At 48.5% G+C, this 144179-nt stretch overlaps 1 protein-coding gene across 1 annotated transcript; it reads left to right on the top strand.

The window, feature by feature from the left end:
• The first annotated feature begins 61025 nt into the window (after window positions 1–61025).
• LOC147123966 (DNA polymerase nu-like) lies at window positions 61026–136688 on the top strand. Its single transcript, XM_086002692.1, has 10 exons — window positions 61026–61049; window positions 71658–71730; window positions 72194–72306; window positions 74411–74471; window positions 83776–83840; window positions 93113–93196; window positions 112836–112931; window positions 115413–115469; window positions 122484–122537; window positions 136491–136688. Exons 1-10 carry the CDS (start codon window positions 61026–61028, stop codon window positions 136686–136688), a joined length of 825 nt encoding a protein of 274 aa, XP_085858818.1.
• Window positions 136689–144179: the final 7491 nt, after the last annotated feature.

Raw genomic sequence — 144179 nt, 5'->3', positions numbered from 1 at the left:
AGGCCTTTGTAAGATCAAAGAAGGCCATGTACAGCGGTTGGTGCTGTTCCCTGCATTTCTCTTGTAATTGACTACACTGTTGTATTATGTCATTAGCAGCAGATTCACTTGGCCACTAGCTCTCTTAGTACAGCACTGAGTGACAGCTGGGACTGTCTCCAATGATACCTTTAACACCTTTCACTGTTGCTGCCTATTCCTGCTGATTCATTGACTGTTGGGCCTAGAAATTCAGTTGGGCGCGCCAGCCGTTAGCGCCTTAGGAGGAGTAGATCTCGAGCGCTAGGCGCTTAGCGCCCGGGCGCAGCGCGATCTGCGCCTCGCCCCAACTTCAGTACACATTTAGCGCCGGCGCAAAGTCTTAGTGCGCGCCCTGCTGCGCGCGCAGATCATGACGTCATTTACTAGTGCAACGCCCTTTGTGCGCCCCAAACCGGAACTTCACTCGCGCCGGCCCATTGTGCGCCGGGCGGCCCTAACGACTGTGAAGTGGAACGGTACACAACCGAGCCGGGCCGCGGGGAGCGCTAATTAAAGGGCACTTACCCTGCACTATAAAGGGCCGCCATTTTGCAGCATTCACTCTTGTGCAACGGTTTTTTGGACAGAGACCAAGGAGGAGAGCTTACTGGTTTGGACCAACACTAGGACAGGTATTTTTGGCTCAGGCCAGAGCTTAGCAATTATCTTTGCCTTCATTGAGAGCTCAGTGTTTGCCAGCATATAATGGGGGCTGCATTGGGTAGCAACGCTGACTTTCAGCCTTATGCCAGAAGGGCTTACAGACGCCGTGAGAGAGTGGCAGCCCTGGCTAGACGCAGAGGGGGCAACAGGCGTCGCCAACTGAGGCCTTACCCACGCAGGGTATACCGCCAGCAGACCTCCTATCTGACCATGTCTGCCGCGATGTGTGTTAGGAGGCTGCGATTCAGAAGGGAGGTGGTTGCAGACATCTGCCGGCTGCTTCAGAGAGATCTGCAGCCACAGCTGATGCGCAGGACGTCTCTGTCGGTGGCAGTGAAGGTGACGGTGGCTCTCAACTTCTATGCGACCGGCTCCTTCCAATCCGCTACTGGGGACATTGCTAACATCTCCCAGTTCGCCGTGCATTGCTGCATCCGCCAGGTGACCGAAGCCCTTTTCACAAGGAGACATCAATTCATCTCCTTCCCCATGACCCTGGACAAGCAGCAGCAGCGTGCAGTGGGATTTGCAAGAATAGCGGGCTTCCCCATGGTGCAGGGCGCCATTGACTGCACGCATGTGGCTTTGCGGGCACCTCTTGAGCATGCCGAGGATTACCGCAACCGGAAGGGCTACCATTCCCTCAATGTACAGCTGGTGTGTGACCACAGGCAGTGCATCCTAGCTGTCAATGCCCGCTTTCCAGGCAGCAGCCACGATGCCTTTATCCTGCGACAGACTACTGTGGCTGACATGTTCCAGGCACAGCCTCCCGCAAGAGGATGGCTTATCGGGGACAAAGGCTATCCTTTGTGCACCTGGCTCATGACCCCACTCCGCGCGCCCACGACCTCTGCTGAAGAGGCATACAACGAGAGCCATCAAGCGACTAGGAACATCATAGAACAAACAATCGGCGTCCTCAAACAACGGTTCCGCTGTCTCGATCGCTCCGGGGGAGCCCTCCAGTATTCGCAGGATCGAGTCTCCCAATTCGTCGTCGTTTGCTGCATGCTGCACAACCTGGCTATCCGCAGGACTCAGGCACTGCCACCTCACGTTGGACCACCACCTCAGGAGGAGGAGCAGGAGGAGCATGAGGAGGAGGAGGACGAGGAGTACCAGCCCAGGAGGGAGGCACAAGGTCCAAGGGCCGCCCGTCGGCGGCTTATTGAACGTCACTTCTAGGCCCCCTGTCAGGGAATGGCTTGTGCCAATGAAAGAACATGATTGCAGCCGCTCCGCAAGCCCTCAGCCGGTTAAGGCAACAAACACTTCAAAGATCAAACATGGACAATGTTAATAAATAAAATGCTTTATTGTTCAAACTCAGGTCCCTTCCCACATGAAAACCAAAAACAGACGAAACCCCCAAAAAACACTCAAACACATTACTCGCTCCCACAACCTGGAGAGGATTAACAAAATAGTGCAACTAAAATGGCCGTCATTCTCGGCCTTCGTAAAAAACAAACATCACATCATCGGCCTTCAAAAAACAAACATCCAATTCTCGGCCTCAAAAAACAAACACAAATGGCCACACATTCGACTATTTGGCCCGCTAGGGCGATGCCTTGGCCATCTTTGTGTGGCCCCTGCCCGCCCTGCTGCTCCTCCTCAAAGTAAGGCCATTGGCTGCTGCAAGGCTGGGGGCAGGCTCCTGAGGGGCACATGTCGCGACGGCAGATGCCCTTGGGGGTCGGCCTAGTCGAGGTCTGGCCGTCGAGCGGGCGGCTGTTGAATGCTGCAGCTGTGACTGGCCAGCATCAGTCACTGCAGCAGCTCCTGGAAGCTCCACTGGGGGAGTGGCAGTGGCGGCTGGAGGAATGGGGGCAAGCTGGCGGATGGCAGGCGCTCGCTGGTCGCCTGAGACACTGGCACTCGCCCGGGCCAGCACTGCAGCATGCGCACCAATCTGCCGAGGGACAGACCGCTGTGCTGCTGCAGCGCGCCGGGTGCCCTGGCGATGCCTGGCTGACACAGCGAGTGTGGCAGCAGTGAGTGCCCGTGTTGACCTGTTCACTGAACGCATCAGAGCAGCCAGTGACTGGACGGCACCACTGATCACCTGGCCAGTCGCTGCCAGAGCTGCCCCGAATTCCGCCCGACTCGCTGCCTGATCTGCCCCGAATTCCGCCCGACTCGCTGCCAGAGCTGCCCCGAATTCCGCCCGACTCGCTGCCTGATCTGCCCGGAATTCCGCCCCACTGGTGGCCTCTGAGGGCCCGAACTCGGTCACACTCCGAGAGAGGGACTCGATGGCCTCAGGCAACCGTGCCACTGCCGCCATGAGCGCTCCGTGTGCCGGCGCTCCGAGTCCGCGGACAAGTCCTCGAGGCGTTCCATCTCCTCGGCGAAGACCATCTCCGGACTGGAGGCCGGGCTCTCCCTCTGGGGAGAAGGCCGCTGAGCTGGCCGACCCTTCCTGCGTTGCTGGACGCCGCTGGGCCCAGCAATTGGACTCCCCTCCGACGCATCCCCCCTCTGGGGAGAAGGCCGCCGAGCTGCCACCCCCCTCCCGCGTTTCTGCAGGCCGCAGGTCCCATGAGCTCCCCTCCCCTTCGACACTTCCGCCACGCTCCCCTCCAGGGAAGACGTGTCCCCTACATTGGCCTGGGTGGCCGCGGCTGAGGGTTCCCCTGATGGGCCGCCTTCCTCTTGCTCCTCCTCCTGCTCCTCTTCTGAGGGGCTGTCACTGGCAACTTCAGGGACCTCCTCCTCACCATCTGAAAGCAGGAAGGCACAAGAGTAGCTTTAGAGTGAGGAGAGGGCGTCAGCAAGGGATGCATGAGTGGTGGCATTCAGCGCATTGGTCGGACAGTGGCAAAGGATGTAGATCTGATGCGCAAGTGGGACGAGAGAGGTCCAAAAGGTGATGTCCTTACCATTGCTGGCCAGAACAGGGTCGGCATCTCCACATGCAACGGGCCCAATCACCCGGCCACCCATGATGCACTCCACGCGATGTTGCAGCTCGGTGAGTGGCTGGATATGGGGTCGGCCTCCCCCGGTCGCAGTCCGGCTCTTCCTATTATTCGCCAGCTTGGCCTGCAAGAGAAAGGACGGCCTCTAAGTACAGTGTGTCGCCCTGATCTTGTGTGCACTGCCTCCCATGGTGGAATAGCCTGGCCAGTGTGTCGCCCTGATCTTGTGTGCACTGCCTCCCATGGTGGAATAGTTTGGCCAGTGTGTTAAGTGCAGAATGTGCAATTGATGTTCATGCCTGTCCCATCGCTGCTGGATGAGGGCTGGCCATTAGGGCTTTCAGGTCCCTTTGCCCATAATGTGAGGTGCACATGCAAGGATGAGGAGGTCACTGGAAAGGGTACTCACCCTGACAATGCGAGTGAGGTCATTAAACTTTTTGCGGCATTGGACACCGCTCCTGGGGACCTCGCTGTTGGCTGACAGCTTGCTGGCGACATGCCTCCAGGCTCTCCTGTAGACGCGGAACGGCGCCTTCTTGCCATTGTCCGGGTACAAAACATGGCGCCTCTTCTCCACAGCACCAACCAGCACACTCAGATCACGCTCTGAGAAGCGCTGCGCACGTTCACGGGCCTTCTGCATGGCTTCAGGCGCTATTTGGGTCCAGCAGCAGTGTTCAGGCCTAGCTGGAGGGCTCCACTATCCAGGGCGTGGCAGCAGACCAAGTCGACCCTTCCCCCTTAAGAGCTGGCCAGCGCCAGGGTGTCTGCTGTCAATCACGAGATGGCCGCACCTGCGCTGCGCCCGGCCTTGGCGCTATCGATCAGCACCTCCGGCTTAGCGCCCAAAGAGAGGCGTCCAGCACCAGTTTTAGCGCTCGAGCGAACTCTTAGGGCGAAGCTAATGAATATCGGAGAAGTGGCCTCGATTTGGCGGCGGGCGCAAACTTTAGCGGCCTCCCCACTTTACCGCCCCAAAAGTGGCTACAATGAATTTCTAGGCCTTGGTGTTTAGATGTTAGATGCTGATCAGGGCACGAGGGCATTTTGACATCTTCTTTGTCTTCTGTGCCTAGAAGGACATGAGGCAACTCATTTCTTCCACTGTTTTCTACATCCAGAAGCTCTGGGTTGTTTCCATAACAAAGACCCCCCCTTTTTTTAAAATGTGGAAACATCATTAGCCTGACACAGAAACCCTACCAGCAGGAACCATTAGATAGTGGGAGGGGAGTTTGATACTCAACCCTCTGGACATGTGTGCCCCACTGGATATCAACCCAGTATTCAGAGACCGGAGCTCTCGTCTCCTGCTAACAGGACTAGGCAGACAGGATGATCCCGATGGCGGGGGTGTCCAGAACCAGGGGTCACAGTCTAAGGATAAGGGGTAGGCCATTTAGGACAGAGATGAGGAGGAATTTCTTCACCCAGAGAGTGGTGAACCTGTGGAATTCTCTACCACAGAAGGCAGTTGAGGCCAACTTATTAAATATATTCAAGAAGGAGTTAGATATATTTCTTAAGGCTAAAGGGATCAAGGGATATGGGGAGAAAGCAGGGACCGGGTACTCAATTTGGATGATCAGCCATGATCTGATTGAATGGCGGAACAGGCTCGAGGGGCCGAATGGCCTACTCCTGCTCCTATGTTTTTGCTCACTGAGGGAAGGGAGGGGAGCCAGTCTGCTCCAATCGGATGCGACTACCCCTGTTGGATGTTAACCCAGTATTCGGAGGCCAGAGGTCTCATCTCCTGCTCGCTGGGCTCGAACCCATAACCTTATGACTTGGAGGCGGGAATTCTACCGTTGAGCTAAAGGCTCGCTCCAGCATTACAGAGATGTACAGGGCTAAAAACAGATATAACAGCACTTCAATGATTTAAAAAGGATACAGTACATAAGACCATAAGAAATAGGAGCAGGAATAGGTCATATGGCCCTTCGAGCCTGCTCCACCATTCAATAAGATCATGGCTGATCATCGACCTCAACTCCATTTTCCCGCCCGATCCCCATATCCCTTGATTTTCCTCTAGTCCAAAAATCTATCAATCTCAGCCTTGATTATACTCAATGACTGAGCATCCACAGCCCTCTGGGGTAGAGAATTCCAAAGATTCACCACCCTCTGAGTGAAAAAATGTCTCCTCACTTCAGTCTTAAATGGCCGACCCCTTATCCTGAGACTGTGCCCCCGAGTTCTAGACTCTCCAGCCAGGGGAAAACAGCCACTTAGCCGGGGACACAGCCTCATTTGAGTGAACTATCCAAGCTCACTTCTTTTAAATTCTCAGTTATATTGAAGTTTTAATAATTCATATTTGCAAGATCAAACATTGAAATATTCTAATGCTAAATAAATAGAAAATTGGGTTAAATGAGCATGCCTGGAAGGCTTTGTGATGGATACAGCAGCTTTGGAAAAGATAATTTCCTAGTTAAATTTGAATTTGTATGTGAATCACTCTCTTTAATACCAATACGTCTGTTTTAAGAATGTGTTAATGTCTTGGATGCGAAAAGGGTGATTGAATATACAGATTTATTTTGAATGACTGGCTGACTTTGAATTCACCTCAGATCTCCCCTGTTGTTGGCAGTTAGCAGAGAATAGAACAAATAATGGGTAATTTAATATTTAGAAAAGGGGGCATGCTTCACTTTCCAAGAATCCTTAAAGGGGCTGGGGAGGGCTGGGTACCACATGGGGCCTCTGGGAAGGGGAGGCCAGGGCACCCTACCCCCTACTTGAGATAGCTGGTGGGAACCTAAGTTGCTCCAATATGTGCCCGCCAGCCCCATGCAAATAAGGCACGCTCGCTCCAACTGACCCCGCAAACTCAAAGGGGTCAGTGCTGCAGGGGAACTGATGGGCACAATTCTGACATAACTGCCGGGATCACGGGTATTTTTGAGGCCTTTATATTTTCTATACTTCCCACCCACACCCCCAATAATTACCTACTGATTTAAAATGGTTTTTGACCGGATTATAATGGTGAGCAGTAATTTAAAAAAATCTATTTTTGGGATGTGGGCATCGCTGGCAAGGCTGGCATTTATTGCCCATCACTAGTTGCCCTCGAGAAGGTGGTGGTGAGCTGCCATCATGAGCAGCTGCATTCCGTGTGGTGAAAGTGCTCCCACAGTGCTGTTCGGGAGGGAGCATCTTAGGTTCCCACCAGCGCCGCCAGCGCTGACGTCATTGCCGTGCGCAGCGCCCCGGCCGCGATCTTCGGAAGCGCCCCCTGACTTACTGCCGGACGCTATGTCCGACGGGGTCAGGGGGGCCTACCTGCGGCCGGGGCGGTGCAAATTAAAGGGGAGGTGCAGGGCGACCATTTTTGTTGCTGGCTGCCTGCCAGCACCTGCCGCCTCTGCCGTCCCCGGCCTCCTCTGCAGCCCCCCCCCTGCGGAGTGCCGGCTGCGCCCCGTGTGCCCAGCACTTATCTTGAGTGCCGGGCTCTTTTGCCGGCACTCCGATCCCTGGTGGCCCAGCTGGGCCCCGGGTCGCGCTGTGCTCGGCCCCTCCCCTTTAATAAGGGGAGGAAGGCCTGCAGTACCGCGGCGCGATATTCACTCGCAGCGCCCCAAGAGGGAGGCAGGGCACTTCTAGTAGCACCCAGCCTCCCTCTTGGGGCGCTACCGGTGAATTTCGGCCGCGGGGGCGCTTATTTTTTCGGGGCACTAAAAGTAGCGTCCCGGCAAAGTTAGCGCCCCAAAGGGGGCACGACCCAATTTTTCCCCCTATATGTCTAAGGCAGGATGGTGTGTGACTTGAAGGGGAACTTGGAGGTGGTGGTGTTTCACACATCTGCTGCCCTTGTCCTTCTAGGTGGTGGAGGAGCTGGGTTTGGGAGTGGTGCTGAAGAAGCCTTGTTGAGTGGCTGTAATTTTACTAAATATCTCACAGTCTTGTAGACCTGGTGTAGCAGTAACATTTCAGTAGAATGTAATGCTGATCAGAATTGCCATATAAACCTGTATCAAATAAAACATTTGCCAGTTGCATTCACAGTTCTAACCCACCCATTTGACACTCCATGTAGGAACTTACCTTATTAAAAATAATCGTGGCGATAGAAGAAAGTGCCCAATTTAGGGGATAACTTTACAAATTCATGCTCCTGGTGTGGGATTGCAGATCAGGAATCTGGTCGCCCATTTCCCTGCACATTTTCCATCCATTCAAATTAATGGTAAGAAAATCATTGGGAGCACTTGCCTGAATTTCCAATATACGATCCGGGCGTCAGGAATTCCCTGCCTTAACCTCTCCGCCTCTCCACCTCTCCTCCTTTAAGACGCTCCTTAAAACCTACCTCTTTGACCAAGCTTTTGGTCACCTGCCCTAATTTCTCCTTATGTGGATCGGTGTCAATTTTTTCTGTCTTATAACACTCCTGTGAAGCGCCTTGGGATGTATTACTACGTTAAAGGCGCTGACGTAATAAAACTCACTACGCACTTGGTTTGAGTATAAAGCAAGGCTTCAATCAACTTGTTTCAGAACATGGAGGTCTAGTTGTACTTCACTAGTTCCTTGTCTTACAAAATGTCCCTGGCAAGCTGGGGCCCACGCCCGAGTATTTATACTCCTTGGACGGCGCCACCAGCTGGCCGTCCAGCGTTATTTCATAAGTAGTTTCTTGATGATGAGATTTATAACAGGCGCTATATAAATACAAGCTGTTGGTGTTGTTGTTGTTGAATGCAAGTTCGTAAATTTGCCCCTCTAATTTAATTTTTATCATTGCACTTTACATAGAGTTTACAGCACAGAAACAGGCCATACGGTCTTTGCTGGTGTTTATGCTCCACCCAAGCCTCCTCCCACCTTACTTCATCTCGCCCCTATCAACATATCCTATTATTCCTTTCTTCCTCATGTACTTATCTAGCTTCCCCTTAAATGCTTTTCCTGGTGAATTTATTTTAATTGTTTTTCTAATTGAAGCAACTGCAAATTTTTATGTCTTAACAGAAGAATGATTCTGGTCGACTGATAGAAGGCACGTCTGCTCAACATATTGGAGACGGTATGATTGATCTAGGTGGTAAGGAATATCCAGAGGCACATGCCGCCTTTCAGTTAGACACGAGGGATCATGGAGTGGCCGTCAGTTGGGACCAGCCAGGTTCTGCACGGCAACATCGGACTCTGGGACAACAGAGCTCCTCGGTTAACCAGCCCCAGGGGTTTCCAAGGCCAGCCAAGACATTGGGGTCCTCGGAGGAAAGGCTCCGTTCAGTCCAGGATAAGACAGCTGGGAAGAAGGATAACCGTCTCAAAAGAAAGTGGGCAGTGCCAGAACCTGGTGCGAAGAAGCCAGAAAGCGCGGTCACGCTGAAGCAGCCTGCGGTGGATAGTGTGCCGAAGGATCACCAGGGCCACGGCACCGAAGGGATGGATTCGGCAAAGTCAGGACCAAGACCACAGATTTGTGATCTCTTCACTCTGGACACTGAACAAAGGCGGAAGGTGCTGGAAGAGGTGGCTCGTGCGTCAGTTATCATTCTAACTATGGTGTATCAAGATGGATCTTCTCAGCTTACTGCAGTAAAGGTTAGTGCAAGGATCAGGTTAGTGCCAAGTACTGCGTGCTTTGCAAAGCTTTTTGTAGCTTAAAACAATCACATCAATTAATATGGGAGCATTACTTTCATTGACGTGATCCCCATCTTTTCTTTAGGTTGCATGCTATCCTGCCTCTTTTTGTATCATAGAACCTTACAGTACACAAGGAGGCCATTCGGCCCATCGTGCCTGTGCCGACTCTATGAAAGAGCTATCCAATTAGTCCCACTCCCCCATCTCTTTCCCCAGAGGCCTGCAAATTTCTCCCCTTCAAGTATTTATCCAGTTCCCTTTTGAGGAGAAGAGTTCATTTCTAGTGGGTAGAATTCGATGTGCAGCCAGGGCAACCTGCAATATAGCTCAGGGGCCAGCTACATATTGCACTACAGAACTAGTCTTCAGGACTGGCAATGCAATGTGACTGCAGCATCTATATATATTAAAATCGGTATGTTCTGTCACTCCGAAACATTCCTTATGGAGATTTACGTGTTAAGTGTGTTCACACCCCTGTTGCATTTGTAATTGCCTGTGATGCCTGTCGGTGGCACTGTTATAAAGTTTCCCCATTTAGAGTACTCAGCTCTTTGCCTTGTTTTTCAGCCACAAAAGCCTGTAACTCGGTAACATTCCCTATTAAAAAGCTTGCTTTGAGCCTGCATACAGTTCCACGCTCTGGCCACTGGGTGGCTCTGAAGAGCAGTTGTTTAATTTCTGAAACTCCAGTGTGTCAGCCATCTTGTTGAGCAAGCCAGGGAAATCCTAAATCTATTGTTGCCCCATTCTCAATCACCCCACTGCACCTGTTTTTATTTCCTTTGAAAGAGCTGTCCAACTAGTCCCACTCCCTTGCTCTTTCCCCATAGCCCTGCAAATTTCTCCTTTTCAAGTATTTATCCAATTCTCTTTTGAGAGTTACTATTGAATCTGCTCCCACCACCATTTCAAGGCAGGGCATTCCAGATCATAATTTGCTGTGTAAAAAAAATCTCCTTATCTCTCCTCTGGCTCTTTTGCTAATTACCTTAACTGGTTACCGATCCTCCTGCCAGTGGAAATATCTTCTTAGTTATTCTATCAAAAACCTTCCTAATTTTGAACACCTCTATTAAATCATCTCTTAACCATCTCTGCTCTAAGGAGAACAACCTTAGCTTCTCCAGTCTCTCCACATAACTGAAGACCCTCATCCCTGGTACCATTCTGGTAAATCTCCTCTGCACCCTCTCCAAGGCCCTGATGGTCTTGGAGAGGGTGCAGAGGATTGAAGTTGAGATCATTCTGATTTGAATGGCTCAAGCACCGTTGATCCTTTGGGCGAGCATAAAGAAACTTTTTTTTTTACATGTTTCTCCGCAGAGAATTATTGCATGCGTGCCTCAGTCTGACAATGCCAGCCTTAATTTTAAAATTCTCATTCTTGATTTCAAATAAGAACATAAGAAGACCCCTCAAGCCTCCTCCACCATTCAGTAAGATCTTGGCTGATCTTCAACCTCAACTCCTCTTTCCTGCCTGACCGCCATATCCCTTGATTCCCCATGAGTCCAAAAATCTATCGATCTCAGCCTTGAATATACTCAACGACTGAGCATCCAAAGCCCTCTGGGGCAGAGAATTCCAAAGATTCACAACCCACTGAGTGAAGAAATTCCTCCTCATCTCGGTCTTAGATGGCCGACCCCTTATCCTGAGACTGTGACCCCCTAGTTCTAGACCCCCCAACCAGAGGAAACAACCTCTTAGCACCTACCCTGTCAATCCCCCTCATAATCCTATATGTTTCAATGAGATCACCTCTCATTTTTCTAAACTCCAGAGAGTATAGGCCCAATCTACTCAATCTATCCTCATAGGACAACCCTCTCATCCCAGGAATCAATCTAGTGAACCCTAAATTGCCCCACCCCTCCCTATCTCTAACCTCCTCCAGCCCTACAACCCTCCGAGATCTCTGCGCTCCTCCAATTCTGGCCTCTTGCGCATCCACGATTTTAATCGCTCCACCATTGCCTTCAGCTGTTTTGGAATTCTCTCCCTAAACCTCTCCGCCTCTCTACCTCTCTTTCCTTCTTTAAGACGCCCCTTAAAACATACCTCTGACCAAGCTATCCTACTATCTCCTTATGTGGCTCGGTGTCAAATTTTGTTTGATAATGCTCCTGTGAAGCACCTTGGGACGTTTTACCTCGTTAAAGGCACTGTATTAACGTTATTGTTGTTAGCAACCTCAGTATGAGGCAACTATTGGTAAGGCAGCTCAGATACTGGGGCATCTGGAGGGCAGTGGGCTACAAGTGGAAAGAAGTTAAACTGACATTGTACTGATCAATGGGGCAATTCTGGAGTAAGGAGTGTAGCTTTGGTCACCTTGCCTCAAAAAGAATATAGATACATTAGGAAGAAAAGAAAAAAGAATGACTTGCATTTCTTTAGCGCCTTTCACAACCACCGGACGTCCCAAAGCACTTTACAGCCAATGATGTATTTAAAAAAAAAGGTGTAGTCACTGTTGTAATGTAGGAACCGCGCAGCCAATTTGCACACAGCAAGCTCCCACAAACAGCAATGTGAGCATGACCAGATAATCTGTTTTTTGTGATGTTGATTGTGTAATAAATATTGGCCAGGACACCGGGGATAACTCCCCTGCTCTCCTTCAAAATAGTGCCATAGGATCTTTTACATCCATCTGAGAGCGCAGGCGGGGCCTCAGTTTAACGTCTCATCCGAAAGACGGGACCTCTGACAGTGCAGCACTCCCTCAGCACTGCACTGGAGTGTCAGCCTACATTTTTGTGCTCAAGTCTCTGGAGTGGGACTTGGACCCGCAACCTTCTGACTCAGAGACGAGAGTGCTACCTGTTGTGTATGTCCCTTTAAGGGAATAACTGGTCTCAGACTGCAGTACCGGCAGTGACCACCCCTGTGTAAAAGGCCCTAGCAGGCTTCTGTAGTTTCAGTTTCCAGGTTGTCTCCATTCAGTAAAGACTTGTTATAATCAACTCCTACAGTCCGTGTCTCAATTATACACGGACATAATACTGGCGACGAGTAAGAAACAAACTTACCTGCAACTTGGCAGCACCTCAGACGACGTTGTTGAAGAAAGAAAAAAATAAATAATCCAAAGGAACTCGAGAAACGGGCGTCCGCCGTGGGCAACCGCCCTCCATATTATCGAATTGAAAAGTTGCAGGAGAAACTGTCGAGGGCCAGGCTTGCTTCTCCAGTCTGTGGTTTCCCAGCTAATCGGGCTGGTGGCAGGTACTGCACTGATCCTTCCTGGGCTGCGGCGGGCTAGAGCTCGATCGGGTGGCTCTGCAACGGGGCCGGGCAGCGAGTCGGGAAGCAAAGAGAGAGAGAGAGGGTGGAGCACACAGGGCGCGGCCGGTGCTTCGAAGCCGGGCAGCGTTCGGACCTAAGAAGAGGGAGGGAAGTGTCCCAGAGGGTCCGCTCCACGACGGGAACGGTTCTTCAATTAACGGAGCAAATATTGAAGCGCGATAGAAAAATAAAAATACCGCGGAGAGCGGCGTTGGCAGCAGCGATCGGGGAGGCGCGAAGACCATAGGGCGTCGCCATTACAGGATAGTAAAATAAATATAATCGCCAGCAACAGCGTTGGCGGCAGCGGCGGGAAAGCGTGGGAGGCGCCATCTTAACTCGGCGGGGAAGAAGGAAAAGCGCGGGAGGCGCCATTTTGATCCATCGGGGACGAAGGAAAAGCGCGGGAGGCGCCATCTTAGATTTTCAAGATGCCAAAGACTGGCGATATCACTGCCTTCAATAATGCAATAGAAGACTGGACCACGTATGTGGAAAGAGTCGAGGTATATTGCGAGGCAAACGAAATAGCCGATGAGAAAAAGGCATCGGTATTGCTAAATTTAATGGGCGCAAGAACGTACGGCCTATTGCGGGACCTGATTACTCCGGCCAAACCGAAGGCGAAAAGTTTTAACGAAATTGTTGCTATCCTACAGGAACACCTAAATCCTACACCGCTGCTGATAGCAGAAAGATTTAAATTCCACAGGAGAAATCAGCATAAAAATGAGAGCAATGCTGATTACCTTATGGAACTACGCAAGCTATCAAAGCACTGCCAGTTCGGAGCAGGACTGGCAGATACCTTACGGGACAAATTTGTCTGTGGACTCCTGAGTGAAGGAACCCAGTAGAGGTTACTCTCAGAGAAAGAGCTGACGCTAGATAAGGCTTTCAGCGTGGCAGTATTGTACGAAGCAGCAGCAAGGGGAGCTGCGGAAATACAACAAAAGCCACAGGAATACGGCACCCACGAAATGACACGGGGATTTGCAAAATGTTATCGCTGCGGCAGAACAAACCATGACCAGAAGGACTGCTGGTCCAAGGACAAAATATGCAGGCAATGCGGAAAGATGGGACACATTGCACGAGTTTGCAGGTCTGGGAAGAAGACTAACGACAACAAAAAGGCTACTAAGGAACCGTACAGGAAAGTACAAAAGATGACGGACAGTAGTTCCGAAGACCAGATGAGCGATAGTGAATCCGGGAACAAGAGACTAAGCTGTCTCAAACTTCACAACGTAATCACAAAAGAGGATCACCGAACCATTTGGGTCACCCTCACGATAGCAGGGTCCCAAGTCAAAATGGAATTGGATACAGGATCAGCTCTAACCATCATGAATCGACGAGACTACGAGCGGCTATTCTCACACATACCCTTGAGAGAGACATCCATTGTCTTGAGGACGTATACGGGGCAAAAAGTATACCCCAGAGGAAAAATAAGGGTGCCTGTCGAATACAACGGCAAGAAAATACGGAAATTGTATCTACATTCTGCAAGATGGTGAACCACCATTATTGGGACGTGAATGGATCAGAAAGATAAGTTTAGACTGGCACTCCATTCAGGCACTGACGGTGGCTGGTAAAAAGGATGACGACGTCACTCCTGGACGATTGTCACCAATCTTAGCTGACGCCAAAGAGGTATTTCAACAAGAACTGGGCACTCTTAAAGGCGTAACCGCCTCGATAAAAATAGAGGAGAATGCAATTCCCAAGTTTTTCAAAGCAAGACCGGTACCATATGCAATTCGCCCAGCCGTCGAGGCAGAGCTGGAGAATCTGGAGAATGCAGGCGTGTTATCTAAGGTAGACTGGAGCGAGTGGGCGACACCCATCGTTCCTGTCATGAAGAAAACATTAAACAATAAGTCTGAGGAGCCAAGGAAGGTTCGCATCTGTGGAGACTTCAAGGTGACAGTGAACCCAGTCCTTCACACAGTACAATATCCTCTTCCAAGGATAGAAGATATCTTCGCCTCACTATCTGGAGGGAAGCGTTTTACAAAAATTGACCTAGCACAAGCATATTTGCAGATGGAGGTTGAAGAATCCTCCAGGAAGTATCTCACGATAAACACTCACAAAGGTCTTTACCAGTATAATCGACTGGTATTCGGAGTAGCATCAGCTCCGGCGATATGGCAAAGAGCGATGGAACAAGTCCTGCAAGGGATTCCGGGGACTCAGTGTTACTTGGACGACATCCTAGTGACAGGTGAAGATGACAGTGAACACCTTGCCAACCTAGAGCAGGTGCTCACTAGACTACGTGAACATGGGCTACGAGCCAATTGCCCCAAGTGCGAGTTTTTTAAGAAACGGATATCGTATTGTGGCCACGTGATTGATGAAGAGGGGTTGCATAAGTCCCCTGACAAAATTGAAGTGGTAGTTAAGGCTCCAGCGCCTGAAAATGTGTCGCAACTGAGGTCATTCCTCGGATTGGTGAATTACTACCATAAGTTTTTGCCGAATTTGTCCACAATTCTGCATCCACTGAACGCCCTACTACGAACGGGAGTAGCATGGAAATGGAGCGATGAATGTAAGCGGGCCTTTCAGAAGAGTAAGGACCTAATCACTTCAAGAGAAGTATTGGCTCACTACAACCCATCACTACCGATAAGACTGGCGTGTGATGCGTCTCCCTACGGCATTGGGGCGGTACTGTCGCAAAAATTCCTTGATGGTTCAGAGAGGCTGATAGCTTTTGCATCACGCTCGTTAACTTCAGCCGAGCGTAACTACGCCCAGATTGACAGAGAGGCCCTCAGCCTGGTGTGGGGGGTGAAGAAGTTCAATCACTACCTGCACGGTCAGAAATTTACTCTACTAACTGATCATCAACCTCTCGTCTCCATTTTCAACCCTCAGAAGGGCATACCGATAATGACGGCACAACGGCTACAGAGGTGGTCCCTTTTCCTAGGGGCACACCAATATGACATCGAGTACAAAGGAACTAAACAGCATGGGAATGCTGATGGCTTGTCGCGCCTACCGTTGCCAACGGTGGAAGAAGAACTGGCAGTGGATCCAGTGGAGTTATTCCACTCGACTATAGTCGAATGTCTCCCTGTGACGAATGCAAACATAGAAAAGGAAACACGAAATGACCCGACGCTCTCCTGGGTCTATGATTTAACGGTGAAGGGATGGCCAGCACATGGCGAACCACTGCTGCCAGCATTCTCGCCGAGAAGAGAACAGCTGTCAGTGTGCAGAGGAACCTTGATGTGTGGATCCAGAGTAGTAATTCCACCCAAATTGAAGGATAGAGTGCTCAATGAGCTTCATGAGGGTCATCTGGGAGGGGTAAAAATGAAGAACTTAGCCAGAGTGTTTGTGTGGTGGCCGGGAATCGATAGCGAAATCGAAGAGATGACCAAGAGCTGTACAGGATGCCAGAAGGTCCAAAACGCCCCACCACAAGCCCCTCTACATCCATGGGAGTGGCCCTCATCTCCATGGCAAAGGGTGCACATTGATTTTGCTGGTCCCTTTATGGACTCGATGTTTTTAATTGCGGTGGATGCACATTCAAAGTGGCCAGAGGTAATAAAAATGTCCTCAACCACCACAGAAAAAACTATCACAGTCTTACGAACCATATTCGCCAGGAATGGGCTGCCTGAACAGATTTGCTCTGACAATGGACCGCAGTTTGTGTCTGAAGAGTTCCGGAGGTTCTTAAAGAACAATGGTGTTAAGCATCACACATCCGCCCCATATCATCCAGCCACTAATGGATTGGCCGAGAGGTTTGTTCAAACATTCAAGAAGGCTATCAAGGCAATGTGTAATGAAGATATACCCCTACAACACAAGGTGGATAACTTCTTGTTTGCCTACCGGAATGCGACACATGCGGTTACCAACCAAACTCCAGCCATGATGTTCTTCAATCGAAGACTACGATGCCGCTTGGATTTGGTTAAGCCAAACGTCAGAAGAGATGTGGAGAACAGGCAGTTTCAGAATATGAATGAAAGGCCGACCAGGAGCTTTAAGATAGGTCAACCAGTTTTGGCCCGGGACTACCGCACAGAGAAATGGCAGCCAGGAACGATTTGTACACGGCAAGGACCTCTAATGTATACCGTGGACGTTGGGGAGAGCATTGTAAGATGCCATGCTGACCAGATTCTAGAGTCACTGGAAAACGTCAACTCCACACCACGATCTGATACACCTGGCGATGAAACCGAAGTACCAATTGCATCTACCGCAGAATCGGTGATATTGGAAGCAGACGAACCAAACAACGACATTGATCCCGACTCAACCTTGCCAGAAGAACCTGATATTCCAAAGAGGCGTTATCCAGACAGAATCAGGAAGCCTCCTCAAAGACTGAACTTATAATTGCTTAACTTCAACCAATGTATCTAGCAACCGTAGTTGTAATTGTAATTAGTTATTATTTAGTTGTTAAATGAATGTTATGTACTGTTTATCTAAAAGGGGAGGAATTGTTGTGTATGTCCCTTTAAGGAAATAACTGGTCTCAGACTGCAGTACCGGCAGTGACCAGCCCTGTATAAAGGCCCTAGCAGCCTTCTGTAGTTTCAGTTTCCAGGTTGTCTCCATTCAGTAAAGACTTGTTATAATCAACTCCTGCAGTCCGTGTCTCAATTATACATGGATATAATACTACCCACTGAGCCACGGCTGACAGGAAGGGTTGAGAGTAAAGTGAGCAGGATGATTCCAATCAGGAGACTGATAATGAGGATAAAGATAGATAGATTTCTAAACCCAAAAGGCATCGAGGGGTATGGGGAGAGAGCGGGAATATGGTATTGAGATATAGGATCAGGCATGATCATATTGAATGGCGGAGCAGGCTCGAATGGCCTACTGCTGCTCCTATTTTTCTATGTTTCTATGAAGGGCTCAAGCGACGTTCACTGCAATAAAGATGACTGAAGGAAGACATGATACAGGTCTTTAAAAAATAATGAAAGGTGTAGATGAGGTGGAAGTAAACATGCTATTTAACATGGACAACAGACATAGAAACATAGAAGATAGGAGCAGAAGTAGGCCATTCGGCCCCTCGAGCCTGCTCCGCCATTCAATGAGATCATGGCTGATCATCCAAATTCAGTATCCTGTCCCTGCCTTCTCTCCATATCCCTTGATCCCCCTAGCCTTAAGAAATATATCCAACTCCTTTTTGAATATATTTAATGAATTGGCATCTACTGCCTTCTGTGGTAGAGAATTCCACAGGTTCACCACTCTCTGGGTGAAGAAATTCCTCCTCATCTCTGTCCTAAATGGCTTACCCCTTATCCTTAGACTGTGACCCATGGTTCTGGACTCCCCGACCATCGGGAACATCCTTCCAGCATCTAGTCTGTCCAGTCTTGTTAGAATTTTATAAGTTTCGATGAGATCCCCTCTCATTCTTCTAAACTCCAGTGAGTACAAGCCCAATTGACCCAATCTTTCCTCATACGTCATTCCTGCCATCCCAGGTATCAGCCTGGTGAATCTTCGATGCACTCCTTCCATGGCAAGAACATCCTTCCTCAGATAAGGCGACCAAAACTGCACACAATACTCAAGATGTGGTCTCACCAAGGCCCTGTACAACTGCAGCAAGACATCCTTGTTCCTGTACTCAAACCCTCTCGCTATGAAGGCCAACATACCATTTGCCTTCTTAACCGCCTGCTGCACCTGCATGCTTACCTTCAGCGACTGGTGCACAAGGACAGCCAGGTCTCGTTGCACTTCCCCTTCTCCCAATCTATTGCCATTCAGATAATAATCTGCCTTCCTGTTTTTGACACCAAAGTGGATAACCTTGCATTTATCCACGTTATATTGCATCTGCCATGCTTCTGCCCAATCACCCAACCTGTCCAAATCATCTAAATCATAATCAGACACAGCACTAGAGGGCAAAGTTCACAAGCCTTGAGCAAGATTACAGCAAAAAAGCTCCCACAGGATAGTGGGCGAGATTCCCAGAAAATGGAATTGGTTTAGGGTCAATTGGCATCTTGAAATAAGTTGGACCAATGTCTGTTGAGTAGAAGAATTTGGGTATTAGAGAGGTATTCACTCCATTGCTTGATTTTCAGAGCGTTAGGAGTCTATTTTATGAAAGGTTCTCTATGTTCCCTTAAAGCGACTGGTCCTTGTGCACCAGTCGCTGAAGGTAAGCATGCAGGTGCAGCAAGTGGTTAAGAAGGCAAATGGTATGTTGGCCTTCGTAGTGAGAGGGTTTGATTACAGGAACAAGGATGTCTTGCTGCAGTTGTACAGGGCCTTGGTGAGACCACATCTTGAGTATTGTGTGCAGTTTTGGTCGCCTTATCTGAGGAAGGATGTTCTTGCCATGGAAGGAGTTGAGCGAAGATTCACCAGGCTGATACCTGGGATAGCAGGAATGACGTATGAGGAGAGATTGGGTCAATTGGGCTTGTACTCGCTGGAGTTTAGAAAAATGAGAGGGGATCTCATTGAAACTTATAAAATTCTGACAGGACTGGACAGACTAGATGCAGGAAGGATGTTCCCGATGGTCGGGGAGTCCAGAACCAGGGGTCACAGTCTAAGGATAAGGGGTAGGCCATTTAGGACAGAAATGAGGAGGAATTTATTTACCCAGAGAGTGGTGAACCTGTGGAATTCTCTACCACAGAAGGCAGAAGAGGCCAATTCATTAAATATATTCAAGAAGGAGTTGGATATATTTCTTAAGGCTAAAGGGATCAAAGGGTATGGGGAGAAAGCAGCGACAGGGTACTGAAATTGGATGATCAGCCATGATCGCATTGAATGGCGGAACAGGCTCGATGGGCCTAATGGCCTACTCCTGCTCCTATCTGCTATGTTTCTATGTTAAATAGGGGACCAACAGATGGTGGGGGAGGGAAGTACACGATAGGATAATCATATGGGGACTCTAGACGGAGCAGGAGACTGATAATGAGGATAAAGATAGATAGATTTCTAGACACAAAAGGCATCAAGGGGTATGGGGAGAGAGCGGGAATATGGCATTGAGATAGAGGATCAGCCATGAATGGGCTAAAGGGCCATTTCTTGCTCTGGATTTTCTTTATGTTCTTATATATTTAAGCTGGACCCATAAACTACACACCTCGCTGCTTTGTTCTTTGCAGGAGCCTACCTCTTTGGTCAGCGGTTTCCTCGTGTTGCTAATACATCAGTCGGATGGACCGTACTCTCTCATGAGTGCTGAAAGCCAAGCTGCAGAAAATATCCTTTATAAATCGGACACAGGTGGCAGGTACTTCCAACTAAAACTGGAGCAGAATCCCACCTGGCTGCAACAAGGGCATAGTTACAGGGAATTTACCAGGTGAGACCGAGCACAAAATTGCGGTAGATTTTAAGAGTAAGTGCCCTCGGTACAGAGCTTCGTGAGCCAGGAATGCAGTTTGGGAATTCAGGCGCGGGAGTCGGCGTGCCCTGCAAGATTTTCTGTCCAGCCTGCCTGAATACCTGATATAGAAAGAAAGACTAGCATTTATACAGAGCCTTTCACACTTTTATACAGAGCTAGGGCATCCCAAAGCACTTTACAGCCAATGAAGTACTTTTGGAGTGTAGTCACTGTTGTAATATAGATAACACAGCAGCCAAATTGGACACAGCAAGCTCCCACAAACAGCAACAATAAAATGACCAGATAATCTGTTTTAGTGGTGTTGGTTGAGCAATAAGTATTGGCCACGACACCGGGGATAACTCCCCTGCACCTCTTCGAATTAGTTCCATGGGACCTTCTACGTCCACCTGAGAGAGCAGATGGGGCCTCAGTTTAACGTCTCATCTGAAAGACGGCACCTCCGACAGTGCCGCGCTCCCTCAGCACTGCACTGGGAGTGTCGGCCTGGATTATGGGGTTCAAGACTCTGGAGTGGGACTTGAACCCACAAACTTCTGACTCAGAGGCAAGAGTGCCGTGGCTGACCCTCCATTGTGCAAAGCTCTGTGACGGGAGTGCTAATTTGTAAAATCCACCCCACCCGCCCATGCATTCTGTTCTCACAATAATAGAATTTAGATTTTCTTTACAGTTTCCAATAAATTTAATCCAATTTATTTGTCTTTATTCATGTATTATGTCCCATCATCCAATTTAATCAGTTTATGACGATATCTGGTTTCGGATTTGCACAGCACGCTGTTTTGCGAGAAAATAAATGACAAAAAAATGCCGTTGAAATTGCAGTGTGCTAATAACACGTACATATGAAATTCATTTTAACAGAAACCCAGCAAGGCTGCTCCATCCAGAGCCCCCATTCTATCATGGACTTCCCTCCCACACTACCTGCTGACCCCTTACTTTCCGGAACTCCAAGGGGGAAAAATTGGGTTGGTTTGCGCCTCTCGTTAGCGCCCCCGGGGTGCACTAACGGGGCGCGAATCCCCTAGCGATGATGGCGTTAGGCCCCTCCCCTTTAATCAGGGGAGGAGGCCTGCAATGACGCGGCGCTGCTGCACGTAGCACCGTGAAATTCAGTAGTAGCGCCCCATGCAGGAGGTGGAGCGCTTTCCAGTAGCGCCCCACCTCTTGCTTGGGGCGCTACTACTGAATTTATGGCAGAGGGACGCTAACTTTTATGGATCGTTAAAATTAGCGCCCCAAAATGGGTGCCACCCAATTTTTCCACCACCCTAATTCCCTGGAAAAAAAATGAAGTATCTCTCCAACCCTCAGCATCCCTTCTCAACAGATATCGATCCAGTTCCTTTTAAAGGTGTAAATTCAGCCCGCATCAACATCCTTCCTTGGGAGTCTGCACCATGTGTCCACTACCCTGTGTGAATAGTTTTTTCTAAGCTCTAACCAGGCTCGAGCCTTATGAATTTTCCACTTGTGTCCCCTAGGCCTATGCTCATAGAATCATAGAAACATAGAAAAATAGGAGCAGGAGTAGGACATTCGGCCCTTCAAGCCTGCTCCGTCATTCAATATGATCATGGCTGATCCTTTATCTCAATACCATATTCCCGCTCTCTCCCCATATCCCGTGATGCTTTTTGTGTCTAGAAATCTTTCTATCTCCTTTTTAAATATATTCAGTGACTTGGCCTCCACAGCCTTCTGTGGTAGAGAATTCCACAGGTTCACCACCCTCTGAGTGAAGAAATTTCTCCTCATCTCAGTCCTAAATGTCCTACCCCGTACCCTGAGACTGTGACCCCTCGTTCTAGACCCCCCAGCCAGGAAAACATCCTCCCTGCATCCAGTCTGCCTAGCCCTGTCAGAATTTTATACGTTTCAATGAGATCCCCTCTCATTCTTCTAAACTCCAGTGAATACAGGCCTAGTCGACCCAATCTCTCCTCTTACGACAGTCCTGCCATCCCAGGAATCAGTCTGGTGAACCTTCGCTGCACTCCTTCTATGGCAAGTATATCCTTTCTTAGGTAAGGAGACCGAAACTGCACATAGTACTCCAGGTGTGGTCTCACCAAGGCCCTGTACAACTGTAGTAAGACATCCTTGCTCCTGTACTCAAATCCTCTTGCAATAAAGGCCAACATACCATTTGCCTTCCTAACTGCTTGCTGCACCTACATATTTGCTTTCAGTGACTGGTGTACAAGGACACCCAGGTCTGTTTGTACATCAACATTTCCCAATCTATCACCATTTAAATAACACTCTGCCTTTCTGTTTTTCCTACCGAAGTGGATAACTTCACATTTATCCACATTATACTGCATCTGCCAAGTATTAGCCCACTCACTCAACTTGTCTAAATCGCCTTGAAGCCTCTTTGCATCCTCCTCACAACTCACAACCCCACCTAGTTTTGTGTCGTCAGCAAACTTGGAAATATTACATTTGGTTCCCTCATCCAAATCATTGATATATATTGTGAATAGCTGGGGCCCAAGCACTGATCCCTGCGGTACCCCACTAGTCACCGCCTGCCACCCCGAAAAAGACCCATTTATTCCTACTCTGTTTCCTGTCTGTTAACCAATTTTCAATCCATGCCAGTATATTACCCCCAATCACATGTGCTTTAATTTTGCACACTAACCTCTTATGTGGGACTTTATCAAAGGCCTTCTGAAAATCCAAATACACCACATCCACTGGTTCTCCCTTATCTATTCTACCAGTTACATCCTCAAAAAAACTCCAGTAGGTTTGTCAAACATGATTTCCCTTTCATAAATCCATGTTGACTTTGTCTAATCCTGTTGATATTTTCTAAGGGGTCGATTTTAACTCGGGTGCGGGAAATTGGCGGGTTCCCCGAATTTAGTGATTCCGATGCAATTCTAAATGGGTCTGTGAGACTGATGCAATTTTAACTCAATTGGCCAATTGATTTCCAGCATGTGGGAAGCCTTGGCAATTGAGTATTTCCAGTCAGAAAGTCGCAGAATATGACGTCATCATTGCTGCTGCTTCTAAGGTCCACAGCAAGCCTTGCTTCCTCTGCAGGCTCCCAAACTTCACCATTAAGATGGCACAGGAGCCTGCAGGAGCAACGGCCAGTGGGAGGGCCAGATCTGCCCCCAAATTTGATGAGGCTTCACTCCAGGCATTACTGGATGGTGTTAGGGCCCACAGGGAGGTCCTCTTCCCTCCTTCAGAGAGGAAGAGGCCTCCCAGTCAGACCAAGGCTGTGTGGCTACAGGTGGCAGGTCAAGTTAACTCCTTGGGACTCACACGAAGAACGTGGTTGCAGTGCAGGAAAAGAGAGCTCACAATAAAAGAGAACAAGCGAGGACAGGAGGAGGGCCACCATCAGTAGCCCACCTCACCCCCTGGGAGGAGGCGATCCTGGAGATTGTGGGACTGGAGGATGAGGCGCAAGTGGGGGACGGACAGACGGGTGCATCACAGCAAGCTGGTGACAGAATAGTTTTCCATCTCTCTCATTGACATTGCATGAGTTGCTGATAATGATTCTGAAGCTATAACAGATGGACCTATGATCATCTGCAATATGCAATGTGCCTGTAACCTTGACCTCACATCTCTAACTCTTTCCTCACTCCCCCACAGGACCATCGAGAGCCCCCGTCCCCACTGTCCAGGGGGAAGAGCCTGAGCTTCCAGACTCCTCAGAGGAATCTGCAACCTCTGAGGGCACAGCGTCAGCAAAATTCAGCGCACCCAGCACCAGCGCAGACACTCGCACCTCGGTGGGACCTTCGGGACATAGAGTAGAGTTGTCACCTGGTGTATCACAGCTCACAAGTGAGCATCAGCAGATTGTGGAGACAGCGACAGCAGTGGAGAGTGCTAGTCGGAGGGCGCAGGACTCTGCCAGCTCGGCTCAGCTGCATGTCGACCCTCTGCCTCTGGGTCCATCCATAAGATCAGTGGGGCTGGAACTCCAGGAACAGAAGCAGAAGTCTCTGGCACGTTGTCTCCAGGGTCGATGTGAGTGTGGAGCGAATGGAGGAGTCCATAGTGACCATGAGCAGAGCCTTTGTGGGGTCATTGGCGCATGAACGCATCACCATGGAAAGGATGGCAACCTTCATGGAGGAGATAAGTCGCCAGGGTATGGAAAACATGGTGAGTGCTCATAAGAGAATGACATCTCTTGAGGAGCGATGGGCATCTATTGAACAGAGAAACCAGACCTTCATGGAAGCCCTTCTGAGTAGGACTGCCAGTGCAGATACGGGCCCCCATGGCCCCCTGATGTGCAGCAAGGTGCTCTCAAGCCACTTCCAAGCACTGGCCCCTTCTGGCCTGTGCAGCTTCAGGTGCGATTTTTAACCCCCCCGCCCACCTCAAAGCCCGCCTCATGGCCCAATGAAAATCGAGGCTTAAGTGTCCTGTTATCACACCCTTTATAATAGACTCTAGCATTTTGCCTACTACTGATGTTAGGCTAACCGGTCTGTAGTTCCCTGTTTTCTCTCTCCCTCCTTTTTTAAATAGCACAGTTACATTTACCACCCTCCAATCTGCAGGAACTGTTCCATAATCTATAGAATTTTGGAAGATGACAACCAATGCATCCACTATTTCCATGGCTACCTCTTTAATACTCTGGGATGCAGATTATCAAGCCCTGGGGATTTATCAGCTTTCAGTCCCATTAATTTCTCCAGCACTTTTTTTTACTAATACTAATTTCCTTTAATTCCTCCTTCTCACTAGACCCTTGGTTCCCTAGCATTTCTGGGAAGTTATTTGTGTTCTCTACCGTGAAGACAGAACCAAAGTATTTGTTTAATTGCTCCGCCATTTCCTTGTTCCCCATTATAAATTCTCCTGTTTCTGGCTGTAAGGGACCTACATTTGTCTTCACTAATCTTTTTCTTTTTACATACTTGTAGAAGCTTTTACAGTCCGCTTTTATGTTCCTTGGAAGTTTACTCTCATACTCTATTTTCCCCCTCTTAATCAATCTCTTGGTCCTTTTTTGCTGAATTCTAAACTGCTCCCAATCCTCAGGCTTGCTATTTTTTCTGGCAACTTTATATGACTCCTCTTTGGATCTAATACTATCCTTAATTTCTTTTGTTAGCCATGGTTGGGCCGCTTTTCCTTTTGTGTTTTTGCGCCAGAAAGGAATGTATAACTTGCAATTCATGCATTCGTTCCTTAAATGTTAGCCATTGCCTATCCACCATCATGCCTTTTAATGAAGCTCCCCAATCTATCATAGCCTGCTCCCTCCTCATAGCTTCATAGTTTCCTTTGTTTAGATTTAAGACCCTAGTTTCGGATTGGACTATTTCACTTTCTATCTTAATGAAGAATTCTACCATGTTATGGTCACTCATCCCTAAAGGACTCCGCACAACAAGATTATTAATTAACCCCTTCTCATTGCACAATACCCAATCTAGGATAGCCTGTTCCCTAGTTGGCTCCTCAATGTACTGGTCTAAAACACTATCTCATATACACTCCAGGAATTCATCCTCCACAGTATTATTGCTAATTTGGTTTGGCCAGTCTATATGTAGATTAAAGTCACCCATGATTACTGTAGTACCCTTGTTACATGTATCTCTAATTTCCTGTTTGATGCCGTCCCCTACATTACCACTACTGTTTGGAGGCCTACAGACAACTCCCACCAATGTTTTCTGCCCCTTGGTGCTTCTTGGCTCCACCCAGACTGATTCTACACCTTGATTTTTATGAGCCAATATCCTTTCTCACTATTGCTCTGATTTCATCCTTTACTAACAACGGCACCCCACCTCCTTTTCCTTTTTGCCTATTTTTCCTAAATATCGAATATCCTTGGATATTCAGCTCCCAGTCTTGGTCACCTTGCAGCCATGCCTCCATAATCGCAATTACGTATATCGTATCCGTTTTCATCTATTTGTGCTGTTAATTCGTCTACCTTATTACGAATGCTTCGTGCATTCAGATACAGTGCCTTTAGATTTGTCTTTTTAACATTTTTAGACATCGTAACATTTTTTTGTACTATGGCCCTATTTGTCTTACCATTTTTTCTTACCCAGACCCTATTTGTTCGTGCACTCCTTTGTTTGTACGCTCTGTCCCTTCCTGACACAATCTGGTTATCCTTACCCCAATCACTTTCCTGCATTGCTTCCTTGATTTTTCTCTTTAGCATTCTAGATTTCTCTCCGCCGGGACTCTCCCTCCTCCCCCCTCCCCCCCCCCCTTATTTAGTTTAAAGCCCTATCTACCTCCCTAGTTATTTGATTCGCTAGAACTCTGGTCCAAGCATGATTCAGGTGAAGCCCGTCCCAATGGAACAGCTCCCTCTTTCCTCAGTCCTGGTGCCAGTGCACCATGAATCAAAACCCATTTCTCCCACACCAATCCTTGAGCCACGCATTCAACTCTCTGATCTTATTGACCCTATGCCAATTTGCTCGTGGCTCAGGTAGTAATCCAGAGATTATTACCTTTGTGGTTCTGCTTTTTAATTTAGTTCCTAGCTGCTCAAACTCTCTCAGCAGAACCTCTTTCTTAGTCCTACCTGTGTCGTTGGTACCTACATGGACCACGACAACTGGATCCTCCCCCTCCCACTCCAAGTTCTTCTCCAGCCCAGAGGAGATGTCCTTTACCCTGGCACCAGGTAGGCAACATAGCCTTTGGGATTCACGCTTCTGGCTGCAGAGAACAGTGTCTATCCCCCTAACTATACTGTCACCTAGTACAACCACCTTCCTTTTTACTCCCCCCACTTGAATGGCTTCCTGTACCACAGTGCCATGGTCAGTTTGCTCGTCCTCCTCGCAGTCCCCGCACTCGTCCACAAGGGTTGCAAGAACCTCGAATCTATTGGACAAGTGCAGGGACTGGGGCTCCTGCAATACTACCTCCTGGATCCCTGTACCTGCCTCACTCGCAGTCACACCCTCCTGTCCCTGACCATGTGTCAATTCTAAAGTTTTTATCTGAGGGGTGTGGCTGCCTCCTGGAGCAAAAGGTCCAGGTAACTTTCTCCCTCCCTGATGTCTCGCAATGTCTACAGTTTGGACTCCAGCTCCTCAATTCGGAGCCGAAGTTCCTCGAGCCGCAGACACTTACTGCAGATGGACAAAAATATCCACAAGCTCCCACATATTGCAGCAGCATCACATCTCCTGTTCTCCCATTATTTTATTTATTTATTTATTTAATTAGTTTTAGTGTTAATCAAATTATTTACCTCGCTAAGTTTATTAAATTAATTAAATTAAGTTTAGTTTTTAAAATTTAGTTATATGCTATATGTTAACTTAAAACTTAGCCCACAGTCACTACCAATCACTTACCAGCCTTACCTGTGATTACTGTAGTTTTCTCTCGTAGTTGCAGGTCTGCTGCTGCTTTTATCCTTGCTCTCGGGCCTCGGTCTGCTCCCACTCAGGTCCGCCGCCACTCTGCGGGAGAAGTTAGGAAAAGCAAGGCAAAGCAGCACCTCCTTCCCCCACTTCACCGAACTCCCACACTTACCAAACTCCCAAGTTGTTCACTCGGCACCAAGCTGCACTTCATGACTTAAACAAGTCAACACTTCAGTTAAGACAGTGGATGAAGAAATCTTATACTAATGCATTAAGCACTCAGAGGTGAATAGGCGCATAGTGTAACTCCAAGGTTTAAAAAGAAAAAGAAACACTTGCATTTAGCACCTTTTACGACCACTGGACGTCTCAAAGTACTTTACAGCCAATGAAATACTTTTGGAGTGTAGTCACTGTTGTAATGTAGGAAACGTGGCAGCCACTTTGCGCACAGCAAGCTCCCACAAACAGCAATGTGAAAATGACCAGATAATCTGTTTTTGTTATGTTGGTTACGAGAGAAATATTGGCCAGAACTCCCCTACTCTTCTTCGAAATAGTGCCTTGGAATCTTACACGTCCACCTGAGAGAGCTAGGTTTAACGTCTCATCCAAAAGACAGCACCTCCGACAGTACTGCACTCCCTCGGAGCGTCAGCCTAGCTTTATGTGCACAAGTCTCTGGAGTGGGACTATGAACCCACAACCTTTTGACTCAGAGGCAAGCTGACACATAGCTTAGATATTTAGCACCAAAGTAGAGCCAGTTTGCAAACACAATGCATTAAAATTGATTGAGTTTTCTTCAGCCCCATTATTTGGTTACAAGGTACAGCCGATAATTGAAAAAAATGGAACAGGATGATGAAAGCAGCCAAATGTATTATAAAATGGATTTTAAATAGCAAAATTAGTATAAATTCTTTATATTTAAAAAATGTGTTCACTCTGTACATAATGGAGTGTATTAGTCATCTTGTAAATTTGTTACCAGTGAATCCAGGAGCAAGTTGAATGCCTTACTGGAATTGTATAATTTGTAATAATATTTACTGAACCAGTTTTGTGTTCATGGTACAGTGAAACATATTTCACACTTGAAAAATTAAGAACAGTTTTGTGATATCGATTTTATCCCTACTCGCTCAGCAGAAATCTGGTGGATGGGCAGTTAAAATCTCCCTGGCTCTTACCTGTCCGAAAGCCGCCACGATTGCAGCATCTGCAATTTTAACCTGCTCTCCTGAGCAGGCAGCAAGGACACACGCCCGGAGCCAACAGGGTCCTTCCTTACATATTCATGTTGCAGCGCAATGACATCATTGAGACTCGACTGCAATTTTAACTCAGACCCGAGCGGGGAATCCACCTGCAGTTAAAATCGGGGCTTAGTAATGTTTTATAACAGTCTTTCTGTGTCGGATTACTAAAGGAAAGCATCAGAATTGAGCTATAATTGAGTTATCTTGATGTATTCCACATAAAAAACAATGCTGGATTTTTGAATCATTGTACTGGCTCCTTTTGATAACATAATCCATGCCTGATCGTAGCCATCCTTTTTATTTTCCTAGCATTAATATGCACTACCTCACACTTCGATACATTGAACTGCATGTGTCATTGTTTCACCCACCCGCTTATTCTATCTATGGCCTTTAGCAATTTTCTACCCTCTTTTTCACACTTCAGTATTCCTCCTATTTTGGTATCACCTGCAGAATAGGATATGCTCAACTTTATTGCCAAAAACACATCATTTATATTCAGTGAAAAACTGAGCTTCCAGCATCAATCCCCAGAGGGCGCCACTACCCTATGCCTCTATAAAGCCAAGAATCCCGTGTGCTTTTTTAACAGCCTTCTTAACTTGTCTTGCCACTTACAAAGATTTGTGTATGTTAACTTCCAGGTCTCTCCGATCCTGCACCCTCTTTAATATTGTACCATTTAGTTTACATTGCCTCTTCTTAACTGAAGGCATAACAGATTCTACCCTCCAATCATCTGGTAGTATACTCAAATGAAGTGAACTTTCACAGATCATAACTAATGCATCTCCAATTTCCTTTACTCCCTTACTTTCACCATTACTTCTTTACTGGTACTCTGAGCCCCTATTTATTTGCTTTTATTATGGCTTTATCTACCTTTACTTGCACTTTTAGAGAATTATAGGCCTAGAAATTGGTCCGTGCAGGCGCTACTCAGAATGCCAAGGCAATTTGCCCATCATATTGGGTGAGAACAAAAATATGGGTCCTTTTACCCATGCCTGAAACAGATGTTAGGCCCTTTGCTTCCTAACCTGTATGAGCTCTCTTCTCCAAGATTGGTTTGCCCTGAGGCACCTGGTGTCACCACTTTTCCCAATTCGGTTTTCTAGCGTCCACCGGGAGTGCATATCAGGAATTTGATCTGCAAGCCCCATAGGATTTTCCGTCCACAATAGATGGAAAATCCTGCAGGACCCGTTGATCTTTGTGCCAAATTCCCAATCTGTGCCGCTGGTGGAGGCTCTGTGCTGGGAGTGCAAACTTCTTTAATTCAGAGGATGGTTAAAATGTGAACTCTATACCAAATGGAGTAGTTGAGGCGAATAGCAGAGAAGCTAGATAAGTACATGAGAAAGAGAGACTTGCATTTCTACAGCACCTTTTGCAGACACTGGACGTCCCAAAGCGCTTTATAGCCAATGAAGTACTTTTGAAGTATAGTCACTGTTGCAATGTAGGAAATGTGGCAGCCAATTTGTGCACAGCAAGCTCCCATGTGATAATGACCAGATAATCAGTTTTTTTAGTGATGTTGATTGAGGGATAAATATTGGCCCAGAACACCGGGGAGAACTCCCCTGCTCTTCCTCAAATAGTGCCATAAGATCATTTCCATCCTCTTGAGAGAGTTTAACATCTCATCTGAAAGACGGCACCTCCGACAGTGCAACATTCCCTTGGTACTGCACTGGAGTTTTGTGCTCAATTCTCTAGAGTGAGACTGGAACCCATTGTGATGAAACATTCCATTCATCACTCATCAGTATTTCTCTGCCTGTGACTGTGGTTGGTTTCAGTTTCATTTCCATTGTATTGTACTGTGTGTAGGGCTCCGCCCATACCTGGCTCCTATGTAAGCTGGCCCAGCCTGCAGCACATCCAGTACGGCAGACCTCTGGATGGAAGATACATTCTCCTCTGTGTGTTACCTTCTAAGTCAATAAAAGCCTTGTTTTGTTTCGCTAACGTCGAGTCTCGGATTTATTGAGGCACATCACCCATAAACTTCTGACTCAGAAGCAAGGGTGCTACCAACTGAGCCACGGTTATCACATGAGGGAGAAAGGAATAGAAGGTTATGTTGATTGTTAGATGAAGAGGGGTGGAAGGAAGGTCATTTGGACATAAACATCAGCATAGACCAATAAGGCCGAACGGCCTGTTTCTGTGCTGCACATTCTATGTAATTCTGCACAACTTGTGAAATATATCCTAATGAATGTTTGCCCTGGAAAGGCAGAATATAGCAGTGCACAGTATTTATGTTCTAGCATCCTGGCCGCCAGCTCTGTCAGATGCTCTACTCTCTGTACTTCCATAAGGCTTCTGATGTATCAGTCCCATTGTCCTCTGATGTGTGCCTTCAAACCTACCCCTGTCCTAGGCATCTCATCTTCCCTTACTCCTGGTCCACTTTTCCTTTTCCTTGGAACTTTGCTCACCCAATGCCAAAGGAAGCAGTTCAAGCAGGGCTTGACAGGGTAGATGCAGGAAGGATGTTTCACCTGGCTGGGGAGTCTAGAGCCAGGGGTCACAGTCTCAGAATAAGGGGTCGGCCATTTAGGACTGAGATGAGGAGAAATTTCTTCACTCAGAGGGTGGTGAATCCTTGGAATTCTCTACGCCAGAGGGCTGTGGAGGCTCAGTCATTGAGTATATTCAAGACAGAGATCGATAGATTTTTGAATATTAAGGGAATCCAGGGATATGAACTAGTTCAGGAAAGTGGAGATGAGGTAGAAGATCAGCCATGATCTTATTGAATGGCGGAGCAGGCTCGAAGGGCCAAATGGCCTATTCCTGCTCCTATTTCTTATGTTTTTATGTTCTTTCCCTTTCCAACTATCGCCCAATACATCTGTACTGTAAGTTAAGGAGGCTGCTGCTAACTCTCAAATTATCAATCAACTTGAAAGCTCTGGCCCAAAGCTTGATCGTCAGTATGGTTTGTTGGCATGACTATTCCGCTGGTGGCCTTGGTGCCTGTTAGATATTTCTATACCTCTGCTCTTGAACGCTTTGTTGAATCTTTTGTCACCCAAAAGCCTTTAACAGGATCTGACATCATGCATTATTAAACAATTTACAATCACGTGGTTTCCCATCAAAGCTATGTTCTTGGCTATCCAGTGTTGTAACAATTATTTTATCTGTGCTGAGGTTAATGCTCATCCTCTGACCCTTTTTCTATTAACCCAGGGGTTCCCCAAGGGCTCGGTCCTCTCTCCCACTGTCCTTTCTGCATATTAATGGTCTCCTTCACTCATCATCCAGCCCTAGCCACGCTTTTGCTGCTGATCTCACTCTGCATTCATCAGCTTCCTTTAGAGCGCATGCCCTCGGGGCACATCACTTTCATTCCGCTCACAGTGCAGTGGCTGAATCACGACACCCTCGTTTCCTCTGTGCCCTTTGATGGATTAATGGCTAATTCTTTTTAAATGATTGATTTTTAAGAGCTTTCCTCATGGCAAGCCTCTGTTTTGAGCCATTCCTACAATGAACAACACTCATCTCAAATGGATGATTAATTTGTATTTGTATTAGGAAAAGTACACGATTGAACAATTGTTAATATTCGAGTCATGCTTGTGTAAACTCTTCCCCTCTGCACAAGACTGAGTCTTAGATCCGGCCTCACATCCTTTTTTTCCTATAGATAGACTGGACACATCTTGTGTTCCTTTCTTGCTCAATTACTTTAACATAATGACTTCTATTGCAGAATTGTGCTTTCTTGGAAATAGCCTCTGCATGTAGAGGCTTGTGAAACATTGACCCCAAGTCATTAATTCAGTAGCAGCTGGAAGGTGGTAGTGTCTGCATCACATTATCTCCGAACCCGATCTCGGACTGCACCACATTCGGTTAAGCTAACTGCCTGAAATATTTTTGCCAATGTTAAACCCTAACATTTTTTATGCCAGCCTAAACGATTTGATCATTTAGACTAAGGGCAGGATTTTCATTGGGCCGTGGAGTTGAGATTGGAGGTGTGGGGGGGGGGGTTAAAATCTCGAAATCAGGGGTCCCGACCCCATCCCACACCCAAACCTGCCTCCATGCCAGTTTCAAAGGAGGCGGGTACCCGCCCCGCACTGGGACCCGCCTACCTGAGGTGGGAAGGGGATTAGTGCCAATTAACTGCCTGTTAAACAGGTAGTTTTTAGTCTAATCCCTATTTTTAAGGTTGACGTGTGGGCTTCCCGACGGCTCCAAACCATGCCAAGTTAGCGAGGCGGACCGTCGGGTTGAAGGACTTGGAGTGTTCGAGATGTCCGGTGTTCAGGTGAGTGATGGATGCATGAGGTAAGTGTGTTTGGTGTGTGTAAAGTGTTTAAAGAAGTTTAATTACCTTTTCTTACCTTTTCAGCCTTCCTTCCTTCAGGTCTCAGGAGTCCCTCATCTCGCCGGCACAGAAAGCAGAATGGCTGCGAACTGTCAAAAGTTGCAGCATTCTGCTTTCTGTGCAGGAGAGATTTCTAACTGAGCCTGTGGAGAAGGACTCATGTTAGAAGTAAGACTGTCAGTGTTTGACAGCTTCAAACAGCTGTGAAACGCTGATATTTCATCTGTCAAAACCTCTTGACAGATGAAATTTTAGTCTGTGATGTCACCTGTTGCCGGGTGGCCCTTAATTGGCCTGCTGAGCCCGCTGGGCGGGCTCAACAAGGACAATCAAGTTAAAATCACGTGGATTGGCCGCATCTTGATGGAGGCGGGACTACAACCACGAAAGTTGTAGTTCCGCCTCCTACCCGACTCCTGAGTTAAAATCCTGCCCTAAATGTCTAAATGGATTGGTAATTTAGATCTTTTCTTTGGATCTTTTCCTGTTGTTCTTTTGCTTTCATGAATCATCTTGTGGAATTTCACAGTAACAGATATGTAAAGGGTGCATCTTTTAACTGGTTTAAGGTAATTTACCTGGCCAGCAGCCTTTGCCTCTGAGCTCTGGCCAATTCCAACCTTTTACCTGGTTTACGGTAATTCACCTGGTCAGCAGCCTTTTGCTGCTGCACTCTAAACCAATTTACAAACAGCGGTTTCGAATCGCTACCCCTCCTTCAGTTCTGAGTGGAGGAACTTGTAATTAATGATATTAAAACGGACAAGTGTTTGGATGAGAGAAAAATCAAGTTTTATTACCTAAATAAACTACAATCAAAAGAATAAACTATGCCACACGAACACAGTAATTACAGTAAAACTATATAACAGGGGGTTGCAGATGGCGAAAACGAGGGATAAAATGGCTCCAATGTTACTTAAACAATCTTAGCAATTCCCTTAAATCACCATCCCCCAAACTCCTGCTAGGTTGCCTTGCCGAGGAGTCAGAACACCCTGCTCACCTCTGGTCCCAGGAAGTAAAAAGAGAGAGAGATAGCTTCTCAGCAGCTATCTTATATACCTGGTGAGCCCCCTGCCGTTCTGCCTTGCAAGGGCTGTGTGCAAAATTCCCACCCAAAGGGTCCAATACACAAGAGAAAGCTGTGATTGGCTAACTCAGAGTGGTTGGACTGGGTTAATGTGTCTTCCGGAGCTCCCTGGGCTGAAACAAAAGGGAGATACAACTGCTCTATTGTCCAGTGCTGGGTGATTTAAAACCCATTCAAATGTTAAACGTTTCCCATTCAAGATCCAAAAGTCTCTTCTGCAGTTTAGATGTATCCACTCGATATTCAAACAAATGCTAATAGCATTCAATTGCTTTGTAAACAAAGCATTGTCCTGTGGTCATCTGGAACCACTATTGATTGACAGTCTTGAGTGCTTAACAAACAAAGTTCCTTTGTTCATGCTGGCAGTTTCAAGCACTCGATCTTAGAGTCAACATTGTAGAACGTTTTGTAAACAGGCATCGATTGTCCTGCTGCAGGGGGGGTGGGGACACCCCTTTGATTGGCAGCTCCATTGAACCTTACTTCCAGACACAGAAAGCTGCTTTCCAAGTCCTTTGTCATTCGGCCATGTGGTGTGACAGCCATTTTTATCCCTGGAAATTTAAAAGCACATTGCCCAGGGATTCTTTAATCAAAAAAATTAATCTTCAGAACTGTAAATTATTGCGAATTCTTACAGATACTCCATCAACTTCAGTGAAGTGAATTAAATTTCGTGGAGCCTATATTTTAGATTTAAGTGAGCAGCTTACCTGATCGGAGTTCTGAGGTGAGTGTTTCAGCTTGGCAGCAATCTAGCCTCCGAGTCATAAGGTCATGTGCTCAAGCCCCACTTGAGGACACAATCTAGGTTGATGCAGAACTGAGAGGGCACTTTCCTTCTGGTGAGATGCTAAACTAAAAAAATGCTCTCCTCATTCTATCAACATGCTAAGTTCTACTTCTAGAATGAGGGGTCATAGTCTCAGGATATGGGGTAGGACATTTAGGACTGAGATGAGGAGAAATGTCTTCACTCAGAGGGTGGTGAACCTGTGGAATTCTCTACCACAGAAGGCTGTGGAGGCCAAGTCACTGAATATATTTAAGAAGGAGATAGATAGATTTCTAGACGCAAAAGGTGTCAAGGGGTATGGGGAGAGAGCGGGAATATGGTATTGAGATAGAGGATCAGCCATGATCATATTGAATGGCGGAGCAGACTCGAAGGGACGAATGGCCTACTCCTGCGGAGCAATAGAAGCAGGCAGGTAGTGCAGGAGACCCCTGTGACCATTCCCCTCTCAAACAGGTATACCGCTTTGGATACTGTTGAGGGGGATGACTCACCAGGGGAAGGCAGCAGCAGCCAACTTCCTGGCACTGGGAGTGCTCCTGCTGCCCAGGAAGGGGGGAAAAAGAGTGGGAGAGCAATAGTGGTAGGGGATTCTATAGTAAGGGGAACAGATAGGCGTTTCTGTGGCCGTAGACGTGAATCCAGGATGGTTTGTTGCCTCCCTGGTGCCAGGGTCAAGGATATCACTGAGCGGCTGCAGGGCATTCTGGAGGGGGAGGGTGAACAGCCAGAGGTCGTGGTCCACATTGGTACCAACGACATAGGTAAAAAGAGGGATGAGGTCCTGCAGCAAGAATTTAGGGAGCTAGGTGAAGGATTAAAGAGCAGGACCTCAAAGGTTGTAATCTCTGGATTACTCCCGGTGCCACGTGCTAGTGGGTATAGGAATAGGAAGATAGAACAGATGAATGCGTGGCTAAAGGGATGGTGCAGGGGGGAGGGCTTTAGTTTCCTGGATCACTGGGTCTGCTTCTGGGAAAGGTGGGACTTGTACAAGTCGGACGGTTTACACCTGAACCAGAGGGGAACCAATATCCTTGCGGGGAGGTTTGCTAGCACTGCTGGGGGGGGTTTAAACTAACTTGGCAGGGGGTTGGGGTACAGAGTGGAGCTATAGTAGGGGGTGATTTACAGCCAAATACAGAGGAAAAAACAAGTCAGCTGGGAAGGCAGAGCAAATATGTGAAGGCAAAAGGGAATATGGCAGGGCTGGAAGGCATTTATTTTAATGCAAGGAGTCTTGCAAATAAGGTGGATGAACTGAAAGTGTTGTTGAACACATGGGAGTACGATATTGTTGCTATCACGGAGACATGGTTGAGGGAGGGTCAGGACTGGCAGCTCAATATTCCGGGGTATAGAATCTTCAGGCGAGGCAGAGGGGGGTGTAAAAGGGGAGGGGGTGTTGCAATATTGATTAAGGAGTCAATTACTGCTGTAAGGAGGGATGATATATTAGCGGGTTCCTCTAATGAGGCCATATGGGTAGAACTTAAAAACAAAAAGGGGGCAAGCAGTTTGCTGGGAGTGTACTATAGGCCCCCAAACAGTCAGGGGGAGATAGAGGAACAGATATGGAGGCAAATCTCAGAAAAGTGCGAAAATAATAGGGTAATAATAGTGGGGGATTTCAACTTCCCCAATATTAATTGGGATAGTCAGAGTGTGAAAGGCTTAGAGGGTGCAGAATTCTTAAAGTGCATCCAGGAGAGCTTTTTGAACCAACATGTAGAAAGTCCTACAAGAGAGGGGGTGGTACTGGACCTAATTCTGGGGAATGTAGCCGGGCAAGTGGTGGAAGTATCAGTAGGAGAGCATTTTGGCGACAGTGACCATAATTCGGTGAGATTTAAGGTGGTCATGGAAAAAGACAAAGACGGCCCGGAAATAAGGGTTCTAAATTGGGGGAAGGCCGATTTTAATATGATAAGGCAGGATCTGGCCAAAGTGGACTGGGAGCAGCTACTTATAGGAAAATCCACATCAAAACAGTGGGAGACTTTCAGAAGGGAAATAGAGAGAGTACAACGCCAACATGTTCCTGTAAAGGTCAAGGGTGGGACCAACAAGCAAAGGGAACCTTGGATGACAAGGGATATACAAAAATGCATTAGAAATAAAAGGGGGGCTTTTGGCAGTTACAAAAGACTAAAGACGGAAGAAGCCCTAGAGGAGTATAAAAAGTGCAGGGGCATACTTAAAAAAGAAATTAGGAGGGCGAGGAGGGGCCATGAAATAACACTGGCGAGCAAAATAAAGGAAAATCCTAAGATGTTTTATAAGTATATTAAGGGCAAGAGGATAACCAGGGAAAGGGTAGGGCCCATTAGGGACCAAAGTGGCAATCTGTGTGTAGAGCCAGATGATGTAGGCGGGGTTTTAAATGAATTTTTTGCATCTGTGTTCACTATGGAGAAAGACGATGCAGACATAGAAATCGGGCAAGGGGACTGTGACATACTTGAACATATTAGCATCGAGAGGGAGGAGGTGCTAGCGGTTTTAGCAGGCCAAAAAGTGGATAAATCCCCAGGCCCGGACGAGATGTATCCCAGGCTGCTGTGGGAGGCAAAGGAGGAGATTGCAGGGGCTCTGGCACAAATTTTCAGAACCTCTCTGGCCACAGGGGATGTACCAGAAGACTGGAGAACAGCTAATGTAGTACCATTATTCAAGAAGGGTAGCAGGGATAAACCAGGGAATTACAGGCCAGTGAGCCTAACATCTGTGGTAGGGAAATTATTGGAAAAAATTCTGAGGGACAAAATTAGTCTCCACTTGGAGAGGCAAGGATTAATCGGGGATAGTCAGCATGGCTTTGTCAAGGGTAAATCATGCCTGACAAATCTGATTGAATTTTTCGAGGGGGTGACTAGGGGGGTGGATGAGGGAAATGCTGTGGATGTGGTTTACATGGACTTCAGTAAAGCTTTTGACAAAGTCCCGCATAGGAGACTGGTCAAGAAGGTAAGAGCCCATTGGATCCAGGGTGCCTTGGCGCGTTGGATCCTAAACTGGCTGAGTGGCAGGAGGCAGAGGGTGATGGTCGAAGGTTGCTTTTGTGACTGGAAGCCTGTGTCCAGTGGGGTACCTCAGGGATCGGTGCTGTGTCCCTTGTTGTTTGTGATCTACATAAATGATTTGGATGAGAATGTAAAAGGTATGATCAGTAAGTTCGCAGATGACATGAAAATTGGTGGGGTGGTAAATTGCGAGGAGGAAAGCCTCAGGCTACAGGACGATATAAACGGGTTGGTCAGATGGGCGGAAAAGTGGCAAATGGAATTTAACCCTGAAAAGTGCGAGGTGATGCATTTTGGACGGACAAATAAGACAAGGGAATACACAATGAGTGGTAGGACCCTAGGAAGTACAGAGGGTCAGAGGGACCTTGGTGTACATGTACATAGATCCCTGAAGGCAGCGGAACAGGTAGATAAGGTGGTTAAAAAGGCATATGGGATACTTGCCTTCATTAGCCGAGGCATAGAATATAAGAGCAGGGAGGTTATGATGGAGCTGTACAAAACGCTGGTGAGACCACAGCTGGAGTACTGTGTGCAGTTCTGGTCGCCTCACTATAGGAAGGATGTGATTGCTTTGGAGAGGGTGCAGAGACGATTCACCAGGATGTTACCTGGGATGGAGCGCCTCAGCTATGAAGAAAGACTAAACAGGCTGGGGTTGTTTTCCTTGGAGCAAAGAAGGCTGAGGGGGGACCTGATTGAGGTGTACAAAATGATGAGGGGCATAGATAGGGTAGACAAAGAGGAACTTTTCCCCTTAGTAGGGGGGTCAATAACAAGGGGACATAGATTCAGGGTAAGGGGCAGGAGATTTAGAGGGGATTTGAGGAGGAACTTTTTCACCCAGAGGGTGGTTGGAATCTGGAACTCACTGCCTGAAAGGGTGGTAGAGGCAGGAACCCTCACAACATTCAAGAAGCATTTGGATGAGCACTTGAAATGCCATTGCATACAAGGCTATGGACCAAATGCTGGAAAATGGGATTAGACTGGACAGGGATGGATGGGCGGCGCAGACACGATGGGCCGAAGGGCCTCTTTCTGTGCTGTAAAACTCTATGGCCTAGAAATTCAGTTGGGCGCGCCAGCCGTTAGCGCCTTAGGAGGAGTAGATCTCGAGCGCTAGGCACTTATCGCCCGGGCGCAGCGCGATCTGCGCCTCTCCCCAACTTCAGGAGACATTTAGCGCCAGCGCAAAGCCTTAGCGCGCGCCCTGCTGCACGCGCAGATCATGACATCATTTAATAGTGCAACGCCCTTTGTGCGCCCCAAACCGGAACTTCACTCGTGCCGGCCCATTGTGCGCCGGGCGGCCTGAGCGACTGTGAAGTGGACCGGTACACAGGCCAGCCGGGCCGCGGGGAGCGCAAATTAAAGGGCACTTACCCAGCAGTATAAAGGCCAGCCATTTTGCAGCATTCACTCTTGTGCAACGGTTTTTTGGACAGAGACCAAGGAGGAGAGTTTACTGGTTTGGACCAACACTTGGACAGGTATTTTTGGCTCAGGCCAGAGCTTACCAATTATCTTTGCCTTCATTCAGAGCTCAGTGTTTGCCAGCATATAATGGGGGCTGCATTGGGTGGCAACGCTGAATTTCAGCCTTATGCCAGAAGGGCTTACAGACGCCGTGAGAGAGTGGCAGCCCTGGCTAGACGCAGAGGGGGCAACAGGCGTCGCCAACTGAGGCCTTACCCACGCAGGGTATACCGCCAGCAGACCTCCTATCTGACCATGTCTGCCGCGATGTGTGTTAGGAGGCTGCGATTCCGAAGGGAGGTGGTTGCAGACATCTGCCGGCTGCTTCAGAGAGATCTGCAGCCACAGCTGATGCGCAGGACGTCTCTGTCGGTGGCAGTGAAGGTGACGGTGGCTCTCAACTTCTATGCCTGCAGCTCCTTCCAATCCGCTACTGGGGACATCGCTAACATCTCCCAGTTCGCCGTGCATTGCTGCATCCGCCAGGTGACCGAAGCCCTTTTCAGAAGGAGACATCAATTCATCTCCTTCCCCATGACACTGGACAAGCAGCAGCAGCGTGCAGTGGGGTTTGCAAGAATAGCGGGCTTCCCCATGGTGCAGGGCGCCATTGACTGCACGCATGTGGCTTTGCGGGCACCTCTTGAGCATGCCGAGGAGTACCGCAACTGGAAGGGCTACCATTCCCTCAATGTACAGCTGGTGTGTGACCACAGGCAGCGCATCCTAGCTGTCAATGCCCGCTTTCCAGGCAGCAGCCACGATGCCTTTATCCTGCGACAGACAACTGTGGCTGACATGTTCCAGGCACAGCCTCCCCCAAGAGGATGGCTTATCGGGGACAAAGGCTATCCTTTGTGTACCTGGCTCATGACCCCGCTCCGCGCGCCCACGACCCCTGCTGAAGAGGCATACAACGAGAGCCATCAAGCGACGAGGAACCTCATAGAACAAACAATCGGCGTGCTCAAGCAACGGTTCCGCTGTCTCGATCGCTCCGGGGGAGCTCTCCAGTATTCGCAGGATCGAGTCTCCCAATTCGTCGTCGTTTGCTGCATGCTGCACAACCTGGCTATCTGCAGGACTCAGGCACTGCCACCTCACGTTGGACCACCACCTCAGGAGGAGGGGCAGGAGGAGCATGAGGACGAGGAGTACCAGCCCAGGAGGGACGCACAAGGTCCAAGGGCCGCCCGTCGGCGGCTTATTGAACGTCACTTCTAGGCCCCCTGTCAGGGAATGGCTTGTGCCAATGATAGAACATGATTGCAGCCGCTCCGCAAGCCCTCAGCCGGTTAAGGCAACAAACACTTCAAAGATCAAACATGGACAATGTGAATAAATAAAATGCTTTATTGTACAAACTCTGGGCCCTTCCCACATGAGAACCAAAAACAGACGAAACCCCCAAAAAACACTTAAACACATTACTCGCTCCCACAACCTGGAGAGGATTAACAAAATAGGGCAACTAAAATGGCCGTCATCCTCGGCCTTCGTCAAAAACAAACATCACATCATCGGCCTTCAAAAAACAAACATCCAATTCTCGGCCTCAAGAAACAAACACAAATGGCCACACATTCGACTATTTGGCCCGCTAGGGCGATGCCTTGGCCATCTTTGGGTGGCCCCTGCCCGCCCTGCTGCTCCGCCTCAAAGTAAGGCCATTGGCTGCTGCAAGGCTGGGGGCAGGCTCCTGAGGGGCACATGTCGTGACAGCAGATGCCCTTGGGGGTCGGCCTAGTCGAGGTCTGGCCGTCGAGCGGGCGGCTGTTGATTGCTGCAGCTGTGGCTGGCCAGCATCAGTCGCTGCAGCAGCTCCTGGCAGCTCCACTGGGGGAGTGGCAGTGGCGGCTGGAGGAATGGCGGCAAGCTGGCGGATGGCAGGAGCTCGCTGGTCGCCTGAGACACTGGCACTCGCCCGGGGCAGCACTGCAGCATGCGCACCAATCTGCCGAGGGACAGACCGCTGTGCTGCTGCAGCGCGCCGGGTGCCCTGGCGATGCCTGGCTGACACAGCGAGTGTGGCAGCAGTGAGTGCCCGTGTTGACCTGTTCACTGACCGCAGCAGAGCAGCCAGTGACTGGACGGCACCACTGATCACCTGGCCAGTCGCTGACAGATCTGCCCGGTATTCCGCCCGACTGGTGGCCTCTAAGGGCCCGAACTTGGCCACACTCCGAGAGAGGGAATCGATGGACTCAGGCAACCGTGCCACTGCCGCCATGAGCTCCGTGTGCCGGCGCTCCGAGTCCGCGGACAAGTCTTCGAGGCGTTCCATCTCCTCGGCGAAGAGCATCTCCTGACTGGAGGCCGGACTCTCCCTCTGGGGAGAAGGCCGCCGAGCTGGCCGACCCTTCCTGCGTTGCTGGAGGCCGCTGTGCCCAGCAATTGGACACCCCTCCGACGCATCCCCCCTCTGGGGAGAAGGCCGCCGAGCTTCCACCCCCCTCCCGCCTTTCTGCAGCACGCAGGTCCCAGGAGCTCCCCTCCCCTTCGACACTTCCGCCACGCTGCCCTCCAGGGAAGACGTGTCCCCTACATTGGCCTGGGTGGCCGTGGCTGAGGGTTCCCCTGATGGGCCGCCTTCCTCTTGCTCCTCCTCCTGCTCCTCCTCGGAGGGTCTGTCACTGGCAAGTTGAGGGACCTCCTCTTGACCATCTGAAAGCAGGAAGGCACAAGAGTAGCTTTAGAGTGAGGAGAGGGCGTCAGTGCGGGATGCATAAGTGGTGGCATTCAGCGCATTGGTCGGACAGTGGCAAAGGATGTAGATCTGATGCGCAAGTGGGACGAGAGAGGTGCAAAAGGTGATGTCCTTACCATTGCTGCCCAGAACAGGGTCGGCATCTCCACATGCAACGGGCCCAATCACCCGGCCACCCATGAGGCGCTCCACGCGATGTTGCAGGTCGGTGAGTGGCTGGATATGGGGTCGGCCTCCCCCGGTCGCAGTCCGGCTCTTGCGATTATTCGCCAGCTTGGCCTGCAAGAGAAAGGACGGCCTCTAAGTACAGTGTGTCGCCGTGATCTTGTGTGCACTGCCTCCCATGGTGGAATAGCCTGGCCAGTGTGTCGCCATGATCTGGTGTGCACTGCCTCCCATGGTGGAATAGCCTGGCCAGTGTGTCGCCATGATCTGGTGTGCAATGCCTCCCATGGTAGAATAGCTTGGCCAGTGTGTTAATTGCAGAATGTGCAATTGATGCTCATGCCTGTCCCATAGCTGCTGGATGAAGGCTGGCCATTAGAGCTTTCAGGTCCCTTTGCCCATAATGTGAGGTGCACATGCAAGGATGAGGAGGTCATTAGAAAGGGTACTCACCCTGACAATGCGCGTGAGGTCATTTAACTTTTTGCGGCATTGGGCACCGGTCCTGGGGACGTCGCTGTTGGCTGACAGCTTGCTGGCGACATGCCTCCAGGCTCTCCTGTAGACGCGGACCGTCGCCTTCTTGCCATTGTCCGGGTACAAAACATGGCGCCTCTTCTCCACAGCAGCAAGCAGCACACTCAGATCACGCTCTGAGAAGCGCTGCGCACGTTCACGGGCCTTCTCCATGTCTTCAGGCGCTATTTGGGTCCAGCAGCAGTGTTCAGGCCTAGCTGGAGGGCTCCACTATCCAGGGCGTGGCAGCAGACACAGTCGACCCTTCCCCCTTAAGAGCTGGCCGGCGCCAGGGTGTCTGCTGTCAATCACGAGATGGCTGCACCTGCGCTGCGCCTGGCCTCGGCGCTATCGATCACCACCTCCGGCTTAGCGCCCAAAGAGAGGCGTCCAGCAGCAGTTTTAGCGCTTGCCCGAACTAGTAGGGCGAAGCTAATGAATATCGGAGAAGTGGCATAGATTTGGCGGCGGCCGCAAACTTTAGCGGACGCCCCACTTTAGCGCTCCAAAAGTGGCGTCAATGAATTTCTAGGCCTATGACTCTATGACTCTGCTCCTATTTTTCTATGTTTCTACTTCCTTGCCCTCACTAACCTCGATTGGCATTGAATTCAAAATCCTCATCCTCTATGACCTTGCCCCTCCAGCTCATGCCCTATACTCTTGACTCACTCTGGTCATACTGTGCATTTCCTTCCTCCCTGCACACCAGCTTCACCTTTGTGATGATATCTTAGGTCACTTCCCCGACTGTTACTAATTCCCTTATTATACTCTCTGTGAAGAGCCTTGGAACGTTTATAGTGTTAAAAGTAAATCCAAGTTGTTGTTGATATTAAGAACATAAGAACATAAGAATTAGGAGCAGGAGTAGGCCATACGGCCCCTCGAGCCTGCTCTGCCATTCAATAAGATCATGGCTGATCATCGACCTCAACTCCATTTGCCCGCCCGATCTCCATATCCCTTGATTCCCCTAGAGTCCAAAAACCTATCAACCTCAGCCTTGAATATACTCAACGATTCAGTATCCACAGCCCTCTGGGGTAGAGAATTCCAAAGATTCACAACCCTCTGAGTGAAGAAATTCCTCTTCATCTCAGCCTTATCCTGAGACTATGCCCCCTAGTTCTAGACTCTCTATCCAGGGGAAACAACCTCTCAGCATCTACCCTGTCAATCCCCCTCAGAATGTTATATGTTTCAATGAGCTCACCTCTCATTCTTCTAAACTCCAGAGAGTATAGGCTCAATCTCTCCTCACCGGACAACCCTCTTAGCCCAGGAACCAGTCTGGTGAACCTTTGTTGCACTGCCTCTAAGGCAAGTATATCCTTCCTCAGATAAGGAGACCAAAAGTTGCAATGAGTCCCTAGGGTTGGTATTCTGACAGGATGAAACCTATCTAATCTAAATAAATGTTTGTAGCCTCTCATCGTTATTGCTATTATTGGGATTTATTAAAAACAAATTTAGTGCATTCTTTGAGGAAGTGACTGAGCTGGTTCGCAAGGCCAACATGATTAGTCCACAAGGTAGGAATGGCATGGTATAGGAGGCAAGCTTGAGGTGGAGTGAAAATTGGATAAACCAGAGAAAGCAAAAGGTATGTCTTTTAAAATTCATTCTCTGGATGTGGGCATCCCTAGCTGCCCTTGAGAAGATGGTGTCGAGCTGTATTCTTGAGCAGGTTTTGCTAGGCCACTTCTGAGGGCAGTTAAGAGTCAATCGGGTATACTTGGAGTACGGTGAGCAGTCCTGGGCCCCACACCTTAGGAAGGATATATTGGCCTTGGAGGGAGTGCAGCGTAGGTTTACTAGAATGATACCCGGACTTCAAGGGTTAAGTTGCGAGGAGAGATTACACAAATTAGGGTTGTATTCCCTAGAATTTGGAAGGTTAAGGGGTGATCTGATCAAAGTTTTCAGGATATTAAGGGGAACAGATAGGGTCGATAGAGAGAAACTATTTCCGCTGGTTGGGGATTCTAGGACTAGGGGACATAGTCTAAAAATTAGAGCCAGACCTTTCAGGAGTGAAATTAAGAAACACTTCTACACACAAAGGGTGGTAGAAGTTTGGAACTCTCTTCCGCAAACGGCATTTGATGCTAGATCAGTTGTTAATTTTAAATCAGAGCTTGATAGCTTTTTGTAAACCAAAGGTATTAAGGGATATGGGGCAAAGGCGGGTATGTGGAGTTAGGTCGCAGATCAGCCATGATCTCATTGAATGGTGGAACAGGCTCGAGGGGCTCAATGGTCTTTGGTTAGAGTTAGAGTTAAAATCACCCCTGCCCAAGACGTCTCAGCCCCAATCTCTCAGAAGCACTCCTTTGTAACCATGTGATGTCTTTTCATTTCCTATGGCAGTCAAGATGTGGCCCCTCGGAGCGAGATTGCCAATTTACTGCCAAATTAGGACTTATACCGAGGGGAACTGGAGAGTCGAACACATTTCATGTTCAACCCTATAGCCTGTGGACAGTGGAGACTGCCGCTGGGAATTTCCACCGAGGCGGGTGGGGTCTCTGGATACACCACGTAACCAGGGCTTCCGCTGATCCTCCGCTGAATTTATGGTGACCACTCGGGAGAACCCCACACCCCCGAGGAAATTCCCGGTGTTTATTCTATCAGACTGGGCGTGAATTGTACTCTGGCGTCAGAGGTGAAGAGTTACCGTCTGACCCACCCCCTCACCTGGTGTCCTATTTAACATTTTGACTGCGTTGGAATCAGATCAATGTAGTGAAGCCCATCGACTATCCAGCAACCGATTTTTACAGAAGACACAGCCTGGCTGCAGTTATTCATCATTTAAGAATAGACAGTATTTGTATTGTCCACAATGCATGACATATTGGAGCGGCAGTGATAGCTGCACTGAAATTGGGGAGACTTGATCCAAAAATGTCAATATCATGCCACAATGATTAATTAAATCTTAAACAGAACAATAGGAGGGAAAGAACGAATATCTCACTTTGTTGAAGACCTGACAATAAATGTTAATTCTAAACTGAATGTTCTGAAAATACATAACCGGTATGCCAGCATCTGGAAAAGATGTCTTTGTCGATTAGTAGTATAAGTAACAAATGGTAAGCAAGTTTCAGACACCAATCTCCTTCAGTCCAATAGGATAGTAAGTGTAACTGGACCAACGATGATTGTAACTGGACCGATTCGGGCCTATTGGAGACTGGAGCCACTTGATTGATGGCTGCAAGCCAATAAAAATCTAGCTCGGTGAATTTAGTTGTAAATGCAGACTCAACATCGGCTCATAGTGTCCGTGAAATGCAGATCTTCAATGCCATCAGTGCCCCCGGATTTATATTAGAGAGTACAGTCAATGGTGGGAGTACCGTGCACTTGCTGTTGAGAGCAACAACAATAATAACTTGCATTTATATAGCACGTTTAACGTAGTAAAACGTCCCAAGGCGCTTCACAGGAGCGTTATCAAACAAAATTTGACACCGAGCCACATAAGGAGATAATAGGACAGGTGATCAAAAGCTTGGTCAAAGAGGCAGGTTTTAAGGAGTGTCTTAAAGGAGGAGAAAGAGGTAGAGAGCAATGCTCCCTCTTACTCTGTTTTTGGGTGCATGGCCCCTTTAAGGTGCTGTACGGCCCAGTCATGCGCAAACTTAACATTGAAAAAGCCGGTCCCAGGCTGCACGGGACTGGCAGAGTTGCGTGGCCGCACAGCTTATAGGGAATGTTGGTAGAGAGGCGGAGAGGTTTAGGGAGGGAATTTCAGAGCTTAGGGCCCAGGCAGCTGGAGGTACGGCCGTCAATGGTGGAGCGATTAAAATCGGGGATGCGCAAGAGGCCAGGATTGGAGGAGCGCATCGATCTCGGAGGGTACTGCACAGAAGGATGCCATTCGGCCTATCGTGCCTATGCTGGCTCTATGGAAGAACTGTCCAATTAGTCCCACTCCCCTGCTCTTTCCCCATCGCCCTGCATGAATCACGGTTCCTTGTTGAGATTCTAAAGTCTTTGCAATGCAGCTATCTGGCATACATTTTAGTTTTCACAGTAACATAGCTACTTATTGTCCAACCTTGATGAATAAAATGTTACTTGTAGTGCAGGAAGTAGACATCTGACTCTCTTTTATTATCTACAGAGTACTGCTGCTTCAAATATTGTGTTGCAAAGGCTGCATCATTGCTTTTAAAGCCAAGGATCTGCTACGAGCTGTGCTCCACCACTGTGCGGACAGTGTATGCTGGAAACAAGGTACAATCAGCCGCAACACACGCACGCTGATTATTCATAATGTAGGATTTCAAACATTGGATTTTGGCTGAGCCAGGCTGAAAACTGACATTGAAGTTTGATATAAAAACAGCAAATGCTGGAAACGCTCAGCAGGTCAGGCAGCATCTGTGGAGAGAGAAACAGAGTTAACGTTTCAGGTCGATGACCTTTCATTGAAGTTTGATGATTTATTATAACACATAATTCAACAACAACAGCAAAAAATTGCATTTATATGGCGCCCTTAACATAGAAAAAAATGTCTTCACGGGAGCGTAATCAGACAAAAATTGATGCTGGACCAAAGAAGGAGATATTAGGGAGGGTGACGCAAAGCATCCTGTCATGGATGCAGAATATTTTTTAAATGGTGAGAGATTGGGGAATGTTGGTGTTCAGAGGGACCTGGGTGTCCTTGTACACGGATCACAAAAAGTTAACATGCAGGTACAGCAAGCAATTAGGAAAGCAAATGGTATGTTAGCCTTTATTACAAAGGGATTGGAGTATAAGAATAAAGACGTCTTACTGCAATTTATAGGGCCCTGGTGAGATCACACCTGGAGTATCGTGTACAGTTTTGGTCTCCTTATCTAAGGAAGGATATATTTGCCATAGAGGGGGTGCAATGAAGGTTCACCAGACTGGTTCTTGGGATGAGGGGATTGTCCTGTGAGGAGGGATTGAGTAGACTAGGTCTATATTCCCTCGAGTTTAGAAGAGGTGATCTCATTCAAACATAAAATTCTTAAGGGGCTTGACAGGGTAGATGCAGGGCAGGGGAATCTAGAACCAGGGGTCACAGTTTCAGAATAAGGGGTCGGCCATTTAGAATCCTCTACCCCAGAGGGCTGTGGAGGCTCAGTCATTGAGTATATTCAAGAGAGACATCGATAGATTTTTGGATACTAAGGGAATCGAGGGATATGGGGATAGTGCGGGAAAGTGGAGTTGAGGTAGAAGATCAGCCATGATCTTATTGAATGGCGGAGCAGGCTCGAAGGGATGAATGGCCTACTCCTGCTCCTATTTTGTACTGGACTCCCTCTAAGACCACTAGACCCTTTCTTAGGCCCAAAACTGAACACAGTACTCCAAACAGGCTCTGTGTAATTGCCTGTGTGCTTGTTTTTTAGTTGTTCCATGGATTTAATGCTCTGAGTGAAAGTCCGCCCCGTTGTCTCAGTCAGACAGTGAAAAGGCATTTTAAAAAACAAAAAGGTGACAAAAGCAGCTCCAAAATAAAGTAGAATAAAGTGGCCAAAAGCAAAATAGTGCAGATGCTGGAAATCGTAAATCGTGGAGAGAGAAACAGAGTTAATGGCCGTGATTTTACTAACCTCAGCGGGTCTGTGGCAGACGACATCGTTGGCGGGCCCCGACCCCGCTGCTGGCACCATCCTGCTCTGTGAAATCAATTCCCCTTGATTGGGCTTGTTAAGCCTGCCCAGCGCGTTTGCCAGCCAATTGGAGGAAGCGGGTCTGGTGACGTCATTTGATGACGCATCATCAGCCGGTTTCCTTAAAGGGACCATGGCCAACTTTATTTTGACATTTGTGCTGTCAGTACTGTACAGCATTGAGGTGCTGCAAACACTGACAGTGACTGCACAGAGGCACAGGCTGCACCCAGGCTCTCCCATGACTCCCTCCATATGCTTATGGAGGGAGTCACAGCACGCAGAGATGTCATCTTCCCTTCCCATGGGCAGAAGCGAACTCCCCAGGAGACCAAAACAACCTGGTTGCACATTGCACTGGAGGGCACAAGCAGGGATGTGGTCAGGAGGACCTGGGTGCAGTGCCGCAAACGTTTCAATGATCTCAGTAGATCACAAAACGTTTGTACAAAACCACACTCAACCTCATCCTGCTGTGCCTCTCATCACATCCCCATCACTCTGCCTTTCCTACCCTACTGCTGCACATCCTTACTCACACCAACTTACCTTGCACCTCCACCCATCCCTCACTATCTATATTAACATATCCCCATCTCACTAGCCACCCCTCACACTCACCCTCATCCTAGTGCAATCATACCAACTAACAACACACAAGGGTAGGCATTTGGATGTTTTATGCAATGTTCATGTAAAGTTTCTGTTAATGTGGTATCAAACATTGAAACCTTTATTTTCAACACTTTGCATTCTTGGACAGATCTGTGTGCACCTTTGGAAGTGGCTTAGTGAGTTGCAGTGAATGGTGAAACATAACGGTACCCCCCGCAATGGTGATGAGTGTAAAAAGAATAGCTTGGACATTGTAGGGATGCTTTATGGTGATGGTGTGGTGCCAACCTGGCACATCATGTGGCAGCCAGGGTGTGCAGTGTCAAGTGAAGTAAATCTGGCCATGGTGAGGCCATCCCTGGCGTCCCAGGCAGCAATGTGCTCGGGTGCTGATGTCCTCTCTCCTGTGCAGCATCAGGTGATTGCAGAAAAATTTGGTGGTGTTGTTGGTGGTATTGTTGGTGTTGCTGGTGTGCCTGGTGTTGCTGGTGTGCCTGGTGCTGCTGGTGTTGGGGCTGATCGTGGTGGGATTCTGAGGACCAAAGTGAGTGTGTATAAAGGGCACCCATGTTGATGGAATAGATGGCAGGTGAAGTTGAGATGACAGAAGCAATCTGTCATTGGTGAGAGAGGTTGTTCCAATGAGGTGGCACTGGATGGAGAGTTTGCTCCAAACAGTTGCAACCTGCATAAAGCTCAATCTATCTTCCAAATGCAGTAAGCAACAGCTTCTGAGCTTGGAAAGTGAAAAGCTGTGAGGTGGGAGCTTTTATAGCACATTTCAAGCTGTCAAGTAATCAGCTGATTCAATGGCTATTTATCTCCCACCTCAGCTTAACAGACGTGATCCCCAAGCAGCGAGGACCCTGTGGGTGAGCACGTAAAATCAAAAGGTGAGCTCAAGCGTATTCTTAATGATCCCTAAACAAGGTCATAATTACCTGAATTGCCCAGCGCTGACAGACCCGACATTGGGAAAGGCACGTGGCGGCGGGTTCACAGCGGGGTCCCGGCCCGCTGGGCAAAAAGAACACTTTCCCATCCGACCCGCCACCGATCCCGCCCGCTGACCCCCGGAAAATCTCGGCCAACGTTTCAGAATGAAGTGGAAGTTGGCATATTTAGGTGACAAGAAGGTGTGAGCTATGAAATGGGTGGTCCTACCTTCTCCCACAAATTCAAACATTTCTGATCTGTTTACTGACCAAAAGAGTTACTAAGGGCTCGATTTTGCCAAGCATGAGAAGGTGGGTTTGGAGGCGTGTGAGGTGATAAAATCGCAAAAAATGGCGGGCAGGCCCGATCACGCCTCCATCCCGCCTCCGAGCAATTTACCAAATGCGTGTTTTCTGACCCCCTTTCCATCCCACCTCCAAGACGCGGGATAGGCCCTTAAGGCCCTTAACAACCACTTAATTGCCTCTATTATCCCATTTTGAGAGGCCCTTCCGATTTTTAGACATTTCCCCCATCCTACATGCCTCCTCTGAAACACGCCAGGTAATTCTGGTGGCCTCACAAATGGATTTCCTACTAACAGCTGCAGCTCCACCATTATAAAGGAGTTTTCACCGATGATCATTTGCAGGTGGCAGAACTTTGTTGTCTCAGGTCTGGGCGAACTTTTAGCATTGTTGTGGAAGTTTGGAGCCTGACACCCATCTCCAGTGTGACCTCCAGGGAAACCCCTCTCCCCACCTTGACTGAGCGCTTCCTCAACTGAGGCATATACCAGAAGCAGGGCGACCATTTAATTCCTTTCCTCTTGGACATCAGATTTGGACGAAGACCAGCCGCGGCAGCAGCAGAACCATGAACAACAGCAGCACTAACTGCAGGAGCATCAACAGGAGTGCCAAGCTGCTAGTCACCCACCTGAAGCTGCACAGGCCAGAAGGCGCCAGTGCGTGACAACATTGCTGCCTGGGATGCAAGGGACGCACTCATCTTGGCCAGATTTGGTGAGCCTGCACAATCAAACACTTTTGTGTCTCTCCTTCTTACCAGAGCATCCACAATGGACAAGAACCTACGGATTCCTATCACTCTGACCACCATACTGACAATTGCAAGGCGCCCTAAGCCCTCAATGTGAAAGTCCCATTTGCGAAATGATACAGGCCACAACTTCAACAGTTTGCCATCAAATCTGTTTATAATACAATGACAATGATCACTGGTCCAAATACAAAACATCACAGCACCCAAGTGACTACCCTTGTGACTACTTGTGCTTTATCTTCCTCTTACGCGTGCTCCTACGTGGCGCTTCCCCTGTGGCTTCAGCAGATGTGGAGGCCCCTTGCTCACTTTCTTGCTGCTCCTGTCTCGACACCTTTGGCAACCGTCCTCTGGGGCTGCGAACCTGTGTGGGCTCGCCAATAGTCTGCTGCTCCTGCGGCTGTGCAGGGGTTGAGATGCCGATCTCAGTTGGGTGAGGACTCTGGTGGGGCTCTGACCGAGGGCTTTGCAGTGGCATGGGAGTGTGAGCGCTTGGAGAGGAGCCCCCACTTCCTTGTTGTCTGCCACCAACATCCCTCTCATGGGTCAGCCCCACTTCAGAGCTAGCAAATAGCTTGACAGCACCTTGCTGCACTTCAGGGGGGCTATGAGAACCCGTTTCTGCACTGGAAGTCCTACGCCAGAGGACTTCCATGAAGGTCTGGTTTGTATGCTCAATAGCTGACCATTGCTCCTCAAGAGATGTCAATCTATTCTGAACAATGACCATGTTTTCCATACTCTGGTGACTAAGCTCCTCCATGGCAGTAGCCATCCTCTCCTCTACGGTAGCCAGCCTCTCCTCTACGGTAGCCAGCCTTACCATGGAGTTAGCCATCCTTTCCATGGAAGTTGCCATCCTTTCCGCGGTGATGCGTTCATGCGCCAGTGCCTCCACAAAGGCTCTGCTCATGTTCGTGATGGACTCCTCCATTCGCTCCACACTCGCAGCGACCCTGGAGAAAAAACCTGCCAGAGACTCCTGCACCTGTTCCTGGAGTTCCAGCACCGCTCACCTTCTGGATGGACCAGGAGGCACAGGGTCGACATGCAGCTGAGCCGAGCTGGCAGAGTCCTGCGCCCTCCGACGAGGACTCGCCACTGCTGACCCTGTCTCCGCCATCTGCTGATGCTCACTGTTCTATCTCGCGAAGGTCCCACCGAGGTGCGAGTGTCTGCGCTACATAGATACATAGAAGATTGGAGCAGGAGTAGGCCATTCGGCCCCTCGAGCCTGCTCCGCCATTCAACGAGATCATGGCCGATCATCCAAATTCAGTACTCGGTCCCTGCCTTCTCCCCATATCCCTTGATCCCTTTAGCCGTAAGAAATATATCCAACTCTTTCTTGAATATACTTAATGAACTGGCCTCCACCGCCCTCTGTGGCAGAGAATTCCACAGGTTCACCACTCTCTGGGTGAAGAAATTCCTCCTCATTTCTGTCCTAAATGGCTTACCCCTTATCCTTAGACTATGACCCCTGGTTCTGGACTCCCCGGCCATCAGAAACATCCTTCCTGCATCTAGTCTGTCCAGGCCTGACAGAATTTTATAGGTTTCGATGAGATCCCCTCTCAATCTTCTAAACTCCAGTGAGTATAAGCCCAATCGACACAATCTCTCCTCATATGTCATTCCTGCCATCCCAGGTATCAGCCTGGTGAATCTTCGCTGCACTCCTTCCATGGCAAGAACGTCTTTCCTCAGGTAAGGCGACCAAAACTGCACACAATACTCAAGGTGTGGTCTCACCAAGGCCCTGTACAACTGCAGCAAGACATCCTTGTTCTTGTACTCGAACCCTCTTGCTACGAAGGCCAACATACCATTTGCCTTCTTAACCGCCTGCTGCACCTGCATGCTTACCTTCAGCGACTGGTGTACAAGAACACCCAGGTCTCTTTGCACTTCCCCTTCTCCCAATCTATTACCATTCAAATAATAATCTGCCTTCCTGTTTTTGCCACCAAAGTGGATGACCTCACATTTATCCACATTATAGTGCATTTGCCATGTTTCTGCCCAATCACCCAACCTGTCCAAATCGTGCTGGAGTTTCACGACATCCTCCTCACAGCATACCCTCCCCCCCAGCTTTGTGTCGTCTGCAAATTTGGAGATATTACATCCAATTCCCTCGTCCAGGTCATTAATATATATTGTGAACAGCTGGGGTCCTAGGACCGATCCTTGCGGTACCCCACTAGTCACTGCCTGCCACTCGGAAAACGACCCGTTTATTCCAACTCTTTGCTTTCTGTCCGCCAACCAGTTCTCTATCCAAGTCAATACCTTGCCCCCAATCCCATGTGCCTTAATTTTGCACGCTAATCTCTTATGCGGGACCTTATCGAAAGCCTTCTGAAAGTCCAAATACACCACATCCACTGGTTCTCCCTTATCTATTTTACCAGTTACATCCTCAAAAAATTCCAGTAGATTAGTCAAGCATAATTTACCTTTTGTAAATCCATGTTGACTTTGTCCGATCCAGTCACTGCTTTCCAAGTGCTCTGCTATTACATCTTTTATAATGGACTCTAGCATTTTCCCCACTACCGATGTCAAGCTATAATTCCCCGCCTTTTCTCTACCACCTTTTTTGAATAGTGGGGTAACATTAGCTACCCTCCAATCCATGGGTACCGTTCCAGAGTCTATCGAGTTCTGGAAGATGACCAGCAATGCATCTACTATTTCTAGGGCCACTTCCTTAAGTACCCTGGGTTGTAGATTATCAGGCCCTGGGGATTTATCGGCCTTCAGTCCCATCAATTTTCCTAACACCATTTCCCTACAAATACTGATTTCTTTCAGTTCCACCCTTTCGTCAGACCCTATGTTCCCCGGCATCTCTGGGAGGTTATTTGTGTCCTCCTGGTGCTGGGTGCGCTGAATTCTGCTGACGCTGCGCCCTCAGAGGTTGCAACTTCCTCTGAGGAGTCTGGAAGCTCAGGCTCTTCCTCCTGGATAGTGGGGAATGGGGGAGTAAAGGAAAAAATTAGAGACGTGAATTCAAGGTTACATGCACATTGAATAGTACAGATGATCATAAGTCAATCTGTTAGAGCAACAGATTCATCATCAGTGACTCATGCAATGTCAATGAGAGAGATGCCAAACTATTCTGTCACCAGCTTGCTGTGATGCGCCTGTCTGTCCCCCACTTGGGTATCGTCCTCGATCCCGGTGATTTCCAGGGCCACCTCCTCCCAGGGGGTGAGCTGGGCTACTGAGGGTGGCCCTCCTCCTGGCTCTTGGCTCTTTTCCTCTTATTGTGGGCTCTCTCATAGTGGTTAGCACTGTTGCCTCACAGCGCCAGGGACCCGGGTTCGAATCCGGCCTCGGGCGACTGTCTGTGTGGAGTTTGCACATTCTCCCCGTGTTTGCGTGGGTTTTCTCCGGGTGCTCCGGTTTCCTCCCACAGTCCAAAGATGTGCAGGCTAGGTTGATTGGCTATGATAAATTGACCCTTAGTGTTAGGGGGATTAAATACGTGGGGTTACGGGGATAGGGTGGGATATGTGTTGGTGTTGGTGTAGGGGTTATGGGGATCGGGTGGGATATGTGTCGGTGCAGGCTCGATGGGCCGAAATGGCCTCTATCTGCACTGTGGGGTTTCTGTGATTCTGTGATTCTGTGAATGAGGGATACAAGTGGAGTTTGAGTGAGAATGAAGGAGTGAGTGTGGAGAATCCCAGCATAGATGCTTAGAAGGATACAAAGGACCCTCCCTGTGTGTTGTAAGTTGTTGTTGTCATTGCATCACAGTGATAGGGAGTGTGAGGGCTGCATGGTAGAATAGTTAAGTGAGTGTGACCATAGAGAGGGAGGGAATGGGTAAGGGTGCAGGGATGTAAGTGTCAAGTGGGATGTGGAGGTAGAGGTTGGCAAAGCAGAGTGCTGGCGAGGAGAGGCGATGGGAATCAGATTGAGGGTGAAGGGAAAGTCATACTCACTTTTCCTGTGCGGAGAAGGTCATGAAACCTCTTCCTGCACTGCAGCCGGGTTCTGCGGCTCATTGAAATGGAGTACACCTCCTGGGCCACTTGCAGCCACACAGCTTTAGTCTGCTGGGGTGGCTTTTTTCTCCCCGAGGAAGGGAACAGCACCTCCTTATTACATTTGGCTCCGTGCACCAGAGCTTGGAGGGAGGGCTCATCAAACCGAGGTGCACACTTTTGCTTGATCGTGGACATTGTCAGGAAATCAACTCCTTCATACAATTTGCAAAGCGTTTGTAGTCTCCAGAAGAAGCAAGGCTGCTTGCAGGCCTTCAATCCAGCAACATTGATGACGTCATCGGAGGCGACTGTCTGGATGGAAAGACTCATTGGGCCAGGGGTTCCCACACGCAAGAAATCAATTGCCTAATTAGGGGAAAATCCCACTTTTTCAACAGTTCACTTAGGAGTCGGGGTCCTGACATGATTTCCACCTGACACGCCCCAGCCCGCCCACACTGGCAAAATCCAGCCCAGAATGTTTCTTTTCTCAAGGGAGGCAGGTTGGGTGCGGGGGTGGGGGCCTCCGAGGTGGGCGAGGAGGCCGGATTTCACACAGGCCCTGCCGACTTTAATAACAGGGCCTGATTTGAATGCGACACCTCGGATTCTCGCCCACAGCCAGCCAGATTGAGAGGCTGGCTGGCTGCGGGTGGGTAGTGTAATGTATATACCTTTAAGGGGAACTATCTTTTACTGCTCATGTATACTGCAGTACCGGCAGTGACCACACCTGTATATAACACTGAGTAGTAATCTGTACAGATCAGTTGCAGTGTGAGCCACGTTGAGTAAACACCTGTTGTACCGTTCTCCGCAGTCTGTGTCTTATTATACCCGGACACAACATTGGCGACAAGGCAAGTTCGAACCTCCCGGGGATTCGTTCCTGGAGATCAGTGGATTGGAGGTCAAGGCCAGAGACTCGGGCGTCGACCATGGGCAACCACCCAGTCATCCAGCAGAGACTCGAGAATTTGTGGGGGAGGCTGTCGAGAGCTAGGCTTGGCTTTCCAGTCGAGGCGGTCCAGCGAAACGGGCTGGCAACAGGTAGTGCGCAGACCCTTCCCGGACAGCGGTGGGCTAGAGCCCGACCGAGCGGCACAGCAAAAGGGCCGAGCAGCGTCGACGGGGGAGAGAGAGAGAGGGCAGAACGCACAGGGCGCAGCCGGTGTTCAGGGGCCGAGCAGCGTCGAAGAGAGGGAGAGAGGGCAGAGCGCACAGGGCGCAGCCGGTGTTCAGGGGCCGAGCAGCGTCGGAGAGAGGGAGAGAGAGACGCACAGAAACCCGCGAGGCGCCGCCATTGCCACGAGGACCGCCGAGAGCGGCGTTGGCAGCAGCGCAGGAGAAGCGCGCGAAACCTACAGGGCACCGCCATTGCCACGAGAACCGCTGGGAGCGGCGTTGGCAGCAGCGGGGGAGGAAGGAAAGTGCGGGAGATGCCATTTTAAACCACACCCAAAATGCCGAAGAGTGGCAGTATCACTGCATTTGACAATGAAGTCGAAGATTGGACTACATATGTCGAACGAATAGAGGTGTACTGCAAGGCAAATGAGGTGTCAGATGACAAGAAAGCGTCGGTATTGTTAAATTTAATGGGTGCAAAGGACGTATGGTTTATTACGAAATCTAGTAACCCCAACGAAGCCAATGGAAAAGAGTTTTGAAGACATAGTAACGACACTACAGGAACATTTAAACCCCACACCACTGCTGATAGCAGAAAGATTCAAGTTTCACAAACGGAACCAGCATAAGGATGAAAGCAATGCTGATTATTTAACAGAACTGCACAAACTATCGAAACACTGCCAGTTTAGAGCGGGACTGGCAGATACCTTAAGGGACAAGTTTGTGTGTGGGCTTCAAAGTGAAGGAACCCAGAAACGGCTTTTATCTGAAAAGGACCTTACGCTGGAAAAGGCTTTCAGCATTGTGGTATATGAAGCAGCAGCACGGGGCGCTGCAGAGATACAACAGAGACCGCAAGAATATGGCACAAACGAAATGTCATATGGAACAGAGAAGTGCTATCGCTGCGGCAGAACAACACCCGACCAGAATGATTGCTGGTTCAAAGACAAAGTCTGCAGACAGTGTGGAAAAGTAGGACACATAGCACGAGTCTGCAGGTCGGGAAAGAAAACCAGCAATAAGAAACCTACCAAAGGAAAGTACAAGAAGGTACATAAGATGACGGAGAATAGTTCAGACGAACAAAAGAGTGATAACGACTCCGAAAGCAGGGAACTGAGTTGTCTGAAACTACATAATGTGATCACAACGGAGGATCACCGAACCATTTGGGTCACTCTCAAGATAGCAGGAGTCCAGGTAAAGATGGAATTGGACACAGGATCAGCCCTAACAGTCATAAACCGACGGGACTACGAGCGGCTATTCTCACACATACCCTTGAGAGACACAAAAATTATTTTGAAGACGTACACGGGGCAAAAAGTCTACCCCAAAGGAAAAATAAGGGTGACCGTTATATATAACGGTAAGGAAACACCAAAACTAGACCTGTATGTATTGCAAGATGGAGGACCACCATTACTGGGACGTGAATGTATCCGGAAAATACAACTGGATTGGCATTCCATACAGGCACTGACTGTGGCTGACAAAAAGGATGACGACGTCACACCTGGGCGACTGTCAAATATCCTAACTGACGCAAAAGAAGTGTTCCAGCAAGGACTCGGAACACTAAAAGGCATGACAGCGATGATTAAAATTGAAGAAAACGCAAGCCCCAAATTTTTTAAGGCCAGACCGGTACCTTATGCGATCCGCCCAGCCGTCGAAGCAGAGCTGGAGAGTCTGGAACGTTCAGGTGTACTGTCCAAGGTAGACTGGAGCGAGTGGGCTACACCCATCGCCTGTGATGGAAAAGTCGTTGAGCAGCACGCCTGGGGAACCAAGGAAGGTTCGCATCTGTGGGGACTTTAAGGTAACAGTGAACCCAGTCCTTCACACCGTACAATATCCACTTCCGCGGATTGAAGATATTTTCGCCTCGCTATCTGGAGGGAAACGGTTCACTAAGATTGATCTGGCCCAGGCGTATCTGCAAATGGAGGTAGAAGAAGCATCAAAAAAATACCTCACAATCAACACCCATAAAGGTCTCTACCAATACAACCGGCTGGTATTCGGGGTAGCATCAGCTCCGGCTATTTGGCAGAGGGCAATGGAACAAGTCCTGCAAGGGATCCCAGGAACCCAGTGTTATTTGGACGACATCCTGGTCACGGGCGAAAATGACAGTGATCACCTTGCCAACCTGGAGCAGGTGCTCACTAGATTGCAGGAATATGGCCTCCGAGCTAACCGCCCCAAATGCAACTTTTTTAGAAAACAGATCTCGTATTGTGGCCACGTTATCAATAAAGAGGGGTTACATAAGTCCCCAGAGAAGATTGAGGCAGTAGTCAAGGCTCCAGCACCGGAAAATGTGTCACAACTGAGGTCGTTTCTCGGGCTGGTAAACTACTACCATAAGCTCTTGCCAAATTTGTCTACAATACTACACCCACTGAACACCCTACTGCAAACTGGAGTGCCATGGAAGTGGAGTGACGAATGTAGACGAGCTTTCCAGAAGAGCAAAACACTAATCACATCGAAAGAGGTATTGGCCCATTACAACCCGGCATTACCAATTCGGTTGGCATGTGATGCGTCACCCTACGGCATTGGAGCGGTGCTGTCGCACAAATTCTCGGACGGCTCAGAGAGGCCAATAGCCTTTGCGTCACGATCACTAACCTCAGCCGAGCGTAACTACGCCCAGATTGACAGGGAGGCCCTCAGCCTAGTGTGGGGAGTGAAAAAGTTCAATCACTATCTGCACGGGCAGAAATTCACCTTGCTGACTGATCACCAGCCTCTTGTCTCCATTTTTAATCCGAAGAAGGGCGTTCCGGTGATGACTGCGCAATGACTACAAAGATGGTCACTTTTTCTAGGGGCGCACCACTATGAGATTGAATATAAGGGCACGAAACAGCATGGAAATGCTGATGGGCTATCACCCCTGCCACTGCCTACTGCGGAGGAAACACCAGCAGTGGATCCTGTCGAAATATTCCATCCGACTACAGTTGATTACCTACCGGTAACTGACGCTTGTATCGAAAAGGAAACCCGAAATGATCCGACACTGTCTCGGGTATATGATTTGACGGTGAAGGGATGGCCAGCACATGGCGACTCACTGTTGCCAGCATTCTCGACAAGGAGAGAACAGCTGTCAGTGTGCCGGGGGACCTTGATGTGTGGATCCCGAGTGGTAATTCCACGCAAGTTAAGGGATAGAGTGCTCAATGAACTTCATGAGGGTCATCTGGGAGGGGTAAAAATGAAAACCCTAGCCAGGACTTATGTGTGGTGGCCGGGAATCGATAAACAAATCGAGGACCTGACCAAGAGCTGCTCAGGATGCCAGAAAGTCCAAAATGCACCACCACAGGCCCCCTACACCCATGGGAGTGGCCCTCATCTCCATGGCAACGGGTGCATATTGATTTTGCTGGTCCATTCATGGACTCAATGTTTTTAATAGCCGTGGATGCGCACTCGAAATGGCCTGAGGTCATCAAAATGTCCTCCACCACCACGGAGAAAACTATTGCAGTCCTACGGACCATTTTTGCCAGGAATGGCTTGCCAGAACAGATTTGCTCCGACAACGGACCACAGTTTGTGTCTGAAGAGTTCCGGAGGTTCTTGAAAAAGAATGGGGTAAGGCATTACACATCCTCCCTGTATCATCCAGCCACAAATGGATTGGCTGAGAGGTTCGTACAAACCTTTAAGAAGGCAATAAAGGCTATGTACAATGACAACATTCCGCTGCAGCACAAGGTGGACAATTTCCTGTTCGCCTACCGGAATGCGACACATGCAGTCACCAACCAGGCCCCAGCATGATGTTCTTTAACCGAAGGTTAAGATCTCGCCTGGATTTGCTCAGACCAAACGTACGAAGAGATGTTGAGAGTAAGCAATTCCAGCACATCCATGAGAAGCCAACAAGGAGCTTCAATGTAGGGCAACCAGTCTTGGCCCGCGACTACCGAACAGAAAAATGGCAGCCAGGAACGATATGCACACGGCAGGGCCCACTAATGTACACAGTGGACGTTGGGGAGAGCATCGTGAGACGCCATGCTGACCAGATCCTAGCGTCACAGGAACAAGTTAACCCCATGCCTCGCCCATACGTACCTGGTGATGAACCCGACGTACAGGTCGCATCTACCCCAGAAACAGTAGCATCGGAAGCTGATGAACCAACCGACGACAGGGGGCCAGAATCACCTCCGCACCAAGAGCAAGACACTCGGGAAAGGCGCTATCCAGAAAGGATCAGGAAACTTCCCCAAAGACTGAATATATAGACAGACTATTTTCAGCTAATGTTGCATGTTAAAATTGTTAATTGTAATTAGTTTGATATTTAATAGTTAAATGAGTGTTATGGTACTGTTAATCTAAAAGGCGAGGAATTGTAATGTATATACCTTTAAGGGGAACTATCTTTTACAGCTCATGTATACTGCAGTACCGGCAGTGACCACACCTGTATATAGCACTGAGTAGTAATCTGTACAGATCAGTTGCAGTGTGAGCCACGTTGAGTAAACACCTGTTGTACCGTTCTCCGCAGTCTGTGTCTTATTATACCCGGACACAACAGGTAGGCCTCAGAAGTGAGGGATCGGTCCGGTGGGGCAGGATCGCGGGCTCGGCATGGTCGGGGATCGTGGGGGGAGGGCAGAGGATTGGGGGTTGGGAGGGGGTTGGAGGATCGGCAGGTCGTCGGGGATCGGGAGGAGTGATTGGCCGGGGATTGGAGGGATCAAGGGATTGACGGGGGTGGGGTTGGGGATCAGGATGGGGGGTTCGGGATCGGCAGGGGGGGTGGAGAGAAGATCGGGCCGGCCACTGTAGGATTGTGGCCAGCCTCAGCATCATCGGTTGGGGGCGGAGGTCCGATCACCAGGGGCGGGTATGGTCGGGAGCTGGATCCAGGAGGTAGGTATAAAGCCAATTGCCTCCTGGATGCAGCAGTCCCCGCCTCGGTTTAACTGCTGGGTTTCACGAACTGTGTGAAACCTGTCCACAGGCAGTTAAATTCAAAATAGAGCTGAAAAAAGAGCCTGCCAGCCTCATTACAATACTTAAATTAAGATACCACCCCCCGGGAGCGGGTTGGTTGCCCGCCTCCATTAAAACTGGAAGTGGGCAGGTTGGAGGCAGGATCAGGTCTGGAATCCCATTTTTAACAATTTAACAGCCCCCACGCTCCAAACCCACCCTTTTTTTTAGCGGAAAATTCTGGCCTAAAAATTACCAGGTGGAATATTGAAGTCCACAAATCTGTAATAATGTTTATATTTTGTATGGCACAGAGTACATCGCTAAATTAAAGCACTGTTCAATTGTTCCATGAAGATCCTGTAAAGATTATGGCTGCGTAAGATTTTGCCTTAACCTTCAAAAACGTCTTTTATGCTTTGTTGCAGCCAGTGACTGGGAAATACTAGACCCGAGGATTGCCGGCTGGTTGCTGGACCCTGGCGACACCGCGTCCTGCTTCAGGGCTTTGGTCCTTAAACACTGCGGCAGATCTTCGGCCTTGGAATTGACTCGTCCCACAACAGAATCCACGGGAAACACGAAGGTCGGTCCGTGTTTTTATTTGTAGAATGCATGGAGGGTTCAAACAATCTCGACCTGTTTCAAACGATGCTGGAAAACCCGTCTGTGTGGAGCTGCCAGGGTCTCCGGGAGAGGAGGGCTGGATTTATTTCTTTAAGGTGATGTGAAACAGAAAGCTTACACGTGTGTTGGGGAGGGCTGCAGACAGCCGGACCCCCGCCCCCCCCAGGTGTAATGGGGATGAGCGCTGAGGAAAAAAAGAAAGACTTGGGGGGGAGGGGGAGGAAAATTCAGTTGTCTGCGCCTCCCGTTAGCGCCTTCAGAGGCCGCTACTGGGGCACAAAGCAACTAGCGCCCGGGCGCGGCGATGTTTGCGCCGCTCGCGAAATTAACTAGACATTTTGCGGCGGCGCTAAACACTACCGCCACGATCTCCTGCGCCGGCAGATCGTGACGTCAGTCGAGTGCGCAACGCCCCAGTAGCGCCCCGGACCGTATATTGAGTGGCGCCCCCTGCCTTACCGCCTGCTGCTAGCAATGACAGGTTGAGGGGAGCGTTTTGCAGTCAGAAAGGGACTGGGGGAGCGCTATTTAAAGGCGACCGCTTCCTGCCTTTTTTTGTTGGTGACATTTGTGCACCACGCATTCTGTGAGAGAGAGAGAGAGACTTCTGGAGAGATTCAACGCTGTGTGAAGGAGTTGTGGGTACTGAGCAGCACTTTGCAGGTTCATTTTGATTTGCACTTCCTTGCTTCGCCAGCGCTCTGAGGTAACGCCTCGCTGCTCAGCCTTTGCGCCTTAAGACAGGTGTGAAGCGCCTGATTTAGCGCTCCAATCACCTCCAGGGGCGATAAAAGCCAAGTTTGCCGTCGGAGGCGATAATTAGCGCCAGGCGCTAAACTTTGCGCACGGCCGATAATGGCGCCCCAAACAGAGCGATACTGAATTTTTCCCCCTTGCAGTTCTATCGGGCCTTTCACGACCACTGGACTTCCTAAAGTGCTTTACAGCCAATGAAGCACTTTTGAAGTGTAGTCACTGTTGCACGTAGGAAAGATTAGCAAAATCCAAGTTCCGCAGACTAGAAGGAGAGTGACTCAGGTGGGCTTATTGAGGTACATGAAATGTTAAATGGAACAGATTAAGGTAAACCCAGATGTAAGAGTCATGAAAGTTTAAGAAAGAAAATACTTTAAAATATTGGTTAAATAGTATAATAGTTAATTTACCTGACTGACTTATTGTATTGAGAAACCCCCTATTTTCTTGTTCCAGTAGTATAGTCTGAGATACCCCCTTTATTCTTGCTACAATGGTACAGTCCTTAAGCTTGTCACATGGTATCCAGCCATTTTACAGTTCAAGCTCCACGAGGCTAGAGAGAAGGTAAAGGCTTTGATGGCTGGAGCAATACAGTTTTTGACCGTGTTCGTTTAAACGTGTTTTGCTTTGTGATTCTGTTTGTAAGGTGTTACAGTAAACAGTTTAAAGACAAAGTTACGTTTTGGAATGTTTTATTTCGACACGCGTCTACTCGTTGTTAAAAGCCTCAAAGCTCAGTGGCTGCATGTTTGGAAATTACGAAGCGCCACTACACCAGAATATTAGTGTAATTTTAGGGAAGGACCATAGGACGCATCAAGGAGATCAATGTTCGGAATAGACTGCCACGGGCGTGCAACAAAGTACCACGGACGAAATAGCCCCGATTTTAACCTAACCCGTCTATCAAGGACAGGAAGGGTTTGGGTTGCACGCCCATTTTACCCCGCCCCCCCGCTCGATTCTACACTCCATATGGCGGGGTTGTAAAACGGGAATCTGACCGGAACCGGTCCGGTTCCTGCTGGGCATGTTCGGTTAAAGTCAGGGTTAAAAACATTTAGAGGGATGTTGAAACATAGCTGCATGCTGCACTTGGAGTTAGGGTATTAGAGTGATGAGCATGATGGACCACATGGCCTTTCCTCATCCTTAACACTTCCTATATTCTGCCCTAAGCTCTGGAATTCCCTTCCTAAACCTCTTTGCCTCTCTATCTCTCGCCTCCTTTAAGACGCTCCTTAAAACCTACCTCTTTGACATCTGCCCTAATATCTCCTTATGTGGCTCGGTGTCAAAATTTGTTTGATAACGCTCCTGTGATGTGCCTTGGGATGTTTTACTACGTTAAAGGTGCTATATAAATACACGTTGTTGTTGTTGTATATTCTTTTACCACTTTGAGTTAACTTTCATGGTTTAGCTACATACCAAACTGTGGTGAGGGTGACCAATTGTCCATTTTGGGTATTAAAACATTGCCGATGAATACTTCCTTTCGACCTCACTAGCTCCCAACTGCGCCACGGTGGATTCTTACACTCCCACACCAGACATCCCGGCTTGTCTGGGACAGACTGCAGCTTGTGCCAAAATGTTTGCTGCCTTTTGCCAGCGTCTACCGCTTTTTGTGGAAGAGAGTTCCACACTTCTCCCACCCTTTGTTTGAAGAAGTGTTTCCTAACTTCTCTCTTGAAAGGCCTGGCTCTGATTTTTAAGGTTATATCCTCTTGTCCTAGACTCCCCCACCAGCAGAAAAAGTTTCTCTATCTACCCTATCGATTATGTTTAAAATCCTAAAAACCGCAATCAAATCCTTACCCTTCTGTATTCCAGGGACTACAAGCCTAATTTATGTAATCTCTCCTCCTAATCTAACCCTAGGAGCCCTGGTAACATTCTAGTGAATCCGCGCTGCGGTCCTTCCAAGGCCAATATATCCTTTCTAAGGTGCGGAGCCCAGAACTGCTCACAGTGCTCCAGTTGTGGTCTAACCAGTGCTTTGTGTAGCTGTAGCAAAACTTCCTCCCCTTTATATTCCAGCCCTTCAGATATAAAGGCCAACATTCCATTAGACGTTTGGATTATTTTTTTGTACCTGACCACTACATATTAGGGATCTTTGTACACGAACACCTAAATCTCATTGGACCTCCACCTTTGACCATTTAAAAATACTCGGATCGATCCTTTTTTGGTCCAAAATGGATGACCTCACACTTACCGGTGTTGAAATCCATCTGCCACGGTTTGGCCCACTCACTTACTCTGTCAATGTTACCCTGTAATTTTATGCTCCCGTCTACACCACTTACAACGCCACCAATCTTGGTGTCGTCGGCAAACTTGGATGTATGGCTCTCTATTGCGCTATCTAAGTCATTAATAAATAACTTAGAACGGCCTTCTCCTGTGCTGTATCCTTCTATGATTCTATGAAATGGCAAAGGCATTGCTGGAGGCAGGGAAAGGTACCAATCTGAACAGTAAAGATCAGGTTTAGAACAAAATTAATAGCTTGCTGGATGGGTGGTAAAATATGGAATTCAGAAGAAACTTCTTTACCCAGAGAGTGGTGAGAATGTGGAACTTGCTACCACAGGGAGTAGTTGAGGCGAATAGTATAGATGCAGAGGCTGTAACACAATCTTTAATTCAGTTGCCTTGATAAAAGTCGCTTAAGCTATGCCTGCGTGGCTTATGACGTCCCCCTTGATTGTGTTCACAGACACAGTCGGAGCCAGATGATACTGTTTGTGCTGATAGCTGAAGCAGTCGACGCCAAAGCCTGGTGCACGTTGGTTACAATATACTGTGTCGGTAATTAAAGTCCGGTATCAATGTGTTGGCTCCAGTGCTCCTAGACGGATTAGTCTGTCAATTAAAACCCTGTTGTTTTTCATTTATCTGCTGATTAATTTGTTAACATCATCTATCTTCCTTCTTTGTCTAACTAATTGGGGAAAGAGTCATTAATACTGCTGAATGGCCTATCGTATGACTTTGCAGTTAGAATCAAAGAATCTTACAGTGCAAAAGGAGGCCATTCGGCCCATCGTGCCTGTGCCGGCTCTTTGAAAGAGCCCTCCAATTAGTCCCACTCCCCGGCTCTTTCCCCATAGCCCTGCAAATTTTTCCTTTTCCAGTATTTATCCAATTCTCTTTTGAAAGTTACGATTGAATCTGCTTCCACTGCCCTTTCAGGCAGCGTATTCCAGATCACAGCAACTCGCTGGGTAAAGAAAATTCTCCTTATCTCCCCTCTGGTTCTTTTGCCAATTACCTTAAATCTGCGTCCTCTGGTTACCGACCCTCCTGTTGTGGAGTATTTTAAACCAACACTCGACACAAGGTTTTCGATCGATAGTCAAGTTGTCTTTATTGCACCGGTGGGGAAACAGTCTGCTCTGTCATAGCCAGACCTTTCCAAATTGTTACAGCAAACACTACATTTTTATACATTACAACACACATGGCCATCTCATGCGCAATTCATTCCTGCCACCCGATTGGATCCCAGCTCACATACATCTTCACTGATTGGTTGCCTATGCCGCGTTACATTAAAGTACCGCCTTTATTATCAGAAAAGTATATGTCAAGCTGTTGTTGCACCCATGACCTTTGTTTATGCCAGATGGGCCTCATCAACATTGTACTTCTGGTTCATTGTCCTCCTTTCCTGCCTCTCTCGGCCTCTTTCATTGTTTTACTTTCCTGGCAGAACAGAACTTACATCCTCTTTGGCCTCTTATGGTTCCATGTCCGGCTATGTTATCCCCACTGCCAATTCAGCAGCTTAGAAAAAGATGGTCTTTATTACACCATTCAGTGAAACTGCCAGCGATGTCAGTTTAACTCCTTCCCCACTGCACCTCCTGCCAGTGGAAACAGTTTCTGCTTATTTACTCTATCAAAACCCCATATAATTTTGAACACCTCTATTAAATCTCCCCATAACCTTCTCTGCTCTAAGGAGAACAACCCCAGCTTCTCCAGTCTCTCCACATAGCTGAAGTTCTTCATCCCTGGTAGCATTCTAGTAACTCTCTTCTGCACCCTCTCTAAGGTTCGTGACAATGCCATCATACGAGTTTACGATACTGGCGGGGAGCCCCAGTCTCTGATCGGGCATATTTGAATGGATGGAAAATCATGGGCGGTGCGGCCACAATTTGATGAGGGTACCACCCCTTCCCGGCCTAGCTTTCACCTGCTCATTCTGGTTTCTTGAGCAGGCCATCCCGAGATTTCTAGCATGCAAACTAAACTCAAATATCTGATTCGTAAAAGCCTGTTTATGTGCCTCACGACATGGAGGTATTAATTACTTAAGATTTATTTTTCGGTCAATTCTCTCTATCAACAAAACAAACCACAGAATTTCCCTCGTGGCCCGTTCCTATTCCAGCCCGCTTTTCCATTTGGCTAAAAGGTGGAAGCCCATGTTATGGGTTTCATGAATAACAAGACTCGGCGCTTGCTGTGCCCTTCCAGCCACCTATATTAAATAGTTCGCCCAATTGTGCTGCCTTTGGTGCCTTCAGTTGAGATGTTCAATCTCCATATCTTCAAGAGCAGCTTCTCAGTAGCATCAGTCACACTGTCAGCAATTCACATAGAATTAATAGGATATACGGCACAGAAACAGGTCATTCGGCCCAACTAGTCCATGCCGGTGTTTATGCTCCACACGAGCCTCCTTCCATCCTTCCTCATCTACCTCTACCCTCTATTCCTTTCTCCCTCATGTGTTTGTCCAGCCTCCCCTTAAATACATCTATACTATTCGCTTCAACCACTCCCTGTGGTAGCGAGTTCCACATTCTCAACACTCTCTGGGTAAAGAAGTTTCTGCTGAATTCCCGATTGGATTTTTTGGTGACTATCTTATATTGACGGCCTCTAGTTTGGCTCTTCCCTCACAAGTCGAAACACTATCTCTGTATTCACTCTATCAAAACCTTTCATAATGTTAAAGAGCTCTATTAGGTCACCCCTCAGCCTTCACTTTTCAAGAGAAAAGAGACCCAGCCTGTTCACCACACTGTCACATAAACTGAGATTGGAAGAACGCAGTTAACCTATAATCTGTTGCTGCCTTTAAGAGATGATATTTTTGCATTGAATAGAGATAATAAATTATTATGATAGCAAAATACTGCAGATGTTGGAAATCTGAAATAACAACAGAAAATGCTGGAAAAACTCAGCAGGTCAGGCAACATCTGTGGAGAGAAATTTGAGTTGACGTTTCAGGTTGAACCCTTATTCAAAACTGGAAAGAAAAGAAATTAGATCGAAGGCAGGGCTGCGATCGGACAAAAGAAGTGAAAGAAACAAAAGAGCTAGACGAGATGGTAATAGGCTGAGATTAGGTGTAAAGTGTACTGGCAGGGCAAGAGATAGCTGCCAGGTGGGAGAGAGAAACAAAAGGAAAGGGTGGGGGGGGGGGGGGGAAAGGAGTGGAAAAATTACAAGAAAAAATGTGTAATAGGGGCCGAGGTTATGATCTGAAATTGTTGAACTTGAGATTGAGTCCGGAAGGCTGCAGAGTGCCTAATCGGAAGATGAGTTGCTGTTCCTCGAGTTTACGTTGAGCTTCCGTGGAACAATACAAGAGACCAAGGACGGTGAGGTCCGAGTGGGAATGGAGCGGTGAATTAAAATGACAGGCGACCGGAAGCTCGGGGTCACCCTTACGGACTGAACGGAGGTGTTCCGCAAAGCGGTCTCTCTCCCACCTGGCAGCTATCTCTTGCCCTGCCAGTACACTTCACACCTAATCTCAGCCTATTACCATCTCGTCTAGCTCTTTTGTTTCTTTCACTTCTTTTGTCCGATCGCAGCCCTGCCTTCGATCTAATTTCTTTTCTTTCCAGTTTTGAAGAAGGGTTCGATCCGAAACGTCAACTCAAATTTCTCTCCACGGATGTTGCCTGACCTGCTGAGTTTTTCCAGCATTTTCTGTTGTTATATTAATAAATTATTATCCCTGAAGGTAGCAGGATGGGTAGATAAGTTGGTTAAGAAGGCATAGGGGATACTTTTTTTTATTAGCTGAGGCATAGTATATAAGAGCAGGGGGGTTATGCTTCAACTGTATAAAACACTAGTTCGGCCTCAGCTAGAGTACTGCGTGCAGTTCTGGTCACCACATTACAGGAAAGATGTGATTGCACTAGAGAGGGTACAGGCGAGATTTACAATGATGTTACCAAGACTGGAGAATTTTAACTATGAGGAAAGATTGGATAGACTGGGGTTGTCTTCTTTGGAACAGAGGAGGGTGAGGGGAGACTTAATTGAGGTGTATAAAATTATGAGGGGCCTAGATAGAGTGGATAGGAAGGACCTATTTTCCTTAGTAGAGAGGTCAATAACCAGGGGGCATAGCTTTAAAGTAATTTGTAGAAGGATTAGCAGGGAGTTGAGAAATGTTTTCACCCAGAGGGTGGTGGGGGTCTGGAACTCACTGCCTGAAAGGGTGGTAGAGGCAGAAACCCTCATCGTATTTAAAAAGTACTTGAAGTGCCGTAACCTACAGGGCTACGGACCAAGAGCTGGAAAGTGAGATTAGGCTGGGTAGCTCTTTTTCGGCCAGCACAGACACGATGGGCCGAATGGCCTCCTTCTGTGCCGTAAATTTCTATTCTATTTTTTTCATCTTATTGATCAAAGCTTTGTAAGGACTAGAAATAAACACACCAACCATTGTCCAAATAATCCCCTGTGAAGATAACATTGAGAGGAGTTCTGACTGGTACTATCTTTGAGTCAGCAGATTAACAAAGACCCAATGTGCCCAGATAATTGTGTGGGCATGACATGAATAACGCAGTGCTGGGATGGACTCAAACTCTGCAGTTGTTGTAAGACAATTGCCCCAGCATCCGAGATCGCTACTGTTAGAAAGGAGCGGGTGGCTGGTTGAGGAGGCTCCTTGAATCTTGTGACTAATGTGACATTCTCTGCAGGTGTACCAATGGATTTTCTTATGAGCTGAAACATTTTGTACCTGGGGTGATGTCTTCCCATTTTGTCCTTTCCTGGATGTCCAAGTTCTTCAGTGCAATTCACACCCCATCTAGAGCCATCCCTTGTTCCTTAACATATCCCATTACCACCTCCTCTTGCCTTGAATATCTCTTAATGTCTCTTAATCTCTCCTGCTTTCTATCCTATCACTGACCTTCCCTTTTGTTCTTTCATTCCCTCCCCCTTTTCCCAGCCCCTAAACTTGCTTTCTATTTCCTGCTTTTTTCCAGTTCTGACGAAGGGTCATCGACCTGAAACGTTAACTCTGTTTCTCTCTCCACGGATGCTGCCCTGGCCTGCTGAGTGTTTCCAGTGTTTTCTGTTGTTATTTTGGATTTCCAGCATCCGCAGTATTTTGCTATTGTATACAGTCTGGAATGGAACCAGGCGAGTGCAGTCCCACCAAGCTGAACGACGGTGGAGAGGCGTTGGAGAAGGATGGATTGGTCAATCGTGTCAAAGGCTGCAGACAAGTTGAGAGGGATGAGGAGGGATAGTTTACCTTTTTCACAGTCACAAAGGAAGCCATCAGAGGAGGAAAGGCTTTTTGGTTGCTGCACAAGACACTGGGCTATGTGGGTAACTTTAACCTGACTTGCCTGGTGGGAAACTGATGATATCAAATGGGCCGCCTGTTTTATACGCTGCCCAATATTGCTTTCCATTGATTGAGGAGACTTTCACCCCGTCCATGTGGGCCAGATTAGAATCCATGCCTTGGAGCTGAAAGATCAGTGTCTAACCCACTGCACCAGCAGGCCCTCCTAAAATAGTCTTATTGTGGTTCATTGATAACCACTTAGCCTGGACATAGTTACTCCCTTTTGGGGCTGCACACAGAACCAGCATAGACCAGTTGGGCTGAATGGCCTGTTTCTGTGCTGTAGACCCGATGTAATCCTATGGAGATGAAGAGCTGCCAGAAGTCGTGGCACTGCTTATTTTTGTAATAACTATCGGGAAAGATTGAACAGGCTGGGGCTCTTTTCCCTAGAAGAGGGCAGGCTGAGATGTGACGCGATCGAGGTCTTTAAGATTTTGATAGGGTAGACGTAGAGAAGATGCTTCCACTTGTGGGCGAGACCAGAACTAGGGTCCATTAATATAAGATAGTGGCTAATAAATCCAGTAGGGAATTCAGGAGACTGTCTTTACACAGAGAGCCTTGGGACGTTTTACTATGTTAAAGGCACTATATAAATACAAGTTGTTGTTGAGAGTGGTGAGAATGTGGAACTCACTACCGCAGGGAGTGGTTGAGGCGAATAGCAGAGATGCATTTAAGGGGAAGGTAGTTAAGTACATGAGGGAGAAAGGAATTGAAGGATATGTTGATGGGGTGAGATGAAGAGGGGTGGGAGGAGGCTCGTGTGGAGCATAAACACGGAGCAGTTGGGCCGAATGGCCTGGTCCTGTGCTGTAAATCCTGTGTAGCTGGGCATGTGTTTGTGCAAATTGCATCGTCTCACACAGTAGGTTATCTAACGATAATCTGCTAATAGTCTCAAATAGACAGCCAAAAGGATGAAAGCAAAATGAGGGACAGCCTTAATATCCTCTCTGCATATATTGGCTATAATGAAGGGGGATGTCTCACTGCAGATGTTGCTCATTTCTACTGCTGTTAGTGTTGTGCCTCACTCCTCCACCAGAGGGAGCACTGGAGCCCGGTGAGAATTGTGGAGTTTATTTGTGATCTCGGTGCAGATCAGGTGTGCATATTAGGCACTCGGATGCACAAATTTCCAGGCATAAGTTCAGGTGTGAAGATCAGTGCACCTTGCACGATTATTGGGCACAATTCGCAAAATATGTTTGGCAACACCCTTGGAAACCGGGTTTTATTAATAGTGTTGCACAAACATAATATAAAACAGGATATTGGCTTGGGGCTGTGAGGGAACGTACTGACTGATGGTGAGGTGCCTCCCCACATGGTTGAAGGGCAAATCAGGAACAGCCACCAATACTGTCAGTGCCAGCAGGGTTTCCAGTGGGTGTTTCCCCAGCTTATGCCTCAAAATGGGAGATATTGGCCGGGGGTGGGTGGGGGCTTTAGCAGGCAGGTGGTGGGGCTAGTGTCAATCCTGTCATCAGTTAGCGCCTGGGCTATTTTAACAGCTGAGCCTCATTTACATCCGGCTGGCCAATTGCGGGCAGGTCAAAATCACGGGGGCTGCCTGGCCGTACCAAGGTAAGTAGCGGTGGGGGGTGGGGGTGGGGAGGTGAGGAGAATCGGGGCCGTTTCATTGGTGCGAAGTGGGTGCGTGGAGAGAGACTGTGGCAGGCAGCAGAGGCCCAGACTTTCCTGGCGGGGTACTCCTGAGCCTCCTTGTCCCACTCTGGAAAGCTTTTGACTTACCTTAGTCTTCTCTCCTTCCCTGCCAAGTTTTATTCAGCAGGACACCTGCAGTGGGCCATTGGGGTCCTAATGACACCATAAGACCCCGATTTGCATGTAATAATAAGGCTCCCTGCCTGAATCAGGCGGGCGCTTCTGACGCCTAAAAAAAAAAGGGGTCCAGATACGCTGACGGCGGGCGAGAAATCGAGCGGGAGCTGGAGCGGGGCGCTCACTCTTTGCATGGCTATTTTAACTGAGCCCGTGTCCTGCCAGGCGGAGTGGGTTAAAATCGTCCCCGTTGCCTTTTTTTTAGGTCAAATGTATCGGTGCCCGTCTGATTTTCCAAGTTTTGTTAAGTTGCAGGAACTCTGTGCCGGCCTTCACACTCTCCACCACCTCATGATGGATCTTCGTGCTAAATTACAGGCAAGAGTTACGCTATTTAAACACGTTTTCAGAATGTCATTTCATCTCCTGTGGCTTCACCGTTCCAGTAATTGACCAATCCTGTAGCAGCAAGAATAGATCCAGTTCCCCTTGCAGTAATGAAGACGACCAAAGAAAATTAATCCCGACAACATAACTGCATGTCAGGCTCATAAAAGTAATAATATTCCATTGAGTGATGCAGTATAAGTCACTGTAATACCACCGGCAGCCTAATTAGATTATAGTCTAAAAGAAATGGTTATTTCCCCTATGTAGATTCCACCCGCTGCTGCGTTATGTATTCCATTTGATTACGTTTATTAAATTTTTAGCACATTTGTTTTTTGAGAAGCGTGCCGACCTGTATTTCATAGAATGGATTCATAGAAACTTGCAGCACAGAAGGAGGCCATTCGGCCCGTCGTGCCTGTGCCGGCTCTTTGAACGAGCAGTCGTGCTCAGTCCCACTCCCCCGCTTTTTGTCCGTATCCCTGCGAGTTTCTCATCCTCAGGTACCCGTCCAACTCCCTTTTAAAATTATTTATGGAATCAGCTTCCACCACCTTTTCAGGTCGAGCGTTCCCGATCCCCACGACTCTGAGTGAAAAGATTTCTCCTCATCTCCCCTTGAGATGTTTTTCCAATAATTTTGAATCAATGACCTCTGGTTATTGACCCACTCACCAGAGGGAATAATTTTTCCCTATTTACTCTATCAAAAGCTCCGTAAGGAGACATATCCTTGTGAGTACAGTCCCCAGCGCTTGACAACGCCCACGTTTAAACCAGACAGTCGCTTAAATCGGCCAAAAAGCGGTCACTATTATCTGTTTACATTAAAGTCGGTTTCAAAGTTGCACCGTAAAACATGTTAAATGCTCCCTGTATTTCGGGCAGAAGCAGCTGTCCTTACTCACTAGCTTGCACCTCGTTAAGGTGCACCAAACACAAGAACAAAGATACGTAAATAGCATCTTTTGTACCTTGTGTCCAGTCCCCTCTAAATGCTGTGGGGACCAAGTTTGCACTAAGCACCGACTGCAGTAGTTTATTCAATAGTGATCTACTACATTCCTGTTCAATAGTAGAGTTCTTTAATAGCGCTGCCCCTTTAAACCGTCCAATGCGTATAGCGGGCGTTAGCGCCAACACGCCTGCTATAAGCGGTGGGGACTGCACCTATCTCTCACTGCAAGGTTTCAACGTGTAATTCAGGCTGACAGGCCAATGCAGGGCTGAGGGAATGCTGCATTGTCACCAGCTCAGTCCTATCGAATGAGGCGTTAAGCTGAGGCCCTGTCTGTCTGTTCCCTCCACCACCGGCGCACCCTGGCTGCAGTGTGTACCATCTACAAGATGCACTGCAGCAACTCGCCAAGGCTTCTTCAGCAGCACCTCCCAAACCCGCGACCTCTTCCACCTAGAAGGACAAGGGCAGCAGGCGCATGGGAACACCACCACCTCCAAGTTCCCCTCCAAGTCACACACCACCCTGACTTGGAAGTATATCGTCAGTCCTTCATTGTCGCTGGGTCAAAATCCTGGAACTCCCTCCTAACAGCACTGTGGGAGTACCATCACCACTCAAAGCCCACATCCCTTAAACAAATAAAAACAAAAGTGAAACAATTTGAGAGCTTTCTGAGAGATGTGATATTAAAAATGTGTTTATTTTTTTTAATGCATAAATGTTGCAGCACTGATTTTGTGTTGAAACATACATTCCCGAGCTCTAACATTGTAGAAATTAGTGATGGAGAGATTAGTGGACAAGTGCTTAATGTGGCCGTATGACATTCCTCTACCTACATAAGAACATAAGAAATAGGAGCAGGAGTCGGCCATACGGCCCCTCGAGCCTGCTCCGCCATTCAATGAGATCATGGCTGATCTTCTACCTCATCCCCACTTTCCTGAACTATCCCCATATCCCTTGATTCCCTTAGTGCCCAAATTCTGGTGGTTAGCCTGTGTTAAACGAATGAAAGGTTCCGATAAAATAGCCAGCAGAGGAATGTCGTAAGAACCCATTAAGCGTTCGCCAGCTAATATCAGCAACGGTAATATCGCGGCTAAGATGTTTCTGTTTTGAATTCCACAGGCCCAAGACTTGTGGAAGCTGTTCTGCACGGTCGAGCTCCGATTGATCCCTGTTTTAGCAGGTGAGCAACCTCAAACTGTCCGTATGAGCATCGCATACTGCTACAGTGTTAGTGAATACTTCAATTCTGCTACAGTGTTAGCGAATACATCAATTCTGCACATGGATGGGGCGGGGTGTTTTGGTTGCACGGCGATCCTCAAAATGTTTGTTGATCTCTTCATCGGATATTTGTTTTGATTACCTTTTCCGCTTTGAAGCAGAGAGTTGAAATTCCTCTCTGTCTGATCCTTAGTGCCCCTAGGAACATAGGAACAGGGTAGGCCATTCAGCCCCTCGAGCCTCTTCCACCACCATTCAAGTAGATCATGGCTGATCTGTATCTCAACTCTGCCTTGGTTTCATATGCCTTAATATTGGTTAGCACCTTTATTCAACTTGACATAAGTGCCTGAAAAAAATAGCACTCTGAGAAATTTCAACCCTCTTAGCGTACTTGGGTTACAATGGGTAATGTAGAGGGCAGCCATTGTGATCCACGCCAATTTAGTCGCCCCACAGTCCCAGTTTGGAAGGCGAAGACAAAGTAAGAAACCTATTTGCTGATCACAAAAGTGAAGGAGAGCCATTCAGCTCCTCAGGGAGTGGACTGGCCCTCCGAAAGGTAAAGATTCTTTGGGATTCTCACGGAACAGGGAGGGGGAGGGGGAGGGCACTGATAATCCAGCATTGTGGAGCCATTCCTGGGAGCACTCGGGAAATCTCCCAATTTCCCATATGACTAGTCCGCCCGCAGCTCATCCTTCCATAGAAACCTACAGCCCCTGCACTTTCCTCCGCTGTATCACCTTGAAATTACGGCGTGGGATATTCGTGTCCAAATGCTTGGCGCATTTGTATGAAATTACATAGAATTTTACAGCACAGAAACAGGCCATTCGGCCCAACAGGTCTATGCCGTCGGTAATACTCCACACGAGCCTCCTCCCATCCCTCTTCATCTCACCCTATCAGTATATTGGTTACGGTAGCGTAGTGGTTATGTTACTGGATTAAGGCCTGGACTAATGTTCAAATCCCACCATGGCAGCTGGGGAACTGAAATTTAATTAAATAAATCTGGAATAAAAAGCTAGTATCAGTGATGGTGACCATGAAACTACTGGATTGTCGTAAAAACCACCTGGTTCACTAATGCCCTTTAAGAAAGGAAATCTGCCGTCCTTACCCGGTCTGGCCTATATGTGACTCCAGACCCACAGCAATGTGATTGACTCTTAACTGCCCTCTGAAATGGCTTTGCAAGCCACTCAGTTGTACAAAATCACTACAAGAAAACAATAATAATAAAACCGGACGGACCACCCGGCGTCGACCTAGGCAGCGGCTTCAGACATGACAAAGGCACACCCAGCCCAGTCGACCCTGCAAAGTCCTCCTCACCAACATCTGGGGACTTGTGCCAAAATTGGGAGAGCTGTCCCACAGACCAGTCAAGCAACAGCCTGACATAGTCATACTCACAGAATCATACCTTTCAGCCAACGTCCCAGATTCCTCCATCACCAGGGGTGTCGGCACAGTGGTATACAGTCAGGAGGGAGTGGCCATGGGAGTTCTCAACATTGACTCCGGACCCCACAAAGTCTCATGGCTTCAGGTCAAGCATGGACAAGGAAACCTCCTGCTGATTACCACCGACCGCCCTCCCTCAGCTGATGAATCAGTACTCCTCCTTGTTGAACACCACTTGGAAGAAGCACTGAGAGTAGCAAGGGCACAGAATGTACTCTGGGTGGGGAACTTCAATGTCCATCACCAAGAGTGGCTCGGTAGCACCACTACTGACCGAGCTGGCCGAGTCCTGAAGGCCATAGCTGCCAGACTGGGCCTGTGACAGGTGGAGAGCGAACCAACACAAGGGAAAAACCTACTAGATCTCGTCCGATGCATCTGTCCATGACAGTATTGGTAGCAGTGACCACCGCACAGTCCTTGTGGAGACGAAGTCCTGTCTTCACACTGAGGACACGCTCCGTCATGTTGTGTGGCACTACCACCGTGCTAAAAGGTATAGATTCAGAGCAGATCTAGCAGCTCAAAACTGGTCATCCATGAGGCACTATGGGCCATCAGCAACAACATAATTGTATTCCACCACAATCTGCAACCTCATGGCCTGGCATATCCCTCACACTACCATTACCATCAAGCCAGGGTACCAACCCTGGTTCAATGAGGAGTGTAGAAGAGCATGCCAGGAACAGCACCAGGCATACCTAAAAATGAGGTGCCAACCTGGGGATGCTGCAACACAGGACTGCATGCATGCTAAAAAGCAGAAGCAGCATGCTATAGACAGAGTTAAGTGATCCCACAACCAACGGATTAGATCAAAGCTCTGCAGTGCTGCCACATCCAGTCATGAATGGTGGTGGACCATTAAACAACTAACGAGTGGAGGAGGCTCCAAGAATATCCCCATCCTCAATGTTGGCAGAGCCCAGCACGCGATGCAAAAGACAAGGCTGAAGCGTTTGCAACCATCTTCAGCCAGAAGTGCCGAGTGGATGATCCATATCAGCCTCCTCCCAAGGTCCCCATAGAAGCCAGTCTTCAGCCAATTCGATTCACTCCACGTGATATCAAGAAACGGCTGAGCGCACAGGATACAGCAAAGGCTATGGGCCCCGACAACATCCCAGCTATTGTGTTGAAGACTTGTGCTCCAGAACTAGTCGCGCCTCGAGCCAAGCTGTTTCCAGTACAGCTACAACACTGACATCTACCCAACAATGTGGAAAACTGCCCAGGTATGTATTGTCCACAAAAAGCAGGACAAATCCATTCTTGCCAATTACCGCCCCATCAGTCTACTCTCAATCATCAGCAAAGTGATGGAAGGTGTCATCAACAGTGCTATCAAGCAGCACTTACTCACCAATAACCTGCTCACTGATGCCCAATTTGGGTTCCGCCAAGACCACTCAGCTCCTGACCTCATTACAGCCTTGGTCCAAACATGGACAAAAGAGCTGAATTCCAGAGGTGAGGTGAGAGTGACTGCCCTTGACATCAAGGCAGCATTTGACCGAGTGTGGCATCAAGGAGCACCAGTAAAACTGAAGTCAATGGGAATCGGGGGGAAAACTCTTCACTGGCTGGAGTCATACCTAGCACAAAGGAAGATGGTTGTGGTTGTTGGAGGCCAATCGTCACAGCCCCAGGACATCGCTGCAGGAGTTCCTCAGGGCAGTGTCCTAGGCCCAACCATCAATTAGCTGTGTGACAATATGATGTTGTGGCCATTTGGCCCATCGAGTCTGTGCCAGCTCTCCGTAGAGCAATCCAGTCAGTCCCATTCCCCTGCTCTATCCCCGTAGCCCTGCAAGTTTATTTCCCTCAAGTGCCTATCCAGTCTCCCCTTGAAATGAGTGTCTCTGCTTCCACCAATTCCAGGTCATCACCACTCGCTGCGTAAAAATGTTTTTCTGCACATCCCCCCTGTAGCTCTTGCCCAAAACCTTAAATCTGTGTCCCCTAGCCCTTGTACCATTGATACGCTTATCAATTACTTCATAAAAGGTGATGAGTCGAAGAAGAGATGATGAGTCGAAAGAAGAGATGAATAAGGCTTTTATTAGCTAAGAAGAGACCATGCTTCTTCGTGAGTGACTGAACAAGTCTGAACGAAACCCACACAGTGGTGGGTGGAGTCAGCTGAGGCATGCCTCCATACACAGCGCCACCCAGAGGTGGCAATATACAATACAGTGGTTTACCACATTCACCCCTTGTTTAATGTGAAGTCCGGCGGGGTGAAGGGTACTACAAGTTAAGTCTATCAGGAGGCCTTGTCTGACGTCCTGATCGTCGTGGTGGCGGCGGTGGTGTTGCAGCATCCGACGTCGGGTCTGGTGTCTGGGTGGTTGGCGAAGATTCCTGGGGCTTTGGCATGCCGTCTGCAGGGGTTGGGTTGGGAGGGGTGGTGGGGGATAACAGAGGTAAGGGGGATAACGGTGGTAAGGGGGATAACGGTGGTAATTCAGGGGTACCCGAGGGTGCGAGATCTCGTATGGAGACCGTGTCCTCCCGCCCGTCTGGGTATGTCACCCAGGCATACTGGGGGTTGGCGTGTAGGAGGTGCACCCGCTCGACCAGGGGGTCCGTTTTATGCGTCCTCACGTGCCTCCGCAGTAGGACGGGCCCAGGAGAAGTCAACCATGCCGGTAGCGAGGTTCCCGATGTAGACTTCCGGGGGAAAACGAACATTTTCTCATGAGGGGTCGCATTAGTGGCAGTACAAAGCAGTGACCGAATGGAGTGAAGCGCTGCAGGGAGGACCTCCTGCCAGCGGGAGGTCGGAAGGCCCTTAGATTTTAGTGCTAAGAGGACTGCCTTCCAAACCGTCGCGTTCTCCCTTTCCACCTGGCCGTTCCCCCGGGGGTTGTAACTGGTGGTCCTGCTCGTGGCGATACCTCTTGTTAGCAGGTACTGCCGAAGTTCGTCGCTCATGAACGATGAGCCCCTGTCGCTATGTATATAGCTGGGGAACCCGAACAGAGCGAAGATGTCATTCAGACACTTGATGACCGTGGTACTGGTCATGTCTGGGCAAGGGATGGCAAAGGGGAAACGGGAGTACTCATCAACTATGTTGAGGAAGTACACATTGCGGTCAGCGGAGGGGAGGGGCCCTTTAAAATCGACGCTCAGGCGTTCGAAGGGGCGGGTGGCCTTGATCAGGCTTGCTCTGTCCGGCCTATAGAAGTGCGGTTTGCACTCGGCGCAGATTTGGCAGCTCTTGGTCATGGTCCTGACCTCCTCGATGGAGTAGGGCAGGTTACGGGATTTGATAAAATGGAAAAACCTGGCGACCCCCGGGTGGCAGAGGTCATTGTGGAGGGACTGCAGCCTATCACTCTGCGCGTTGGCGCATGTACCACGTGATAGGGCATCTGGGGGCTCATTGAGTTTCCCTGGCCGATACAAGATATCATAATTGTAGGTGGAGAGTTCGATTCTCCACCTCAAGATCTTGTCGTTCTTGATTTTACCCCTCTGCTTATTATTAAACATAAAAGCTACTGAACGCTGGTCAGTGAGCAGGGTAAATCGTTTCCCGGCCAGGTAATGCCTCCAGTGACGCACCGCTTCTACAATAGCCTGGGCCTCCTTTTCGACGGAGGAGTGTCTCGTCTCGGGGCCCTGGAGGGTCCTTGAGAAAAAGGCCACGGGTCTGCCCGCCTGGTTAAGGGTCGCGGCTAGGGCGAAGTCGGAGGCATCGCTCTCCACTTGGAAGGGGATGGACTCATCCACCGCGTGCATTGCGGCCTTCGCGATATCGTTCTTGATAAGAGTGAAGGCTGCACACGCCTCTGGTGTAAGGGGGAAGGAGGTGGCTTTGATGAGGGGCCTGGCTTTGTCTGCATAGAGGGGCACCCACTGGGCGTAGTAGGAGAAAAACCCCAGGCATCTCTTCAGTGCTTTTTGGCAGTGGGGAAGGGGTAGCTCCATTAGGGGGCGCATTCTGTCGGGGTCGGGCCCGATGACTCCGTTCTCCACCACGCAGCCGAGGATGGCCAGGCGCTTGGTGTGAAACATACATTTTTCCTTATTGTACGTTAGGTTCAGCCGTTGGGCCGTACGGAGGAAATTTGCTAGATTAACGTCGTGGTCCTGCTGGTCGTGGCCGCAGATGGTGATGTTATCCAAATAGGGGAAGGTTGCCCGCAGCGCGTTCTGGTCAACCATTCGGTCCATCTCCCTTTGGAAGACCGAAACCCCGTTGGTGACGCCGAAGGGGACCCTAAGGAAGTGGTAGAGGCGGCCGTTTGCCTCGAAGGCAGTATACTGGCGGTCCTCATGGCGGATGGGCAGCTGGTGGTACGCTGACTTAAGGTCGATGGTGGAGAATACTTTGTATTGCGCAATCTGATTGACCATATCAGATATGCGAGGGAGGGGGTACGCGTCCAGCTGGGTGTACCGGTTTATGGTTTGGCTGTAGTCGATTACCATGCGGCGTTTTGCAGTGGTTTTAACGACTACAACCTGGGCTCGCCAGGGGCTAGTGCTACCTTCGATAATGCCCTCCTTCAAGAGCCGCTCCACCTCAGAGCTGATAAAAGCTCTGTCCCCGGCACTGTACCGCCTGCTTTTGGTAGCGATGGGTTTACAGTTGCGGGTGAGGTTAGCGAACAGGGGAGGGGGGGGGACTTTTAATGTGGAAAGGCTGCAGGTGGTTTGCAGCGGGCGATTTAAAAGTTGTTGGTTGCAGACTGTGAGTGGGGGGAGGGGTCCACCGTATGCTAGTGTGACACTCTTAAGGTGGCACTGAAAATCCAACCCTAGCAGGACGGCAGCGCAAAGACGGGGCAGGACTAGCAGTTTAAATTTTTGATATTCAGTGCCCCCTACTGACAGGGTCACCACACAGTAGCCGCTGATGTCCATTGACTGGGACTTGGACGCCATAGAAATGCGATGGTGCGTTGGCAGAATCGTGAGGGAGTGGCTACGTACCGTGTCGGGGTGGACGAAACTCTCTGTGCTCCCGCTGTCGATCAGGCAACTGGTGGCGCGGCCGTTTACCGCGATATCCATCATGGAGCTGGATAGATGGTGAGGGTGGCCTTGATCCAGCGTCACGGAGGCCAGTATGTGGCTTAGTGAGTCACTATAGTCATCCGCCGAGACGGTGGTCGGTTCCGGTGACGAAATGGCGGTTGAGTGCGTTGGATACGATGGCGGCGGATGCCATGCGGCCGGGGGTACACAAAATGGCGGATAAGATGGCTGCTCCCATGGCCCGCACGCTGCGCTGCTGGCTGGCTTCCCCTTGCAGGCGTTAGCGTAATGGCCTTTCTTCCCGCAGCCCGAGCAGGTAGCTGTCTTAGCTGGGCAGTGCGCTCTGGGATGTTTTAACTGGCCACAGAAATAGCATTTTTGGGCCTGGTTACTGGGCATCGAAGCAGTTCTTACCGGAGGCTGCTGTCTCGGTTGGGTCGCTGCAGCGGTTGGTGCCGGGGGCGGCGGTCCCGTGTCCCACGGTTTCGATTGCCATGTCTCGGCGCCGTTACGGGGGTATGCCTCGAGGTTTCGGTGGGCCTCCTCTAACGAGAGCGCAAGGGCAATGGCCGTCTTCAGGTCGGGTTCCTTGCTTTCTAGCAGTCTCTGCCGGGTGTGGTCTGACTGGAGGCCCCTGACGAAGGCATCACAGGCGAGTCCCTGCGCGTGCTCCACAGCCGTTACCGCTTTACAATCGCAGTCTCTGCAGAGTGCCAGTAGCGCCCGTGCAAATGCCCCTACCGATTCTCCCGGTTGCTGCCTGCGGGATCCCAAGAGGTGTCGGGCGTAAATTGTGTTCACTGGGCGCGTATATTGCCCTTTTAGTAGCTCGAGGGCCGCCACGTACGTATTAGAGTCCCGGATTAGCATATATACTTGATGGCTCACCTGGGCGGTCAAAATTTTCAGTTTGTGATCCTCCTCTGTAACCTGTGAGATTGCGAGGAAGGATTCAAAGCAGCTCAGCCAGTGTTCAAACTTGGCTGATGCACCCACATCTTGAGGGTCGAGGTCCAGGCGTGGTGGTCTGAGGGCTCTCAGCAATGTCTGCTGTATCCGTTGCTGTTGTTGCTCCTCAGGTGTCGCCATTTAACTTTTAGCTAATAAAATTGATACGCTTATCAATTACTTCATAAAAGGTGATGAGTCGAAGAAGAGATGATGAGTCGAAAGAAGAGATGAATAAGGCTTTTATTAGCTAAGAAGAGACCATGCTTCTTCGTGAGTGACTGAACAAGTCTGAACGAAACCCACACAGTGGTGGGTGGAGTCAGCTGAGGCATGCCTCCATACACAGCGCCACCCAGAGGTGGCAATATACAATACAGTGGTTTACCACAACCATCAACTAGTGGGAACAGCGTTTCCCCGTCTAGCCTAGCCAAACCCGTCATAATCTTGTACACCTCTATCAAATCACCCCTCAATCTCCTTTGCTCTAATGAAAACAAATCCAGCTTCTCCAACCTGTCCTTGTAGCTAAGATCCCCCATCCCCGGAACCATTCTGGTAAATCTCCTCTGCACCCTCTCAAGGGCCTTCACATCCTTCCTAAAGTGTGGTGACCAGAGCTTTCATGTCTGAAGACCTATATCCAGTGCAGTTTCTCCAATTCATTTCTGTGCTTCCAATCATCACTAGGGTTAATTTTGCAAGTGGTCTTTGCTACAATTGCCTCCTGCTGTGAGCAGCAGCTGTGGCTCTGTGGGTAGCACTCTTTGCCCTTCTGCGGCATGAAGGTCGTGGGTTCAAATCCCTCTGGTAGAACCTTGCCAGATCTAATATAGGCCTGCCTGCTGATTTAAATGAGCGAAAGCGCCTGTGCAGCGCCCTCTTTCCGGCGGTAACATCTGCAGGAGGCCGAAGGTCAGGTCTCAAGGATCAGTGCGGTGTTCTCAGGCAGTCACCTTATTAACAGTACATTTCCAAGTGAAAGACCGTGGCATAGATGTCAAATGGAGCAGAACATGTTTGAACGAAGAATGTTTTAATCCCTTTGTACAATTTGCAATTCGAGACTTTTAGTGGGGGCACACCAATTGCGTTATCACGATACAAAACAATGGAGAACCCGCCCCGCCTCCTCCCAATTCCCCAGACAGTGCAAATTGCTATTTCCCGTCTTTATGAGAGATATGGGGCTAGTTGAGAAGTTAAGATTTTCAATAAGAACGAAAAACCCTCTATAAATCTTACTGTTTCTCTGTTCAGCCGGTTCATCAGATTTTTCTTGAAATGAACTGGATTTTGATGAAAAGATCAAAAAATAAATTAAATTAATCAACAACGAAGGAAAAGCCAGCTCGATCTGGATCACATGAAATCATTTTTGCAATAAACTGAAAGACAATTGAAGTCAGTTATTTGGGTGTAACTTATTTAAAAGTAGCACGGTAAATGTGAATTGTGCAGAATGTTTACTGTACGGTTTATAGCTCACCACCACCGCCTTCTCCCGGCTCTATGTGCCGTCAATGGCTGCGTGCAACGACGTGCTTTTGAGAGGCCGGTAAGAGGAGCGGCGATGTCCACAATTGCTGGGCGTGCATCAATTGGCCGTTGCACGCCGGTTGACGTCGCACTCCTGGTAATTAAAATAGTTGCGGCGAACACAGGCAACGGCAGCGCCGCTGACCTGCCCAATATGGCGGCCACTGCGTTCCGCGCTGGAAGCGAGGCGGCTGCCATTTTTTTTTCCAAACTGGTCTTAACAGCCAGCGCTAAGGGTTCGAATTGCTAGGCCTTACTTTATAAATGTCAGGTTCAGTGATAAGACTTTTGTCATTTCTTTGCAGTGATGGAAAACTACAGAATACATGTCAATAAAGAAGATCTAAAGAGAACATCAGAACTGCTTGGGGTATCCATCCTCCTTTTTGTAATACGTTTTCATGCTGTACTTTTGTACTTAATTAAAATGCTAGTGGATCTTCTGCGGTGCTGTTCACGGTGAATTGGATGATGCCCTGATTTATAATGGCCTAGAAATTCGGGTCACCACGGGTGAGTACGTGCTGTGTACTCACCCGTAGGCCCAATGGAAGTGCCGGCTTCCTGCATGCACTGCGCATATGCGGGTAACTGGCACTTTCGTTCCCCTGAAAGCAGGGGTTAAGAGATCGAACGCGTGCGCAGGAGAGGCTGCGCGTGCGCATCGAACTTATGTTTTTTTTACAGGTTTTCCCAGGAGGGTAAGTCTCCAGCAGTTACATATTTAAAAAGCAGGCGTAAGGCCTGCTTTTTACAAGGTAAGTGGTGAATTAATTAAAATTAAAACATTTTTTCCACAGGTTTATTATTTTTAAATACTTTAAAGCAAGCTAAGTTTATTTTTAGCCCCGTTAGAAAATAACATTATTTTTTCAAAAATTTAAATTATTGTTTAAAATAGTTATTTCATGTAATTTATAGTTTATTTAAAAAATGTGATTTAAAAAAAAATTTATTTGAAGATTTAGTGATGTTTTGGGGCTTATAGGGCTAGATTTTCAGTTGCTTGCGCCAGCAGTTAGCGCCTTAAGAGAAGTGATTTTCGGGCGCTATGCGTGTAGCGCCTGGGCGCAGCGCAGTTTGCGCCCCGCCCCAAATTAAGTTGCCTGTTAGCGCCGGCGCAAAGTTTAGCGGCCGCCCGGATGCGCGCGCAGAAAATGACGTCACATCCTCGTGCAACGCCCTTTGGCCGCCCCGAATCCAAACTTCAGTCGGACCGCCCCATTGTGCGCCTGGCGTCCAGAGCGTTTGTAAAATGGAACGCAACACACCCTGGGGAGCGCAAATTAAAGGGCACTCGTACAAAAGGCACTCTGCATGTGTTGTGTGGAAGTAAGCTGTGTGTTGTTCTGAACGGTCTATTTATGTTTCCGGGCACCAATCATCATTATTCCTCCTCCTCCTCCTCCTCCTCCTCCTCCTCCTCCTCCTCCTCCTCCTCCTCCCCGTTTCTCCCCAGACTTTGCATTTGAAAAAAATACATGCACCCTTCCCCTTTAAGAGCTCATTGGCACCAGAGTGTCTGCCGTGCGCTGCGCCCGAGCTCGGGTGTTGCGCTCTCCACCGCCGGCTTAGCGCCTAAAGATACTAGTGGAACGCCTCTTTTAGCGCTCCACCAACCTCTTAGGGCGAAGCCACTGAATTTCCGGCAACGCAGCGCTACTTTGGGGCGGGCGATAACTTCGGGCGGGCGCTAAGCTTAGCGCCCCAAAACTGTCTATACTGAAAATCTAGCCCATAGTATTTATAAGTTTTGACAGCACTTCCTGTCAAACTTATGAATGGAGCATTCCCTGCTCCGATTGGCTCCCCATGGCCCACGTGGTCCCAGGGGACGCATCGAACTAACTGCGCCTCTGGGATATGCAAGCACTGCGCGCCGGCAGTTGGAGCAGGCCCAGGATCCGAATTCCACGGGGGCCCACAGCTCAACGGCCGGCGCGCAAGGTAAGTGCAGGTCGGGGGGCTTACACCCGCGGGAAGCCCTCGACCCGAATTTCTTGGCCAATGACGGCAACAGTACCATGCAAATCCTAATGTTGAGACTCGCTTGCTTCAGGCGGCCAGTCCTTTCGTGGCCACAAAGTGTAAATGTTATAAGTAAATACTGGCTGAGGTTACTCAGAGTTCAATTGCTTGGCCAGGGAACCTTGTGGTTGGAATGTGCTCCTCCGTTTCAGCTTGCAGCTCAGAGGCAACCAGCATTTTAAGATTGTTTTTGCAATTGTAGCAAAGTTTAACGTTTGGAGAATAACATCTGCGTGCATTAGTTGTACCACTGTTGATATCTAATATACTCGGGGTGAAATTGGGTGCCTTTGTGCCTCCCGTTAGCGGGACGCAAATGGCTTTGCGACCGGGCGTGGCGCTGACATCGACTCCCGCCACATTCGGTGGGAGTTTTGCGGCGGCGCTATGGCGGTGCGCCCCGATCTCCTTCGCCCGGAGATCGTGACGTCACCGCCGTGCACATTACCCTGGTAGCGCCCCGGAATCGAAATTGACTTACACAAGAAGTAAGAGCAGGAGTAGGCCATGCGGCCCCTCGAGCCTGTTCCGCCATTCAATAAGATCATGGCCGATCAGCGACCTCAACGCCACTTTCCCGCCCGATCTCCATATCCCTTAATTCCCCTAGAGTCCAAAAATCTATCTATCTCAGCCTTGAATATACTCAGCATTCACTGCCCTCTGGGGCAGAGAATTCCAAAGATGAGTGAAGAAATTCCTCCTCATCTCAGTCTTAAATTGCCGACCCCTTATCCTGAGACTATGCCCCCTAGTTCTAGACACTCCAGCCAGGGGAAACAACCTTTCAGCATCTACCCTGTTAATCCCTTTCAGAATCTTGTAAGTTTCAATGAGATCACCTCTCATTCTTCTAAACTCCAGAGAGTATCGGCCCAATCTACTCAATCTCTCCTCATAGGACAGCTCTCTCATCCCAGGAATCAATCTAGTGAACCTTCGTCGCACTGCTTCCAAGGCAAGTATATCCTTTCTTAGATAAGGACACCAAAACTGTGGACAGTACTCCAGGTATGGTCTCTCCAAGGCTCTGTATAATTGTAGCAAGACTTCCTTACTCTTATTCTCCAACCCCCTTGCAACAAAGGCCAACATGCCATTTGCTTTCCTTATTGCTTGCTGTACCTGCATGCTAGCTTTCTGTGTTTCTTGCACGAGGACACCCAAATCTCTCTGAACACCAACATTTGAAAGTTTCTCATCATTTAAAAAATATTCTGTTTTTCTAATCTTCCTACCAAAGTGAATAACCTCACATTTCTCTACATTATACTCCATCTGCCACCTTACTGCCCACTCACTCAGTCTATCTATATCCCTTTGCAGACTCTTTGGGCTGGATTTTCATTGAGGAGTCGGGTAGGAGGTGGGACTACAACTTTCGGGGTTGTAATCCCGCCTCCATCGAGTTCTAGCCAACCCTCGTGATTTTGACTTGATTGACCTTGTTGAGCTCACCCAGCGGGCTCAGCAGGCCAATTAAGGGCCACCCGGCAACAGGTGACGTCACAGATATTTATTTCATCTGTCAAGACCTTTTGACAGATGAAATATCAGCGTTCCACAGCTGTTTGAAGCTGTCAAACACTGACAACCTGTACTCCAAGTTAATTCCTTCCTGTCAGGATGATTTAGAGATCTCCCCGGAACAGAAAGCTGAATGCTGGAACTTTTGACAGATCGCGGCCATTCTGCTTTCTGTGCCGGTGAGATGAGGGACTCCCGAGACCTGAGGGAAGAAAGGCTGTAAAGGTATGTAACTGTAAGTAAAACTTCTTTAAACACTTTAAACACACCAAACACACTTACCTCTGCACTCATGCACCCATCACTCACCTGAACACTGGACATCTTGACCCCTCCAAGCCCTTCATCCCGACGGCCCGCCTCGCTAACTTGGCGTGGTTTGGAGCTGTCGGGAATCCCACATTTCAACAATGAAAATAGGGATTAGGCTAAAAACTGCCTGTTAACTACCTGTTAACAGGCAGTTAATTGGCACTAATCCTCTTCCCGCCTCGGGGAGGCGGGTCCCAGTGCGGGTCGGGTACCCGCCTCCTTTGAAACTGGCATGGAGGCAGGTTGGGGGCGGGGTGGGTTCGTGCCCCCCCGATTTCAGGATTTTAACCCCCCACACACCTCCAATCCCGCCTCCACGGCCCAATGAAAATCCTGCCCTTTGTCTTCTCCTCACAACTTACTGTCCCACCTAGCTTTGTATCATCAGCAAACTTGAATACATTACACTCGGCCCCTTCATCTCGGTCATTAATATAGATTGTAAATAGCTGAGGCCCCAACACTGATCCTTGCAGCACCCCACTAGTTACAGCCTGACAACTTGAAAAAGATCTGTTTATCTCTATTCTCTGTTTTCTGTCCGTTAATCAATCCTCTATGCATGCTACTATATTACCCCAACCCCATGAGCCCTAATCTTGTGTAATAACCTTTTATGTGACACCTTATTGAATGCCATTTGGAAATCCAAATATACTACATCCACTGGTTCCCCTTTATCTACCCTGCTAGTTACATCCTCAAAACACTCTAATAAATTTGTCAAACATGATTTCCCTTTCATAAAACCATGTTGACTCTGCCTAATCATGTTATGATTTTCTAAGTGCCCCGATACCACTTCCTTAACAATGGATTCCAGCCTTTTCCCGACGACTGATGTCAGGCTAACTGGCCTGTAGTTCCCTGTTTTCCCTCTCCCTCCTTTCTTGAATAGCGGTGTTACATTTGCGACCTTCCAATCCGCTGGGACTATTCTAGAATCTAGGGAATTTTGGAAGATCAAAACCAATGCATCCACTATCTCTTCAGCAACCTCTTTTAGAACCCTAGGATGTAGGTCGTCAGGTCCAGGGGATTTGTCGGCTTTTAGTCCCATTAGTTTATCTAGTACTTTTTCTCTACTTATATTAATTACGTTCAGTTCCTCACCCTCATTAGACCCTTGGTTCCCCACCATTTTTGGTATGCTTTTTGTGTCTTCTACAGTGAAGATAGATACAGAATATTTGTTTAACATTTTTGCCGTTTCCTTATTCCCCATAATAATTTCTCCTGTCTCAGCCTCTAAGGGACGAATGCTTACTTTTGCTACTCTCTTCCTTTTTACATACTTGTAGAAGCTCTTACAATCTGCTTTTATATTTCTTGCTAGTTTTTTCTCATTCTATTTTTTCCCTTTTTATCAATTTTTTGGTCAACCTTTGCTGGTTTCTGAAACTCTCCCAATCATCAGGCTTATTATTATTCTTTGCAACATTATAAGCTTCTTCTTTCAATCTAATGCTATCCTTAACTTCTTTAGTGGAAGTGGAGTGTTTGTTTCTCAATGGAATGTATTTTTGTTGAGAATTATGAAATATTTCTTTAAATGCTAGCCACTGCTTATCTACCGCCATACCTTTTAATCTATTTTTCCAATCTACCTTAGCCAACTCGCCCCTCATACCTATGTAATTGGCTTTGTTTAAGTTTAAGACTCTAGTTTCGGACTTAGGCAAGTCACTCTCAAAATTAATGTGAAATTCTATCATATTATGATCACTCTGCCCCAGAGGATCCTTTACTATGAGATTGCTAATGGACCCTGTCTCATTACACAATACAAAATCTAAAATAGCCTGTTCCCTGGTTGGTTCCATGACATATTGTTCTCGGAAACTGTCGCGAATGCATTCCATGAACTCGTCCTCCAGACTACCTTTGCCAATTTGATTTGTCCAGTCTATATGAAGATTAAAGTCCCCCAAGATTATTGCATTAACTTTGTTGCAAGCTCCTACTATTTCTTGATTAATATTCTGTCCAATGGTATAGCTACTTCCGCCCCCTGTAGCAGCGCCGGTCGAAAACACCGACAGCTGCAGGAGGTGCGCATCGGGCGGCCGGCCGCTCCGGGGGTGATGATTAAAGACGAGGTGGCCGATGTAAGTGGGAAAAAACTTACCTTTCCTGTTCTAGTTTTTTTTCGCGGGTTCCTGCCCGCGATCGATGAGCCCGGCACTCTGCTTGAGTGCCGGACTGATCGCACGGGATCACGGCTGCCTTGGTGGTCCAGGTAGGTACTTTTTAAATTGCAGAGCCTGCAGCGATGGCCCTTCCCTTTAAGGGAGGGAAGGAGCCTTTGAACGCGGCAGCGCAGCACGGCCCAGTGTGCAGCGCTGCTGAAGTCTCCGCCCCGCTCTCCGACGTTAGCGCCCTAAGAAGGAAGTGGTGCGCTTGATTTAGCCCTCCACTTCCCTGTTGAGCCACTAAAACTCAATTTTGTGGTCGCCGGCGCTAATTAGCGCTGGGCGATGTTATTGCCCCAAAATGGTTCATACCGAATTTTTCCCCCTTAGAATATAACATCTGTGTCTACTAGTTGTACCATTTTTAATATCTAGCTATAAAATATAAAGGCATTGCAATTTTTGAGTCACTCTTTTTATGTTACATTTGTAATAACGAAGCTCTATGTCAACATTTTAAAATTGCCAATTTGATTTGTCTGCTATCCAGTAATTGCAGGCCTCCCAACACTAGATGATATTGTGCTGCCTCCCCCGTTCTCATTTCCGCGCTCCTCTGCTTAATAGTTTGGGATATCTTAGGAGGGTTAATTCATCTCAGTAGATTGCCCTGATATCTTCTCCATTTTTTTATGCAGTTAATACTAAGATTCTGTCTCTTCTTTTTTGTTGCTCCCTGAATGTCAATAATGCCCTCCCCTGCAGACTGCTGTACAAAATATATTACTGCTCCGGCCAGGTATAATGAACGCGCCCTCTGCCCTGCAGGACCCTGCTGCTCCCTCCTGGTGTATTGAAACATATAAGATTGTGAAGGGGCTTGATCGGGTGGATGCGGTGAGGATGTTCCCAATGATGGGTGAAACTAGAACTAGGGGGCATAATCTTAAAATAAGGGGCTGCTCATTCAAAACTGAGATGAGGAGAAACTTCTTCACTCAGAGGGTGGTAGGTTTGTGGAATTTGCTGCCCCAGAAAGCTGTGGAAGCTACATCATTAAATAAATTTAAAACAGAAATAGATGGTTTCCTAGAAGTAAAGGGAATTAAGGGTTACGGGGAGCGGGCAGGAAATTGGACATGAGTCTGGGTTCGGAATGGTCATGGCCCTGTGGGTAGTGGAGTGGGCCCAGGGGCCGTGTAGCCTTGTTCTGCTCCTACTGTGTTCTAATTCTGTTAGATTTCAGGAGATGGTTTTATTCCTGTTCCTGGCTGGGGTGGAGATCGCCTTTACAGAAGGTAAGTACTGTAGAAAATATAGGGACAGAGTGATCTCCTGGAAGAATTTCGATCGCCTAGATGGGTCGGAGAGGAATTTCCCAGATTTTTTTCTCCCAAATTGGCCATTGGGTCTTTATCTGGTTTTTCGCCTCTCCCGGGAGATCACATGGGTTCGGGTGGATGCAGAGTGATAGAAAATTTGAGGTTAGGATCAGATCAGCCATGATCTTATTGAATGGTGGAGCAGGCTCGAGGGGCCGATTGGCCTACTCCTGCTCCTATTTCTTATGTTCTTATGTTCTTATGTCTTCTCCCAGCAGCCCAGCTTGGCTAAAATTCCTGCTCTCTCAACCCACTCCCTACTTCCTTTCTCTTGGATCCTCCACACCTTCTTGGGCCCCCGCTCCCTTTCGATCTATTACTTGCAGGAGTCCGCACTGGTTAAGATAACAGCTTCCACCCTACTCCCTACCTCCTGTTTCTTGGTTCTTACTCCCTCCCCCCTGCTGCGTTCTTCCCAGTTAGTTTGCACTATTGCATGGGGTTCAATTCAATGATTGTTTTTTTCCTGCCCCGTTCTTGGTTTTGAATTTCCTGTTGACGAGTGTTAGTTTATGTTTTTGTTTAATGAGTTGGCTGTTCAGTTCCCTGAGGTTCTACATTTTGTTTGTCGATTTAATTCCCCGTGTTGGGATCGGTAGAAAACAACAGGCAGAGACTTTTGTTTAAGCCAAAACAAAACGGCCTAGAAATTGGGTTGGGGCGCAAAAGTCGCCTGAGCGCAGGATTTAGCGCAGCGTTCGAGGCTTTAGCGATCGTCAGATATTCAGTTTCATTGCCCCTCGAGGGACACGGGGCGAGGCTCGAGGCGCTCCGCGTCCCTGTTAGGGCGCTGAAACTGAATATTGCAGCGCAACGTGCCGCAGCGCCACACGCTGCGGCACGGCACGCTGCGGTACTGCAGGCCTTCCTCCCACTGTTAAGGGGGAGGTGCCTGCAACAGCGCGATCCCCGCTCGCGAGTGCTGGCAAACGAGCCCGGCACCAAGGAGAAGTGCCGGGCTCTCGGGAAACAGCCGGCAATGCCGGGGGGGGGGGGGGGGTGGTGGTTAGGAGGCCGGGGACGGAGGTGCTGGCAGGCGGCCGCCGAAAAAGCGGCCGCCCCGCACCTCCAGCTTAACTTGCGCCGCTGCCGGCACAGTAAGGCCCCGTGAACCGGGCGTGGGTAGCGAACGGCGCAACTGCGGCGTTCGCTACCAAATATCACGAATGGGGCGCTGCGCACACCGATGACATCATCGGTGGCGGCGCAGCGCAAATGGCTAACGCCACCATTAGCGCCCCTGCTGAATATCGCGGGAGGCGCAGCCAGTGGTGCTACAGCCACTGACTGCCTCTTTAGGCGCTAACAGGTGGCGCTACTCACCCAATTTCTCCCCCAACGTGTCTTACTTTAATCACTCTCCACGAGGTCTGAAGGACTCAGCCCCGTGCAGGGGCTATGACATCATCACGCAACCAACGTCATGACGTCATCACACTACCGACGCTCTTAAAGGGACCCTGCACTGATAACCCAACCCAGCATGTACATATCACAACATTGCTATACATAGTGAATTGTGTTTAGGTACATATAACAGCATTGGTTATACATTGTGTTATTGTCCCTATGTGGTCTTCACCACATTGTACGTTTGTTTTCTTCGTTCACCCACTTAGTCCATTACTGGATTGCTTTACCTCTTCTTTGCCTTCAGTGCTATCCCAGCCCTGTTTATTTTGTATTGTCACAGTCTATTGAGGAACAACAACAACTTGCATCTATATAGCGCCTTTAACATCGTAAAACGTCCCAAGGCGCTTCACAGGAGTGTTATAAGACAAAAAATTTGATACCAAGTCACATAAAGCGATATTAGGGCAGGTGACCAAAATCTTGGTCAAAGAGGTAGGTTTTAAGGAGCGTCCTAAAGGAGGAAAAATAGTTCAAGAGGCCGAGAGGTTTAGGTAGAGAATTCCAGAGCTTAAGGCCTTGGCAGTTGAAAGCACGGCCGCCAAGGGTGGAGTGATTAAAATCAGGGATGCTCAAGAGGCCAGGATTGGTGGAGCGCAGAGATCTCGGGGTGGGGGGGGGGTGCTGTAGGGCTGGAGCAAATTAGAGATAGGGAGGGGCAAGGCCATGGAGTGATTTGAAAATAAGGATGAGAATTTTGAAATCGAGGCGTTACTTAACTGGGAGCCAATGTAGGTCAGTGAGCACAGGGGAGATGGGCGAACGGGACTTGGTGCAAGTTAGGATACGGGCAGCCGAGTTTTGGATGAGCTCAAGTATAACTAGTATTGCTATTTGGTATCTTGCAGGTACGACAGAAACAGCTGGAACAGGAGGCACATCAGGTGGCTGGAGAACAGTTCCGCTTGACCAGCAGCAATCAGCTTCGACAGGTAAGCTTTCGTTTACGAAGACAGGAAAGGCTTATTCAGCTCACCCAATCATCCAGGTCGTGAGCCAGGTCTGTGTCAGCTGTGGCTCAGTGGGCAGCACCCTCACCTCTGAGTCCGAAGGCTGTGGGTTCATAGTCCCCACTCCAGAGACTTGAGCACAAAAATCTAGGCTGACGCTCCAGTGCAGTACTGAGGGAGTGCTGCACTGTTGGAGGTGCCGTCTTTCGGGTGAGACGTTAAACCGAGGCCCTGTCTGCTCTCTCAGGTAGACGTAAAAGATCCAATGGCAATATTTCGAAGAAGAGCAGGGAGTTATCGCCAGTATCCTGGCCAATATTTATCCCTCAATCAACATCATAAAAAATGGATTATCTCGTTGATACCACATTGCTGTTTGTGGGAGCGTGCTGTGCGCAAATTAGCTGCCATGTTTCTTACATTACAACAGTGACTACACATCAAAACTTACTTCATTGGCTGTAAAGCGCTTTGGGGCGTCCGCTGGTTGTAAAAGGCGCTATATAAATTTAAGTCTATCGTTTTTTTCTTTTATGATCCAGTGCTCTATGTGACCATTTTCTGTGTTTTATTCCCCAGCCACATCTATCTTACTCTCTGCTGAATAAAATATCCATCCACTTCTCTTTTGAGCCTTAAAAAAGAAAAGGCTGAGGGGTGATCTAATAGAGTTTTTTTTAATTATGAAAGGTTTTAATAGAGTGGATACAGAGAGAGTGTTTCCACTTGTGGGGAAGAGCATAATGAGAGGCCATCAATATAAGATAGTCACCAAGAAATCCAATAGGGAATTCAGGAGAAACTTCTTTACACAGAGGGTGGTGAGAATGTGTAACTCGCTACCACAGGGAGTGGTTGAGGCGAATACAGGTAGACTATCCTTTATCTGAAAACCTTGGGACCAGCTGTGTTTCGGTTTTCGGAATTTTTCGGATTTCAGAAGGTTTTCATCTCCGTATCTGACAACAAACACTGTTGCTTAGCAACAGCTTGTAAACACTCGGGCCCTGCCTTGGAAGCATCTCTGAAACTGTTGCTAAGCTACAGAGACTCTTTCCACAGCCTGACTGTTTAAAAAAAATGCTAGGGGAAGAAAAAAAATGCTAGGGGAAGAAAAATAACCTAACAAAACGGCTGCTGATTTCTGCCGTTAGATCGAGGTTTCCAGCTCCCCCTGCTCCGTACCTGAATTCCTTGACTTAGCGGGGGTCTGGGGCTCGACTGCCACCGCCAGTTGTGGGAAAGCCGGATATTGGCTGACTCCTACACTAAGCTGGCCCGCAAATCAGGTCGGGGGGGAAGAAAAGACTATCGGACGGGTCGCTGCAGCTATCGGACGGGCCGCTGTATTGTTGGGTTCACTCTCCTGGTACCTCCTTCACACTGCCCGGCTCGGCCTGCAATCTCCTACCCAGGGGGGAACTCTGTGACCCTCTGCCCTGCTCACAGGGAAAGGCAGAGCTCCCGGACCACTCCTGTCATGTTTGGCGCCACTCGGGTCATGTCGTGCGCGCGACTTACGCTCCACGAAAAAACTTTCAGTTTTTAGAGGCTTTCGGTTTTCGGAAGTGCGGATAAAGGATAGTCTACCTGTAGTATAGATGCATTTAAGGGGAGGCTGGGCAAGCATATGAGGGAGAAGAGAATAGAGGGTTATGCTGATAGAGTTAGATGAGGAAAGACGGGAGGAGGCTCGAGTGGAGCAGAAACGCCGGCATGGACTGGTTGGTCCGAATGGCCTTGTTCTGTGCCGTATATCCTATGTAATCCTATATAAAAATGAAAGGGTGTTCACTGCGTTAAGTAGCAATCTCTCCCATACATCAACAACTCATTATTTCTTCAGTTTGGCTCTTGACTTCTTTAACTAGGAATCAAAGCTGTTTTTTCTGTCCTTGTTTCAAACAGAACTCTCTTTACCTTACTGATTCCCCTCCCTAGTTTAAACCGTTAATTATCCTCTCTTGACAGCTATGTGATCTGAAACATGGAAATGACTTTGCTACCCTTCTCTTTATTCTATGCACCTATGAATACAGCTTAAAATTCTGCTTGGCCTTTGAACTGCTGCTCTGCCTCTTTCAATGCCCGGCTAGCCATTATACCGAGATCTGTTTCCTGCTGCCCCACTGCTCACAGTTGCTAAGTCCCTGTACACAAGAACGGCATTTGCCTTCTGGAGGCCTCGTGCAAGAGGTTCAGTTTGGGGCCCTCACATTTTGCCAGACAAACCCATCGCCAGATCCGCTGGACTCCGCTGGCTGGCGCGGGGCCCCACGCAGTTGCACAGGTTGTACGGACCCTCATGCAGTCGCCTTCCTGTACAACTCTGAACTTTTATCCCTTCCCTCTAAAAATTCTGCTTTCCACATGACTTGGTGTCATGTGCAAACCGAGACATTCTCCATTCAATACTCTCATCAATACTGGAGAGGTACCACCAACGCTGCCTCCGTAAGATCCTGCAAATCCATTGGCAGGATAGGCGCACCACTGTCAGTGTTCTCGCTCAGGCCAACATCCCCAGCATCGAAGCTTTGACCACGCTCAATCAGCTCCAATGGACGGGTCACATCGTCCGCATGCCCCATACGAGACTCCCAAAACAAGCGCTCTACCTGGAGCTCCGACACGGCAAGAGAGCCCCAAGGCTGGGGAAACGCTTCAAGGACACTCTCAAAGCCTCCTTGAAAAAGTGCAACATCCCCACCGACACCTGGGAATCCCTGGCCCAAGACTGCTCAAAGTGGAGGAGAAGCATCCAGGGGCTCGGGGGGTTCGGACGGAATCAGTAACTTGGAGGAGAGGGAGCAGTCCATGTTCTTATAATGCGGGGCTCAGTATTCAAGTAAGTATATTTTTAAAACTTAGCTTGTTGGTTGTGTTCTAACAGACGCAAGCAATAAAAACAGAAAATGCTGGAAATACTCAGCAGGTCAGGCAGCATCTGTGGAGAGAGAAACAGAGTTAACGTTTCAGGTCTAGACACAAAAGGCATCAAAGGGTATGGGGAGAGAGCGGGAATATGGTATTGGCATGCGGACGATGTGGCCCGTCCATCGGAGCTGATCGAGCGTGGTCAAAGCTTCGATGCTGGGGATGTTGGCCTGAGTGAGAAGACTGACATTGGTGCGCCTATCCTGCCAATGGATTCGCAGGATCTTGTGGAGGCAGCATTGGTGGTACCTCTCCAGTGCTTTGAGGTGCCTGCTGTATACATGGTCCATGTCTCTGAAGCATACAGCAGGGCGGGTATCACTGCTGCCCTGTAGACCATGAGCTTAGTGCCGGGTTTGAGGTCCTGGTCTTCAAACATTCTCTTCCTCAGGTGACCGAAGGCTGCACTGGCACACTGAAGGCAGTGTTGGACTTCATCATCGACGTCTGCCTTTGTTGACAGTAGGCTCCCAAGGTATGGAAAGTGGTCCACGTTGTCCAAGGCCTTGTCATGGACTTTGATAATCGGGGAGCAGTACTGTGTGGCTGGGGCAGGTTGGTACAGGACCTTTGTCTTACGGATGTTTAGTGTAAGGCCCATGCTCTCGTATGTTTCAGCGAAGGTGTTGAGGATGGTTTGGAGTTTGACCTCAGAGTGTGCACAGATGCAAGCGTCATCTGCATTCTGTAATTTGATGACAGAGGATGGGACGACCTTGGATCTAGACTGGAGGTGACGGAGGTTGAACAGTTTCTCGTTTGTTCTGTAAATTAGCTCCACCCCAGCGGAGAGCTTACTGAGGGTGAGATGGAGCATTGCAGCCAGGAAGATCGAGAAGAGCGTTGGCGCGATGACACAGCCTTGCTTGACCCCGGTCCGTACGTGAATTGGGTCTGTGGTGGATCCGTTGGTCAGGATCACGGCTTGCATGTCGTCGTGAAGCAGGCGGAGGATGGTGACAAACTTTTGAGGGCAGCCGAATTTGAGGAGGACACTCCATAATCCCTCATGGTTGACAGCGTCGAAGGCCTTTGTGAGGTAAAAGAAGGCCATGTACAGCGGTTGGTGCTGTGCCCTGCATTTCTCTTGTAGCTGACGCGCGGTGAAGATCATGTCCATTGTGTCCCTAAGTGGGCGAAATCCGCATTGCGACTCTGGAGGGAGCTCTTCAGCCACTGGGAGAAGGCGATTGAGGAGGATTCTTGTGATGTCTTTCCCTGTGGTAGACAGCAGGGAAACTCCTCTGTAATTACCGCAATCGGACTTGTCACCTTTCTTGAAGATGGTCACGATTACGGCTTCTCTGAGATCCCTTGTCATGCTCTCCTTCTTCCAGATAAGAGAAATTAGTTCATGTATTCGCGCCAGTAGTGCTTCTCCACCATGTTTTAGCGCCTCGGCGGGGATTCCATCTGCTCCTGAGGCCTTGTTGCTCTTCAGTTGTCAGATGGCCTTTTCAACCTCATGCCGGGCTGGGGTTGTGCTGAGGTGATAGAATTCTTCATTAAGATTGAGAATGAAGTAGTTGACTCAGAGACTAGGGTCCTGAATTTAAATAAAGGAAACTACGATGGTCTGAGGCGCGAGTTGGGTAGGATTGATTGGGGAATGTTACTCAAAGGGTTGACGGTGGATAGGCAATGGCAAACATTCAAAGACCGCATGGGTGAACTACAGAATTTGTTCATCCCTGTATGGCATAAAAATAAAACAAAAAAGGTGACTCAACCGTGGCTAACAAGGGAAATTAGGGATAGCATAAGATCCAAGGAGAGGACATATAAATTGGCCAGAAAAAGCAGTAAACCTGAGGATTGGGAGCAGTTTAGGATTCAACAAAGGAGGACAAAGAGATTAATTAAGAAGGGGAAAATAGAATATGAGAGTAAGCTTTCAGGGAACATAAAAACTGACTGTAAAAGCTTTTATAGATATGAAGAGAAAAAGATTGGTGAAGTCAAGCGTAGGTCCCTTGCAGTCAGAATCAGGGGAATTTATAATGGGGAACAAAGAAATGGCAGACCAATTAAATACATATTTTGGTCCTGCCTTCACAAAGGAGGACACAAATAATCTCCCAGAGATGTCGGGGAACATAGGTCCTGATGAAAGGGAGGAACTGAAAGAAATCAGTATTTGTAGGGAAATGATGTTAGGGAAATTAATGGGATTGAAGGCCGATAAATCCCCAGGGCCTGATAATCTACATCCTAGGGTACTTAAGGAAGTGGCCCTAGAAATAGTAGATGCATTGCTGATCATCTTCCAACATTCGATGGAATCTGGAACAGTACCCATGGATTGGAGGGTAGCTAATGTTATCCTACTATTCAAAAAAGATGGTAGAGAGAAAACGGGGAATTACAGACCGGTAAGCCTGACGTCGGTAGTGGGGAAAATGCTAGAGTCCATTATAAAAGATGTAATAGCAGAGCACTTGTAAAACAGTGACAGGATCGGACAAAGTCAACATGGATTTACAAAAGGTAAATCGTGCTTGACTAATCTACTGGAATTTTTTGAGGATAAACTGGTAAAATAGATAAGGGAGAACCAGTGGATGTGGTATATTTGGACTTTCAGAAGGCTTTCGATAAGGTGCTGCATAAGAGATTAGCATGTAAAGTTAAGGCACATGGGATTGGGGGCAAGGTATTGACTTGGATAGAGAACTGGTTGGCAGACAGAAAGCAAAGAGTTGGAATAAATGGGTCTTTTTCCGAGTGGCAGGCAGTGACTAGTGGGGTGCCGCAGGGATCGGTCCTAGGACCCCAGCTATTCACATTATATATTAATGATCTAGATGAGGGAACTAGATGTAATATCTCCAAGTTTGCAGATGACACAAAGCTGGGTGGGCGTGTGTGCTGTGAGAAGGATGCAGAGAAACTCCGGTATGATTTGGACAGGTTGGATGATTGGGCAGATGCATGGCAGATGCAGTATAATGTGGATAAATGCAAGGTTATTGCAACAAGATTGCTAATTAATCCTTTCTCATTACATAATACCCAGTCTAAGATGGCCTGATCTCTAGTTGGTTCCTCAACATATTGGTCCAGGAAACCATCCTGTACACACTCCAGGAATTCCTCCTCCATAGTATTGTTACTAATTTGGTTAGCCCAATCTATATGTAGATAAAAGTCACCCATGATAACTGCTGTGCCCTTATTGCATGCATCTCTAATTCCCATTTAATGCCATCCCCAACGTCCGCATTACTGTTTGGTGGTCTGTATACAACTCCCACTAACGTTTTCTGTCACTTGGTATTTCTATGCTCTACCCATACAGGTTCTACATCATCAGAACTAATATCCTTCCTTACAATTGTGTTAATCTCCTCTTTAACCAGCAATGCTACCCCACCTCCTTTTCCTTTTTGCCTGTCTTTCCTGAATATTGACTACCCCTGGATGTTGAGTTCCCAGCCCTGGTCACCCTGGAGCCATGTCTCCATAATCCCAATCATATTATATCCGTTTACATCTATTTGCGCAGCTAATTCATCCATCTTATTACGAATGCTCCTCGCATTAAGACACAAAGCCTTCAGGCTTGTTTTTTTAACACTCTTAGACCTTTTAGAATTATTATTTAATGTGGCTATGTTTGATTTAAACCCTTGATTACTCTGACTGCCACTTTTGCTTTTCTCCTTCCTGTCTTTTGTTTCTATCCTTGTTTCCCTTTCCTCTGTTCCCTACCCCCTGCCATTTTAGTTTAAACCCTCCCCCACAGCACTAGCAAACACTCCCCCTAGGACATCAGTCCCAGTCCTACCCAGGTGCAAACCGTCTGTTTTGTACTGGTCCCACCTCCCCCAGAACAGGTTCCAATGTCCCAGGAATTTGAATCCTCTCCCTTGCACCATTCCTCTAGCCACGTATTCATCTGAAATATCCTTCTATTTCTACTCCGACTAGCACGTGGCACTGGTAGCAATCCTGAGATTACTACCTTTGCGGTCCTATTTTTTAATTTACCTCCTAACTCCCTATATTCAGCTTTTAGGACCTCATCCCGGTTTTTACCTATATCGTTGGTACCTAAATGCACCACGACAACTGGCTGTTCACCCTCCCCTTCCAAAATGCTCTGTAGCCGCTCCGAGACATCCTTGACCCTTGCACCAGGGAGGCAACCTACCATCCTGGAATCTTGTTTGTGGCCGCAGAAACGCCTATCTATTCCCCTTACAATAGAATCCCCTATCACTATAGCTCTCCCACTCCTTTACTCCCATCCTGTGCAGCAGAACCACCCACAGTGCCAGGAAGTTGGCTGCTGCTGCCTTCCTCTGATAAGCCATCTCCCTCACCAATATCCAAAGTGGTATATCTGTTTGAGAGGGGGATGGTCACAGGGGACCCCTCCACTACCTGCCTGCACCTGCTACTGTGTCTGGTGGTCACCCATTCTCTTCCTGCCTGTGCAGCCTTTACCTGCGGTGTGACCAACTCCCTAAACGTGCTATCCACGACGCCCTCAGTATCGCGAATGCTCCAGTATGTATCCACTCACAGCTCCAGCACCGCAATGTGGTCTGTCAGTAGCTGCAGCTGGATACACTTCCCACACACATGGTCGTCAGGGACACAGTAAGTGTCCCTGATTTCCCACATAGTGCAGGAGGAGCATACCACGGTGCCGAGCCCTACTGCCATGACTTACCCTTTAATTAATTCAAATTAAATTAAATCAAATCAATCCCACCAATTTCACTCCAATTAAATGATATACTCAAGGGCCCTTGTTTAACAGCAGTCCCCACTACACAACAGAAACCCTAGAAACTATAAACCACAAAATTTAAGTTTGGAAAAAATGAGAAAGAGAGAAATACTCACCAACCAATCACTTACCTGCTCTCTGGTGATGTCACACTTCGATTACTTTTTACTTCTCTCTCCCGCTCTCGGAGCTCTGAGATTGGTAAGCCTACCGCACCTCGGGCTCACCTTTTATCACCACTGCCGCCGTGCCGCTCCTCCCAGGTCCGCACTGCCGCCGCTGCTGCTGCTGTGGGGCCTACCTGCACCTTGGGCTCTCCTTTTATCGCCGCTGCCGCCGCGCCGCTGCTCCCAGGTCCGCACTGCCTCCGCCGCTGCTGCTGCGGGGCCTACCTGCGCCTCGGGCTCTCCTTTTATCACCCTCGCCGCTCCTCCCAGGTCCGCGCCACCGCTGCTGCTGCTGCTGTGGGGCCTACCTGCGCCTCGGGCTCTCCTTTTATCGCCGCCACCGCCGCACTGCTCCTCCCAGGTCCGCACTGCCGCTGCTGCTGCTGTGGGGCCTACCTGCGACTCGGGCTCTCATTTTATCGCCGCCACCGCCGCACTGCTCCTCCCAGGTCCGCACTGCCGCTGCTGCTGCTGTGGGGCCTACCTGCACCTCGGGCTCTCATTTTATCGCCCTCGCCGCTCCTTCCAGGTCCGCACTGCCGCCGCCGCTGCTGCTGCTGTGGGGCCTACCTGCGCCTCGGGCTCTCCTTTTATCGCCGCCACCGCCGCTCCTCCCAGGTCCGCACTGCCGCCGCCGCTGCTGCTGCTGTGGGGCCTACCTGCGCCTCGGGCTCTCCTTTTATTGCCCTCGCCGCTCCTCCCAGGTCCGCACTGCTGCCGCCGCTGCTGCTGCTGTGGGCACTGACTGCCTTGATGAGTACCTCTCCATTCTTGGCCCGCAGTGGGGTAGGACCTTGGGTGCTTGGGCCGTAGGTGGTCTTGACTGCGCTAAAGAATCCACGCACGTTGTAGTTGTCGGCTAGCTGCTGGATCTCCTGCGCTTTCTCCACCCACCATCTGTTCTTTAGGTCGCGAGTTTTTTGTTGGACCTCTGGCTTCAGGCGTCTGTAGAGCTGCTTTCTTGCTCTCGGGTTCTGTTGCTGTTTCCAGATCAGGAATGCCTTACGCTTGTGGCTCATTAGCTCCTGGATCTCCTGGTCGTTCTCGTCGAACCAGACTTGGTGTTTCCTGGTCGAGTAACCGAGTATCTCTCCACAGGTGCTGATTATGGAGGCCTTGAGTGCAGACCAGGCGCTGTGGGGACTCTATGTCTCTGAATCGCTGGGAGTCGCCAGGTTGGTTGTGAGGCTCAGGCTGAATAGGACTTTTTTAGCAGGGTCTTTGAGTGCTCCAGCGTTGATTTTCCTGTGGCATTGCTTCTGTTGCCGCCGCTGTTTTGGGGCTACATTGATGGAGATGACAGAGCGGATTAGGCGGTGGTCTGTCTAGCAGACGTCAGCTCCTGTCATGGCGTGGGTGATGCGGACGTCCTTGCCGTCCCTCGCTCCGATGATGACGTAGTCCAGCAGATGCCATTGCTTGGAGCGAGGGTGTTGTCATGAAGCCTTGTACTTGTCTCTCTGATGGAACAAGGCGTTGGTTATGACAAGGCCATGTTCTAAGCATTTCGTCAGGAGGAGGGTACCATTGGAGATGGCTTTCCCTACCCCCTCTCTGCCGATCACACCTCCCCAGAGGTCTGTGTCCTTTCCAACTCTGGCGTTAAAGTCGCCAAGGAGGTGGAGCTTGTCGCCCATTGGGACTCGGGACAGGGATTGTTCGAAGCTGGAGTAAAATTCCTCTTTAGTTTTGTCTGTGGCTTCCAGTGTTGGGGCATACACACTGATGACCACAGCGCACTGGTTCCGGGCTAGGGTGAGCAGTACAGTCATGAGGCGTCTGTTTATTCCACAAAGGGAGTCTCTGAGACGTTCAACTAGCTAATTTTTTATGCCGAAGAATACCCTATGGAGGCGGCATTCTTCTTCAGGTTTGCCTTTCCAGAAGAAGGTGTAACCACCGCCTTGCTCCTTGAGCTGGCCTTCCCCTGCCCGCCGGGTCTCGCTTAGGGCGGTGATGTCTATGTCGAAACGTCTGAGCTCCCGGGCAACGATAACAGTACGGCGTTCCAGTCTGTCACTGTTGGGGTTGTCTGTGAGGGTCCTGACGTTCCAGGTCCCGAACTTCATTTTAAAGGTGAGAAGTCACACAACACCAAGTTATAGTCCAACAGCTTTATTTGAAATCACAAGCTTTCGGAGCACTGCTCCTTCGTCAGGTGAAGTGAAGAGATGCATATAGGCACAGCATATATAGTCAGAGAACACTGCCAGATGATTACAGGTAATCTTTCTAACTGCCCTTTATCACACCTCGGCAGAGAGATAATCACAGCAATCAAAGGTGTGTATGGTGTCCAAACAGGTCAGTCAGGCAAACATTACATCAAAGAACAATGAGATGGGGTCACAAGGGGTCAAATGTTACAGAGGCTGGGGTCTGTATGAAAAACAAAAAACAAACAAAAAACAATAAAAAGAAAAACATTTTTTTTGCTGGAAATCACAGCAGCTCCAGCCGCATCTGTGTAGAGAGAACAAGCCAACGACGACTTGAGTCTGGATGACTCTACGTCAGGTGGGGTTACATGTAGCGTGACATGAACCCAAGATCCTGGTTGAGGCCGTCCTCATGAGTGCGGAACTTGGCTATCAGTTTCTGCTCGACGATTTTGCATTGTGTGTCTCGAAGGCCGCCTTGGAGAATGCTTACCCGAAGATCGGAGGCTGAATGTCCTTGACTGCTGAAGTGTTCCCCGACTGGGACGGAATACTTCTGCCTGGCGATTGTTGTGCGGTGTCCGTTCATCCGTTGTCGCAGTGTCTGCATGGTCTCACCGATGTACCATGCTCTGGGGCATCCTTTCCTGCAACATATGAGGTAGACAACGTTGGCCGAATCACATGAGTATGTACCATGTACCTGGTGGGTGGTGTCCTCACGTGTGATGATGGTATCTGTGTTGATGATCTGGCATGTCTTGCAGAGGTTGCCATGGCAGGGTTGTGTGGTGTCGTGGTCGCTGTTCTCCTGAAAGCTGGGTAATTTGCTGCGAACGATGGTCTGTTTGAGGTTAGGCGGCTGTTTGAAGGCGAGTAGTGGAGGCGTGGGGATGGCCTTAGCAAGGTGTTCGTCGTCATCGATGACATGTTGAAGGCTGCGAAGAACATGGCGTAGTTTCTCCGCTCCGGGGAAGTACTGGACGACGAAGGGTACTCTGTTGGTTGTGTCCCGTGTTTGTCTTCTGAGGAGGTCTATGCGATTTTTCGCTGTGGCCCGTCGGAACTGTCGATCAACGAGTCGAGGGTCATATCCCGTTCTTACGAGGGCGTCTTTCAGCGCCTGTAGGTGTCCATCGCGTTCCTCCTCGTCTGAGCAGATCCTGTGTATTCGCAGGGCTTGTCCATAGGGGATGGCTTCTTTAACGTGGTTAGGGTGGAAGCTGGAGAAGTGGAGCATCATGAGGTTGTCCGTGGGCTTGCGGTAGAGTGAAGTGCTGAGGTGTCCATCTTTGATGGAGATTCGTGTGTCCAAGAATGAAACCGATTCTGAGGAGTAGTCCATGGTGAGTTTGATGGTGGGATGGAACTTGTTGATGTTATCGTGTAGTCTTTTCAGTGATTCTTTGCCGTGGGTCCATAGGGAGAAAATGTCGTCGATGTATCTGGTGTATAGCATTGGTTGGAGGTCCTGTGCAGCGAAGAAGTCTTGCTCGAACTTGTGCATGAAGATGTTGGTGTATTGGGGTGCGAATTTGGTCCCCATGGCTGTTCCGTGTGTTTGGGTAAAGAACTGGTTGTTGAAGGTGAAGACATTGTGGTCAAGGATGAAGCGGATGAGTTGTAGGATGGCGTCTGGAGATTGGATGTTGTTGGTGTTGAGTACTGAGGCTGTTGCAGCGATGCCGTCATCGTGGGGGATACTGGTGTAGAGTGCCGAGACGTCCATCGTGGCGAGGAGTGTTCCTGGTTCAACTGGTCTGTGGGTGCTGAGTTTCTGTAAGAAGTCTGTAGTGTCGCAACAGAAGCTGGGGGTTCCCTGTACGATGGGTTTCAGGATGCCCTCGACGTATCCAGAGAGGTTCTCACACAGGGTTCCGTTGCCTGATACGATAGGACGTCCAGGTGTGTTGGCTTTGTGTATCTATGGGAGGCAGTAGAAGTCTCCCACGCGGGGAGTACGTGGGATGAGAGCGCGTAGGATGCTTTGAAGGTCTGGATCGAAGGTCTTGATCAGTCTGTTGAGTTGGCGGGTGTGTTCTTTGGTCAGATCTGTGGGTAACTGTCTGTAGTGTTCCTGGTTGTCCAGTTGTCGGTATGCTTCTTTGCAATAGTCCGTTCTGTTCTGTATGACAATGGCTCCTCCTTTGTCTGCTGGTTTGATGACGATGTTGTGGTTGGTCTTGAGAGCGTGGATGGCATTGCATTGTGCTTGGGTGACATTCTGGACTGTCTTGTGAGTGTGGCTGATGAATCTGGCGTTGATGCATCTCCTGACAGCATGAGCATACATGTCAAGCTTAGGGCAGCGACCCTCCAGAAGGGTCCAATTTGACTCTTCGGTTGCTGCACTGCGGATCCCTCTGTCTGCTGTTCCGGATCATTGATTGTCCCATTGGGTTCACTGATGGCATCTTGGGATTTGTGGAAGAATTCCCGGAGCCTCAGTCTCCTGATGAATTCCTCTGTGTCTGCCGCGAGACCGATGGGGTCCATTTTGGTGGTGGGGCAGAAATTGAGCCCTCGGCTGAGAACTTCGATTTCGTCTGGTTGAAGGGTGTGGTCGGACAAGTTGACGATGGACTTCCCTGTGGTTTCAACCGTGGTACCGGGGGAGGCTTGGTTGCTGCTGGTGGTGATGCTGAGTTTCTCAAGCTTCCTGTTCTTGGTGTGCATGTAGGCAGCGTAGTTCCGTTGCCTCGTCTGTTTGGCGGTGTCTCGTAGCTGGTCTGCTGTGTCCTGAGCACAGGCTGAGAACATGGACTCTATCTCGGTTTCGAGGTTGCGGTGTCTGCTGTAGAGCTGGTGTACGAGATGGTTGAGGAGTGTGCGAGAGGTACGACAGCAGAGTCTCTCAGCGTAGTCTATGTTGTAGGTTGACTTGAGTGGGTTCGTGATCTGTAGTCCTTTCGGGATCTTGTCTGCTTTCTTGCATCTCTGTAGAAACTTGATGTCTGTGTCGATATGTGCGATCTTCTTGGAGATCCTCTCCACTTTGAGCCGGCAGTTTGTGGTGTCGATAGTAGCCATGATGTGGAGATGCCAGTGTTGGACTGGGATGGACAAATGTGAGAAGTCACACAACACCAGTTTATAGTCCAGCTTTATTTGAAATCTCTGCGAGACATGCCAGATCATCAACACAGATACCATCATCACACGTGAGGACACCACCCACCAGGTACATGGTACACACTCGTGTGACTCGGCCAACGTTGTCTACCTCATACGTTGCAGGAAAGGATGCCCCGGAGCATGGTACATTGGCGAGACCATGCAGACACTGTGACAACGGATGAATGGACACCGCACAATAATCGCCAGGCAGGAGTGTTCCCTCCCCGTCGGGGAACACTTCAGCAGTCAAGGACATTCAACCTCCCATCTTTGGGTAAGCATTCTCCAAGGCGGCCTTTGAGACACATGACAACGCAAAATCGTCGAGCAGAAACTGATAGCCAAGTTCCGCACTCATGAACTGTAGTTTATAGTTGCTAAGATCTTTTCTGGTGTAGCAGGGACTGTTGGTAAACCATACAAACGCCTTAGAGTTTATCTTTAATTGGTGATAGTGAATTAATTTAAATTAATTAAAGGGTAAGTCATGCCAGGAGAGCCCAGCCCCGTGTTATGCTCCTCTTGCTCTATGTGGGAATTCAGGGACACTGCCGGTGTCCCTGATGACCACGTGTGCCAGAAATGCATCCAGCTGCGGCTACTAGCAGACCACATTGCGGCGCTGGAGCTGCGGATGGATGGGCTTTGGAGCATTTACGATGCTGAGAGGGTCGTGGATAACACGTTTAGTGAGTTGGTCACACCGCAGGTAAGGGCTGCACAGGCAGAAGGGAAATGGGTGACCGTCAGGCAGAGCAGTAGAGGCAGGCAGGTAGTGCAGGGGACCCCTGTGGCCATCCCCCTCTCAAACAGGTATACCGATTTGGATACTGTTGAGGGGGATGACTTACCAGAGGAAGGCAGCAGCAGCCAACTTCCCGGCACCAGGGGTGCTTCTGCTGCTCAGGAAGGGAGGAAAAAGAGTGGGAGAGCAATAGTGGTAGGGGATTCTATCGTAAGGGGTACGGATAGGCGTTTCTGTGGCGGTAGACGTGACTCCAGGATGGTTTGTTGCCTCCCTGGTGCCAGGGTCAAGGATGTCACTGAATGGCTGCAGGGCATTCTGAAGGGGGAGGGTGAACAGTCAGAGGTCGTGGTTCACATTGGGACCAATGACATGGGTAGGAAGAGGGATGAGGTCCTGCAGCAAGAATTTAGGGAGCTAGGTAGCAGATTAAAGAGCAGGACCTCAAAGGTTGTAATCTCTGGATTACTCCCGGTGCCACATGCTAGTGAGTATAGGAATAGGAGGATAGAGCAGATGAATGCATGGCTAAAGAGTTGGTGCAGGAGGGAAGGCTTTAGTTTCCTGGATCACTGGGCCTGCTTCTGGGGAAGGTGGGACTTGTACAAGTCGGACGGGTTGCACCTGAACCAGAGCGGGACAAATATCCTTGCGGGGAGGTTTGCTAGCACTGTTCGGGGGGGTTTAAACTAAAATGGTAGGGGTTTGGGAACCTGAGCAGGGAGACAGAGGAAAGGGAAACAGGGATAAAAGCAAAAGATAGGAAGGAGAAAAAGAAAAGTGGCAGTCAGAGAAATCAACGGTTTAAATCAAACGTGGCCACAGTAAATAATAATTCTAATAGGTCTAAGAGCGTTAAAAAAACAAGCCTGAAGGCTTTGTGTCTTAATGCGAGGAGCATTTGTAATAAGGTGGACGAATTGGCTGCGCAAATAGAGGTAAACGAATATGATTTGGTTGGGATTACGGAAACGTGGCTCAAGGATGGCCAAGACTGGGAACTCAACATCCAGGGGTATTCGATATTCAGGAAAGATAGGCAAAACGGAAAGGGAGGTGGGGTAGCATTACTGGTTAAAGAAGGGATTAATACAATTGTAATGAAGGATATTAGCTCTGATGATGTGGAATCTGTATGGGTAGAATTGAGAAATACTAAGGGGAAAAAAACATTAGTGGGAGTGGTATATAGACCTCACAACAGTAAGGCGGAGGTTGGGGATGGCATTAAAAGGGAAATTAAAGAAGCGTGCAATAAGGGCACAGCAGTCATCATGGGTGACTTTAATCTACATATAGATTGGGCCAACCAAATTAGTAACAATACTGTGGAGGAGGGATTCCTGGAGTGTTTACGGGATGGTTTCCTGGACCAATATGTCGAGGAACCAACCAGAGATCAGGCCATCTTAGTCTGGGTATTATGTATCGACAAAGGATTAATTAGCAATCTTGTTGTACGAGGCCCCTTGGGTCTGAGCGATCATAATATGATCGAATTCTTCATTAAGATGGAGAATGAAGTAGTTGACTCAGAGACTAGGGTCCTCAATTTAAATAAAGGAAACTACGATGGTCTGAGGAGCCAGTTGGGTAGGATTGATTGGGGAATGGCACTCAACGAGTTGACGGTGGATAGGCAATGGCAAACATTCAAAGACCGAATGGATGAGCTACAGAAATTGTTCATCCCAGTTTGGCATAAAAATAAAACAAAATAGGTGACTCAACCGTGGCTAACAAGGGAAATTAGGGATAGCATAAGATCCAAGGAGACGACATATAAATTGGCCAGAAAAAGCACTAATCCTGAGGATTGGGAGCAGTTTAGGATTCAACAAAGGAGGACAAAGGGATTAATTAAGAAAGGGAAAATAGAATATGAGAGTAAGCTTGCAGGGAACATAAAAACTGACTGTAAAAGCTTTTATAGATATGTGAAGAGAAAAAGATTGGCGAAGTCAAGCGTTGGTCCCTTACAGTCAGAATCAGGGGAATTTATAATGGGAAACAAAGAAATGGCAGACCAACTAAATTCAAACTTTGGTTCTGTCTTCACAAAGGAGGACACAAATAACCTCCCAGAGATGCCGGGGAACATAGGGCCTGATGAAAGGGTGGAACTGAAAGAAATCAGTATTTGTAGGGAATTGGTGTTAGGAAAATTGATGGGACTAAAGGCCGACAAATCCCCAGGGCCTGATAATCTGCATCCCAGGGTACTTAAGGAAGTGGCCCGAGAAATAGTAGATGCATTGCTGGTCATCTTCCAGAACTCGATAGACTCTGGAACAGTACCCATGGATTGGAGGGTAGCTAATGTTACCCCACTATTCAAAAAAGGTGGTCGAGAAAAAGCGGGGAATTATAGACCGGTAAGCCTGACATCGGTAGTGGGGAAAATGCTAGAATCTATTATAAAAGATGTAATAGCAGAGCACTTGGTAAGCAGTGACAGGATCGGACAAAGTCAACATGGATTTATAAAAGGTAAATCATGCTTGACTAATCTACTGGAATTTTTTGAGGATGTAACTGGTAAAATAGATAAGGGAGAACCAGTGGATGTGGTGTATTTGGACTTTCAGAAGGCTTTCGATAAGGTCCCACATAAGAGATTAACGTGCAAAATTAAGGCACATGGGATTGGGGGCAAGGTATTGACTTGGATAGAGAACTGGTTGGCGGACAGAAAGCAAAGAGTTGGAATAAACGGGTCGTTTTCCGAGTGGCGGGCAGTGACTAGTGGGGTACCGCAAGGATCGGTCCTAGGACCCCAGCTGTTCACAATATATATTAATGATCTGGACGAGGGAATTGGATGTAATATCTCCAAATTTGCAGACGACACAAAGCTTGGTGGGAGGGTAAGCTGTGAGGAGGATGTCGTGAAACTCCAGTACGATTTGGACAGATTGGGTGATTGGGCAGAAACATGGCAAATGCACTATAATATGGCTATATGTGAGGTTATCCACTTTGGTGGCAAAAACAGGAAGGCAGATTATTATTTGAATGGCAATAGATTGGGAGAAGGGGAAGTGCAAAGAGACCTGGGTGTTATTGTGCACCAGTCGCTGAAGGTAAGCATGCAGGTGCAACAGGCGGTTAAGAAGGCAAATGGTATGTTGGCCTTCGTAGCAAGAGGGTTCGAGTACAGGAACAAGGATGTCTTGCTACAGTTGTACAGGGCCTTGGTGAGACCACATCTTGAGTATTGTGTGCAGTTTTGGTTGCCTTACCTGAGGAAGGACGTTCTTGCCATGGAAGGAGTGCAGCGAAGATTCACCAGGCTGATACCTGAGATGGCAGGAATGACGTATGAGGAGAGATTGTGTCGATTGGGCTTATACTCACTGGAGTTTGGAAGGTTGAGAGGGGATCTCATCGAAACTTATAAAATTCTGTCAGGCCTGGACAGACTAGATGCAGGAAGGATGTTTATGATGGCCGGGGAGTCCAGAACCAGGGGTCATAGTCTAAGGATAAGGGGTAAGCCATTTAGGACTGAAATGAGGAGGAATTTCTTCACCCAGAGAGTGGTGAACCTGTGGAATTCTCTGCCACAGAGGGCGGTGGAGGCCAGTTCATTAAATATATTCAAGAAAGAGTTGGATATATTTCTTAAGGCTAAAGGGATCAAGGGATATGGGGAGAAGGCAGGGACAGGGTACTGAATTTGGATGATCAGCCATGATCTCATTGAATGGCGGAGTAGGCTCGAAGGGCCGAATGGCCTACTCCTGCTCCTATCTTCTATGTTTCTATGTTTCTATGCCTCAACCAGGATTTTGGGTTCATGTCACGCTACATGTAACCTCACCTGACGTAGAGTCATCCAGACTCGAGTTGTCGTTGGCTTGTTCTCTCTACACAGATGCTGTGATTTCCAGCAAAAATTTTTTTTTTCTTTTTATTATTTTTTGTTTGTTTTTTGTTTTTCATACAGACCCCAGCATCTGTAACATTTGACCCCTTGTGACCCCACCTCATTGTTCTTTGATGTAATGTTTTCCTGACTGACCTGTTTGGACACCATACACACCTTTGATTGCTGTGATTATCTCTCTGCCGAGGTGTGATAAAGGGCAGTTAGAAAGATTACCTGTAATCATCTGGCAGTACTCTCTGACTATATATGCTGTGCCTATCAGACACACACACAAACATACTGCTGCTTGGCCGATGTAGCAGAGCCTGGTCTCCAATCGTCTTGGACCCCCTTGCCATTGGACCAAGACCTTGCTCTGTCAAGCCCGTGTGGTAGCTGGTGTGCAACGGCCACCCCACGTTAAAAGAATTCACACACGGGCATCTTCCACCCTTTAGTTGCTTAGACAATGTGCCTAATACCTGTTTCAGGATCCTATGGGAAAGCGGAATGCACGCTGATGGCGGACAGCGCACCTCCGGCTCATAATGAGCGTGCGCTTCCTGCCCACCATATTGGAGGCTGAAGAGACCGATTATTGCCTGTAAAACGAGCGCTATATGGCTGAATTTTCATGTCCCAGAGGTCCTGTGTTTAATCTGTTCACCAATCACAGAATTGCTACCGTTGGTCACTGCCTTTTTGTTTCCTGCTACTTAGTGCCCCAGTTGTAATGACTTGAACTGTCTCCACTTAAGCTTCTTTACCACGAAGCTGCTATTGAAGGCTGGAAGGCGATCAAAGCACGAAACGCATGAGGGTAAATTGGTCGTAAACCGCTGGTCTATCCGCAGTCACAATGAACTTTATTATCTGTCTTTGCCAAAGGGCAAAGGCGCAGAAGCTTGAGGGGCAGAGTCTGGTTTCTGCCCCCCCGCCCCCCCTTCCGCCTCCGCCCCTACACACAGGGGAGAATCCTGCTGCAGGTCACCACTCTCCCTGTTATTTGGTAAATTACAATCGACAGAGTTCAGGGGATGGATTTTCCCACTTTCGATTTCCCTGGATGAACATTCGATGCGCTGCTGCTGAATTTTACTCTGCGCATTTTTGATGTCGCTGTTAAACTCAATTAAAGTAATTGGTAGAAGGATTGGAGGGGATTTGAGGAGAACTTTTTTCACCCAGAGGGCGGTGGGGGTCTGGAACTCACCACCTGAAAGGATGGTAGCGGCAGAAACCCTCACCGCATTAATAAAGTACTTGGATATGCCCTTGAAGTGCCGTAACCTGCAAGGCTACGGACGAAGAGCTGGAAAGTGGGATGAGGCTGGATAGCTCTTTTTCAGCCGGCACAGACACGATGGGCCGAATGGCTTCCTCCTGTGCCATTCTATCATTTCTATGACTCTAAAGCAAACTGATGAACCCCTGTGTTAGAATAACGCAGAGGGGAATTTAGTCTGGAACTGTTGAACATTTGTCCGGGAACAGTGCTGGTCAGAAAAAACATCGTCGCGGAACTTTATTCTTTTAATGTTCAAGTTTGGATCCTGTAGCTAATGCGTGGAAAATAAATTGATTTTTATCTTGATGAATTCATCATTCATATAAATAATTCGCTCTACGCGTGAATTTAAAACAAATTGGGAGTAATTTTAACTTAACGCGCTTGGCAGGAAATCCACGGGGTTGGGTGGAATGCTGGTTTTACACCCCGCTCGATATTGCTCCGATGATTTCAGTAGTGAGTAAAATCGGGCGGATGATTAAAACCAGCGCTGCACCCGATTCCGTCAGCCTCCCGACGGGCGCGGGTTAGGTTAAAACCATTTCCTTTTGATTGAAAAGTAATTTCAATATTTTCCATCTTCTGAACTGAGGTAGATTCTGTTCGACAAACTCCGCTTGCACCTGCTCTGTGAGAAAAAGAAGCTTCCGAGAACGGACCTACGGCAGCAGCAGTCAACCTCTGAGGCGGTGGTGAGTCTGGCTTCACGTGGGGTGGGGTGGCGGAGGTAGTACCTGACTAAAGGTGCTCAGGATCAGATGCTTTATGCTGATAGTTAGATGAGGAAAGATGGGAGGAGGCTCGGGTTGCAGTCACACCGTCCTGTCCCTGACCACTAACCAGACCGGTACCACTACCTAATCTTACAGCACAGAAGGAGGCCATTCGGTCCATCGTACCTGTGCCGGCTCTTTTAAAGAGCTAGCTAATTGGTCCCACTCCCTGATTCTTGCCATAGCCTTGGATATTTCTCCTTTTCAAGTATTTATTAAATTTCCGTTGGAAAGTTACAATTGAATCTGCTTCCACCACCATTTCAGGCAGGGCATTCCAGACAACAACTGGATGCTTAAAGAAATCTCCCTATCTCTCCTCTGGTTCCTTTGCCAGTTACCTGCTTTTTTCTTCCCTCCACTTCTGAAGGTGCTGACTGATGCTGGGACATTGTCCCACAACACGGACCCACCTCCGGTACCGTGCTCAGATGCCCATAATTTCACATGTGAGACTGGGCAGTGAGACTGGGCAGTGAGGCTGGGCAGTGAGGCTGGGCAGTGAGGCTGGGCAGTGAGGCTGGGCAGTGAGGCTCTGCAGCAGTGAGGCTGGGCAGTGAGACTGGGCAATGAGGCTCGGCGGTGAGGCTCGGCGGTGAGACTCGACTGTGAGGCTGGGCGGTGAGGCTGGGCGGTGAGGCTGGGCGGTGAGGCTGGGCGGTGAGGCTGGGCGGTGAGGCTGGGCAGTGAGGCTGGGCAGTGAGGCTGGGCAGTGAGAATCGTCAGTGAGACTTGGCGGCATTAAATTCAACCTCAGGAGTGAGCCCCGGCAGGCTGTTCAATCACAGGGCCACTGTAGCTGAGCTCCGCTCCTCCCCCATCGATCACACAATAGCACTTTCAACAGCAGTTATCGGATCGCTATCAGGAGCACTAAATCTGGCAGTATTGTCCCCTCTGTATCCTAAGTGTGCTGAGACCAATTGCACCAGGGCTAGTACCACATTGCCTTTATAAAAGGATTTTGTACTCTGCTGTTCCATTGCAAGCCTCATTTAAAAAATTTTTTTAAAATTCATTGATGGGATGTGGGCGTCGCTGGCTAGGCCTGCATTTAGTGCCCATCCCTAATTGCCCTTGAGAAGATGGTGGTGAGCCTCCTTCTTGAACCGCTGCAGTCCATATGGTGTAGGTACACCATATTGATGACTGGTTGTTATGAAGTGGTTACCACACCTGCCTACGTGACAACTGATTGGGGGGTAGTTTTAACCGAATCCCGCCTGGCAGGATCAGTGCAGGTTCAGGCCGGATGCCCATTTTATACCCCTCCCCATTTCACACTTCACTGGAAAGGTTAGGTTGAAATTACCCTCATTGTGCGAAGCTCTGACAACTTTTTCATCCTCCTCTGAATTAAACGTAGTTCTCATGATTAGGATGCTGACTTTAATTATTGCATTAATACATACACTTTAAATGGAAATTCACATTAAGCCACCAAGGGATCAGAGTCTCAATTGCAATTATCGCAAGTGTAATTAAATTCACTAAGAATGCCTTGGAGTGGGTGCAGAGGAGATTTACTAGAATGGTACCAGAATTTGAGAGACTTCAGTTACACAGAGAGACTGGAAGATCTGGGTTGTTCTCCTTAGAGCAGAGAAGGTTAAGGGGAGATTTAATAGAGGTGTTCAAAATCATGAATGGTTTTGATTGAGTAAAGAAGGAGAAACTGTTTCCTGTGGCAGAAGGGTCGGTAACTAGAGGGCACAGATTTAAGGTGATTGGCAAAAGAACCAGAGGCGACATGAAGAAAAAAAAATGTATGCAGCGAGTTATGATGATCTGGAATTCCCTGCCTGAAGGGGTGGTGGAAGCAGATTCAATAGTAACTTTCTAAAGGGAATTGGATAAATACTTGAAAAGGAACATTTTTCAGGGCTATGGGGAAAGGCACTAATTGGAGAGCTCTTTCAAAGAGCAGGCACGATGGGCCGAATGGCCTTCTGTGCTGTAAGATTTTATATGAGTGTAGGATTGTAAGAGCTCCAAACAGGGGAACGTACAGTAGGATGAATAATAAATGAGCTAAAGCGTCCGATGTTGCTGCTTTATGATCCACTCTGAGGCACGCAGTACTATCTAGCTTTCATTTTATGCTGAGAACTGCTGAGTATTAGGGTCATCGAGTTAAGTGAGATTTATTTAGAGGAAGATGTATTTTGTTGCCATAAATTATGGGATTTTAAAAGGGTCATTTAAGTGATTGGTTACCTTATAAAAGATTCATGCTCGGAACGTACAATCCAATAAAAATATCAGCTCTCTTTCCCAAGTATAATTCTTTGACATGAATGCTGCCTGTAAGATAACGCCAAGAGGGCTTTATTTAGCAGTGCCGGGCTTCTCGAATGTTTAAGTATTAAGACAGCCCTGTTGTCTGATTTTATTTACTAGCTGCTGCAGCTTCAGGAACTCCATCCACTACCTAAAATCGTACTGGAATACAGGCAGGTGAGTTAATCAGCGTTAAAAAGTGACGTGGCTGATTGACAGCCCCATTGCAGGAGGGAAGGTGCTGAGCCCAGACACTGCTGCACTTCCAGAAGTGCGGTGGGACAGAATTTCTGCCGCCCACTTGCCCTCGTCCCGACCCCATCTCAAACTCTTGCCCCAAGGTTTGGGGGGGTGGTGGGGCGGGGCGACACTGCAGGCCAGACTGGCCAAAGTTTTAAAACTCGCCGTTGTTCTTCTACGCTGCTCCTTGGCTGGTCTGATGATAGCCAAATGGTGATCATCCCTCTGGCATTTGAATATGTTATTCTGGGGCCCACGTATGGCAAGTTATAGAATCATACATATATTAGCATGGATGGATTGAGGATTGGTTAACGGACAGAAAACAGAGAGTAGGAATAAACGGGTCATTTTTGGGTTGGCAAGCTTTTACCGATGGGGTACTGCAAAGATCAGTGCTTGGGCCTCAGCTATTTACAATCTATATCAATGACTTAGATGAGGGAACCGAGTGTGATGCATCCAAGTTTGCTGATGATACAAAGTTAGGTGGGAAAGTAAGCTGTGAGGAGAATACAAAGAAGTTGCAAAGCGATATAGTTAAGTGAGTGGGCAACAACATGGCAAATGGAATATAATGTGGAGAAATGTGAAGTTATCCACTTTGGTAGGTAAAATAGAAAAGCAGAATATTTTTTAAATGGTGAGAGATTGGGAAATGTTGGTATTCAGAGGGACCTGGGTGTCCTTGTACACAAATCACTGAAAGTTAACATGCAGCTAAAGCACGCAATTAAGAAAGCAAATGATATTATTACAAAAGGATTGGAGTGCAAGAGTAAAGAAGTCTTACTACAATTATATAGGGCCTTGGTGCGACCATGCCTGGAGTACTGTGTACAATTTTGATCTCCTTACCTAAGGAAGGATATACTTGCCTTAGAGGGAGTGCAACGAAGGTTCACCAGACTGATTCCTGGGATGGGGGGGGAATGTCCTATGAGGAGAAATTGAGGAGACTAGGCCTATATTCCCGAGAATTTAGGTGATCTCATTGAAACATACAAAATTCTTACAGGGCTTGACAGGTTCGATGCTGGGAGGATGTTTCCCCTGGCGGGGGAGTCTAGAAGTAGGGGTCACAGTCTCAGAATAAGGGGTCGGCTATTTAGGACTGAGATGAGGAGAAATTTCTTCACTCAAAGGGTTGTGAATCTTTGGAATTCTCTACCCCAGAGAGCTGTGGATGCTCAGTCGTTGAGTATATTCAAGGCTGAGATCGATGGATTCTTGGACTCTAGAGGAGTCAAGGCATATGGGGATAGTGCGGGTAGGTGGAGTTGAGGTTGAAGATCAGCCATGATTTTATTGAATGGCGGAGCAGGTTTGAAGAGCTGAATGGCCTAGTCCTGCTCCTATTTCATATGTTCTTAAGCTCTGGACTCTTTTAACAAAAGGGAGCTGTATCAAACATTTTCATCAATGCTTCTCTCTCAGCTCTGAGGCCTTGACTCAAACCCAGTTGAAATTGAGGATATACATCTCGTAATTATCTTAATTATTGTATTGTGGCGGAGCCACCAAAGGACTCAGAGCGGTTGTACATAATTCCTTTAACAGCAATGTAGTTACTTTCTGTGCCTGTACCTTTAATTACACTGTTTGACTGTACAATGTCTAGTTACCTTTACAGCACGGTTTCAACGTGATGACGTCATGCCGTTAGTCACGTGATGCCCCAATGGCGGGAAGAGCGTGATGACGTCATGACGTCAGTCTTCTGACCAGGGGATCAGTCCTCGTGGAGCCCTCAAGGAGAGTTGACCTGTTATTGATGTGTTCTAGCAGTTTCCAGTTTAAGCTCGTTTGGTTTCATTAAAGTTCATTATTTTAATTGCCTGAGTCGAACTCAGTCTTTTTGATAGGAACCTTCGTTCCTACATTGGTGACCCCGACTTCTACGAACGATTTTCGTGGATGATTCGACAGGGACACGAACGCCGTCACGCTGAAACTGCCACAGTTCTGGGAGCAACAACCAGACGCCTGGTTCATCCAGGCTGAAGCCCAGTTTGCCATTCGGAACATCATTGCGGATCAGACCCGTTATCATTACGTGGTCTCCGCCCTCGACAGCGCAACTGCATCACAGATCATCAGCCTCATCGGTAGTCCTCCTACTGACAGCAAGTATGATGCAATTAAGGCGCGGTTGCTTCAGGTTTTCGGGCTATCAAAGTCGGAGCGTGCTCACCGGCTCATCACGCTGCCCGGCCTCGGGGACTCCAAACCGTCCGAGCTTATGAGCCAAATGCTCACGCTCTTGGGTGCTGAACCGGAATGTTTCCTCTTCCGGGAGCTTTTCCTCTATCAACTGCCTGAACAGGTTCAGGCTGCCCTAGCCAGATCCGACATTACAGACTGCGCCAAGCTTGCGGCCGAAGCCGATAAGATTTTCACAGTTACCCAGCAGTGCTGTGCGGCCACGAGGCGCCCACCCCCCACAGACGCGGCCCCGGCTTCTCCTACAGCGGGCTGGTGCTCCTATCACACCCGTTTTGGCGCGAAAGCACGATGCTGCCATTCCCCCTGCGGTTTTTCGCCCCAAAAAAACCCAAGAAGGCGCAGGCGGCGTCCCTGGGGACGGATGACCAAGCCTAACGGGTGTTCTGCGGTGGCGTTGGCCGTCGGTTCTATGGGGAAACTCCTCTATATCACCGATTCCCTCTCGGGCCGGTGTTTCCTTTGTGACACCGGGGCACAGTGTAGCATTCTACCTGCGTCGAAGCTCGACATGCAGACTAGGAACCTCGGTTTTTCCCTCGTAGCGGCTAATGGCGCAGCTATTCGAACGTTCCGAAAGCGGCGGGTCGAAGTCTGTTTTGGCGGTCAGCGCTTCTTTTGGGAAATCGTCACGGCCACAGTCTCACAGGCTATCCTAGGGGCAGATTTTCTGTGTGCTAACAGCCTACTGGTCGATGTCCGGCACCGCCAACTGATCAACGCGGCCACCTTCCACTCGATTCCGTGCTTCCACGGTACCTCCGTGGCGCGCTCCATTGCCTGTGCTTTCCCCCCTCCAGATGACTTCACGCGGCTCCTCGGGGAGTTTCCGGAGCTGACAAGGCCCACCTTCTCCTCTTCGGCGATGAAACATGGTGTTGAGCATCACATCACCACTACTGGCTCCCCGGTTTATGCGCGGGCTAGAAGGCTCGAACCCGGCAAGCTTGCAGCTGCGAAGGCGGAGTTCGCCACAATAGAGCGGCTCGGGATCATTCAGCGATCGAAGCGTCCCTGGTCCTCGCCTCTCCACATCGTGCCGAAACCAGGTGGCGGTTGGCGGCCATGCGGTGACTACCGACGCCTCAACGACGCCACCACTTCGGATTGGTACCCGATCCCGCATATCCAGGACTTCTCGGCCCACTTGGCGGGAAATTCTATCTTCTCTAAAGCCGACCTCGTCCGTGGATATCACCAGGTTCCAGTGCACCCACAAGACGTCCCGAAAACCACAGTCATCACCCCTTTTGGCCTCTTTGAGTTCCTGCGAATGCCGTTTGGCTTAAAGAACGCAGCACAGGCGTTCCAGCGTTTAATGGACTCTGTTCTTCTGGACCTGCGTTTCATTTTCGTCTATCTTTAAGACATACTCATCGCCAGTGCCAGCAAGGAGGAGCACATCTCCCATTTGCGTTCCCTCTTTACGCGCCTCAGCCAACACGGTTTAATCATCAACCCGGCCAAGTGCCAGTTCGCCTGCAACAAATCGACTTCCTGGGACATCGCATAACATCGGACGGCGCCGTCCCTTTGTCGACGAAGGTTGAGGCGGTTACTTCTTTCCCGCAGCCGTCGACAGTCAAGGCCTTGCAGGAGTTCCTGGGGATGGTCAACTTCTACCACCGTTTCGTCCCCAAGGCGGCTCAACTCATGCAACCCTTGTTCGGGGCCCTCAAGGGCAAGTCCGGTAAAGATCCAATCAGCTGGACAGCTGAAATGGTCCAGGCATTCGGCGACACCAAGAACGCTTTGGCCAACGCAACCATGCTGGTGCACCCACTTCCAGGTGCTACTATCGCCCTTACCACCGACGCGTCAGACTATGCCATCGGTGCAGTGCAAGAACAGTGGGTCAACGGCACATGGCAACCGCTGGCGTTTTTCAGCCGTCAATTACGAAAGAATGAAAAAAAGTACAGCACCTTCGATAGGGAGCTACTGGCCCTTTTCCTCGCCATTCGCCATTTCCGGTTTTTATTGGAGGGGCACCCCTTCACGGCTTTTGTCGACCACAAACCCCTTACGTTCGCCATGGCCAAGACCGCTGAACCGTGGTCCGCTCGTCAACAACGTCACTTGACGTTCATTTCTGAATTTTTCACGGACATTCAACATGTGTCTGGTAAGGACAACCTAGTGGCAGATTGCCTCTCCCGTGCGATGGTCCACGCGGTGCACCTGGGAATCGACTACGCCCTCATGGCGGCAGATCAGGTTTCGGACTTGGAGGTCCAAAATCATATAGAACCGTTCCCTCTAGCTTCCAAGCGATCGACGTCATCTTCCAGGCCGCAGGTGCCACGCTCCTTTGCGACGTTTCCATGGGAGTTCCTCGACCTATCGTGCCAGTCGCATGGCGCCGGAAGGTTTTTGATGCCATACATGGGTTGTCGCATCCGGGGATGAAGGCTTCGCAACGGCTTATGTCGGCCAAGTTCGTTTGGAAAGGTATGCACATCGATGTCCATGACTGGGCTAATACCTGCATCGTATGCCAGAAGGCCAAAGTCCAGTGTCATGTCAAGGCTCCAGTGGCTGCGTTCACGGTTCCGGAGTGTCGTTTCGACCACGTGCATGTGGACCTCGTGGGGCCGCTTCCGCCTTCTCAGGGATATACTCATCTCCTCACCATAGTGGACCGCACCACTAGGTGGCCAGAGGTAATTCCTTTGGTTTCCACCACGTCGGCAGACGTCGCTAGAGCGTTCGTCTCCTGTTGGGTTGCCCGTTTCGGGGTACCGGCGGACATCTCTCCTGACCGCGGGCCACAATTTTCCTCGGATCTTTGGAACGCTGTGGCTCAGGGGCTCGGTACCAAACTTCATCGCACCACTGCCTATCATCCGCAAGCAAATGGCCTTTGCGAGCGATTCCACAGGTCGCTTAAAGCCTCTCTTCGGGCCAGTCTTCAAGGCGCAGGATGGGTGGACAGACTCCCATGGGTCCTGTTGGGTCTTCGTACGGCGCCCAAAGATGACCTGCAATCGTCTTCGGCTGAACTCGTCTATGGCCAGCCGCTCCGTGTACCAGGAGATTTTCTTCCTTCTCCCACAGAGCCATAGTCCGCCCCCCGGCAACTCGTTCGCCACCAAGAAGCGGCCAGATGCTTTGCTCCGATACCTACGTCCAATCACGGTTTGCAGAACACCTACATGCCACCGGGACTGAAGAATGCAGAGTATGTTTTCATCCGCCACGACGCTCACCGGGATCCGCTCAAGCCCCCTTACACTGGTCCTTTCCGCGTCATCGAACCAGGAGACAAATCCTTTTCGGTCGACGTCGGAGGGAAGCCGGATCACATCTCGGTGGACCGCTTGAATCCGGCTCACCTGGACCTGGACCACCCTGTCGTAGTCGCTCAACCTCCCAAACGTGGCCGACCGCCCATTGCCGCCGCACCAGATCAACCAAAGCCACCTGCCAACTCCACCGCACTTGCCGCGCCTGCTCAGCCGCAACCGACTGCCAACTCGACCACCGGTCGTCAACTTCCTCTGCCAGGGTACCGAAGTCGATCGGACAGGCTCATCAGGCCTCCCCCTCGCCTCACCTTTTCTGTTAAAGACAATTCTGGAGGGGCGCATGTGGCGGAGCCACCAAAGGACTCAGAGCGGTTGTACATAATTCCTTTAACAGCAATGTAGTTACTGTCTGTGCCTGTACCTTTAATTACACTGTTTGACTGTACAATGTCTAGTTACCTTTACAGCATGGTTTCAATGTGATGACGTCATGCCGTTAGTCACGTGATGCCCCAATGGCAGGAAGAACGCGATGATGTCATGACGTCAGTCTTCTGACCAGAGGATCAGTCCTCGTGGAGCCCTCAAGGAGAGTAGACCTGTTATTGATGTGTTCTAGCAGTTTCCAGTTTAAGCTCGTTTGGTTTCATTAAAGTTCATTATTTTAATTGCCTGAGTCGAACTCAGTCTTTTTGATAGGAACCTCCATTCCTACAGTATAAAGGTTACTACTGAATTGAGGAGGGGAGTCATTGGACATCGTTACTCAAGTCTTTTTTTGGGTGAGAAATGATCATTGAGGGCAGGAATTTCAGGACGTGATTGGAAGTGGACTGGCTGCCAAATTGGAAGCGGGCGACTTTCAGCTGTGTGGAGCGCTCGCCTGAAACAGGCATTAGGAGTCTTGACTATGCGAATCGAGGTCCTCGCGCCGGTTTTAGGACCCCAATTCAAAATTGGTCATCGACTGGGTGGATTGGGTCGTCAACTCTGGACGTATTCCTGGAGGTGTCATCGCATGACCTTCTGCCCCCAACTACCCCGCCCCCACACTCCCGCCATTGGTCGCCTGACACGCCCTTCCTCACAGCGCACCACTGTCCCACGACCAATCGGAATGCGAATAGACTCTTCATTACCCGATTGGATGTTGCTTGACTGTCGGTCAAACAGCCCTTTTCCCCCATGTTTGATATTTTTCTAACTAATAAACAAAATTGTTCAAAATTTAAGAAAAAACACATCTTTTTAATGCCCCTATGATGTGTCTGCCGGGTGTTGCTCGCAGCAGTGTCCAGGAGATTAATCTTTAATTCCTGGAGACGCCAGGGCAATCCTGGAGGTTGGCAACCCTATGGGTGAAGCATGCGCTGGACGTTCGGGGGCCTAACCAGCGAGCCTTAAACAATGTTAAAGAACAAAATAAATCGCCGTTCTGTCGTGCACCTTGTACCAATTACAGGCTCATTTCCTTTTACAGATTCATAAGATCAAGTCAACGTACATAGATGGACTCCTAGCCTGCATGAAGAAGGTAAATGGTTTATTTTAGATAGCGATTGACAGAAGTGGGATGAGATGGTAGCAACATTGGAGCAAGGGCAACATTGGCAGACAGCTGGTAACAGGCTGAACTCCGAGCATTAACTGCACTGCACCATAATTGTCAATATTTTAGAAGTGTATCAACAAATATGTTTAATGTTTCCTGCTGATAATTTGGACTTTTAACTTTTTTTCCTTCTTCTTTCCTCTCCTCTCCTCTCCCCTCCTCTCCTCTCCTCCCCTCCTCACCTCTCCTTTCCTCTCCTCCTCGCCTCTCCTTTCCTTTCCTCCTCCATCTCCCCTCCTCTCCTCTCCTCCTCTCCTCACCTCCCCTCCTCGCCTCTCCTTTCCTCCTCACCTCCCCTCCTCTCCTCTCCTCCGCTCCTCACCTCCCCTCCTCTCCTCTCCTCCTCTCCTCACTTCCCCTCCTCTCCTCTCCTCCTCTCCTCACCTCCCCTCCTCGCCTCTCCTTTCCTCCTCACCTCCCCTCCTCTCCTCTCCTCTCCTCCTCTCCTCACCTCCCCTCCTCTCCTCTCCTCCTCTCCTCACCTCCCCTCCTCGCCTCTCCGCCCCCCTTCTCACCTCTCCTTTCCTTTCCTCCTCATCTCCCCTCCTCTCCTCTCCTCCTCTCCTCACCTGCCCTCCTCGCCTCTCCTTTCCTCCTCACCTCCTCTCCCCTCCTCTCCTCTCCTCCACTCCTCACCTCCCCTCCTCGCCTCTCCGCCTCCCTCCTTGCCTCTCCTTTCCTCTCCTCCTCACCTCCCCTCCTCGCCTCTCCTTTCCTTTCCTCCTCATCTCCCCTCCTCTCCTCTCCTCCTCTCCTCACCTCCCCTCCTCGCCTCTCCTTTCCTCCTCACCTCCCCTCCTCTCCTCTCCTCCTCTCCTCACCTCCCCTCCTCACCTCCCCTCCTCTCCTCTCCTCCTCTCCTCAACTCCCCTCCTCGCCTCTCCGCCTCCCTCCTCGCCGCTCCTTTCCTCTCCTCCTCACCATTCCTCCTTGCCCCCTTTCCTCTCCTCCTCACCTCCCCTCCTCGCCTCTCTTTTCCTCTCCTCACCACCCCTCCTCACCTCTCCTTTCCTTTCCTCCTCACCTCCCCTCCTCTCCTCTCCTCCTCTCCTCACCTCCCCTCCTCGCCTCTCCTTTCCTCTCCTCTTTGCCTCCCCTCCTCGCCTCTCCTTTCCTCTCCTCACCATCCCTCCTTGCCTCTCCTTCCCTCTCCTCCTCACCTCCCCTCCTCGCCTCTCTTTTCCTCTCCTCCTCACCTCTTCTTTCCTCTCCTCCTCACCTCTTCTTTCCTCTCCTCACCTTTCCTCTCCTCTCCTCCTCTCCTCACCTTTCCTCTCCTTTCCTCTCCTCCTCGTCTCTCCCTTCCTCTCCTCCTCTCCTCTCCTTTGTAGGAATTAAACACAAGCGGGGATGGGGTTATTGCCTCTCTGGCCAGTCAGAAGCCTCTGAGCTGCTCCAGGGACCCCTGTGCGGTTTTGAATTGCTCCCCTATTCCTGGTTCTGACCGCTGGACTTATTCGGTAGCGATGTAGACAGAAAACGTGACTCGTGGTTGGGTGCAAAACAGACCAGTATTTATTGAAACAAAAAGAAAGAAACAACTTAAAAATAATCGATACAACACACCTATGCCTGGTACAGCACCTTTGCTTAACACAGTTCACTTATCGTTTACTACAGCACTCTTCTGCTTAGTGCAACACTGTTACTTAAATACAGCACTTTTAATACAGCTACTTAGTGTCCACTACAGCACTCTTCTGCTTAGTAGAACACCCCTTTACTTGAATGCAACAATTTTAATACAGTACCCTTAAGTGTCTACTACAGCACTCTTCTGCTTAGTACAACACTGTTACTTAAATACAGCACTTTTAATACAGCTACTTAGTGTCCACTACAGCACTCCTCTGCTTAGTGCAACACTGTTACTTAAATACAGCACTTTACTTCTCACAGTACACTTTAGTGTCTACTACAGCACTCTTTTGCTTAGTACAACACTGTTACTTAATAGGGGAGGAGAAAACGGACACAACGAGGGAAAATTGACTAAAATTACAGTTTTAACAAAATTCCCATTAATTCCCACCCCTATACCTATTCTAAGTTGCCTTGTAATGGGCCAGAAAATGTATGCTCACCAGTGAAACGCCTGCTCCGTGCCCTTGCAGTCTTAGATTCTTCACCACCCTGAAAATGGAAATACCCCAGTGTTTAAAAATAACTGCTGGTATTCCACTCCCTTGGGCAGGCTCCTGAGTAGTAGATGGGGCACGGAGGCGAGGCTGCAGAGAGAAAGAGAGAGATGGCTTCTTGAGAAGCTATCTTATACCCTATTTGGGGCCGAAATCTTCCCACCCAAATCCGGATGTATCTGGGCTAAACAAAAGGGATCCAAACTGTCCCCATTGACTGTGATGGGGTTTGGATGAATTACCCATTTCCCTTGTGATGGGTTTTTGAATGTATCCCCATTCATCGTGATGGGTTTGAATAGAGCTGTCTTGGTTTGAAAAAAACATGTCTATTTCCTTAATTGCTGAGTAAACAGCCCTTGGATGTTAGTGTAAACAATCCGATTGTCCTGTGGTCACGCCCAACCGCAATTGATTGGCAGTCTTAAGTGCTTAATCCTTTGTGTCAACATTGTAGACTCTCTGTGAACAAACATCGATTGTCCTGCAGGGAAACTCCCCGAACTACCTTTGACAGTTTAAATACTGCATTGCTTCAGGGCTGGTTTTTTTCTAAATCCTTTGTCAGCCATCTTTGATTTTCCTTTTCATATGCACACAGACTGTGTGGTGTCTTCTGCCACGAGGTCGGACAGCCATCTTTGATTATCCTTTTTCACAGACACACACAGGCTGCCTTTCAAGTCCTTTTTGTCAGCCCGTGCTTTGAAGAGAGACTGTCTTTTGTCTTCTTCCATGAGGCCTGATGACCATTTTGATCCCTGGATATTTAAAGGTATATTCTACCCAGGTATTCTTTAATCAAAAATCAATCTTCGGAACTGTAGAAAATTTTGAAATTATTGCGAAATCTTACAGTCCCCCATCGGATAATAAGACTTGCTTGTAGTATCCTGTCCAAAGGTGAGCAATAATTTCTGACCCCCTACAAACAACCTTCCCTTAATACTTATCTAGATCTATCTTTGATCCCCCGACACCTCCATCTTCCCTACCCAGAGAGAATCGCAGTACATGGTAGGCACCTATCGACAGAAAAACAAGATTAATTAAATAATCAATACACAGAGGGGGTCCAATGCCCCTGCACCACTTGCATTCAGAATAATTCAAGCATGGAGGGGGTCCAATACCCCTGCACCACTTGCGACATAGTTTTTAACATGATACAACATCTTTAATGGGATTATCACCAAGCCAACATACCTGCTAAAAATACACATGGAAGAAAACAAGCTTCCTTTTTTTTATAAAATGCAATTGCCTGACACTTTATTAGATGGCACTATTCTTCAGCCATAAATGTATTTTAAATTTTCACCATGCAAACATAACAATTCATAGGCATATGCAATTTGTTCCCTTAACTCCAAACAATAATTAACAAGCTTTGTAAATTCTTAATCTTAATCGAGTTTCCAATAATAGTTTAAATGTTGTGGGCATCTGCTTCCTGCAGACCCCTTCCTTTGTGGACTAGGGGTGCTTCCTTTCTCGAATCACCCAAAACACGATGGTCCTCTGTATCTTCCGGAACTCTGGAAAAGACTAAAAAAAATCTAGCCAGAACCCCTGGCTCGGGGGAGTGTGATCAGGTCCCGCGACCTCGATTCACAATACAATTCTGGAACAGTACCATACTTAAAACTTATACACTAATAATAATTGCAATGTGAAATCTAAAATTAACACGCACTACCTTAATCCTTTATTACACATTATTTGCACAAAGCTATATACAAGCGCCGCTCGGCTCCGGGCGGCCAGCCTAATCCCTGTTTGGGCTGCCACAGGCTGCTCCCTGCGGCGTGGCTGGACTGATTCCAACTTCTGGTCCCTCGTAGCTTATGGCTGCTGGTTGGGGACTTCTGCCTTTTGGCTTTTCCCTGACTCGGGAGACCGCCCTACTCCACTGGAAAGTGGGTGACCATACTTTCTTGGGCTGGGGTACCCGAAGAGACCTCCTAAGGAGTGTCGCTGGTGGGGCTACCCCGGCGAGCAGACCCTTAGCTCGGGTCACACTCCCTGCTGACTTGGGACCTTCTCCTTCGGGTCCCTCCCTTCCTAAACCTGGGCTGGGGACAGGCAATCCCTTGCCACCGGCTGCCAGTGGCTGAGAGCCTTCCCCTTCAGGTCTAAAACCTGGTTCAAGCTCCTCCCTGGAGTCCCACAAGAGAGGGGGAATTGCTCAGGCCAAGTGCTGGGGGACTTCTCTTATCCTACACGCGACTGCGCCTGCGTGAGCAGTCTGTGTGTGTGTACACGCTGCAGGCTGTGGATTTCTAATCTCAGGCACCATCCCAGCTGCCTGTTTCCCTGCCCCCGGCTCAAACAACCTGCATTGTTTGATATAACTGGCTGTCTGCCAGTAATCCTGTTCAAAATCCTTTTCCCTCACCAGGGCGGCTTTAAAGGTGGAGTCTTGGGCTTGGACCTGCTTATGGTCCGGGGCCAAAGCTATCCCGTGTGCCCCCCTTATCCCGGATTGTTGCTACCGGACCTGCTCTACAGGGGTCCCAGAACTCTCCTTTCCTGTTCCCCTGCTTAAACAGCTCACACTGGTCATGAATGGCTCCTCCCCTAACACAAGCCACAGCACCTGCCTGTGTAGCCTGTGAGCTTGTACCCGCTGTGGGCTGGGGATTTCTGTCCTCAGGTTCACTCCCAGCTGCCTGTTTCCCTGTGGGTCCCACTAAGCTAGATGGGACCTCGTTAGACTGGGGTGAATTGGTCAGGTCTTCCGAGTGGACCACCATGCTGGAGGCTCTAGTGTCCACCGAATATCTCCCCTGCCCCATCTTCACCCCCATCCCAACATAGGGCCTGCTCCCCTCAGCATTTTCGCGGGGACACAGGTCAACAGGTTGCGCTGGCTCCAGCCATTGCTGGGAGTGGGATGGGGCAGACAGGGTCAAAGCACCGGTGGTGGCTGCTACGCTTCCCTGGCCAGTCAGAAGAGACCGCACTGCTTCCAATAGTGACTCGACCCGGGGGGGGGGGGGGGGAATTCCTGTCTCTACCACCTCATCCTCCACCCCTCTTTGCTGCCAGAGCTCCTGAAAGCTCAGAGCTGTGGGTGGCGGTCGTGGGACCTCTGATTCCCTGACCAGCCTTTTCCTGGGTGTTGCCAGTGGGACTGTTTTACTTGGGTTGCCAGTAAAATCCGACTGACCTGCCTTCGGGCTGATCAGACATATCATCCCCTTTGCCCTCTTGAAAGCCATATTCAAGCTTTCTAGCTCTGCCCTACAGGGGCCATGATCTGCTTCCTCAAACTCTTGCTCGCAGGCCAGCTTATATGCTGCCTTTATCTCCCTAACCTTTTTGTATGAGGCGAGCGTTCTCCTCCCGCATCCTCATCTCATTGCTCTTGGCCTCTGCAACTAGGCACTTCAGGTACTCTGACTCGTGCCTCGTGTGGCTTTTGCCTTCACTAAACTGGACCACCAGGCGCTCTACCTTGGCCTGGTATTCTTCAACCTCCTTTTCCCTATCCCAACTCTCTGTTCTGGCTTCCCTAAGCCTGCGGGTAACTTCCCCAAGCCTGCAGGCACCTAACCACAAACAAACCAGTGGGATAAAAAGAAAACCAATAACTGCTGCTCTCTCCAGACCCAAACCACTGTCTGCTACATCGCACACTGTTGCCGACGGTCCTGCCACGGTCGCCATTTTGTAGGAATTAAACACAAGCGGGGATGGGGTTATTACCTCTCTGGCCAGTCAGAAGCCTCTGAGCTGCTCCAGGGACCCTGGTGCGGTTTCGAATTGCTCCCCTATTCCTGGTTCTGACTGCCGGACTTATTCGGTAGCGATGTAGACAGAAAACGTGACTCGTGGTTGGGTGCAAAACAGACCAGTATTTATTGAAACAAAAAGAAAGAAACAACTTATAAATAATCGATACAACACACCTATGCCTGATACAGCACCTTTGCTTAACACAGTTCACTTATCGTTTACTACAGCACTTTTCTGCTTAGTGCAACATTGTTACTTAAATACAGCACTTTTAACTAGTGCACCTGGTGTCTACTACAGCACTCTTCTGCTTAGTAGAACACCCCTTTACTTGAATACAACAATTTTAATACAGTACCCTTAAGTGTCTACTACAGCACTCTTCTGCTTAGTACAACACTGTTACTTAAATACAGCACTTTTAATACAGCTACTTAGTGTCCACTACAGCACTCTTCTGCTTAGTGCAACACTGTTACTTAAATACAGCACTTTACTTCTCACAGTACACTTTAGTGTCTACTACAGCACTCTTTTGCTTAGTACAACACTGTTACTTAATAGGGGAGGAGAAAACGGACACAACGAGGGAAAATTGACTAAAATTACAGTTTTAACAAAATTCCCATTAATTCCTACCCCTATACCTATTCTAAGTTGCCTTGTAATGGGCCAGAAAATGTATGCTCACCAGTGAAACGCCTGCTCCATGCCCTTGCAGTCTTAGATCCTTCACCACCCTGAAAATGGAAATACCCCAGTGTTTAAAAATAACTGCTGGTATTCCACTCCCTTGGGCAGGCTCCTGAGTAGTAGATGGGGCACAGAGGTGAGGCTGGAGAGAGAGAGAGAGAGATGGCTTCTTGAGAAGCTATCTTATACCCTATTTGGGGCCGAAATCTTCCCGCCCAAATCCGGATGTATCTGGGCTAAACAAAAGGGATCCAAACTGTCCCCATTGACTGTGATGGGGTTTGGATGAATTACCCATTTCCCTTGTGATGGGTTTTTGAATGTATGATGGGTTTTTGAATGTACTCCCATTCATCGTGATGGGTTTGAATAGAGCTGTCTTGGTTTGAAAAAAACATGTCTATTTCCTTAATTGCTGAGTAAACAGCCCTTGGATGTTAGTGTAAACAATCTGATTGTCCTGTGGTCACGCCCAACCACAATTGATTGGCAGTCTTAAGTGCTTAACCCTTTGTGTCAACATTGTAGACTCTCTGTAAACAAGCATCGATTGTCCTGCAGGGAAACTCTCCGAACTGCCTTTGATTGACAGTTTAAATACTCCATTGCTTCAGGGCTGGGGTTTTTTCTAAATCCTTTGTCAGCCATCTTTGATTTTCCTTTTCATATGCACACAGACTGTGTGGTATCTTCTGCCACGAGGTCGGACAGCCATCTTTGATTATCCTTTTTCACAGACACACACAGGCTGCCTTTCAAGTCCTTTTTGTCAGCCCGTGCTTTGAAGAGAGATTGTCTTTTGTCTTCTGCCACGAGGTCTGACGACCATTTTGATCCCTGGATGTTTAAAGGTATATTCTACCCAGGTATTCTTTAATCAAAAATCAATCTTCGGAACTGTAGAAAATTTTGAAATTATTGCGAAATCTTACACCTTTCTGTTAAGTCTGTGGGTTGTATTATAAATAATCACAGACTCCACTGTTAACAAAATAAAACACGTCTTTACTATTCAGAGGCTCGGGCGATTCTGCCCTAGTTAACGTATCACAACCCTTATATACTGGTGTGGTCACTATTGGTATTACAGTATACATGAGCCAACAAATAGTGCCACACCGAAAGTAGTGCTCTTAAAGGCGAACGGTTACATTCTATAGTTCCCTTAAAGGTAAACGGTTACATACACAACACTCCTCCCTTTTTAGCTTATTACTTACAGAATCCCCTTTAAACATACAATCTTCAACTTCATATAACAGTTTACAGATATACTCTCGATGGAGTCAACGTCATATAACAGTTTACATGTTTAGTCTCTGTGGAGGTTTCCGGATCCTCTCTGGATAACGCCGAAGTGGTGTCGTCATTCCTAGCGGCCCAGTAGGGGTGCCTGGCAAAATCGATTCAGCTGGAACAACAGTGTCAGGTTCATCTGAATCCAATGTTACTAGATCAGCAGTAGGTGTTCTAGGTATTTCAGTTTCAACATTACTCGGGTCAGGTGGTGAAGTCGAGTGCTCATTTGTGGCGGACTCTATGAGCTGGTCAACATGGCGCCTTATTACATTGTCCCCAATGTTCACCGTGTACATCAATGGGCCTAGCCTTTTTTTAATAGTTCCAGGCTGCCATTTTTCTGTACGATAGTCCCGGGCCAAAACTTGTTGCCCCATCTTGAAAGACCTAGTTGCCCTGTCATTGATGTTCTGGAATTGCCGGTTCTCCACGTCCCTTCTGACATTGGGTTTAAGTAGATCCAGCCGGCATCTTAAGCATCTGTTAAAAAACATAATTGCGGGAGTTTGATTTGTGACCGCATGTGTTGCATTTCGGTATGCCAACAAAAAACTGTCTACCTTATGTTGTAGACTTATGTCTTCATTACTCATGGCCTTTACGGCCTTCTTGAAGGTCTGGACGAACCTTTCAGCCAACCCATTGGAGGCGGGATGGTATGGGGCTGATGTGTAATGTTTAACCCCATTGCTCTTTAGGAATTTCTTGAATTCCTCGGACACAAATTGTGGTCCGTTATCGGAACAGATCTGTTCCGGCAGGCCATTCCGAGCAAACATGGTTCTTAACACCGTGATGGTTTTCTCCGTCGTGGTGGTGGTCATTTTAATTACTTCCGGCCACTTGGAGTGGGCATCTACCGCTATCAGGAACATCGAGTCCATAAATGGACCAGCAAAGTCGATGTGTACTCTTTGCCAAGGAGATGAGGGCCACTCCCATGGGTGCAGAGGAGCCGGTGGTGGTGCATTCTGAACCCTCTGACATCCTAGGCAATTCTTGGTGATCTCCTCTATGTTCCCGTCGATGCCTGGCCACCACACAAATGCTCTCGCTAAATTCTTCATCTTTACTCCACCCAGATGTCCTTCGTGCAGCTCCTTGAGTACTTTCTTTTGGAGTTTGGGCGGAATCACCACTCTCGACCCACACATTAGGGTTCCTCGGCACACCGACAGTTGTTCTTTCCTCTGTGAGAATGCCTGCAGTGTTGGTTCGCTCTGTGCTGGCCATCCCTTCACCGTTAAGTCATAGACTCGTGAAAGAGTCGGGTCATTCCTTGTCTCCTTCTCAATCATTGAGTTTGTTATCGGCAGACATTCCACAATGGACGAGTGGAACAACTCCACTGGGTCCCCTGTACTCGCTTCTTCTACTGTCGGCAATGGTAAGCGTGATAACCCATCGGCATTTCCGTGTTTTGTTGACCTTTTGTACTCAATGTCATACTGGTGTGCCCCAAGTAAGACTGACCATCTTTGTAGCCTTTGTGCTGTCATGTTGGACACAGCCTTGTTCGGGTTAAATATGGACACCAACGGCTGGTGGTCTGTCAGCAATGTGAACCTCTTACATTGCAAGTAATGGTTGAATTTCTTCACACCCCACACAAGACTGAGGGCCTCCCTGTCTATCTGGGCGTAATTTCGCTCCGCGGTTGTCAAAGATCGGGACGCGAAAGCCACTGGCCTTTCCGAGCCATTTGGAAGCCTGTGCGAAAGTACTGCTCCAATTCCGTACGGTGAAGCATCACACGCCAGCCGAAGGGGTAATGCTGGGTTGAAATGAGCCAACACTTCCTCGGAGGTAATCAACTCCTTGCTTCTGCGAAAAGCCTTTTTGCACTCCTCACTCCACTTCCATGGTGTCTCCTTTCGCAACAGCTCATTCAGTGGATGCAGCACCGTGGACAAATTTGGTAGGAACTTGTGGTAGTAATTGATCAACCCCAAGAATGATCTTAACTGTGACACGTTCCCTGGAGCGGGAGCCTTCACGACCGCTTCTATCCTCTCCGGTGATTTATGTAGTCCCTCGCGGTCAATGATATGACCGCAGTATGAGATTCGTTTTTGGAAAAACTCACACTTATTGCGGTTAACCCTAAGGCCATACTCCTTTAACCTGGTGAGTACCAGTTTCAAATTCGTGAGGTGTTCCTCTTCATCCATTCCCGTGATTAGGATATCATCCAAATAGCACTGTGTGCTTGGAATTCCTTGTAACACCTGTTCCATGGCCCTCTGCCAAATTGCTGGTGCCGAAGCCACTCCAAAGACCAGTCTGTTATAACGGTACAAACCTCTGTGGGTATTGATAGTTAGGTATTGGCGTGACTCTTCCTCAACCTCCATCTGCAAATATGCCTGAGCTAGGTCTATCTTCGTGAAGTGTTTTCCTCCAGCCAACGAAGCGAAAATATCTTCAATCCTTGGCAGCGGGTATTGCACCAAATGAAGCACTGGGTTCACTGTGATCTTGAAATCCCCGCAGATATGGACCTTCCCCGGTCCCCCTGGCTTACTACTTGGTGAGGATTTCATGACGGGTACAATGGGCGTGGCCCACTCACTGTAGTCTACTTTTGACAGAACCCCTGATCGTTCAAGTTCTTCTAGTTCTGCCTCCACTGCTGGTCGTATTGCATACGGTACCGACCTGGCCTTACAAAACTTTGGGCTTGCATGTTCTGCAATCTTAACCCTTGCTTTAATACCTCGCAGCTTACCCAGCCCTTGTTGGAATACTACTTTCGCTTCATCTAATATTCGGGACAACCGTTCAGATTTGACGTCCTCTTTCTCGTGCTCCACCAACATGGCGTTTAGCTCATGCCAATCCATCTTTATTTTTCGGATCCACTCCCGTCCTAGAAGTGGTGGACCTCCCTCAGGCAGTACATACAGATCCAGACGGCGGTAATTTTTGTCTTTGTATCGCACATTAACTCCTGCCTTCCCAATAGGGAATACTTTGTGTCCCGTGTATGTCTGTAGTACTAATTCTGTATTCCGTAGTGGAATATGTTTGAAAAACTTTTTATAGTCATGCTTATTCATGACCGTCAATGCCGATCCCGTGTCTACTTCCATTTTGACTTTGGCCTTTTCAATCCGCAGCGTCATCCAAATGGTTTGTCTGTCAGCTTCGTTGTTCACGTTGTGAATTTTTAGACTGTCCAGTCCCTTGTATTTGAAGTGTGAGTTGGACTTTTGTTCCCTTGGACTCTCCTTGTACCCTTTTTTTGCGGACTCCCTCTTGTTGTCCGTCATTCTTGACCGGCATACTTTTGCTATGTGCCCGATCCTGCCACATTTCCTACATTCTTGGTTCTTAAACCAGCACTGATTCTGGTCGTGCGTTGTCTTTCCACAACGGTAGCATTTGGAAGTGCTTGCAGTAATTTGATCCTTCAGCACTGCTACGATCTCTTCGAAGGTCTGGTCCACTGGTTTAACTGGTGCTATTAGATGTTTCAAGAGCCCGTATGTTTTTGCTCCCATCGAATTTAACAAAGTTATTGCCTTGTCGTATATGGCTACGCAATATATTCCTATGCGTTCCCCATACGTGGCCCTGTCTTCTATTTCAGCATTAAAATCATTAATATTTCCTCGCTTAGGCATCTTCTTCTCTTTCCGAGAACAGCACAAGTATTTCTTTACTTATTATTAATTTTCTTCTCTTCTTGAGAACACCACAAGTATTGCTTTACTTATTTCTTGTTTCTGAAAATTCTAATTAATTTTCTAAGATGGCAGTTTCCCGCTTCTGCCTTCTTCCCCAGCGGTTTTCCCGCGAAAAATGGCGGCTTTCCCGCGCTTCTCGCTCTCCCCGCCCACTTCAATGGCGGTTTTCCCGCGCTTGACGGTCTTCACCCGTCCCCCGACGCTGTCTTTCAGCCTGAGTGCGGCCCTTATCAGCTCTCCCGATCGGTGGCCCTGTCTTTGCAGCCAACGCTGCGGCTTACCCACGAGGTTATGGAGGCTTCAGGGTCCTAATGCCTGTCGCTTCCAGCCTGTCGGTTCCAGACTGGTGAGGATTGAAACCTCTCTTCAACGTCCTGTCTTCGGACGAAGCCGCCGTGGAACAACTGCCGCAGGGTTCGAATCCTGACTCGTCGCCAATGTTAAGTCTGTGGGTTGTATTATAAATAATCACAGACTCCACTGTTAACAAAATAAAACACGTCTTTACTATTCAGAGGCTCGGGCGATTCTGCCCTAGTTAACGTATCACAACCCTTATATACTGGTGTGGTCACTATTGGTATTACAGTATACATGAGCCAACAAATAGTGCCACACCGAAAGTAGTGCTCTTAAAGGCGAACGGTTACATTCTATAGTTCCCTTAAAGGTAAACGGTTACATACACAACACTTTCCTCTCCTCCTTTCCTCTCCTCTCCTCGCCTCAACTTGCCTCTCCTCTCCTCCACACTTCTCCTCTCCTCTCCTCTTCTTAGTTACTCTACCAAAACCCTTCATGATTTTGAACACCTCTATTTAATCTGCCCTTTAACCTTCTCTGCTCTAAGGAGAACAACCTCAGCTTCTCTAGTCTCTCCACATAACTGAAGTCCCTCATCCCTGGTAACATTCTAGTAAATCTCTCCTGTGCCCTCTCCAAGGTCTAGACATCTGTTCTAAGTGTGGTGCCCAGAATTAGACACAATACTCCAGCTGAGGCCTAACCAGTGATTTAGGACAGTTTGGTCAGGGGCAGAAAGGTCAGACATTTACTTGACCGACTCAACAGTGGAGGGAGATTTCCTCCGTTCACTATTTGTAACAAAGGCATAAATGTGAGGATAAATAAGGAAGAGAGGAACCCTTGCCTGCATCACCTCCCCTCCCCATCACTAAGCAGTTTGTACTGTACAATTTTGGTGGAAATTTTGAACTTACCTTAGATTTGTAAACCTCACCTTTAAAATCCCAAGACAATCGAAAACAAAGAAGTGAAAGCTGGAAAAGTTCCCAGGATGGGAGTATTGCCATGAGGAAACTCTATTACTTTGCTATGTGTAAATTGACTGCTGTGAATCCTACAAAACAGCAAAAAGAGAAAGAATTTGCGTTTATATATCGGTTTTCGCGACCTCAGGACGTCCCAAAGCGCTTTACAGTCATTGAAATACTTTTGAAGTGTAGTCACTGTTGTAATGTGGGAAATGCGGCAGCCAATGTTCGCATAGCAAGCTCCCACAAAGTGCAATGTGATAATGACTAGATAATCTGTCTTTTCTGATATTGATTGAGGGATAAATATTGGCCAGGACACTGGGGATAACTCCCCCTGCTCTTCTTTGAAATAGTGCCATGCGATGCTCCCTTTAATTTTTTTTTGGGTGAGCGGCCCCTTTAACGGGTTGCACGGCCCATTCAAATTCTCACACAGGCGCATTTTTTTCTGTTTAAAAGTCGGTGAGCCGGCTGCGCGGTAGCTCCAGACAACGCGGCTGCGCAGCTCAACGGGAACATTGGTGCCATGGGATCTTTTACATCCACCCGAGAGGGCAGGCGGGGCCTCGCTACCCACTGAGCCATGGCTGGCACTACGGCTGCCCTTTCAGAGTAATTCATTGGCTGCGAAGCACTTTGAGGTGTCCCAAGGATTTGAAAGGTGCTACATTAATGCAAGTTCCTTCCTTCTTTACTAATACCATTACATAAGTGCAACTGTAGTTAACGAGCTTATTCCAACTTGCGGTTCTTAAAATAGTAATTATAAACTGTAAACGCTGGAAACAGGCAACAGGTCCCTCAACATCTGTGAACAGGAAAGACAGATTGGGGTTTTGGGTGAAGAGAATGTCCCCAAAAGTTACCCCATCTTTTCTCTTTAAATATGCTGACTGACGTGTTGTGTTCCAGCATTTTCTAGATTGTATTTCAGGTTTCCATGCACCTGCAGTTTTTTTCTCATTTGCTTTATGATCAGTGTCTCGTTAGCTGGTAAGTTCTTTTCCTGAAGAACACATTCTTATCTTTGTCATGCAGAGTTTTGTCTCCCCTACGTGGAACCAGACCGGTACTGTCAGTGGGAGACTTTCAGCCAAGCATCCAGTAAGTGCAGTCACCCTGTGGCTTCCTTCCGCTTTGTGCAATCGGCTTGTGTGGGCCATAACCAAGCAATTAGCCTACCGCAGGGAGAATTGTACCAGGACAATTGGCAAACGCACACAGCAGTCCTTTTAAGATAAAGCAGTCTCTTACTATTTAGGGTCTGAATAGTATCCAGGGCAGGAGTAACAAGTCTGTTTCTCTGCATAGCACGTATCACGAAGCCTCGGCGGGGGGGGGGGCACAATTAAATCCATGCTTCAGTTCATTTGCATATATCTCCAGTTGTGGATGCTCGTGTATCTAAGCGTTCTGATTTAGGATTCATCCATCGGTGCTAAAAATAGCCCTCTCCGAGCCTCCAGGTCCACAACTTCAAACAGGACAAAAGAGCAAATGGGAAATAAATGCAAATAGGACTGGGTTTCTCCTAGGTTTCTCGATTGCATTGTTAGGCCCAAGGGCTATATGTGGCACATTGTGAACATCCCTGATACAGAGAAACAGATGCTGACTATATATTGGTTTTTTTAAATCTCTAGGATGGAATATTATTGAAAGGCATAATCGGGTGTTGACTAAGTACTAGCAATTACTGTTTTATATACATATAAATCAATCAAAGTTGGCATGTGTTTGGAAGCAGTGTGTTTGTGCGGTTTCAGGTGGGGAGGGAGATGGAATCAGCAAGTTGCGTGCAAAGTTTCTGGCAGGGAGCTACTGTGCACAGTTCTGGCCTCCATATCACAAAGGATACAGAAACACTGGAGAAGATGCAAAAAAGATTTACAAGGATGATGATACCAGAACTGAGAGGGTACAGCTATCAGGAGAGACTGAACAAGCTGGGGCTCTTTTCTCTCGAAAAGAGAAGACCGAGAGGTGACCTGATCGAGGTCATTTAAATTATGAAGGGGTTCAATAGGGTAGACTAGAGAAAAGGTGCTGGGAGGGACAGGGGGCGGTGGGGAGGGTAGTGGCGAGGTCGGAAAAGCCAGGTGAAGCAGAACAGATGGCCTCAATCTTGGAGATGAAGAGGTCCATGAGCGCCTCACACTTAGGCCGTGAATTTAATTGAGGAGGCGGGATGGGGGCGGGACAGTTGGTGTCCGGGTTCCGGTCCCGCTCCCAGCTGCATCCGCTCTGCAGGCGTGATTTTCCGTTGATTGGCCTTGTTAAGTCCGCCCTGCGGGCTTACCGGCCAATTAACAGGAAGCGGGTCTGATGATGTCATTTGATACATAGAAACATAGAAGATAGGAGCAGGAGTAGGCCATTCGGCCCTTCGAGCCTGCTCCGCCATTCAATGAGATCATGGCTGATCATCCAAATTCAGTACCCTGTCCCTGCCTTCTCCCCATATCCCTTGATCCCTTTAGCCTCAAGAAATATATCCAACTCTTTCTTGAATATATTTAATGAACTGGCCTCCACTGCCCTCTGTGGCAGAGAATTCCACAGGTTCACCACTCTCTGGGTGAAGAAATTCCTCCTCATTTCAGTCCTAAATGGCTTACCTCTTATCCTTAGACTATGACCCCTGGTTCTGGACTCCCCGGCCATCAGAAACATCCTTTCTGCATCTAGTCTGTCCAGGCCTGACAGAATTTTATAGCTTTCGATGAGATCCCCTCTCAATCTTCTAAACTCCAGTGAGTATAAGCCCAATCGACACAATCTCTCCTCGTACGTCATTCCTGCCATCGCAGGTATCAGCCTGGTGAATCTTCGCTGCACTCCCACCATGGCAAGAACGTCCTTCCTCAGGTAAGGTGACCAAAACTGTACACAATAATCAAGGTGCGGTCTCACCAAGGCCCTGTACAACTGCAGCAAGACATCCTTGTTCTTGTACTCGAACCCTCTTGCTACGAAGGCCAACATACCATTTGCCTTCTTAACCACCTGCTGCACCTGCATGCTTACCTTCAGCGACTGGTGCACAATAACACCCAGGTCTCTTTGCACTTCCCCTTCTCCCAATCTATTGCCATTCAAATAATCTGCCATCCTGTTTTTGCCACCAAAGTGGATAACCTCACATTTATCCACATTATAGTGCATTTGCCATGTTTCTGCCCAATCACCCAACCTGTCCAAATCGTACTGGAGTTTCACGACATCCTCCTCACAGCTTACCCTCCCACCCAGCTTTGTGTCGTCTGCAAATTTGGAGATATTACATCCAATTCCCTCGTCCAGATCATTAATATATATTGGCCCAGAAATTAGGCTTGGGGGCTTGCCGCGCGTGCAAGCCCCCGATGAACACTTGCCCGGCACACCTGCCGTTCGGCTCCCGAGACGCTTGCAATTCCTGTTTTCAGTTGATTACTCCCGGGCAGCGTCTGACGTCACGCCGCCCAGGAGTGCAGCCAGCGCGAAGCCTCGAGCGCGGAGTCTAAGTTAGACACGCCCCTTGAGGTCTCCTTAACATAGGCCACGCCCCCAATTTTTAACACAAGCTGCAAAGCAATTCTACATGCAGAGCAGCATTTTAAAGAAATTTTTTGTATTTTTATTAATCTTTAGGTAACTTTTATAAAGTTTTAAATACTTTTAAATTATTTTGAAGAATGTAAAGTCGTTTTAAACAGAATTAAAGCGTAGTTATTTTGATGAGCCGGCTGGGATCACGTGGGCACTGGGCAACCAATGGGAGGTTGCAAAAGTTCATTCATGAGTTTGATAGTAAGAACTGTCAAACTCATGAAAACTCAGGGCGCCCAAAACAGCACTTAAATTACAAATAAAAGTTAAAAAAACATCCCACTAAATAAATGAACTATGAATAACTGTAAAAATCTATTTTAAACAATTAATCAAATTTAAAAAAAAAATAATTTTTTAACAAATAGGGTCTAAAAATACACTTACCTTACTGTAAATTCTTTAAAAATAATAAACCTGTGGAAAAAAATTTCTAAATTGTATTAATAGACCACTTACCTGTAAAACTAAGTACTTACGTCTAGTATTTTCAAGCGTAAAAACCGGAGGCCTTTACGCATGGGCAACTCTTTACAAAAAAAGGAAATTCAGCGCGCATGCGCTGCCTGATACGTCGTATGCGTTCCGCCTCTTAACCCCTTGGGTCAGAGGAGAGGAAATGCCGGTTTTCCCCGCATGCGCTGTGCATGCTGAAAACCGGCAATTCCTCCGGGCCCACGCGTGAGTACCCCGTCCGTACTCACGCGTTGGGACAGGAATTACTGGCCCAAAGTGAACAGCTGGGGTCCTAGGACCGATCCTTGCGGTACCCCACTAGTCACTGCCTGCCACTCGGAAAACGACCCGTTTATTCCAACTCTTTGCTTTCTGTCCGCCAACCAGTTCTCTATCCAAGTCAATACCTTGCCCCCAATCCCATGTGCCTTGATTTTGCACGCTAATCTCTTATGATGATGCGTCATCAACTGGTTTCCTTAAAGGGACCATCTCCACGTGGAGTTTGACAGTTGTTCTGTCAGTGCTTGACAGCATTGAGGTGCTGCAAACACTGACAATCACTGCACAAAAGTGAATGCTTGCACCCTGGCTCTCCAATGACTCCCTCCATATGCTTATGGAGGGAGTCACAGTACGCAGGGAGGTTCTCTTCCCTTCCAATGGGCGGAAGAGACCTCCCCAGGACACCAACTTGCCTTGCACCTCCACCCAATCCCCTCTATCTACTTTATCACTTCCCCATCTCACTATCCACTACTCACAATGACACTCATCCTACTGCAAGCATACCAACTAATAACACACAAGGGTAGGCGCTTGAGAGGTTTAGCCAATGCCCATGTGAAGTTTCTGTTAATGTGTTGTCATACAGTGAAATCTCTTTTTCAAAAAGTGCCCCTTATTGGACAGATGTGAGTGTACCTTGAGAAGTGTCTTACTGAGTTCCAGTGATTGGTCAGTCATAACTTCCCCCCTCCCCCCCCACCCCCTCCACCAGCTATAGTGATGTGTGTGCATGGAATGGCTTGGACATTAAAGGGATGCTTCACGGTGCTGGTGTGGGATGGTGTCAACCTGGCGCATTATGTGGCAGCCAGGGTTTACAGCGTCAAGTGAAGAAAATCTGGCCATGGTGATGCCTCCCAGCAATGTTATCAGGGGTTGAAGCCCTGTGTCCAGTGTAGCATCAGGTGATGGCGGAGAAGGTTGGTGATGAGGTTGGTGTTGGGGCTGATCGTGGAAGAATTCAGAGGACCAAGGTCTGCTTGTTTCATTGGCTCCGATGTTGCTGGAACAGATGGCAGCTACAGGTGAGGTAACAGAAGCGATCTGTCACTGATGAGAGAGGTTCTCCCAATGAGGTGGCACTGGACATACAGTTGGATCTAAAAACTTGTAAGCTAAAGAAATCTCCAAATGTATTAAAAATGCAGTAACCAACATTTTCTGCGCCCTGAAACTCACCATCTGCAACATGGCATCCTTGACACCACTTCTGCAGCTGACAGCTTTTCACAAACATCAGAGCAGACTCAAAACACGCCAGGTTGAGCTGGCGTGTTCCCCGAACAGCGGGTAACCCATGGGGGAGAAGGTAAAATTACAGGTAAGCCTCTAAATCCTCTTAAATTAGCTCTTAACAAACCATTTAAGTAGCTGAATTGTATCACCCGCCGCTTGGTGTCGGGTCGGTTCTGCTTTGAGAGACCCGACACCTGGGAGACTCGCTTGGAAGCGGGTTGACAGCGGGTTTCCTATCCACTGTCAATCTTTGCGATTTTGAAAGCGAACCCGCCTCCAAACCTGCTGCCAAAGGAGGCAATCAGTGGTGGGGAAGGGGAGCTTGGGATTGTGTTTGTCCAAAGTGACCATGGAGCACTGGGAGTGTTTAGCTGCAATGCGGGAGGATGTACTGCTGTAGACAAAGCTCAGAAATATAATAAAAGTAAAATCATACAAAGTATTATGCAAGAATCAAATTTAAAGAATGCATTTCGGGTCTTTTCCGATTACTGTATTAACAAATAATTATTGATTTCTACATTTTGCCATGGGGGAGGGGTAGGCTTGTTACAAGTTTAACCTAGAAACTGGAACGTATGATTCTATGGGGGAAAAATTCAGTATCGCCCCGTTTGGGGCGCCATTATTGGCCGTGCGCAAAATTTAGTGCCTGGTGCTAATTATCGCCTCCGACAGCAAACTTGGCTTTTATCGCCCCTGGAGGTGATTGGAGCGCTAAATCAGGCGCTTCACACCTGTCTTAAGGCGCAAAGGCCGAGGCTGGAAGGCATTTATTTTAATGCAAGGAGTCTTGCAAATAAGGTGGATGAACTGAAGTTGTTGCTGAACACATGGGAGTACGATATTGTTGCTATCACGGAGACATGGTTGAGGGAGGGTCAGGACTGGCAGCTCAATATTCCGGGGTATAGAATCTTCAGGCGAGACAGAGGGGGGTGTAAAAGGGGAGGGGGTGTTGCAATATTAATTAAGGAATCAATTACTGCTGTAAGGAGGGATGATATATTAGCGGGTTCCTCTAATGAGGCCATATGGGTAGAACTTAAAAACAAAAAGGGGGCAAGCACTTTGCTGGGAGTGTACTATAGGCCCCCGAACAGTCAGGGGGAGATAGAGGAAAAGATATGTAGGCAAATCTCAGAGAAGTGCGAAAATAATAGGGTAATAATAGTGGGGGATTTCAACTTCCCCAATATTAATTGGGATAGTCAGAGTGTGAAAGGCTTAGAGGGTGCAGAATTCTTAAAGTGCATCCAGGAGAGCTTTTTGAGCCAACATGTAGAAAGTCCTACAAGAGAGGGGGTGGTACTGGACCTAATTCTAGGGAATGTAGCCGGGCAAGTGGTGGAAGTGTCAGTAGGAGAGCATTTTGGCGACAGTGACCATAATTCGGTGAGATTTAAGGTGGTCATGGAAAAAGACAAAGACGGCCCGGAAATAAGGGTTCTAAATTGGGGAAAGGCCGATTTTAATATGATAAGGCAGGATCTGGCCAAAGTGGGCTGGGAGCAGCTACTTATAGGAAAATCCACATCAAAGCAGTGGGAGACTTTCAGAAGGGAAATAGAGAGAGTACAACACCAACATGTTCCTGTAAAGGTCAAGGGTGGGACCAACAAGCAAAGGGAACCTTGGATGACAAGGGATATACAAAAATGCATTAGGAAAAAAAGGGGGGCTTTTGGCAGTTACAAAAGACTAAAGACGGAGGAAGCCCTAGAGGAGCATAAAAAGTGCAAGGGCATACTTAAAAAAGAAATTAGGAGGGTGAGGAGGGGCCATGAAATAACACTGGCGAGCAAAATAAAGGAAAATCCTAAGATGTTTTATAAGTATATTAAGGGCAAGAGGATAACCAGGGAAAGGGTAGGGCCCATTAGGGACCAAAGTGGCAATCTGTGTGTAGAGCCAGATGATGTAGGCGGGGTTTTAAATGAATTTTTTGCATCTGTGTTCACTATGGAGAGAGACGATGTAGACATAGAAATCGGACAAGGGGACTGTGACATACTTGAACATATTAGCATCGAGAGGGAGGAGGTACTAGCGGTTTTAGCAGGCCAAAAAGTGGATAAATCCCCAGGCCCGGACGAGATGTATCCCAGGCTGTTGTGTGAGGCAAAGGAGGAGATTGCAGGGGCTCTGACACAAATTTTCAGAGCCTCTCTGGCCACAGGGGATGTACCAGAGGACTGGAGAACAGCTAACGTAGTACCATTATTCAAGAAGGGTAGCAGGGATAAACCAGGGAATTACAGGCCAGTGAGCCTAACATCTGTGGTAGGGAAATTATTGGAAAAAATTCTGAGGGACAAAATTAGTCTCCACTTGGAGAGGCAAGGATTAATCAGGGATAGTCAGCATGGCTTTGTCAAGGGTAAATCATGTCTGACCAATCTGATTGAATTTTTCGAGGGGGTGACTAGCTGGGTGGATGAGGGAAATGCTGTGGATGTGGTTTACATGGATTTCAGTAAAGCTTTTGACAAAGTCCCGCATAGGAGACTGGTCAAGAAGGTAAGAGCCCATGGGATCCAGGGTGCCTTGGCGCGTTGGATCCTAAACTGGCTGAGTGGCAGGAGGCAGAGGGTGATGTTCGAAGGTTGCTTTTGTGACTGGAAGCCTGTGTCCAGTGGGGTACCTCAGGGATCGGTGCTGGGACCCTTGTTGTTTGTGATCTACATAAATGATTTGGATGAGAATGTAAAAGGTATGATCAGTAAGTTTGCAGATGACACGAAAATTGGTGGGGTGGTAAATTGCGAGGAGGAAAGCCTCAGGCTACAGGACGATATAAACGGGTTGGTCAGATGGGCGGAAAAGTGGCAAATGGAATTTAACCCTGAAAAGTGCGAGGTGATGCATTTTGGACGGACAAATAAGGCAAGGGAATACACAATGAGTGGTAGGACCCTAGGAAGTACAGAGGGTCAGAGGGACCTTGGGGTACATGTACATAGATCTCTGAAGGCAGCGGAACAGGTAGATAAGGTGGTTAAAAAGGCATATGGGATACTTGCCTTCATTAGCCGAGGCATAGAATATAAGAGCAGGGAGGTTATGATGGAGCTGTACAAAACGCTGGTGAGGCCACAGCTGGAGTACTGTGTGCAGTTCTGGTCGCCTCACTATAGGAAGGATGTGATTGCTTTG

This window comes from Somniosus microcephalus, chromosome 1 (genome assembly GCF_052327205.1).
Source record: "Somniosus microcephalus isolate GS21.2 chromosome 1, FLI_Smic_1.0, whole genome shotgun sequence".
NCBI lineage: Eukaryota > Metazoa > Chordata > Chondrichthyes > Squaliformes > Somniosidae > Somniosus > Somniosus microcephalus.
This window is presented reverse-complemented; position numbering and strand designations above follow the sequence as displayed.

What these genes read in the sequence shown, in the direction of transcription:
- LOC147123966 (XM_086002692.1), top strand. Translation starts at nt 61,026, where the DNA reads ATGGTCGGGAGCTGGATCCAGGAG. An exon ending in TCGGGAGCTGGATCCAGGAG is followed by an intron (nt 61,050 to 71,657) that starts GTAGGTATAAAG and finishes CTATTTTAACAG; the next exon opens with CTGAGCCTCATTTACATCCG. An exon ending in TCGTACTGGAATACAGGCAG is followed by an intron (nt 115,470 to 122,483) that starts GTGAGTTAATCA and finishes TTCCTTTTACAG; the next exon opens with ATTCATAAGATCAAGTCAAC.